Source organism: Colius striatus, chromosome 2 (assembly GCF_028858725.1).
Source record: "Colius striatus isolate bColStr4 chromosome 2, bColStr4.1.hap1, whole genome shotgun sequence".
In the NCBI taxonomy this organism is placed as follows: Eukaryota; Metazoa; Chordata; class Aves; order Coliiformes; family Coliidae; genus Colius; species Colius striatus.
This window is the reverse complement of record NC_084760.1, coordinates 65,408,686-65,552,864: the sequence shown is the minus strand read 5'-3', so window position 1 is coordinate 65,552,864 and position 144,179 is coordinate 65,408,686. Positions and strand designations below refer to the sequence as shown.

The 144,179-nt window shown below is 45.3% G+C and overlaps 1 protein-coding gene across 1 annotated transcript; it reads left to right on the top strand.

The window, feature by feature from the left end:
* Positions 1-48,074: 48,074 nt before the first annotated feature.
* On the top strand, positions 48,075-110,968 carry SYNDIG1 (synapse differentiation inducing 1). Its single transcript, XM_061990825.1, has 3 exons — positions 48,075-48,554; positions 61,902-62,039; positions 110,775-110,968. The coding sequence occupies exons 1-3, from the start codon at positions 48,075-48,077 to the stop codon at positions 110,931-110,933; spliced, it is 777 nt and encodes a 258-aa protein (XP_061846809.1). The 3' UTR covers positions 110,934-110,968.
* The last annotated feature ends 33,211 nt before the right edge of the window (positions 110,969-144,179 follow it).

The window sequence follows — 144,179 nt, the reverse complement described above, 5'->3', positions numbered from 1 at the left end:
AAACACCCCATAGAAAGTCCTGGCTGTATTGATTGGCCATTTATCATACGGAATGCATTTTAAAGACAGCAGAGGAGACAAGCGCAGCCTTAGCACTCGTGTATGGGAAGTGGATACGTGTTTGTCTGATGAGCCCCAGTACCTGCAAGCAGAGTGACTGGCAGCATAGCCGGGCAAAGCACTTCCATCCATAGCTCTGGAATGCGACATTTTGATTCCTCTCTCTCCTCTCCCTCCACCCCTGAACTCTTTCTGCAGCAGTTGCTGGGTTTTCCCATTATGGCTACATGGCATTAGTGCTTCCGAAGACTCCTAATTTGGTTTCCTCACAGGTTCCCTCCTGGTCCAGGCTCCCCAGCTCATGTTTGTTCTGCTGCTCAGACAGATACCCTGCTGCTCCTTTTGCAGAGGGGAAAAGAAAGTGTAGCAGAGGACCTGCAACCAGAGAGAACAGAAGCACAGGGCATGTTTCTAAGTAGGTACATGTCAGTTATTAACCAAAACATTGCAATTTTCAACTGAAACGTATTCAAATTTACACCTTTCTTTCATTTCTGACAAAGATGATGGAGTGGAGCATCTCCTGATGAAAGGCTGAGAGAGCTGGGGCTCTTCAGCTTGGAAGAGACTGAGGGGTGACCTCATTAATGTTTACAAATACATAAAAGGCGGGTGTCAGGAGGATGGAGCCAGGCTGTTCTCAGTGATGGCCAGTGATAGGACAAGGGGCAATGGGTACAAGCTGGAACATAAGAGGTTCCAAAGAAACATAAGGAAAAACTTCTTCCCTGTTCAGGTGAGGGAGCACTGGCACAGGCTGCCCAGATGGATTGTTGAGTCTCCTTCTCTGGAGACATTCCAAACCCACCTGGACGAGTTCCCGTGTGACCTAATTTAGGTGGCCCTGCTCTGGGAGGGGTGTTGGACTGGATGATCTTTCAAGGTCCCTTCCAACCCTTGAGATCCTGTGGTTCTGTGACCCCCAGATAATACACCACTAATACAACATTTAGGTATGAGAGTAAGAAACATGGAAAGCAACGGGGAGAACATGGAAAAGCAACACTGTTGTTTTTGTTTAATATTGATACACCACCGAGACCTGGAAATAAATTACCTCAGCCCCTGCCACAATAGGCATGGTGCAGACAAAAAGTAAATGACTGATGTCGTGAAGCAGCTCCTAGCAGCATGCGGAAGCCCTAACCTAGTGGAAGGGAAGACATGCATATTCAAAGCCATTTACCAAAGCAATGAAGAAAAGAGAAGCAATACTTTCCTTTGACTTGGAATTCCCACTTCTACTCAGCTGGGAATAGAGGCATAATTAATCAAAGTGCTTAAATAAGTTTCTCTTTGCCTTAATCAGAGCTGTGCAAATAAATCATTTTTCCAGTTCAGTAGCTGAACCAAAATAATAATAATTGTAGAAATATTTTTAAGTTGTCTGAGATGAAACTTCAGGCTTCCTCAAATATTTTCAGTGAGCATTTGATTTAACTGAAATGAGATGGTAACTCTTCACTTTAATTGCTCTTTATTTATTTTAAACACACAGAGCTAAATTTGTCCTTAAAAGGTTGTTTTGAAGAGAAAAATCAAAACATCTCTTAAAAGAAGTCTTCAAATTAACAGTTCTGGCTGTTCTATTTCTTTCCCCATTTTCTGGCTTAATCTTTTTCACCAAATCCCCACTTAATATCCTGGCATCGTCTAGTAGCCAGATGATCTTGTCCAAAACAACTGCCTTCCCACTATGGCTGACATCTCCCTGAAACTCTTTTGGGTAGTTACTCCAGAACTGGCTATGGCCATAAGCTGTGCAAAGCAATCGGCAAGAGGAATGGCATGTGGATTGACTTGGAGGGACTGCTTGACACTGTGATGTGTTGTTCCTCCAGAGATCTTTCCTTAACAGAGCAACTACCTCTACTGTTTTAATGTGAAGCAGAAATCACTTCATAAAAAATACCTTCTCAGACTTATCCGCAGCTTACAGTCACGACGTTGGGTAAAACGGTATTACCCAGGCCAAGAGGTGAGCCCTCAATTTTTATGAAGCCAGCTCATGGCTATGAGCCTTGTGGAAGGTACAGCCATGGATGTACTGGAAAAAGTGCTATGGGCTCATAGTACTGTGAGATGTAACTATGGTTCTAGGGCTGCCAAGCCCCTCTTGACCCTGAAAGTGTCCATTTTCATGGCTTAACATGATTTACTTTTATCTGTACTTTTCACTTGTCCTCTTTTTCCCCCTGAGGGTGTCTGTGGAGTGAAAGGCTGAGGCATTTGGAGGTTTGGCAGGGTACTTGCCTCATCCAGCCCCCGTACTGAGTTGACTGACTTTGACAGAGCCAGGCACCCACTGCAGTGGCTGCTCAGCACCCACAGCCCATTAGGCTTCTGCAAAAGCTGCAGAGGCGTGTTGTACCTGAGGTATTTGATTGCATTTGCAAACCCTGGCTTGTGTTTTGCTGCCATATCTCGTGAAAGCTATGTCCTCACAAGGAGCAGGAGGTGTCCTGGGATGCCCGCCTGGGCTGGAGGGCTGCTGGCTAGGGCTAGAGACTGGGAAACATCCCTGTTGCTGTTCCTTTGATGGAAAAGTCTCCAACAGTCCCCTAGCACTCACTCCCCTATGTAGGCAGCCCTATTTTTAGCAATTGTGAGGCCCAGATTCACACTATTTAAACTCTAGATGCCTGACGAAGAGAAAGATCCTCCCAGAGAGGCTGGGGGCTGGCCTGGCCCCGAGCCTCCCTCTGCCATTCCCAGTCTCAGCGGTGGGCAGAGCCGAGGGCTGTGCTGCCTTTCCTTTGCCTGTGCACAGTGACTAAGCCCCTGATGGGGTGGGCCAAGCAGCAGACATTACATTTTGTGGTTGGAAGCACCCAAATTTGAAAATGAGCCGCTGTGTACGTGCCATTGGCAATGCAAGAGTCACCCACAGCCACCTGGGGGAGTGGAGGAACTGCCCCTTACCAAAAGCTCACAGCCCAGGCTACGTGCAGCCGGTCTGTACACCAGTACAATTGCCAATTCATCACGCCTACTTTGTTTGGTGGCACCAAGTCAGCTCAAGCAAAGCACCTTTTATTAAAGCAATCGATGTATTCAGCATGGAATCAGGTGTCCTCAGGTCTGGGAGAGATGTGTGAGCTGTGGTGCCAAACACAAACTGAGAACAACCGCTCAGGGTTTAATTTGGTTAATTAACTCAGTGACACTTTGTGTGAGACAAGGTAGTTGGTATCCAGTAAGTGAGGGAGGGACATTTTTCCTGTGAGGAGAGGTAAAAAAGTCATTCAGTCCTTCGGGAAAGAGGGAGAGGGAAAATGAGAGCAGCAGGTAATTTACTGCTGGTGGAACAAGAAGCTGTTAGCTGAGAGGAGGGGACAAGAATTATAAAGTGCCATAAAAACAATATCTCTATAGAGCCTGTAATGTTTAGAGTCCAGAGTTATGAATTTCAGTTCCCTTGCTTGTCTCTTGCTGCTCCTATTTCAGACATGAAGAAGGATCTGGGAGCTCTAAAGCTTGTCCCTTTTATCCACGTCTGTGAATTACTCCCATTAAAAAATATTACCTCTCTCAGCAAATCTTGCCTCCAGCATCTCCTCAGAGCCTGGCTACTTCCAGTACAGCAGCACAGAGCTCAGGGCCCAATCCTGCCCTGGCTCACATAGTGACCTGGTGCATACTGAGCATAAAATGCTTCCAGTGCAGAAGGAGATGGACTGCCCTGCCTTCTCCTTCCCTGGGCCCTGCTGCAGATGTCTGGCCTTAAAGTGGGGCTATGGAGAGGCACAGCCTGCTGCTATCTCCTTGCAGGACTAAACACAGTCTCTCCTGCAAAATCCAGCAGTTGCCTTTTGCTCCAAAGGCCAGGGAGTTTATATTTGTTGGTCTGCAAGACCGATGCAGTTAAACCAGCAGAAACTGGTGGGCATATAAAACCAAGCCTTTGGGCATCCACCTTTCATCCCAGGGAATATTCAAACCAAACTTCTTATGGGAGAATCGTTTTTTCCTCTCATCTAGAACATCCCTGCAGCCAAGTCCTGGCCCTCTGGTTCATCTTGGAGGGGAGGAAAGCTGCAGCATGCATGGGAACCACCCCCTGAGCACATACCACAGAAGAGGACTTCTCTTTGGATGAGGAAGGCTTTTCCCACCTACTTCCCACCATCTGGCCTCGTGTAAGAGCCAAAAGCATTGCTTGCCTGCCGGTGGCACAGCCTGAGAGATCTGCCACAGCAGGGAAAACAGCATTCACATCCCTTCCCCAGCCTGCCTTTGGCCTGGCTCCAGCTTGCTCAGTGACTCACTTTCTGCAAGCTACTGGCAAAAATGGTACAAAGTCAAAGCAGAAAATATCCCATATGAAGCAATTATAACACGGAGAGGGAGGTGTGGGTTGATGTGGGTTTTTTTTTTCCTCTCTTTTCCAGAGAAGAGGAGAGAGAAAGGCTGCAAGTAATGAAGTCTGATGCTGGTGGCAGGTGAAACCCTCATCCCTTGTTAAACTGCTGGTAAGTACAGAGCTCTGCCTCTTTCTACAGGTCTGCAAGTTAGCCCCAAGGCTATGCTGAACTTGCAGTGCCTTATCTGGGTATTTCTGGCTTACTGCATGAAATCTCTTTCTCCCAAGTCCTTTCCTCAATCAGAAAGGTACCTTCTAGGATGCTTTGGGGCTTGGAGTCAGTCCCTTGGTGCTGACTTTCATCACTCTAGAGGGAGTTCTACTGAAGAATGTTGGCTGACAAACAAGCCACAGAGGCTTTCATGATGTTATTACCCTCAGGAGCTGAAAAAACAGAAGTCAGCTCACCAAAATTCAATTAGTTGAAAAACAGAAATTTGAAAGACTGAACAAATGTTGGTATCTTCTCGTTTTCCTCAAGGATTTCATTGTCAAACTGCTGCCTACAGCCAAAGAACCTGGAGCTAGAATTCTGAAAAGAAATAAAATCCATGGCTCTCACTCCACTGCATGACTCCCTGAGCTCAGTCTAACAAGAAGGGATATCCCTGCAGTCATGGGAGCCTGTCACGGGTAAGTTCAGAGATATAACAAAGAGCAAGTTGGTTTTGCACCAGTAAGGCAAGGGGATCCCCCAGGTCAGAGATGATACATAAGGATGGAGCAGAGCCTTTGTAGCTCTTGATCATCTGTCTGAGGGGCTTGATGCAAAGAGCAGCAACATCTAGTTGTGAGCAGGTCTCCAATCCCGCCTAAACGTGGCCTGGAGGTCAACGTCTCTCTCCTACCTAGGAGGAAGGAGATGCTTATGGTTGATTTAACAGGCTGTGAAAGTTGATCTGTGATTCAAGCTGTCAGCTTGGGTGGTGTTCTGGTGCATGAAGTTATCAGCATATAAACATGGCCCAGGGTTTCTGTGCTGCTGTTGGTCACAACTGGGCTTTCAAGCATGCTGGCCTGTGGGGTTTTCCACATATTTAGAAAGAAGCTGGCACACCACATGGAGATGTCACTGAACCTTTTTAAAAAGTACATGTTCTCCTGGAAGCTGCAGTTTCCCCAAAGACCTTGTCTCAGGGATCCACTGAAGGGTGTAGGCAGGGATTCTGATTGAAGATAAGGTGTGTCCAATGCATTTGGAGCACCTCCAGATTAGGTTTTTAGGACTGGAAACAAAGTTCTGTATTCTTAAGAGGTCTCATTAAATATCTTGGGATGCTACTCTTGCATAGCAAATACACCACACAGGGCATCCTTACGGGGCAGGGTGTTCTTGCCTGTTAGCTAAGCTGAGATACACCAAGTCCCAGCCTACAGCAGGACTGTTTCCAGTTCAGGCATCTTCATCAGGCAGGCCTGAGCCTGTCTCCTGGGTGCTGGTCCCTGGTGGTGAGAGGCTTTTTTGTATGAAGGAAAGTGGAGATCAGTTCCAGGGCAGCAGCAGTGAGGGTCCCAAAGGCCCTGCAAGATGGGACCTTGTGCAGCCCAAGTCCAGCCTGGAGACCATGGGCACCTGCAGAGGGTGAAGGCTGCCAGACTAGATTTGGGTGAAGGAAGATTTACTGAGGTAAGGGTGCTAGAGTAGGTTAGCTGAGCAATGGGATCTCAGAGAAATATCAGGCTGCAGGAGACTCCAAGAAATTGTCTACTCTTTCCTCCTGTTCTAAAGGAAAGTCCAATCTATCTGGATCATCCCATGAGAACTTTGTTCTTTCAGCTCCATTTAATTGCCCTGGGACTTCCTCTTTTGATAAATTCTCATTCCTCCTATGCCTGGCTTAAATACTCCCTGATACAGCAGTACCACATTCTTCCCAGTCTACCCTCAGGAGATATGGAGAAAAATCATTGCCTCCTACACCTTAAAGAAGCTTAGGTCTCTAGGAACCTCAGCTCACCTTCCCAGTCATTGTTTTTGGAGATCTTCCTTCCAACTTTAGATATGACAAAAACACCACCACACACCTTTAAGAAAATGAAGACGTAAGTGAATGAAATACTTAGTTCTCCCAAATGTCCTCTGATATCTATGGGGACAGTCTGGACCAGATTCTCGTTCACTTGAGAAGCTGTTTATGCTGCTGAAGTAAAATAATTGCTATCTAGGCTTTGTTGCAAATTCAAATTAAGTTCCTAACGTTGCTGCCGGGAAGAGGATTAAATTTATCGCAGGCAGTAGGTATACAATGTTTTGTATTCCCCAAGCAAATCCTTCCACAGCACAATGAAAGACTAGACATTGTGTCTGTGATCCAAATGGAAGGGCTTTTTTTCCTTCATGTGAGGAAAAACTAGAGGGGGGGAAAAAAAACCCATGGACTTCTTTCCAACCTCCCTTTATTGACAGATGATTTACAATTTATTTTCCTGGGGAAAAGATGCCAAAACAAAACAAACAGAAACTATTAAAAATAATTACCAAGGCTTCCCATGGGTCTGGAGACTTACTTATTCATTACGCTGACAAATAATAATGCTGAAGGAAGTCTACATGGATCATGAAGTCAGTAAAATGTTCAACACATCTTGGTCCTGTGTTCAGGCAGGGAGGACACAAGTCAAAGGTGCTATATACATGATTTTGAAGGACATCTATTTGGCCAGTGACCAGCTAACAGGTCTAGCGGTGTAGTTAGAGGGTTGAGGGAGGTTCTCTCCCTCTACTCTACCCTTGTGAGACCCCATCTACAATATTGTGTCCAGCTCTGGGCCCTCAGTTCAAGAAAGACAGGGAGCTGCTGGAGAGAGTTCAGCACAGGGCCACCAAGATGATGGAGTGGAGCATCTCCCTTATGATGAAAGGCTGAGGGAGCTGGGGCTCTTCAGCTTGGAGAAGAGGAGACTGCGGGGTGACCTCGTTAATGTTTACAAATACATAAAGGGCAGGTGTCAGGAGGATGGAGCCAGGCTGTTCTCAGTGATGGCCAGTGATAGGACAAGGGGCAACAAGGACAAGATAGAACATAAGAGGCTCCAAAGAAACATAAGAAAAAGCTTCTTCCCTGTTCAGGTGAGGGAGCCCAGATGGGCTGTGGAGTCTCCTTCTCTGGAGACATTCCAAACCCAGCTGGATGAGTTCCTGTGTGACCTACTTTAGGTGGCCCTGCTCTGGGAGGGGTGTTGGACTAGATGATCTTTTGAGGCCCTTTCCAACCCTTAAGAGTCTGTGATAGTGACAAGGTCCAGCATGCTCTTCACCTAAGCCCCTCTGTACTAGTGCAGAGATCACAGCACAGCTTGGTTCCCTCCTTCCTTTCTTCTCTTGCATCTAAGCAAGTCAAAATAACTTGTTAACAGTCCAATTGCATTCCACTGCTTATCATTTATTCATTCTGATTTCTGAACCAGACATAACAAATACGCCCACCATTACCTCTGAATACCCCCATCCCAGGATATGGAACACACTCTAATCAATAAATATGTAGAGCCTGTTGCTTCCACTGCCAGAGGCTGGTAAAAAACCCATTCACTCAGAATCATTATGGTTGGAAAAGACTTATAAGATCGTTGAGTCCAACCACTGCCCTCACTGCCAAGCCCACCACAAACCCATGTCCCTCAACACCTCAGCTAAACGGCTTTGCAATATCTGCAGGGATGAAGACTCCACCACCTCCCTGGGCAGCCCATTTCAGTGCTCAACAGCCCTCTTAGTGAAAAAGTTCTTCCTCATCTCCAATCTAAACCTCCCCCAGTGCAGCTTGAGGCCACTTCATTGTGTCCATTACTGGAAGGAAGAAACCACCTGTAGTGCAAGCCTAGAGTGAAAGTAATGTGCTCTTCAGTACACAGGGCTGTTGCTGCAATGCAAAGTGCCATGTGCTTAATGAACCTATTTATCCATGAACTCAGACAGCTCACAAGCTTTGCAGCAGCACTATCCCTACTATTCTGCCATCACGCCTGGGAAACAGCAGTTACAGATGAAATAACACAGACAATCCCAGAAATCCATCTGTCAGCGTTTATAACATGCACAGTGAAGATCACCTGCAACATACTACCCCTAGCTATGCTAATAGAAAGCAACTAGAAAACAAACCAAAACCCAGATGAACAACAAACAAAACCCATGAGCAGAAAAAGGAAAACCCACCAGAACAATTTCTGCTTTTCAAAACTGCAGTCGCAGAGGTGCTCTCCACTCTGTTAATGGATTTCTGCTCTGGAAGAGCTCAGCAGTTCAGCAGGTTTCAACCCTGAGTTGAGGGAAAAATCAGAATCAAGCCCTTTTCTAACAGCCTGCAGGACTGACCTTGGCTGGGACAACTGCTTTCCTGCTCAGTTTGTCTAATTCAGTACTGGGCATTAACACAGCTAAAGGCATTGAGCACTGTTGTTTGTCACAGCAGAGTTAAGAGTCTGAGAAATACACCATCTGACTCATGTAGACTGCACTCAGCTTCAGTTTGAGCTTTGGTGGTTATTAGAGTCAGTTGAGTGCTAAAAACTAATTTATATCATCACTATGAGATGCACCTGGGCTTGGACAACCACTTCATCTTCTGTTGTTCTTGCAGAAGCTAAATTTGGGATAAGGTAGAAACATTAATAGCCAATCCAAAAGGCTTTTAGGCTTAAAGCTCAGGTCACTGGAGACATCTGTAGATCTGTGGGTTTGGTTTGCTAGTACCATAGTTGCAGTTGCCTGTAACAGCCGAAAACCAGAACGAGCTCTGAAAGATGGAGCTTTTGGAAATGTCAAAGCAGGTTTCTTTTCCAGAAAGAATTCAGTATCTTTACAAACCTCTGGCAGAAAACAAAGGGAGAAAAATGAGAACCTTGCTTCAAATCATGAACAAACATGTGAACTACAGATTCTCTGATTATTTTTATCTATCCATCCATCCATCCCTCCCCTGAGGAGTTTTGTACTGCGGTCCAAGTCCTCAGATGTGACAGCTGAATTAATATTCTCCCTTAAAGCCAAGTGGGTTGCAGGAGTTTTAAGGCAGGGAAGCAAAGTTTTCAGCCTTTGAATACACAGCTACTGTGCTCTACCATGTGTAGAACAAAGCTCAGCCACAGAGATTCACACCAGGATGAATTCACATGCAGACAAATTCTGCTTCCCATAGCTCCTTTGGCAGGGAGCACACGAGGTGGGAGGCTCCCATATAATTCAGCCCACGTATCGTTATGAACGGGATTGTTAAAACTTTGGTGATGTTGTCTGTCTGATGAAGACAGTCAGATCATTCATGCAAGTGCTAACAGCTTTCATTACCAATGCTGTCGTTTTGCAATATTGAGAAGGAAGAGAAGGAACCTCACATCCCCAGACCTCCTTTATCTCAGGTCTTGCCCAAAGCTGTTTGGCACTTCCAAGTCAAGGAGGCACTTGCTGGAATAAATTTAGGAGAGGTTGTTTCAGATGTTGCACTAAAGATCGACTTACCATCTTTATGTTCCTGGGAGCCTCTAGGGCTATACCTTCACTGTAAATAAGCAGGGGTTGTGCCCAAAGGGTAAGTGGCACTGCACAGTCCCTGTCCATACTGATAAATTCTCTTTTCCTCCCTCACGCTGCTGCTTGGGAGTATGTCAAAGCCTTGACAGGGGAAGTGCTAATGCTGATGGCTGGTGTACTTGAGCCTCAGTTCTAGCCTTATTCATTTAGACTTAACTGGTATCTCCACCTCATCATCCTCCACCTACCTCCTGTCAGATAGTTGTAGAGAGCGATTATGTCTCCCCTCAGCCTCCTCTTCTCCAGGCTGAACACTCCCATCTCCCTCAGCTGCTCCTTGTCAGACTTGTGCTCCAGATCTTTCACCAGCTTTGTTGCCCGTCTCTGGACACACTCCAGCACTTCAGGGTCTGCCTTGTAGTGAGGGGCCCAGAACTGAACACAGCACTTGAGGTGCAGCCTCCCCAGCACAGAGTACAGGAGGACAGTCACTGCCCTAGTCCTTCTGGCCACGCTGTTTCTGATACAAGCCAGGATGTCACTCGCCTTCTTGGCCACCTGGCTTCACTGCTGGCTCATGTTCAGTTGGCTGTCAACCAGCACCCCCAGGTCCTTTTCTGCCAGGTAGTTTTCCAGCCACTCTGCCCAAAGCCTGTAGTGTTGCCTGGGGTTGTTGTGGCACAAGTGCAGGACCCAGGACTTGGCCTAGTTAAACCTCACACCATTGTCCTTGGCCCATTGATCCAGTCTGTTAACCCTTTAAAGCTGGTTGGTCTTGTGTTTCTTGGAGGAGCACCTGGAGGTCAAATTTCCTCAGTCCACTCCTTCCCTGCCTCCATGCATCTTCTCCATCAGCCACACCATTATATGGGAACCCGTGGAGGTGGGCATATAGGGGTTTAGGGGCACAGAGCTCAGCACCCTTTTTCATCCCCAGGCTTACTTCAGTAGAAAGCCAAAACAGTTTAAGAACTTTGGTCCCAATTGATAGTATTAAAACACTGGGAAAACTATCTTAGAAAGCCTGTGCCTTTCTTTGTGCAGGGGATCCCAGAGCTCTACTTTGTCACAGTCAGAAGTTCATTTCCCAGGCAGGTCCTGTTCTGACCACAGCACAGATAGCTTCAGCTGGGATTTTTTAGGTCGTTCTATGCCAGGTCTCAAGTGAGAGTGTGTTTGCATCTACATTTGTGCCTCTTCTTACCAGACATATGTACTGTGATAGAGGATATGAAACTGGGCTCCTGTTGACCTGTATTTAGTCTGACTATAGGCAGGTCAGTTCCCCTGCCCTGCCTCAATTTAGAGTACTGAGGACAGATGCTGTAGTGCTGTAGTGCTCAGTAGTGCTGTAGTGTTCCATGCACCAAGAAGCCTTTGGGGACTGAATGTCTAGTGGCTTCTTACAGAATACCAAAACCTGGACGCAGTAATGAAATGAAAATGGAAATGTTAATTAGGATTCCCTAACACGGAAAAAGACAGACTCAAAGGACTTGAACATAAAAAGAAAATAACAAAAGCTCTGTCAGAATGTACTACACTATTTTTAGCTTGCCTTTATTTTCTAGGGATGATAACATTGCATTAATATAGTGTCTTCCATAGATTAATCAATTAAGCCTTCCCCTACTCGCCAGGAGTGTTACCACCATTCTATAGATGTGAGAAGCGGTGTCTTGGCCACAGGATACCTCCCCAACCATGGGCAGAGCCCAGCTTTTGGAAGTTCCACATCCTAAGTCTTCCATTATTCTTAATTATTCCAGGTTTCCATTATTATAAATTCTCCATCCTAAGGTAACCATTTCCCCACCTTGGTGTCCTTCTTTTTCTTCCACCCCTAGTCAAAGAAAAGCTATAATACGAACCAATAAGGCCAAACAGGACTACTTCAGTAACATCCCAGAAAAGTTACCAGGAGGCAGAACAGGCTCAAAACCTTCCTGAATGTCCACTATAATAGAATCACAGAATCATTTAGGCTGGAAAAGACCCTTAAGATCATAAAGCCCAACTGTAAACCTAACACTGCCCAAGTCCACCACTAAACCATATCCATTAATGCCATGTTTATATATATGTCTTTTAAATACTTTCAAGGACTCAACCACTTCCCTGAGAAGCCTGTTCCAATGCTTGACAACCCTTTTGGTGAAGAAATTTTTCCTAGTCTTGAAGCTAAACTCACCAGTCTTACAAGCTTGCCTTGTTGTATGCTGTCCATACAGCCCTCCAGCCCTCCTGTTAGGATGGGTTGGTGCCCTGCCTCCCTCCTGGGCTGGCTGTAGCTCAATGCCTTTTCTCCTCCTGCTCCTGCAATGTAACGACTTCCTTGCCCTGCTCTGTAGCTGGGTGATGTGATGCAGAGGGAGGGTGAGGCCAGGATGTGGAGAGGCATGGAGGTACCATATGCCTGCTGACAGAAGGACCTGGAGATCCTGGTCTGATGTCCATCTCTCTCAGAGAGCTCTCACCTGCACTTCTAACCCGCAAGATGAGAAATCATAGTCCATCCATGTTTCATGTTTTATAGCTTACACTGTAGGCTTGTTGATGCTGCTTCCACATCTGCCCTGAGTGCAAGTCCAATTTATATTACTACCCAAGGTTCAAAAGCATCCTGGTCTATGCCACAGTGGCCCACCCATGCTTCCATAGGATGGCTCAATATGGCCAATTTACCATATGAATTAAGCAGAAAGAAAACAATGTAATCAATCAGTATTAATGAGCACAGCCTGATTGTTTACAAGCTGTTTCTATGTCTCAGCCACTGCCTTTGATCTCCTATGCAGATGAGTGCTGGCACTATGTCAAAACTATGTTCTGCTCACTGGGGCTCAGTGCTATGTCCCTCTGCTGACAGTGGAGAACCCAAATGAGTGTGGGACTCCAACTGGCTGATTTATTGCACAGCTTCAGCCAGTGGTGGCTGGCTGGGAGTAAATGCATTTCCAGAGGGAAGATCTCATCTCAAGACCAAAATGTTAACAAAACAAAAGCCAATCCAATGGGGCTATTTTTGGTGTGTGTGTGCAGGAGATGGACAAGGGAGACAGATGAGGGTACAGGTATGAAATGAAGGTTAGGCTTTCCAAAAAGCTGGGAACCCATATGTTTTTAATGCAGCACTTAGTACATGGCCGGCTTCCCCAAAGCACGTCGGAAACCTCTGTTGATTGAAGTCACCTGCTGTAACTGCTATGTGGTCGCTAAAACTAGCTGGAAAGTGAGGTGATGAGGAAGAGCTAATGCAAAAGAGACAACTCTGTCCAAAAATAACCCCTGGAGGGTTGAACACATCACATTTGATAGTAGCTTTCCAATAGGTAAAAATGAATATTTTAAAGAGAGAGCAGGATACTCATGGGAATTATTTCAGAATTATTTTGAACAATGCTAGAGCTTTTTCTTTGTGTCAGGGATCATCTGTGTTTGTACAATGCCTAAAGCTGCTTCTCTCTTCTGGCCCCAGACATTATGGTAATAATGAGAACAACAACAGCAGCAGCCGTGCTGTGTATGCTAATGACTGTGTACTCAAGCGAGAGCAGGATACATATTTCTGGGAAAGATGAAGAGGAAAAAAAATAGCAAGGTTAAGATATGACAGGAACATTTAATGATAACTATATAAACAGCAGAGAACTGACAAGCCAAAACCTTGGCGAAGAAGCATAATTCTGCTGGAAGGATACATTAGAAAAGCATCAAATGAGGTACATAGTGAAGAACTGTTGGAAAAAGAGATTGTGGTAAGGAGAATTTGTATTTTGTTTCCTTTATTTTTTAACTTCATTTCTTAAGAAGATGGAAACCCACAAATAACTTCTCAAAGGAAGAATGGAGAAGGTTTTATTAGCACCACAAGAAACAGTCTGTGAACATGAGATTCTTTAGGGCAAAAATGATTGGCAGGATGTGTGATACATGAGCAGGCCATATAGACAAGACTTACATACTCAGCATGCTCTGTAAGAAATAAGGACCAGAAATAAAAGAGAAGCTGTAGGCTCACAATCAATTAAATGAAAACAGAAGTCAAACTGGGAGATGGGATGTTTCATTTGTCATTGTTCATGAAATAGATATGAGGCATCCCCATAAAAAAAAAAAGGTTTCAATAAAAGGTAGGGTGTTTCCTGAACCTGGGCTTTTCTTTGCCTTCTGGAGTACCTGTTCCATTGCGTGCGTGAGAATGCACCTATTGAAGAAATGATGGGCATTAAGAAATGATGGGCAAATCTGGGCAATTTCAGCAAGTCCAAAGTTGTCCATAAAGGTGAGACTGCAGTGTCCTGGGATTTTGTGCTGGGGAATCAAAATATTGTGAAAATTTGAATTTGGCTTTATTGTAAGACCAGAGGTCTTTTGAAATACAAAATTGATGGACAGGGAGAACATCTGACGTTGAAGAAGGTAGCAGCACTTTCATATCATTGTCTTGGTGTAAGTTAACTGTGTCTTAGCCATTGTATTTCCCCTGAAGCTGTGGATGCTGAAAGAAAGGAGTTAGAAGTCATCAGAAGACATCAGAGCAGGGGACACAAAGCAATTTCTTAATTTTGATCCTTCTTTCTGATGCTCAAAGGTCTCTTAAAGATAAATAGACAAAGATCTCTTCTTGGCTCAAATTCTCAAAACCAAGTGTCATTTGGTGTACAGTGTTACAGATAAAAATGCTGGATACCTCTCTGTTTTGGAAGGCTTCTTCCTTTATAATATATCAAAGATCAAGCCAAGAACTTGTAGATATAAAACATATGGGATGACAGTTGAGGTTGAAGAGGTCAAGTCTTAGCATCGGAAGGATGAGGTGACTTATATTCTCTGCAGATTGGTGCAGAAGAGGAATGTAGTGGTCCCTCACCAGTGAATAGCAGAGGAGCAGGACAGCTGAAAGTGGGGAAGCAGATAGAAGCAAGGGAGCAAAGCAGAGATGAGCAGTCAACATCTTCTGCCACAGCAGATTGAGTTAGTTTATCATCTTGGGTGGAAAAATAAAGCCAAACACCCAAACAATAACTTGTATACATCTCTCCCCAGCTAGAGCAGAGTGTGCAAATTTGAGCTCATTGCCCTGGTCCCAGATCCTAGTACAGAGCCCACCACTCATACTTGGGACTGAAACAAACTGAAGCACACTAATCCATGTTATGGAGAAAGCAATGCGGATGGAATCATATACCTCCCCTGTATTTTGAGGTAACCATGCTATTCAAAGTAACTCCAAATCTGCATTGTGGCTGTTAATAGCTAGTGTATGATTAGTGCCACTGCACATACATTGTAAAGATTACTTTCCCATGTTATCATTTCTTTCCAGTTGACATCAAATTTCCTTTGCCATTTTGCAAACCACTTACTCAAGAGACCCTTCTGCCACTCTTCACTTAATCAGTCAGTGTCTTCAGTAATTCTCTATAGTCTTGGCATTTCCCCTGGTTGTGTTCTTCCTCATGCCGCTTATGAATATGATGGGTAGCACAGGTCAAAGGGAAGGGGAGACATCTTCAGTAATCTCCCCATGAAAACTTACTCCTTACCTTGAACTGGTTGTGAACCTGTAATATGCCTGACCCATTTCTTCCTTGATGGGTTTTATAAGGGATCTTTGTAGAGGGACCTTGTCTACTACATCTTTTCAGAAACAAAGACCAGGTGAAACTCCCTGTAACCCAGAGTCCTCACAATTAACATTAATAAATTTGATGACATGATGTTTTGTCAACTTTTCTCTGAGATATCCCATTTGTTCTTGTGTTTACTGCTTTCGCTCTGCACTAGAGCAAACATATTTTGCCCCTTCCATTTCCTTGGGATGAGGCTGCTTCATACAGCCAGAGCACACCAGAGTGATGAGTTCAGCACTTTCAGTATTTTCAGAAGGTTTCTGTGAATTCCAGGTGGTTTTGTAGATATCATAAATAAATAACAAAAAGATAAGAATACAATTACGTTTTTAATGTATTCAGAAATATCCCAGACTGGATATTTGGCCTGGTTTGTTTGTTGGAATTAAAAAAATCATTCTGGGTTTTCTTATTGTCTCAGGTGATTTCAGTGACCAGCTCAGCAGGGCTGATTGGGTCAGTTCATTCATGAAAGCAGCTTCTCGGCTGGGTCTCCCAGTTGCATCCCTCCAGAGTGGGTCATGTCACTCAGCCAAGATAACCCTTGCCTGTCTCCCTGGGGCTCAGGTCAGGCAGGGGAATGAGTCAGATGCCACAACCACTACAGGAGTGAGTTGCCTCCATCAAGGGCCTCAGGGTTTTATTTCAGTTGGGAATATCTGTGTTTTCCTTCCGTTAATGTTGAGCACTCACCTCACTGGCATGTGCCAGTGGTCTGCTGATGCAGGGGGTGGACTGAGTGCCTGCCAGGAGTGTTGCACATAGGCTACTTTTCCTTGCATATCTTTTTTTTTTTTTTCACATCAGCTCTCCTGGTTGCTCCCCAGTCAGGCAGTTCTTGCTCCAGACATCTACCTGGAGCAACTGCTGCTGGAGGTGATGCCAGCCAGGTGCTGTGGGTAAGTTTAACGCCACTGTCTTTGTGGAAACCATGTAAAAGGCATCTTTTGCAGACCTTTTTTTGTTTCACGTGCTTTCTTTTGTTTGAACAGGTTTTCAAAATACTGTTAATCCTTAATACTAAAATAATCAATAGGGTCTGTTTAAAAACCTGTGAAGGGAACAGTTCATAGGCATAAGCTAATGGTTTTCTTTCCTCCTCCTCTAAATCTCTTCAGAATTTGGGAGGACCAGGACTCAGAGTACAGCTGGAAGAGCCTTCCTAGGCTGATATTGAGGGAGACAAGCCAAACCTACCTCCATGCCTGGAGGATAATTCACAAGCAGGTTTTGGATTGCACAAAAGTTGCTCTCCCCATGCCTACAGGGCCTGAAAGGACAACCTGGGTTATATCTCACAGAGATGGACATGGCTCACACAGAACTCTAACACAATCGCTGGGGAGCAGAAGGCATCACCAGATCTTCTAGTTAAAAAAACAACCTAGTTGTTTTAACTATCAACTCATTTTCAGCTGGGGTTGCTGTTGCTTCCAAGTAACCCTTTTTGTTTTTGTTGCATGGGGGTAATCACCTCCTAAAGGAGTGATGAAGACTCTGCTGTCCCTTGACCCTCAGCTGTGAGCTGGAGACCAAGAGAGCTGAAAGAATGAGCGTCACAAAGAGCAAATGTTGCAAGGAATTGATCTGGAAATAACTTCACTGAAAATACTGATCGCTGAATATAGCATATGATGTGAAAGGGGAAAAAAAAAAGTAACACAAATATGGGGGAGGAGAAGTTTTCATCTTGTCAAAAAAAGATTTTTCTGCCTAGTAAAATGTTTCAACAGAGAAGTTTTGCCCAGCCCTGCTTCCCATACTGAGACAACTCAGAAAATACTGTCTGACATGCATAAGACTCTCTCCCAATGCTCCTTATTTAAAGTGTTGCTTCTAAACCAGTCTCATAACTGCAGTCCCATGAAGCTAACCCAAATCTAATGATGCACTGAAGAAAGAAACTCTTCAGTGCTTAAAGAACACAGAGCTGGGATGAAAGAAGGGAGAAATAACAGTTGCAACCTTGATCTCGCTCCTTTTTAGGCCCTGAAGAGACCCATGGCAGTAAAGGTATGATTTTTAAACAATTGTCTTTTTTGTTCTTGTGACTGCTTCCACTACTCCATCAGGCTTCCCGATTACAACCCAAGTGGTAATGGGATTGTACAGGAGGGAATTTCTCTTGCTCTTCTGCAGACAGTAAAGCAGAACAGACTCTTCATCCGCCTCAAATCCTAAAAGAGCAAGGATGAGAAGGGGCCAAGAAGCACACTTTGGTTAGCCATGCTATTCACAAGGGGGTTGGGGAGTTCATGTCAGTCAAGATCATGTCCATTCACCAAGTCTTTCCCCTGTGCTCACAAGTCGTGTCTCAGTATATGCAAGAAGCAGAAGCTTTCCTTTTTGTTTTTAGGCAGATTTACTATTCCAGCCTAACCCATCTTCTCCCGTTTGGAGATCTGGTGTCATACAGAGCTGAGATTGATGGTCAAGCAGCTGAGATTGATGGTCAAGTAATTTCAGTCAATTACTGAAATGACACAAAGAGAGTAGTCTAAGAAGATTCCTTATGTTCCATAGCATCTCCTAAACAACCAAACCTCTCTCACCAAGAGAAAATGACTTGGCCCTTCTCCCTGTAGATAGTGTTATCAGACTGCAAGTTCCCAGTTAGGCTGACCTTAGAGATAACAGTCAATTACAAATGCAAAGTGTGCCAGGGAACTTCAAACCAGCCCTGATATGTGGCACAAACTTAAATCACATCAATGGCAAAAGGTAGATGGGCAGGTCAGCAGCAAAATCTCCTCTGCCTTCAGTAGGTCCAGGTTTCTACCTACCACAACTGTGACTTCCTGAAAGAACTGGGCAGATAGGGACTAATGAAGCTGGGGTTGGCTCTTCCTTGCATTTGTGCAAAGGGCTGAGGTCTGCCATCACCTCTGCCTGTCCAGGGCACTTCTCCTGGCAGGATGCTGAGAAGAGCAAATGTCTGTTCCCCAAAGCCTGACTGATAGGCTCTGCCATGCCTCACTGCTGAGATGCTGGTCCATGCTGCTGGATGTAATGGTTGGTCCTTTATGTTTTGAATAGTCTGTGAAGTACAATAAAAAGCACATTATTTCCTGGAAGAAATGAGCTCTTCCCGTCTCACACAACAGAGCTGCTGTTTGTGACTCAGTCATGTTTCCTATGCTATCCTTTCTCCTTTCTGAGCCTCCTCAGAGGTTACTTTGGAAAATCTGGCAAGACAACCAATCTTATCATAGTTACATAATTCTATTTCTCTCCTTCCCCTTTTAATTAGAAAAAAAACCCCTGTGTGTAACCATTGTGGATAACTAAGCAAAATTTCCTGTCAGCTGTGTGGCATTGACAAGAGATGTTTGTGTTTATTCTTCTCCACATGGATTTTTTTTTTCCCATCTGAACAGTATTTTGAGCACACACAGGTTTGAAACATTCCTCAGCTCATGTGAAGGTGATCTCTTCCATCCCAAGATGAGTCCTGTGATGCTTTTTTCCCACCCAGTAATGGTCCCAGTGGACTAGAGCATCCACCACTTAGAAAGCAAGAGAGCACCAGCTCCCTGAAGTGGGGAAATACCCGAGATGAAGACATTAAGAAGCTGCTAACATGAACACATGTAACATGGATGTCCCTTCCCTGGACTTGCTCCAGCCAGTCTTGGAGGGGAAGGATAACAGTCGAATGCGTTGAGACTTGGTCCCTGCACAGAGGGATGACTGGCTGCTGTGACAGTGTGTGCCACACAACCCTTCACGGGCTGTGGGGATGGAGAGGCAGAGCTGGAGGTGTGTGGGGCAAACACTGCTGCAGCTCCACTATGAAATCCAAGCTCTTAAGCTGTTACCAGCACACAGTGGGTCTACAAGCCATAGTGCTGCATGAGAAAAAAACACCTCTAATCTTATGTAAGAAGTCCTGAGAGGCGTGTTGCCAAGTAAGCACAGTTTAAAATCAATCAAGCAATAGCGTAAAACATTTATCACTTGTCTGCATGTTTCCACTTGCTCCTGCAGTCCTGGGACAGCTATGGGACCTGTGGGAAAAGTGAGGAAGAGCAAGCCATCACTTTGACACAGCCTCCCATCCTCAGCCAGGACTGTCTCAATGCCAGGGACCAACTGGGCTCTCAACCTCAGCATTCAGCATGACTTTGTCCAGCAGTGAGGACAAGCTCAGACCCAGGCTGCGCTGCTGTGACTGTGGTTACAATGCTGTGACATCTGCTTCTGTGTCACTGTACACTTGCTGGGCCTGAATGTAGCGTTCCCTCAGAGCTACAGCTCTCAGTGTCTCAGTGGAAATCATCTCTCTGCCTTGAGCAGGCTCATACCAGCATCCCAGTCTGCTCAGGGCCAAACTAAATTCTGGAGTAGTAACTTCCCTCCTGCTGTCCATTGGCAGGGTGCAGCAGCATCTCAGCTGGAGATGGGGCTCCTACAAAGCCCACCCACACACATTGGGTGTTAGTACTGAGGTGGTTATTACACTTCCTTCTCCAGGGAAATATAAAGGACTGAAGAAATCTACCCTAAAAGGGGGTAAATTCAGACTAGATATAAGGAACACTTTTTTGTACAATGAGGGTGATGATATACCAGCACAGATCATCCAGAAGGGTGGTAGATGCCTCATCCCTGGAAATATTCAAGGTTAGACTGGACAGGGGTCTCAGCAACCTGATCTAGTTGAAGATCTCCTTGCTCATTGCAGGAGGGTTGGAGATGACCTTTAAAGGTACCTTCCAAACCAAACCATTCTATGATTCTTTGAAATTCTGACTTCAGCCAAGATTGAAAATACATAAAGACTGAAATACACAGTTGTAAATTATTTTACCTTCCTTGGTGAAGTTTACATTAACCCCTTAACCCTTTAACCTGTGTAATTCACACTTACCCTCCACACAGGCGTCCCCATTATTGCAAATTCCAGTAACAGCAATGGTAAGCTGCAGGCTGAGGAGGGAGCTCAGGTTTGCCATTCCTTCCTTTCAGCTCCACAGCTGAGGTCTGAGGGAATCACAGAGGGTTCATGGAAAAAGCAAAGTGCATGGCAAACAGCTAGGGTAGGTGGGATCGGATGTTGTCTCTTTCTTACGTACTTATTCACTGTTGCACTCAGGGCATGTTTTTTCTCATAGAAGCAAGTACAGCTTCCATAGAAGCAAGTACAGTTTCCATAGAAGCAAGTACAGCTTTTATAACCTGAGACCATAGCTTATGCTGGACAGCTCTGCTCTGAGCTGCCACCCAGGAGGTGAAACTTCTGGTCCATGTTTTCCCATTTGTAAAAGCATTGGACAACAGCTTGAAGGAGGAGCGTCAACTGCACAGAGCATCTGCTCTCCTTCTGCACTTCTCACATAGGTTTCTCACCACATGTTCCTTGCTCAGAAAGGTAGAATTGCTGTGGCAGAGATAACTGCTGAATTACAGCTTGATGGAGAAGGATCACCAGTGCAGGCTGGGGATTGACCTGCTAGAGAGCAGCTCTGCAGAGAGAGACCTGGGAGTCCTGGTTGATAACAAACTAACCATGAGGCAGCAATGTGCCCTCGTGGCCAAGGCCAGTGGCATCCTGGGATGCATTTAAGAGCAGTATGGCCAGCATGACAAGGGAGGTTCTGCTCCCCCTCTATTCTGCTCTGGTGAGGCCTCATCTGGAATATTGTGTCCGATTTTGGGCTCCCCAGGGAGCCCAAAGAGGGACAGGAAACTGCTGGAGAGAGTCCAGCACAGGGCCACCAAGATGATCAGGGGACTGGAACATCTTCCTTATTAGGAAAGGCTGCAGGAACTGGGTCTGGGGAAGAGGAGACTGAGGGGGGACCTTATTAATATTTACAAATATCTAAATGGTGGATGTTAGGAGGTTGGGGCATCAGTTTTTTTTTGTTGTATCTGGTGACAGATCAAAGGGTAATGGGGAGAAGCTGAAATACAAAAAGTTCCACTTGAACACAAGGAAAAGCTTCTTTGGTGTTGAGGTGAGGGAGCCCTGGCACTGGCTGCCCAGGGAGTATATGGACTCTCCTTCTCTAGAGGTTTCCAAACCCACCTGGACACGTTCCTGTGTGACCTGATCTAGGCGGATCTGCTTTAGCAGGGGGTTGGACTGGATGATCTCTAAGAGTCCCTTCCAATCCCTGCCTTTCTATGATTCTATAATTTGTTGGCAATGTCTCTGTAACAGTCCACAGGCCAGATGATTATCTCCACTCTAGTTTTGAAGTGGCATTTGGACTGAGTACATCTTGCACATGAATCTCCTTCTTTGCAGAGGTGACAGAGATGTATCCACTGGTGGGAAAGGTTATGTTACGGAAGCTTCAGTTCTGTTTAATAACTGAGTGTGACTCTGTTTCAGCAGAGCTACAAGCCTACGCTGTTGAATCAGCCACAGTCACACTCTGTGATCTACTTTGGAGAGGCAAGAGATCTGGCAAGACCCCAGCAAAGTAGAAGGAGGGTGCTATGAGATCACTGACAAAGGCAAAGGTCTGCTCTCAGACTGCAGCAGCTGTCCTCCAATCCCAGCCATGCCTGCTCCTGGGAAAGCAATGCCCAGTTTCTCCTGGACAAAATTCAGCTACTGCTGACTCGTAACCACTACCAAGAACAATACAGCTTCACTGGTGGTTGATCAGCCATCCGTGCTGTATGTCCTACAGCTACTGGCAGAGAGACACCAGCGACTCAGCTGCCCTTTACATGCTGCCTTCACAGACTCCACAGGCAGAGTGGCAGAGCACAAGGCAGCGGCAGCAGCTTAAATAACCTGCTGCACGTGATGCGTGACCTTCACACACATACAAGAAGAAGACAGGAAGGAGATATCCCTCTGGGTTCATCATCACAAGAGGAATGCAGGTAGAGTGCATCTTTGACTTGGGGATACTCTTTATGGCCATAGCCTGGGTTTTAGAACCAATAGCAAGTAGTGTAAGAATTGTCAGTGTCAGTAGGATCTCATAAAAGATGGAAATGATGTAGATTTGTCTGGCAAATTGGCACAGCATCTGAAATCCATACACAAATTCTGTGTGATGACAGCTGTGTCTCACTTTGTCTCAGATCAAGGTTCAAATACCCGTGTACAAGAAAAAAAATCCTGCAGAATTTGCTGAGGTTTCATTTGGGAAAGTTCTTATGTCAGCCTCAAGCAATGTTTCCTGGGCGAATGTGTTCCAGACAGGTTCTGAGCAATTGCCAGTGAAAGGTGTCTAGAGCAGTTGGTGCATGTAGCTGGGCATCACACATGAAGAACTACCAGATGTAATCCTCCCAGTGTGATTCTGTGGATCCAAGACACTGAAATGCCAGGGGAGCAACTCGATTTGGCTGGAGACACACCACTGATGTTGTTAACAGTATTTACTGGTTATAAAGTGGTACAAGTGTTCTTAACCCAGATTGCAAACCAGACAGCAAGACTTCAAGAGCTTGAAGAGTTGATGAGAGAGCATCTCACGTTTCTGGATCACACAAATTTACCTAAATCCAGCTCAGCTTTTAAACCTGTGAAGCTCACCAGCAGCACCAGCCCAAAGACATATTCTCATCAGTGGCAGAGGCCCTGTGGTTACCTCTCTCTGTCTTGGTTATATCAAACAGCCAATTCATCTTCCCCGATGATTACATTTGGAAAAAACCTATACTCAAGGGTTATTGTGGAGCAAACTGTAGACTCCCAAGTCCGAGGGAATGAAAGAAATCCATGATCCTGCTCTACCACTGACTTCAATGGGAGAAAGACCTTACCAGCAAGAAGTGCTAGCAAGTGATTTTTGGAGACTACTCCAGTTGGTACTTGAGACACTGGAAAAATCTGTGTTTGAAGAAGCCAAAGCATGATATTCTCTATCTGCAAAGCAGTAGTGGGAGGAAAAAGGCCTTCTTACACACACCAAAGGCACACACTCCATCAAAGTGTGAATGTCTCAGCGTTTTTTAAATTTGCCTTTTCAGTGAACATTTTCCTTGAAGCTTAAGATGTTCAAAGGGATGAAAGATAAGTAGTTCCTAAGGATTTCTGAAAAACGCTTGAGTACCTTCTCATCTCCCCTTTTAAACTGGGCCCAAAGATGAGCCAGTTTGGTTTTCAGTGCATCCAAGAGGATTATCCCACTGAAATTCCTCAGATGCCTCCGGAAAGACATGAAGTCATGAAAATAATGATAGAGAAGGGGTTCAGACTGAGAAGAAAAATGGACAAAACATAAACCCTTACTAAAACACCTGCAATCATAGTCTCTGCAGTCTGCATCCAAGTCTTTTGGTATATGGAACAGTAAGAATATAGTTATATATGGAACAGCAAGAATATAGTTATACACCTGTTTTCTTCGTAAATGTAAATGTAAAGTGTTCTTATGTTTTACACTTTTCAGAAAGTAGTGTTAGGATAAGGTTGTGGGGAAAAAGATCCTTAGGGTATTGCCTGATGAAAATCAGTCTAATCTCATCAGCTGTGCCATTTCACCCCAGCTGAAGCTGTTTTACATGAAGTGCAAAGGTCTTTTCCTTGACTTATCTGTAGGTGTGTTATAGTTGGAAATTACAATATCTTGAAATGACAGCACCAGCACGCCCCAGGAGGCTTCAACTGACCGTCTTTGAGGTTGGAGCCATGGTTGCACATACCACTTTGGATTCAGTAGCTCTATTTTGTCAACTGTCTTGAGCAGACTGTGCTGATTTCTGCATTTTGTATGCTCAGCATAGTCTGCTGTAAATTTTCCTCTTGCTGATCGGTAGAAAATTTCCCTATGGGACCCTGCTCTGCATTTTCCTGGAGTAAAGGCGATTTTTGAATTAAAAAAAAAAAATAGTGTTTGTATACTATTATGATTCATTATGAAGCAATGACTGCTATAAATCCCAAAGCTTAAATTCTTTCTGCCTCCCTTCTGGTAAGTGTTACACAGAAATGTCAGAAAGGGGAGTGTTACTGTCCCAATCATTCCAGTAATTTATAGAACAGGTAGATTACAAGAGGTGGATGAAGCTGGCAGACTAACTGCTTGCAGGCAAGAGGCATTTAATGGAGACAAATTATTTCATAAGAAAGAATCTGCACTAATCAAGCAAAGAAAAATTTACAAGACATCCATAAAAAACTAGTAGAACATATTGGTATTTTGTCAGCAGAAAGTGAAAGCAAAAGATTGTTGGAGATCTAGCACCAAAAAGCTAGACATCTGGAGTTCAAAAGCAGTATACTGCCCATCCAAAGTATCTTTAATTAGTTAGCTGCAGGAATGTGGGAAGAAGCTGCAATTTTGAAGTGGATGCATGTAAAGCAAATCCAGGGCAATTTTTTCCTAGTACATTAAGGAGCAATAATATTAAGGAGACTTCTGTTGCTTTCTTTAGGCCAAAATGCCTGGCAATAAAGTTCAAAGCTAAGTGTTTTGTGCACCAGCGCCACTCAGATGAACAGGAAGCCTTGTACAAAGATGCAAGGCAGATTCTTTTTTTTTTTGTTTTTAGTAAGGAAAAAAACCTGCCTGGAACACGTATTTAAATGGATCTTTTTTTTTGTTTGCACGAGTATCTCATTTTATATGATATTCAGAACAGAAGAACCCTGAAATATGAGAGAGTTCTTAATCAGAAGTACTGATATTTCTTCCCAAAATTGGCCCCAAAACCTAGCACACTGCAATTTTTCATTGTGGTGGGTTTGCATGGAGCCATTTTCTCTTGGCAACAGAGGCAGGCACAGTGGAGGCCTCTGTAAGCAGTTCTGGAAGCTTCCCCTGGCTCTGAGTCAGACCCACTTGTGGCCCCAGATGGATCAATCTAACGCCTCACTATTTAAGGAGAGAAAGGGGCAGTGGGCAGAGTAGTGGGACAAGGTGTAGGTGGTTATGAGGCTTCTCCAGTCAATGAAGAAGAGGAACAAAAAGCAACACTGGATGCAAGGCCTGCTGTAGCCCAGATGAGATGGCAGCTGTAGCCTTATACCTATGGAGGGTACTGGTGGGACTGACACCTGCTCACAGCTCCAGGAGGGCACCCATATGAGAGGCCATGAGGAGCTGTGGCCTCAGTATAGGCCCACGGGTGAAGGCTTTGTGTGGGGCTGTCTGATATGTGAGGGACCTACACTGGAGTGGGGGAATGGTAGAGAACCCTGAGGGGAACTGAGTGGTGGGAGCCATTGGTGAGGGACTGACTGCAGCCACCATTTCCCGTCCCCTGTGCTGCTGAGGGGGAGCTGGAGATACTGAGATGGGGAGTGGGAGCCTGGGAAGAGGGGAGGGCTGAGGGAAGGGAGGCTTAAAGGTATAGGTATGCTCTTCATTATCATTATCCCATTCTGTATTGTTTTCTGCTTATTCTGCTTTTGGTTGGTGGCAGATTAAGTTAATGATGTTTTCTTCCCCAAGTTGAACAGCCCTGTCTGTACTGCCTGAGGCCTGTTACTGGTGACTGAGCCCTCCCTGTCCTTGGGGATTTCCAAAGACCCTTGTTATTTTTCTCTTCCCATCCTGCTGGGAGAGGGAGGAGTGAGTGAGTGGCTGCCTGTAGGTTTTTTTTTGTTCCCAGCTGGGCCAAAACCACAACATTCATTAAAGAAGACATGAGAAGTTGGAACACTGAAACATTGTGGAGAGAGGTTCAGTTTTCGCTTTAAAAGCAAAAGTTCCCAAGGAAAACAAACACCTGCTGAAAAGGAAAAAACCCAAATAAACCAAACCCAGAAACAACCCAAAACAACAAAACCCCCAAATCCTCAAGCAATTTCTGCTGAAAAGCAATTTTAATGGAAGATTTTACCATTTTTAATTAAGGGCCAGATGGTGCTTATAAAACTCAGCCTTGAGTGAAGAAGGATATTTAATCCTCAGAAAATTCTACCTTAGCAATGTAAAAATGACCAAAAGGCTACCTAGAAGAGGTGGCTTTGAACACGCACATACATCTTTTTGTGCCCATACAATAAGATGATGTCTGTCTACTACCTCTGGCAATTTGAGATGCCACAAGCATAAGAACAGCAATTCTGAAACAGAACAAAGGTCTGTTATTCTCCAAATGTGTCCAAAAGCAAGTGCTAAGGGATAGCTACAAGAACATGGTGAACATGGTGATGTTTCTTCTAAACTATATCCTAGCACTTTGCTGCTCCAGGCTTTTCCAAACCAGAGATAATCTTTATTCAATATCCTTCACTGAACCTCTTCCGTAAGTCTAGTTCCTCTCCTTCTGCACCTGTATAAGAGAAAAATGGGACTGCTGCCCCATCTGCAGTGTATTTCAGCAAGATTGTCCACAGATATGCAACTTGTTACACAGAGAACCTCTTCCCTTTGGAAACTTGGCACATCTTATCTTCATTTGATATCAGCTATGGTAGTCAGCCTAATTTTATGCCAAATCCCCACCTTCTGCTGCTCCCCGATTGCCTGGGGGGAGGTGCTTAACAAGCATACTTCCCCTTTCCTTCTATATGCCCACATGCAGGCATATTTTATTCCCCTTGTGTAATAAGGACAGGCACAGTCTGCATACTAGAAATGTGGTCCTTTGCCCAGCAAGCTCCTTTCTTCAGCCACATCAGATTTTTTTCAAACAGGTCTTAGATTTCCCAGATGAGATTCTGATTTCTCCCCAATCTCTTGTGCTCTGCAAGGTGCCAACCACTGAACAATGACATGTCTGGTATCAAGACACCCACAATTTGAAAAGGCCACGTTACCACTGGGGTTGTCCACGTGACCACTTCTCCCATCCATGGGCCAGACCTTACACTTGAGATCTTAGCATGGAAGGTGCTGTGGATGCAGGTGGAGTCACCTTGCTGCCATGGAGGTTGTAAGCATGTAGGGGACAGGCTGGAAGGTGGGCAAAAGGGAGCTTTAGCCAGAAGGGTTGACAGGAGAGAACATGTGGTTAACATCAGCTCTTTTCCTGCACATGTAATATAGCATTTCTGTCAAAACAGATCTGTGAATATTTCTGATGAGTTTGGTTATAAAAGGAATAGGATATAGCAGTGACTAAGTGAGCCCATTTGGAAGAAGTCACTAGCATGTTATTAAATATTTAACCTTCCAAATTTAATTTGTTAAATCTGCTGAGGGAGTTTACAGACTGCTTGCAGTGTGCTTTGAGAGCAGTTCCAGGTCAGCAGGGACTTACTCTGGGGCAGAAGGAATAACACACAGTGATGATGGTTTTGACTTCATTTTCAGCTCTCCCGTTTTAGAAACAATGGCTCAGCTCCCCAACTGGCTGTAAATCCAAGTCTCTGCAGTGGAGCCGTTCTGATTTACACCAGCTGAAGGCCAAGCCTCTAGTTAGAAGAAATGGACTGCCAGTTTAATTACTTCATCCCAGGTATGGCATTAATAATATGGGAATAAATTTAACGCTGCCGAGAAACAGCAATAGAGAAGATTTTGTCACATGCATGACAATTAATGTGTGGTGCATGATATTTCTGCTCCCGAGTTCCCTTTTAAATGATGCTTCTTGTGATTTGAATTTCAAAGAGTACTTCTCCTAGTATTTCTCATTATTGATGGTGACTGTTCGCAGGAGCAGCTCAGTGCTGCTTTGTTGGCTCATCACTTTTGATTCCATGCCCAGATGCTAAGGACAGAAGCATGCAATTAATTTGGAAGCACAGCCCTCCATTGATTTCAGTTGGGAGATTTTCCTTGAACACCAAAGGCCTGATCTACCTTTAATATTATCTTTATGTGGAAAATGTCTTCTTTTACCACTATAGATCTCTGCTGTGAGAAGAGATCTCAAAACTCTGCTTGCCTATGAGAATGTACAAAGAGAGCAGCAGAGAACCATAAGATACAGGAGAACCCCTCACTGTCATGGTGAAAAGGAGATCTGATTCTGGGGATGCTGATGAGCAAGGTAAAAAGGACAAGCAGTCTGGGATCCAGACCTCTTCCTATGGAAAGGGAAGAGGAGATAAAATTCTGCCTTTTTTTCTCTAGAATGATAGAGGTCTTTCAGAGTCCAGACTTCCTGAAGAGCTTTCCTGTACACATTCCTACCCACTCTAGATGTCTTGAGCCTGAAAGTTCTGTCTAGGTTAAGAGAAGTGGAGTATGCCCACCTCAAAAATATCTCCATAGTCAGAGCAGGGTGCCATGTGAGCCATGGTGTGAGTATGCACTCTGAACACAGCATGTGAATGAGTCCTTCCTAGGCTTTCTGCATTGCACTGGGTAAGCAGAGAATCACCAGAGCATCTCTAGGGTAGCTGTTAGGACATTTTCTTTGGGGAGAAAAAAATCTTGTCCTATTTCTTTAACAGCTACTCTGGGGAGAAAACCTCTTCATCATATATAAAAGGCAGGTAAGCACACAGAAATTAATAAGAAAAAAATGATGTTCCTCTCTGCATTTTAGGGTGGCATTTGTTAATTCAATGAGCACTCCTGGCAACTAGGTATTTATCAGCCAGCCAGATTAATTCCTCTAGTTAATCTAGTGAAATGTTTGTGGGACCATTCATTAAAGAGTATTCAAGCCATCCCTCCTCAACTATACTACTTTCTAACCATAATGTCCTATCATTTTGGCCTCTCCCGTCACATCTGTCCATCCACAAATTTTCATACCAGTGCCATTCTCCTCCCCACCTGTGAAACCTGATCATTTCTCAGGTGATCTTTCATCAGCTTCTCACTTGATTATTTCTCATGTTCAGCATCTTTCTCGTCATGCCAAGTAGTTTCCCATGGTCAGTCCAAGTGGCCAAACCTGAGGCCAGGTCCTGTCGTCTGTCCACATGCTTCAATAGGTCTCATGCTCTGCAAGCTCTTGACAGGCATCCTGAGGAGCAATGGGACTGTGTTCTTGGCACACGAGCTGCAGCAGGAGACTGGAGGTGGGAATAGGAACTTCTCTCTATTTTCACGGCCTGTTGGTGTAGAAAGAAAAAAAGCCTTTTTATTTATTTCTTGTCAACCCCAAAGCCTTTTCCTAATGTTACAGGCAGCTAATGAATAGTTTAAGTCTGCAAGATGATGGAGAATTTGGAAACTATCACATTCTTCATGCTGTTGAGGCTTCTAAGCTATGAGGTTTCACTCACTCTATGTAGGCTTCAGGCAGCAAGAAAAGGGCCTGCCACTCTCTTTGAATCACAGTTGCCAAGATGGAAATCAGGCCCACAGGGATCAGCTCCCTAACAATTGGGGTATCCTCCTGTCCCCAGGTACTGCTCTAGGGCAGTACAGCTCTCCCAGATCATTGAATTATAGTATGGTGAGGGTTGGAAGGGACCTTTAGAGATCATCCAGTCCAGCTGCCTGCTAAAGCAGGTTCCCTTCCATCAGGTCACATAGGAATGTGTCCAGGCAGGTTTGGAAACCTCCAGAGAAGGAGCTTCCACACCCTCCATGGGCAGCCTGTGCCAAGGCTTCCTCATCTCAACACCAAAGTAGTTTTCCCTTATGTTTAAATGGAACTTTTTGTGTCCCAGCTTCTTTCCGTTACTTCTTGTCCTGTTGCTAGATACAACAAAGTGATGCCTCAACCTTCTGACACCCACTATTTAGCTATTTGTAAATATTAATGAGATCCCCCCTCAGTCTCCTCTTCTCTAGACTGAACAGCCCCAGGTTCTGCAGCCTTTCCTCATAAGGAACATGCTCCAGTCCCCTGATCATCTTGGTGGCTCTGTGCTGGACTCTTTCCAGAAGTTCCCTGTCCCTCTTGAGCTGGGGAGCTCAGAACTAGACACATACAGATGAGGATGTCTCATGCTGAGTCCATTGATGCTGCCTAGATGACACAGGACTTCATAGGCCTCATAGACTCTGTACCAATATCTGCCCACTTAAGCATCAACATGCCAAATATAAATCTAAGTTTGTTTGAGATCTCCAGTTGGATTAGGTACCTCCCTCCACTCCCCACTTTTCCTGTCCTGGCTACTTAAAGAATCAGATCTTTGGGGAAAGTATTGTTTCTTATCATGATTAGATACATGTCCCTACATACTGGGAGCCTGAGCTCTCAGTAAGACAAGTCATAGATCAATTTTCATGGCACTCAGCTCCAAAGAAGTTATTGGCTTAAACAAAGCAGTTACATTGCAATTTCATGGTGGATGAAAAGGCCTCTAATGTGAAATGCTGACCAACTCAGGACATCTCTAATCACGTCCAAGGGGAACCTTTATCATCTCAGGGATCTAATCTGACTTGGTTCAAGGTCTGCAACACCTAAATATTGTCACCAGTGACTGGTTGCTTCCCTTATTAAAAAAAAATCATGAGGTGGTCTTGGCATATTTCCTGTCTGACAGATGGCCACATCTCAATCAGCACTATCCTGTGCCTTTCCTGGCTACCTTGGAAGGCCAGCAATGCAAGGCAGCACAGAAACGATCCAGTTCCCTCTCTCTTGGAGCCATCCATGCTGGTCAAGGAGATGCATTATGAATAGGGAAGCACTGGTGCCAGCCGTTGCTGTAAGGCTTCCTGGAAGAGTCCCAAAAAGTTCAAACATGAGAACTGCATGCAGTGAGACGAAGCACAGATGGCAAAATAAAAGCAATGTGAGGTGTTTTTCTGAGCTTCTGAGTCTCTCAGCTCCTGGACACATAAGAAACTGGGCCACTTAGCTGCATTCATGTAACTTGTCTAGAGCAAAAGAGATACAGACAACCCCTTCCAGAGACTGGGCCGAGGACTTGCGTATGTAAAACGATGATCCTGTCTCACTTTTGCTAGAGGCCTTCCAAACTAATTTAGTATGAGATGTAAAGCCCTACCCCCATTTACATCATCCTGCCAGCAGATGATATCTAGCAGCCACAGATCCTTGGTGCACATTAGGCAGAGTGGCAGTGATTGCATTTAGATTGTTCCTCTGTCGCAAGTAAGCATGCATATCCAGTTTATAAGACTAAAGAAGAGTTCAAAGCAATGAAACATTTGATTTTGAGCTAAGCTACAGGGTTCACTCAGCCAAAAAATTATATATTTTACTTTTCCATTTGACATAAATACAGAATAATAAAACAACAAATTGCTCAGCTTGGGTTAACTCAAGCTTTCACTTTTATTCTGGTTTCAGAACTACCAGCAAACAAATCAGCACAAACTTCAGCACCCACACAGCTCAGCCATCTCAGCTACCCTTTTTTTTTCTTTCTCAAAAAGTTAAAAGCACTCCTGGCTATGCCTTTAGGGTCTGAGCCAACTCAGTAGAAAGATTCTTCTTGCCTTTGGCAGAAAAAGATTACAGATTTTGGGCTACTTCCCGATTGCTCTGTGCCATCACTCTGAATTATAATCAAGCAAAACGTGGTTCATACCATACCAGTCTCAATGATGCCAGCATTTTTGGCAAACAGAACCCTTATGTACTGACCTGCAAGCCAAAAGCCCTGCACATTTTGGAGCACTGGATCCTAGAGCCCCATTGCATCCTCTAAATGATGAACACCTCTTGCAGTCTTCTAGGTTCTTTTGGTTGCAATTGGGTTTTGTTCTGTTTGGATTGGCTTGTTTGTTTTTTCTGGCTCACTATCACTATCGATACCAGCTCTCAGCCCTTCTTTCCTGACACTTTCTCCTTTCTCTCCCCTTCATCACCCTCTGCTAAGTCTGTACCGCAGCAAGAACACTCCACAACCACACCCTCAAGTTGTTAAAGCTGAGCACATCGACTGGGCTACCTCACAAGCATTGCCATGTTAACTGAGTTCTGCTCCTGTTGAGCCTGAGATGACCTCAGGGGACAGCCTACCACCCAGCTGTTGCTTTAGAGGCATCAAGTGACATTTTGCTTCTTCTACAGTGAAGGATGCTAGATCATGGTCAAATACGGAGCCACTCACAGAGCCAGCAGAAGCCTTTAGCAGACATCTTGCAGGGAGAGATCTAAGCCAGGTTTTTCTGCTGGAAGAAGGAAGTTTCTCTTTAGTCATCTAGATGGTCTGGGCTCCAATTTTGTACTGGAAACAGCGAGGAGCAGCACTTTGTTTGTCCTTTCCTTCCTTCTCTGGTGATAGGTGGTGCTGCTGCTCTTCCTAGAGTCCAGGGATGTACTTGCAGGTCACTGTATTTCCACTGTCTTAATCGGGTGTCTTGGGCCTGCAAAAGCACACACCACACTGGAGACTCTGAGACTTTATTTGGACAGTTGAGGAACACAGCCTAACATTTCTCCCATTCAGTTCCCACGAGCATTTTAACGCATCAACAGATGAGCCAGCTAACAATGCTCCTCAAATCCTTGTAGCTACCATAAAGCTGCAGCATTTGACATGTGGTGTCCAGGTGGGGACTATCCTGTTCTGACACTGTGGTGCTTCCCAGGTGGTTTTGGCAGGAGGCTTTCAGAAAAGCTCTGTGTCCAAAGGTTTTCACAGTGTGATTGTTAATGGTGCTGGCAGAGCATCCAGAGGAGCAAAGACCACAAGTCCACCAGGATATGTGACTCTCCAACCAGGTGCTGTTACTTAGGGTGCTTCCACTGAAACTAGTAATAGGATGCTTGGCCAATATAAGTGCTTGTAAAAGCCCTGATCAGAGCAAGCAGCAGTGAAATAATTTCCCTGGACTGTAATGATATATGCCTGTAAAGCCTTATGCATTCCTTCAATGTCTGCAAAACCCTATGATGCAGGAAAACCTGCTTGTATGTCTCTGGTACTTTCTACTTCCAGGTGGCATATCCTCTTTACCATCCTGCCTTGATGGCTCCCAAACCCCTAACTCCTCCCAGACAGCAGGAGACCACAGGACCCACAGAGGGTGCCAGACCAACCAGGACTGTTCTGCATCCCTCCTACTCTCCTGCTCTAGGCAGCCTTGCCTTCCACTCTTCCTCTTTGCAAAGATTACTCTTGTTCTTAGTATTCATCAGGTCTTTGAATGGGAGCTTCCCATGAGCTCAGGCAGAGCCCTGCTCAGAGGCCCTGGGGAGCAATTACTCAGATCCCTGTTCTCAAAGGAAGAAGCAATCCCTGAATGCTGTGTAGTTTGTCCTATCAGGTTGCTGACACCTCACCTTGATAACAGCATGGAAAACACATTTCAAAGTGTTAGAAGGAAACAAACAAGCTCACAGGATGTGGCTGCCTGGAAGCCAGAAAATTTGCCTTGATGACCCAGAAATTCCTTCCCTGCTCCATTCTGTAGAAATGCCTCTTTTATCTTCCAAGAAAATAAATCTAACAAATCCTTTTGGAGACCTTGTCACATTTCCTCCTATTTCACAAATACCATGGTCACTTAGAAACTGTATTTTGCCAGGAATTCACCACCCATCCAAACCAGGTAATGTCTCCAAACAGAAGCAGTAATGCCTGACTATAGGAATTTGCTCTGTAGCAGCCAGAAGCCATTTGGTTGCAAGCCAAGCCCCCTACACTTTTGTTCCTGTACGAGCAGAACAGAAATTCTTTTTCCTAACAGTCTTACTCTGTAAAGGCATAATAAATATGGTTTCAAGACCTCTATTCTCAAGAACAGAAAGGTGAAAAGCCCTTTAGAGAATCGGGGCAACTGTAATTTGGGAGGGTTTTTTTTTTTGCTGATAGTATTTATTCTCTCCCAGTGCTTGTTACATTAAGGAAGAAACTGTTTTCTGCGAGACACAAAACCTCCCTGAAGTCCAGAGCGAGTCAGGAATGAACAAGGGATTGGATATTTAGGTGGAGAGAAAGATCTTTTGTGAGTACCACTAGGAGATACTGACAAAATTAGAGTTTGGAAGAGAACTAAAATGTTGTGGAAGAGGGGAAAATAGGTCTGGAGGGATTTTTCAGCAGAAAGGCAGGCTCAAGTTAGTTAGTGTGTGTTTTAAATGTTGAACATTCTCCTTAGGCAAAGATTTGGCAGAGTTATTTTGGGAGTATGAATAACTCCAGCAATAAGCAAGCAGGGAGAGAAAACAGCCTTAACCCAAGGAGAGAGGTGGAGGCAACAAAAATACACCGGGGCTATAAGGCCTCGTGTGTCTCTCCCTGCAGTGGCAAAGGAAAGTGTTGATCTAAACTGGGCATGTGATCTTCCAGCACTTGGAGCCATAGATGTTGAAGCATCTAGAAAGCAGTGGTGACACAGAAGCTTTTAGGCAAATGACTTGGCTAGCAGGATTGCTGGGAATGGGAAGGGGGATAAATGAACCCTGCTTAGCCATGTTATGTAGTTCTTGGGAAGGCAGGCGACACCCCCTCAACGCTGCAGCACGCAGCCCGGCACGCTCGTCACTACGCTAAAAAAAGAGCTCCCACAAATGAAATAAAAGTTCTTGAGACCTGGCGTGCCATGCTCCGTGGTAGCAGGTGCCCGTGCGGCGGGGGGAGCGGTACGGGGGTGCCTCTGCGGCACGGCAGCGGGTGGGGGGCAGCCGGCGGAGGCGGGGCGGGGGCGGCGGGAGGAGCCGCTGTCCCCCGGAGGGGCCTGAGCTCCGGTGGCTGGGGTGCCACGGAGACCTCCCTCCCCTCCCCCCGTCTGGGAGGAAGACTCAGGGAGGAGGAGGAGATGGGGGGCAGAGTGGGGAGGATTTTGTGTGAGGGGGATGTGAGGCTGCTCCCGCTGCGGGAGGAAAGTTGGCCGCGCTGCCACGCAGGGCTGGTTCTCCTGCCTCCCTCCCTCTCTCCCTCCTCCTCCTCCATCCTCCTCCCCGCGAGTTGAGCGCACAGTGCAGCCAGGCGGTGCAGGCGCGCAGCCCTGCCCGGCCCCCGGCCCCGCTGCTCCGCCGCCGGGATGCTGCCGGGCGCCGCGACCGGGCGCTGAGCCGCCGCCGGCCCGCGAGCACCGCCGGCCCTCCGCAGCCCCCGGCGGGAGCAGCGCGGGTCACCTTGCAGGGAGGTAAGTGATCCTCCGTCCCATCCCCTCCGCCGGGGAGCGATGCACCAAATTCGTGTGCTCCCCCCTCTCCCGGCATCCTTGGCACGGAGCCGGGGCTGGGGGCACCGCGGCTCCCGCAGCCGCCGCGGCGGGGACTCTCCGCGGGGAGCCCCGGCCAGCGCAGGGACTTGGAGCCGCCCCCGGGCCGGGATCCTGCCCCGCCGGGCAGCGGGGGCCGCCCGCAGCGGTGCTTCCCCGGTGCCCCGCCGGGAGCTGAAATTAGCATGCCCGGGCTCGCGCGGCGCGCCTGGCGGGGGTCAGGGCAGGGTTCAGGCTTTTTCAGTGCCGTGACGAGGTTGGAATCGAGAGTACTGGAAGGGAACTGTGCATGGGGTCCTCCTTCTGCCTTCCCTTCCCCAGGAGGAATCCCCTCCAACTCGCCGTGGCAGAGCATCTTTCCCTCCCAGCACTCGGCCATCCTGCCAGTCCAGGGCAGCCTCTGCCCTGGGAAGGGGGAGAGGGACCGTGCCAGGGAGCAGGGAGGCTGGATTCCTTGCAGCCACAGCTGCTCTCACCTCTCTGCCGGTGAGAGGCACCGGATTAAATTTCTGTTCCTTCCCATCCTTTAGTTTACGGGCAGGGATAGCTAAGTTGGAGAGAGGGATGATTAAGGTGAGGAGACAGGAGCGGTCCCCACTGTTCAGTAGCAGAGAGGTGTGACCTTGGCTAAGTCCCCCATGCAGTCCTCATTCTTCTGGGTCAGGTATCCCTAAAGCATCTCGCAAGGGATCAAGGAGAACCCTTCGGTGGGAAGAGGCTGGCAAATGTATTGAGACCTTTCTGGAATTGGTACTGCAGGAGCGCAAGCCTTCCTGGAACAGGACTGGCAGAGCTCACTGGTCCAGGGCGTGCTGCAGGAGAGGTGCAAAGGGTCTCTGCGGGACTGGCGGCGGCGGTGGGTTTCATAACCCCGTGAGAACATGGAGCTACCTAGTGGCGGGAATTGCTCTGGAGAGCAATCTGTTGAACCGTGCCTTCGAAATAACTGGAGAGGAGGCTGCAGCCTCAGTGTGTGATGAGAGAGAGAAAGAAGGCAAGATGTAAACTTTCCAGGGAGATTAAATATTCAAATAGCAAATAATTAGACATTAATCCCGCGTAAACAGGGCATTAACAACAATTAAAAGATGCTTTGATATTCTTAAACCCAAGCAGATGAGTTAACTGGTACTTTCCTGGGGATTATTGTGTACTTTGAGATGCAGTCAGAGCAGTGAATGCGCTTTTTTTCCCCCCTACATTCATGTATTTAAATGATTTGCTCTTAATTATAGTTAATGAGCTGTCATCTTCAAAGTAGCTGCATTTAGATGCTCTCCGTATTAGCTTCAAATTACCTCGCTCCAAAGAATAAGCCACTTCTGATATTACTGACCAAGGTGACATTTGATTGGCAGAGTGGTAACTGCGGGTCATGTCAGGGTGTACGTAGGATAAATGCATTTGTAGGAATGAAATGAAGTTTCCTTTTTATTAAGTGGGCTAGCAGACATCTCTCACCACTGGTGCCATACGCTCTGGAATAAATCTCACACGCACAGGAAGGCTCTTGGTTATACAAATGCAGATGTAATGCAGTACCAGTGTGTATAGACACCATCACAACACATGGAACTTGATGAATGCTGCTTTTGGATGGAAAATGCTTTTGGTTCTGAGGGCAGTCTTAGAGAAAAGGTGAAACACAGCTGGATAAGGTCTTCTGTCTTTTTTTCTCCTGTAAATTCCTATCTGCAGACAGCTATAAATGCTTCTGTCCAGGGGAGCTTTTAATGCTGTCTGTGTGCTGTTTCGATTGCAGATTACATATTGATACTTCCAAACTGTGTTTTCTTCACTTTGGGGACTTGACTTTTTACAGGTTGTTGTTTGTGTGATGCCATTGGGGGACAAAAAAGGGAAAAGAGCTGCAGAGGTTTAAAGAGGAAGAAAATACTGTGTTCCCTGACTTCCCTTTGACAAATGTGAACAGTGGCTGTCTGTGTGTGTGTGTGTGCATCTGCTCAGGTTTGAATACACATCCTTTGGCTATCAAATGAAATGTTTCTGACTTCTCTTTCTCTAATATAAGTTGGAAACTACTTGGAGCAATGAGATCACAGCAAAATGCTCCTCTTCAGATGTAAATGGCCGTGACCCTGAGGATTCAGGTGGAACTGGCCCAACTTGTAGCATCTGAGAGTCAAAAGATTTTGTGTTTTGAATTTGGTATGATGATATCAGATGAGTGACAAACTCTAGTTGTTTTAATTGCAGCAGCAAAGGCTGCATTTTAAAATAATGGTGCAGTACATGAGGTGGGAGTCCATGTATACCTTTAACACTCCCAGTTTTAGACATGGCATCCCTGTAGATGTGCATCTGTGTATTTGTATCTATGTAAAACCTGAATGTGTGAAGTTCCTTCATTAACCATCTATCCAACACATCTGTGCTGTGTTTCTGTCTTAAGGTCTGAGACTTTAGTTCTCTGAGGCCTGAGAAGAATGAACAGAGTGCTCACATCAAGTTGGTGTAATTCAAGCAGAGATTTAATGGAGTTTATGAGATTTGATCAAGTGTTTGATCCCCTTAAAAATCGCCAGGGAGAATGAAGATCTCTGCTGTGGTGCTTGCCAATGGATGATTTGCTTAGAAGACAATTGTGGCATAATCGGAGTTCAGCTCCTTGAGGGAGGACCTGCCTGTCCTAGGTCCTACAAGACATGCAGCCTGGTGTCAGGTCCTGCAGGACATCTCTGCTCAGTGTGCTCCTTCAGGATGTCTCCCATAGCAGCTGCCTGCTATATGCAGTGGCTGATCTTGCTCTCTCCCAGTGTGTGGTGTCCCCATGCCATCCACCCACCCTCCAGCTCCTATTCTTGTGCTTTGTGCGACAAAATCATCTGCCTTCTCCTGCACGTGGCTTGCAAGATCATGGAGGCAATGAGTTGATAAGCTGCCAGTCAAATGCCTACGACTCCCATACAGAAATCTCCTAGGTCCCATGTCCTTTCTCTTCCCTCTGGGAAGAGGTTATAGGATTTTTCTGCAGGCTCTGGCAATGCCTTGAGTCTAATTGGCCCCATTATTCATTTCACCTCTGTTTTCTGCAGGAACGAATGAGTATAGGGTTCAGAAAGATCTGTAAATGTCAATCTACATTCACTGATGCTACTTTTCAGTGTTCCCTGCTTGCCCTACCTTCCTTCTAGCTACCAGTCTTGCTATGTCTAAATCACTTATTCTGTAAAGCCTTTGTCCCACAGCACATTCCTGGCTGTGCAGCTCTTCTGGAGCCTGATGAAGCAAGGCTGATTATATTGCCCCAGCAGTGGCTGCTTAATCTAATCGTCCTCACCCCGATGAACTGGCACTAGCCATTTTACAGTATGACAGAAGTGTTTTTCTAACAAGGTGACTTAGAGCCCTTTGCTTGGGGCAGAAGGAATGGAAACCTTCATTTTCCACCAAGTCTGCATCACCTTTCTGTATTTATCATTCCTGCTTGAGCAGTATCTCGAGTCCCAGCCTAGAGCAGCACAGTGATGGGGTGTTACATGCAGAACAAGTGCGAGGCAGGTGTCTTGTCCTGCTTTGCTTCCTGCGTGCAATGTTGGAATGCCTGTGGAGCCAGAGGGGCAGGGTGTCTGCAAGAACTGGGCTCTATGGGAGCCTGGCAGCCCAGTAGGAGTGAGACTTGAGTGAGTAGTAACTCCAGTCCTGGAACCACATCAGGGTGTTTCCGTCTGTGGGCATGTCTGGTTGCCAACCCAGTCAAACAAGGAATTTAGGTCAAAGGGAGGCACTGGAGTCAGCCTGCAGGCAGGCTAAGAGGGCCAGCTGATGCTGTGATGTTGATATTCCCAAGTGAGCCTCTCAGGATTCATTTAGACGCTCTGCCGTGTGCATCAGGGACTTTTCCTTGCTGCAGGTTTCGACAGGACAGAGCATCAGGTAACTTCTTCTAAGCTGGAGAATTTTGATACTGTTGCAACACAAGACATCACTAAAATTAGTTTTGTGTGGGTTTTGTTAGTTACTTAGTCCTTCACAGACCTTTAAATCTAGATTGACTCTCAAAAACTACCCAGACTCTGGCACAGGGACCAAGGAGACTGAGGCATGGCATCTTTTCACCTGAGAATGCAGCTTGTCTGTCAAGTAAACATGCAGCAAGACAAGCAGCTCATCTGTGTCTTAAATTTTCACCCCAAAAAACATGGGTCACGGTTAAGTCCAAGTCCCAAAACTTAACATGATGTGAATCTGAGTGAAATTTTCCCCAGCACCTAGAACAGCTCTTAAGCAGAGGCTCGGAGCACTCTCCACTCCATATAGCAGAGTCGTGGGACTCACTTTGGAAGGAGCTTTTCTCCGTGAGGGCACTCTGAACAATTAAGGATGCAATTATACACCCCAGAGAACAGCTATATCCACTTGCTTGGAAAAGTGGAAGGCAGCACGATTTTCTGCTCTTCAAGTCGGCAAACAAATCCTTCAGCCTGACCATGCTGCTGAGGGTAGTGACCTGAGCTATTTCATTACGTGTCTCTCTATTTATTATGTCATGAAAGTCACTTTGTGCTGGATGTAATCAGGGTTTTACAGAATGGCTTTTGGGGATGGATAGATGGATGGATGGAGAAGAAATGACAGCTTAGTTTTCTGTTGGGACAGATACATTTTTTAAAGCAAGAATCATTCCTTATGACTCAGTCTCCCCAGTTTAAAATGGGAATGAGGGGCTCAGAGGGGTATGATAAGAATACATTTGGGCTCGTCAAATGGTCTTGTTTTGCAATATTGGGGAGCCTCTGGACAGCAGTGTTGCAAAAGACCTGCTCATCCAGGCTGGTGCAAAGGCATCATTGGCTGTGTGTGCTACTGGACAGCCAGCCTCAGAGCAGAGGATATTTACAGCCAGGAGAGAAGGAGAAGGCATGAGAGAAGCACGTGGCAGATGTGCACAAAAGGCTTTGCTCACGAGGAGATGCTGAGTTAGGATGGGATCCAGTTGTTTTATAGGTTTGCATTGAGCTCACCAGCAACTTGATCAAGGCTGCTTCATAGCATTCATATGTCCAGCTGCTGTTAGGTAGCTGATAACAGCTTTCTGACACCGAGCTTTCCCTGCTTGTATTGGTGAAATGAATTTTGTGCTTAAAAAGAGCCCAGAGCCTGATTTTTGACTGCTTTCACTTTGCAAAGTAACTGCTGCAAGTTGTGCAGGTGGCAAGGTGTTTTTGTACTGGTGCCTTCCACAACAGGCAGAATTATTTACATTACAACCAGGTGCTGTTATTCAGGTCAAGTTAGTGCAGTTTTGTCAGCAAATGAAAAAAAGTGCGAGTTTGGACTGAATTCTGTGAGGAGCTGAAGCTGTCAAAATTAGCCAGGAAAGGGGACTGCTAGAAAAGCTTGAATGGGTCATTTTTTGTTATTATTGGAGGCAACTTGAGGCAAATTGAATCAAAAGTTTCAGTTTGGTCAATTAAGAATAAATACATGAAATGTTGCATTTCATTTTGGCTTGGGCAAGATGCTTCCATCTGCTCAAAAGGAAAGGAAATCTTTTATTGCAGGGATAACATTTTATGTTTTAGGTCAGCACAAGGTAATTCCTCCTTCCCCCACCCCCTTCTTTGGTTCAGCTACTGAATCCAGCAATCAATTATTCAGGCAGTTCTAACATGCATATGATAATTGTTTCCACATTTAAATATACCTCTGGACGGGCAATCAAGAGACCTGGATTTTATTTCCAGCTCTGCTGCTGTGTCTGACATGACCTTGGGCATCTCACTGAGTCCCTCCTTTTCGGGGCAGGACAGGCCCATGTCTCACAGTGGATTTGCTGCATGTTGGTATTACTAAAATAGCATGGAGGTCTTTTTACTTTCACTGTTAGCAATTAAACATTTAGCTATCACTAATGCATGCATTCCTAATTCTCCCAGTGTGAGTTAGTTGCATTGCCTTATAAAACTCCCTGTAGTTTACTTAATAGGTCAAAAGGAATTTCAGCTGCTGAAATAGCAGTGTTCCCTTAAAAGAAAACCTATTTTAATGAGCCCAGCTAAATCAAAGAAGAAAAATACAAGTGGGAAACGTTTTTTTCCTTCCTTTCTTTAAGTATTTCACTTTCTAATCAGCTCTCCAGATCCATACATTGCCTGTGACTGATCTCAAGCAAAAGGTCTATATGTGTTGTTGCAATTTCCAGGTGTTTAAAATACCTTAAACCATGTTGAAGCCTATTGCATTATGCATTAAAAACTCCCTCATAACTGAAAGCTTGCACCAGGAAACCTGCAGCCTCCAAACCTCTCACAATGTGGTTTTATCAGGCTGCAGCTCTCACCATTCGGCTCGCAAGCTCTTCAGAAAAGCTTTCTCCTCTCTGCTTTTTGTGTGCAGGCAATGAGGGAACCGACATCAAACCCAGAAACCCCTTGTTGAATCAGTTAGTTGTGAGGCTGCATCAGGTTCTGCTGATGTCACAGCCCTGCAAAGAGTGGTTACTGTCCCTTCTTGCCATCCTGGTTTTAGGTTTACAGTCTCTGATGGGTTTGCAGAAGGATGTGGGAGCAGTGAAGGTCTTGTTGGGAGCAGGGGAGACAGGTGGGCATCTGTTAGAAGCAGAGAGATTTGGATTATAGGGTGACTCATGTTGAAGGAGCCTCAGGAGGTCTCTAGTCAGATCTCATGCTCAAAGCAGGATCAGCTATGGGGTCACGTCAGTTTTCTCAGAGCTTCATTCAGCTGAGTCTTGAAAACCTCCAAGGATGGAGTCTGCACAGCGTCCTTGAGCAACCTTTCCCAATGCTTGACTCTTCATAGAGAAAAGATTTCCCTTTATATCCAAGACCCCATGCAGAGGCACATGAGCTCTTTGAGCAGTTTCTCCTGGCTGATGCTCTGCAAGATGTACAGGGAGTGGCAGCGGGTATGGCCATAACCCTTTATAGTGGATGGGGACTCTGCCTTCAGCCTCACCACAGCTTCCCTTTGTCTCCAAGTTTTCCTACCAATAAACCAGGCCTTTGGGTTGATTGTGTCTGACTTGCTTGGTTGAATGTCTTTCAGATCTGTTATGAGGAAAGGGCTTGGGCTTTCCAACTGCAGCCTGGTATTTCAGAGATTACTGAATGGCGTTCACACAGGACTTCTGGTACTTAGCAGGGGTCTCCAGAAGGCTGAAACACCCTGAGGCTATGCTGGAGCTGTGCAAATTGGAGAGCCTCATGGAGGCAGGAGGACGACAGTGTCCTGTTGGGTCACAGAAGAGTGAAGGAGTTTTGGAACAGTGGGCAGTTGCAGAGCTAGCTTCTGCCCCTTGTTTGCCAGAGCCCAGGGCACAGCATTGAGCTATTGTCTCCTTGCCCTCTCTGCAGCTTGCCTTTCTCTGTCTCCCACCCTTTGCTTAATTAGTTTGTCAGCCACTGTCATCATAGCAGTAATCTGCAGAACACTCAGCAGAGCGTAGCTCTCATTGCAGCTACTGTAGCTGGGCTCTGCTATAACACAAGTGATAGCTTTATAAACCACAGCATTGCAGGCTAAATATCTTGGCACTGGTTGCAGCTGCTTATTAAAATAAGAAAGAGAGGGGAAAGAAAGAAATACAAGAAATGGGAAAGAATGAAGGATATAATAATTAATGTCTTTTAATACCAGAGATAGGGATAAAAATGTTTAACCCCAAGGTAAAAATTAGATTGAAGTTTAATCTACTATTTGTCGATAGCTTGAACTTGGTTTTCCTTTCTGGTTCCAGCCTCAAGTCTGAAAATGCAGAATTATTTCTTGTCAGCCTGAGTACCAGTGAGTGATTTGTAGGGAGAAATACAAACCATGTGAAGACAAATCAAACCTGAATCAAACCAGTGAAATTAACTCTGCATCCTGGAGCAGACTGAACAGCTCTCTTATTTAAAGGGCCCTGATGAGTTTCATTTCCCTGTCAGCCTCATTCTGAAACCTCACTGTGGTCCTAAGTGAGAGGGCTCTTTTGCTTTGAGTGCTGTCTCCTTTGAGTGCTGTCTTCTTGCAGAGAAGGCATTCTGTTGTTGTCTCAGAGGTTATCTACTGTCCCACTGCCATCCGAGATCCTCTGGGTGCCAGTTTGCCCTGGAAACTGGGGCAATCTTCATTTTAGGACCTGCTTATGAGTCACAGACGTGTGAGCCCAGCCCTGGTCAGGTCAGTGAAAGCCCTTCATGAAGGAATGGTGACTAAATCCATCTCGAAGGAGTTCCTGCAGGCAGAATACAGGCTCTGAGCCATTGCATAAGCACTTGCTGCTTTTTATCCCTAAGCATCACTCATGGTCACAAGCCACTATCTGCTGCTTCCCCCTGAGCCTGTGGGACTCATTTTACCTGCTTCACTCATCTGGAGGTTAGTATGAAGCTTAAGGGCTCTCCCCTGTATTTTACAGGAGTACTGTTGCTCCAAAAGAGACTGGACCCACTGGGTCTGTGCAGCTTGCATAACTGCATTTAATTTCTCCCAAGAGACATCCTTGGGTGCCTGGAGCAGGTGAGAGGAAGTCTAGCCTTTGGGTCTGATTCTCCCATCAACGCCAAGATACCAGGTTACAGAGGCCTTGGAAATCTGATTTAACTCCCTTCAGACAGTGTTTGTGAAGAGAAAAGCCCAGGGGAGGTTCTGTTTTATCCATGAGGATGTGAAATTTTATTTGTGGCTGACAATGCTCTTAATGCTGCCTTTTTATTGATGAAGAACCTCTGGGTACCTCAACTGTTTCTCAGTTTCCCTAGACAGCAATTGACCTTGTTTCAGCTATACATCAAATTACACTGGCAATCAAGGTGCTATTGATTTAAACCTAATGGCCAGCCACTCAGGAATTCACCCAGAAAGAAAAATCAATGCTGCCTTACCATTATTATTATTGTTATTATTTTCTGTTAAGATATTACAATGAAAAGGCCTGAGAGTCTCGCCAGCTCCTTACCATTAAGCACTACAGTTGCAGGGCTGAGAACATTGGGTCAGGCTCTGGTGAGGTAGCCAGCCAGCTACAGATGGAAGTGACTCTAGGGTTAAACAGTTTTCCTTGATTGCATGCTGCCATCTGTGTCTCTCTGCTGACCTTCCCTGGGGCACGTGAGCTGCGCAACTATGTTGGACTCCACGTCTTGAGCAATGTGTTAGCCCTATTACTAGAGGAGCTTTGTGTGGGAAGGATACTCCCAATCTTGTCCTTGCTTCATTTTGGATGTTTGCTTCCCCACTCCAACATCAACTGTGTCCGTGCCGCTAAACTCACTGACCTGCCAAAACAAGGTGGTTTTTTCCCTTTGGACTTCTTGGGAGTGTGCATGGCACATATTTACTGCAGTGTATGTATTGTCTGGGAGAGGACAGAGGCTGAAGTCAGGCTGCAGGGTGTGCCAACACTTTGCCAGCGTGAGTAATTAGGGAAGGTACTTGAGCCTTGTTTGTATTTGTTCCTGGGGGTGGTAAAGATATCAGCCATAGAATACCAAAGGCATCATGAGCAGTCCTGGTTTAGGTCTTTTGCAGAATCTTACCTATCAACACTCCAAATGCTTTGGAAGCAAATCACCTTCTGAAATGATGTTAAGTCTTGTGCCTCCTTTTAGTCAGCCAAAGGGATGTGGCTCCAGCATCCCATAAGCTGATGAACATTGAGGAGCAAGGGATGGTGTGGGGCAGGATGTTAAGTCATGTTCTGCAGTGCCCCTGGGTCTCAGGTCACTTAGGCATACTAAAGCATTTTCCCCTGTGGCTTCTGCGTACTTTTTTCCTCTTGTTTGAGGAACATGAGAAGAACTGAAGGATGGTTTTCATTTCCCATGATTTTGGAGTGTCCCCATGCAAGTCAACTTTAAAGAGGTGGGAGTGACCCATTCTCAAAATCCATCCCTTTCAAGATGACCACCTAAAACTGTGTGAGCAACGTATACCAATCTGCATCCCAGCTACCTATGGTGTCACTGTGGCTACCTGTGGTGTCACTGTAGAACCTCATTTGTACCCATTCAACGTGCATTTTCCGTGCAGACAGAACAGCTGTCAGAGGAATGCCTGGAGTGAGCCCTGCATTTCCAGAGCCAAGCGTTATCTGGGTGATGATAGGCAAGTGCAGAGACAACGTGAAGGGAATCTGACAGTTCAGCTTGAAGTCGTGTGATAAAGCTGCCTGAAAATGGCATTTTCCTGAATGCTGCTCAAGCCAACCAGTACTCATTTGCTGGAATGATGTGACTGCATAGAGGTGTGAGGCCTTACTCAAGCATCACTGCAGCCATTGATGCAGTAACCAGCTATTTGACCTCTTCAGCCATTTTTCTGTGAGGGCATCTGTTTGATTTGTACATCTTTCCCCAATTTCTACTACATCTGTGACATATTTCTGCTGACCATTTCAGTCCGGCTGGACAAATGGCAGGGCTAAGAATGCTTGTGAGATGATTTACAAGTTTGGGTGATATCTCCATGGCTGTGCTGATCAACTTTCAGTTTGTTTCCTTGGGAGAGATGGGAGGAAGAAGGGGAAAGTTTGTGTTTCAGCTGTTGGAGATTCTGCTGAGCCTCCCTAAGCAAGTGATCCCACCTAACCTGGGTAAAGCAGCTGAGGTTGTGACTGGGTCCAAGCCTCCTAAACAGCAAAATTGGGACAGTTTAGCAGCCCACAGGAGGTCTTGCAGTTTGCCAGTGTTCAGTGGATGCAAGACTGATGTTCTGCACCATCAGTCCTAAGGTACATGACAACAGGTTGGCCTCCCCACCCCTTCTTGCCTGCTGAACTTTGCTTGGTTCCTCAAAAAGCAGCTCCACCTCACAACCAAGACATCTGTTCTGATACATTTTACTCTGCAGAGAAAGGGAAGAGGGCATGATCCTGTAATGGTTGCATATGGAAATGAGTTTTCCTTGGAAAGGCAGGGCACCTGCTCTCAGGTTTATCTGCTGCAAAGGGATTGAGGGCTTTGGGACGGACCCTTTGGTGAAACTGAGTCCGAGCTTCTAAGATAATCTGCAGACTGGTTTACTTTTGCCAGCAGGTTCTCTAGACCTGGGGCTGAGCACCATGTAGTATAAATTCCACTGGAACTCATTGTGGTGTATTTTCACGTGTAGCTTTCCTGACAGTTCATTTAGGACAAGCACTGAACTATTTGACCACAGAATAAAATCCATTTTCTACCTGTTGAATCCAGTGCTGTGAATGCAAACACTGCAATGTACTTAGTGAAGCTCTCTTGTGTGTTGGGCAACTTTCTTGCTTCCTTTGTAAGGTAAGAACAAAAGACTAGCTCTTAGTAATGGTTTAAATATCTCTTGCAAGCCAAAAGGGAGACTGCAGATGTTTGAAGTCTGGAGTTATTCAGAGGAAACAAAAATGGGCTTTTGCTAGCCATTGCTCTGTTAGAGGATCTGCGAAATTAAAGGCAATAGGGAGCATCAAGTAAAAATAACGTCTATGATTGCGTGTTTGTATGTGTAATTCTTGTTTTCTCCTGGTTAGCACACTGAGGATGAGTAATCCTACCTGAAGAATTTGTCCTTAGAGGATCAAATATGAAGCTCTTTGAAGTCAGGAGCATTTTGGTGATTTCTATGGTCAATTGCAGAAACAAAACCCTGAGCTTGTTGCTGCTGTGGTAGATGCATCTGTATTGCAAAAAAGCATTCTCCTTTGGCTGCACCTGAGCAAACTGGTGTCCTGGTGAGGAAGTGTTTGGGCTACAAAAAAAAGCCTTCTGAATTGTCCCTTTGATTTTTCCTGTGCAACTCACACAAAATAGAGCGAGGCTGATGGTCTGGTGAGGCAGAGGATGGCTGTTATCCCTGTGCAAAAGTATCTCAACCAGCTCTTGAGGCTGAAGCATGTCTTCATGTCTTCCAAATGAATCTGGATGGGGATGGTCACGCTGACAAGCCCCAACCCAGCTCTTCTGTCACCTTGGGGTAGCCTTGGAGGCATTGGATGAAGTAGAGAAGCCAGAGCAACACATGGGATTTGGGACTCTGTCCAGAGGAGTTTTAATTCCTCTGGGTCACATCTGATCTTGCCTTCAGGTGGTGGTTTTTTTCAGTTAATCTGAAGAGCACTGCCTGCTTCTTTTCCATCTGGGTTTTTGAAGTGTAGTAAAGCAGTTGCCAAGGGTGAAGGGTGGCTGCAGAGAGTGGCAGTTGAACACACCAGCTGTCTGCCCTTTGTGATTGCAGGTTCCTGAGAACTGAAAGTAATTCTTATATCTTTTGGCTTTGGGTTTTTTTTTTCTCCATCTCTCTTATCAGAGCATTTAGAGGAAAGAGGCATTTTCCTCAGAATGACAGTGGTGTAACTGTGAGAGGATGGAGGAGGCATAATAGCCCTTCTCTGACTGGGCAGCCCATTAGCAAGACATTTCAGAAAGTCCTCTGTCACCACATGTTGCCATCTGCTCCTATTCACTCTATGGATTTGGAGTGGCGGTTTTTGCCTCTCCAAGTGGAGGATATAATTTGAGAGCTAGGGCAAGGTGTGCACATAGGGGATGTATTTTCTTGTGAGGTGATAACCGAACACAAGCTGATTTGGTTGCCTTGACAAGTTATTCATTGCCTTTGTCATCACCTTGGCTTTTCTTTCTTTTCATCATCAGGAAAATGGGAGCCACTGCCCCAGTGTGACCTGTCTCTAAGGTCCAACAAAGCAAAGAGCAGCCGTCCCACTCCTTCAGACACCTCCCAGTATGGATGGCGTGGTTGAGCAGAACAGTGTGCTGATGCACAGTAAGATCACTGAAGCTGGCAAAAAGAATGGTTTAATTAACACAAGGAACTTAGTGGCAGAGAGCCGAGATGGGCTGGTCTCTGTGTACCCAACCCCACAGTACCAGAGTCACCGGGCAGGCAGCCTTTCTTCTCCCAGCTGCCTGGAGAATGGCAGGAGTGACCCCGTGCAGCAGCTCCTGGACCCCAACATGTTACAGCAGACAGTGGAGTCTCACTACCGGCCCAACATCATCCTCTACTCAGAGAATGTGCTGCGCTCATGGGGTGAGAGCATCGGCTCAGAGTGCTGTGAAACTACCTTCATCGAGGACCGCTCACCCACCAAAGACAGCCTGGAGTACCCCGACAGCAAATTTATCGATCTCTCAGCAGATGACATCAAGATTCACACCCTCTCCTATGATGTGGAGGAAGAGGAGGATTTCCAGGAGCTAGAGGTCAGATATCATTTGGGATATGTGGGGAAGTTTGGAGAGGGGAGCAGGGGGAGAGAGGAAGGCCTATTTGGGGTTAAGTGTACAGCCTCCAAAAGCTGGCCTGCAAGGGATCAGCTGCTTTGGAAGCTGGTCTGCATGGGATCAACTGCATCACTCCTCCAGACAAGACACTGAGTAATGATTCATTTTTATTTGTTGGGTAACTCCCAGATCTGTGGATACTGATGCACTGGGCCTAATCAAGATCAGCATTTCCCTCCTGACTCTGATTGAGCTGATCAGAAACTGAAGACCCATATGCTTAAATGTTGTGTAAGGTTGAGACCAAGGAGCATCTATCCGAGTATAGAGAAGTGGAGGCTGAGGGGAGATAAGTTCACTCTCTACAACTACCTGAAAGGGGAGCTGTAGTGAGGTGGGAGTGGATCTCTTCTCTATAGTAATGAATGATAAGACGAGAGGAAATGGGCTCAGGTTGCACCAAGGTTTAGATTACACATTGGGAAGAACTTTTTCACCAAGAGGGTTATTAAGCATTGGAACAGGCTGTCCAAGGAGGTGATGGAGTCTCCATCCCTGGAGATACTCAAAAGACACATAGATGATGTGCTGAGGGACATGGTATAGTTTAGTGATGGGCTCAGCAGTGTGAGGTGAGTGGTTGGACTTGATCTTAAAGGTCTTTTCTAACCGTAGTGATTCTGTGATATGGAGCTTGTCTTACTCAGCAGGCCATCATCATCTCTTACTTTCTCCTGACTTGAGCTGAGCATAAAAGTAGATTGTTTTATATACTGGCTCAAACACAAAACATTTCTGCCTCAGAATGAACTCAAACTTTGGGTTTCAAGCTGTAGTGAATCTCATGTCTCTGAAATAAAACATTTTTTTTTCTTGATGGAGTGAAACCCTTCATTAGATCCCAAATGCAATGTTTTCGTTTAGGTTCCTGTGCTTCATTGACTGCTTACAGTAAAGTACGATACATTTTGTTCTCCAAATGGGGCACACCATGGAAATCAACTTCATTCTTTCTCAAATGATGCATTTTTCACTTAAAAAAGAAAATCTCTCTGCTTTTGACTGAAACCAGTTCCCCAAGTACAGTGCAGGTTTGTGTTTGCCACTGTGTGTGAGAACGGAGGGCGTGCATAATGTTATTGATCCCAAAACTTTCTCCAGCACTGGTCACAGACTCTTAACCTAGCAAAGACCTTTTGGCTGTCTGGAACAAAGCCATAGTTTCAGCCCGAATGTCCAAGTTCTGGGAGATCAAGAGATTATTTGCTTGCGTTTCTCTCTCTGTCTCGCAGGAGGTTTCTCCACTAAGACCTAACAACTCCTAAAATCTTCTATTTTCACCTCCTGTAATACCAGTGTTGCACCTTGTGATCAGCACAGGGGCAACCCATCAAGCACCTGACTTCTCTTTTGTTCTCTTTTTGCTCCGTATTGATAAGGTGGGAAGAGAGAAGTGTTTTTCCCAGCATGTGCCAGCAACACAGGGAAAGAAAAAGTTTATCTCTGAGGCATGTGAGGGTGTTAGCTCAAATCACACCCTTCAGCAGCATTTCAAAATTGGCTGTGGGAAGTCTGGTTTTCTTAATCTAAACAAAACCCCTAGTTGCCCCCTTTTTGCCCTAGTTTCTCTCATGCAGTGGTGACGCAAGTGACTGCAGCAGGCATGGAGTTGCCTAATGGTGGTGTTGACACATCTGGTCTGATATTTAGGCATCAAAAAAAAAGCCCTTCTTTTGGTCAGCTGTTGGAGAGTAAGCTAGAAAAGGCCAAGAAAATAAGCAGGACAGTGGAAAAAATGTTTTATACAAAAAATATTTTCCATTTTCTTGGGATTTTTAAGGTGCCTTTGCAATGCAGGGCCTTTGATCTGTGTGTCTCTTCAAAGCAGGAGCTTGATCAGCTTTTCACAGAGAGCGTTTGTTTCTAGAAAGTCACATGTAAAAAAAGATCTGAGGAAAGTGATTTCATCTTTCCCCTCTTCATCATCATTTCTACCTCCTCCCCACCAACAGCACAGGGGGATGGGGAATGGGGGTTATGGTCACTTCATTACAGATGGTCTTTGCCACTGGTTCCTCTCAGGAAAGGACTCCTCACGCTTCCCACTGCTACAGTGTGGGGTCTCTCCCAAAGGAGACAGACCTCCAAGAAAGTGTCAAACGTGGGCTCTATCCATGGGCTGCAGTTCTTTATGAACTGTTTCCAGTATGGGTCTCATCCACAGGGGAAACAGTCCTTCAGGAACAAACCGCTCCAACATGGGTACTCCATCGGGTCACAAGTCCTGCCAGCAAACCCAGTCCTGGTGTGGGCTTCCCTCATGGTCACAGCCTCCTTCAGGGCACATTCACTTGCTCCAGCATGGGGTTCTCCCTGAGCTGCAGGTGGATCTCTGCTAAAGCGTGTCCTCCATGGGCAGGGCCTCACCATGGGCTGCACTATGGGCTGTAAGGGAGTATCTGCTCCAGTGCCTGGAGCCACCTCCTCATGCTTCTTCATTTACCTTGGTGTCCGCAGAGATACTGTTCTCTCATTCTCACTCCCTTCTTCTGCTGCAGCTTGTTAGCACCTGGGCTGTAACTTCTTCTCAAATATGTTAATCACAGGGGCATTACCATCATTGGTAATTGGCTCAGCCTTGGTCAGCAGGGAGTCTGTCTTGGCAGTATCAGATACAGGGCAAACTTCTAGCAGCTTCTCACAGAAGCCATCCCTGTAGCACCCCTCGCTACCAAGACTTGACCACACAAGCCCTCTACAGGTTCATAGCAGGACTGGGAGGAGAAGCTCAAAGGAAAGCTATAAGAGAGGGTGTTGGAACAGATGTCTAAGGTTTTCCTTCTCAACTGTGGAAGCCCTAAGGGATTTTATTCTGCTATCAAGGATGCCCAGGACGTTGGCTGAGTGTCTGCCACATTGACTTTCATGCCACAGCTCATTGAGGGATGGGAGCTGCATGGGGTAAGAGCAGATTAGAGCTAAGTCATCGTAAGGGGTTTTGTTGTAACATATCTGCTTTGGCACTTCTTTTTTTTTCTGGGAGAAAACTCTAAAAAGAGCCCCTCTTTGCAAACATTAATAAAGAGAGGAGCTTTTTATAGAAGAACTGTTGTCTCTTGCAAGCTGAGGGCTACCACCTGTTCACCACATGTCAAGGCAAAGCAAGTGGATTCCCAACTTGGGCATCACAGTAACACAGAATCTCAAGGGCTGGGAGGGATGTCAAAACATCATCTAGTCCAATCCCCCTTCCAGAGCAGGATGGGAGACATAACAGCCCCGGGGGCTGTAGGTTGTTTCTCTTTCCCGATATGTCTCTGGCACTGTCTGTCTTGTTGCAGAGGACTGGGTATTTATTTGCTTAGAAACATAGAAGCATCTCCCCCAGCCCTTCGTAGTGACCCCTGCCATGCTGCACTTGCAGGAGTCTGTGGACACATCTAGCAAATAGTTTTGCTGCTGGTCAGTGTGTTTCTGCTACCATTTTGGTTTTTGAAGAGAGCTGGGCTCCTGTTAACCAGAAATAATGTTGTTCCTGTGCAGAAAACTTTGCCACAGAGAAAGTTTCTGAAAAAAACCCCAGCTATTTTGACTGACAGTGGTTTGGTTTTGGTTTGAAGGGTTGACCCAATCAGGCTGCAGGGTTGCTGCTCTGTTACCTGCCATCTCCTTCAGGATGGGTCTGTCCAGCTTAGCAACACCTCTGACAACTTGCCTAGAAATAAATGCTTTCTTTCTTCCCCAAGCCCCGGGACTCTTAAGAGCCTGGGAAATGTAGCAGAGGAGCAGGAGACTTCCTTAGCAGGGGTCCTGCACATCACTGCAACCATGTGTGTATGTTTAACTTCCTTTTTTTTTTTGTACTGGCAGTGTTTCTCAGGTTTTGATGTAATGTTATTCAAACTGCCTACGAAAATCATCATTGTCTGGAGGGAAAACATTTGTGAAACAGCTCTCATTAGTATATACAGACCCACTTTGCTCCAGTGGTTCCCAGACATGAAAGCAGAAGGCTCTGCATTCTGTCAAAGCTTTAAACTTCTCTCTTTGGTGCCCATCCCTGAAATCAAATGATTCCCTCTTTAAGTATGTCTGGAATGCTTATAAATATCTTATGAGTTCTTTATGCCACAACTAATGGACAGACAACTTGTCAAACGTGGCAGCAGTGAAATATTACACGAGTTGCTATCTGAAACACCCTCCTGTTACAGTTCATGTGTAAATGCAATGCCATCTTTTATCCAGAAACATCATTTGTCATATTACACTCCTGCTAGTTTTCCTCCTAACCCCTAGATAGATGGCTTATTTAGAGAAACCCAAGCTCCTCGTGGCAGCAAATTGAATTATTTATATGTGTCGCATAAAAGAATACATCTGAGCTCTCTCTTAAAGCGCTTTTTCTTTTTCACCAGCAACATCTGAAACAGTGTCTGAAAGTGAAGTAACTAGAATGTTCTGGGGAGTGAAAGAAGAAAGGAAATGTATTGCTTTCAAGCTAAACTTTCCTTCTGTTTTTTCCCCTAAAAATTGCTGGATGCTGCTGGAAACTCATTCCTTGGAAGTGAGCGTGAAAGTGTGGAGACAGAAGGTGGATCCTAAGCCACGTCCTGTTCTATCTAACCTCTCCTCTTTATGTTTTCAAGCCCCTTTTGGCTGTCCTAGAGGATTTTATGCACATTAGGCCCCACAACATCCATGCTTTCTCTCAATGCTCCCAGCTTGCACAGGCTTTGATGATCCTGCATTGTGCTGATAAGACCTGAGCTGCTGTGTCCTCAGCCTCCCCTGAGAGCAGAAATCTAGAAAGTATGGTTAGACACCCCCTTGGAGTGGTGTTCACAGTGCTCTTATGAGGTGGGAGAACAGTCTTTTCCCATTCTGCACGTGGGGAACTGAAGAAAACAATGCAATAAGTGTCTTGCCCAAGCTCACTTAGGAATGTGCTGTGGATCTGGGAATGGTTTCTTTTGTCCTGTGACATATGCTCAAAAGAACACAGGTCATGGGGAAATAGGGAAGGATTTGAGCTCTTAGGCTTGTCCAAGTTTGTAGATTGTTGGGTATTCAGGTGTCATGCCAGTGGAGAACTCTAAAAGGACTGTGAAAACGGACTGGCAAAATGGTGGCAGATGCATTTCAGTGTAAATAAATGGAGATTAGTACATTTATGCAAAAATCATCTAATGTGTGTGAACTCCAGGCTGAGCTTGTAACTGTGAACTACAACTCAGGAAATTATTGTCAGTGTTGTGAAATTCCACAGAACTATGTGCAGGGCAAGCTAATAAGTCATGAACTGTTGGGTGTCTTAAAGAGCAGTGGAGGTGGGCAATTGTGGTCCCCGCTTCTTCAGGACATTTGGCAGAGAGAAAAGAGCAAATAAAATGGTCAAGTAAAAGAGGCAGCCTCATTACAAAGAGAGGTGAAAGCAATTGGGATTGTCCATTTTGTAAAGAAGGTGGCCAAGGGATATATAAGTTGGTTGCACAAGATCATAGAGATGAAGGATGAGGTGAATGCAGACCTGCTGTTTGCCAAACCTGCAATATGAGAAGCAGGAGACACTTGAGGGAGCTAATAAGACATTGGCTTAAGACACACAACAGCATGGGGTAGCGAACACTTGGTGACTCGCTGCTTCGAGAGGTTATGACAGATCAGGAAGCTCAGGAGGGATTAGACAGATTCATAGTTGAGGAATTCATAGAGAGATATTAAAAGGAATTGGCAAAGTTTTTCTTTCTCATGCCTCTTACACAATGGTTGTAGGTGCTGAGGGAGCACAAAGGATGGACTGCAAAGTGCCCAGGCTTGTGCCATATCCTGCTGGTGCTGTCAGAGACAGAGCGTGGGGCTCAACGGCCCATTGGTCTGACCCCGTAGGACATACTTTATGTCCCTGGATTCCTTCACAAGCACTTTATTAACAGGTTATCAGAGAGATTACACTTTATTTGCATTTGATTTATTTTTCTTCCTTAAAGGAGAAGCCACTGGAGTCTGGAGATGCTGAGCCCTGCCAAGGGTTATTAACCTTTATTAGGCAGCCCTAGGTGAAGGGAAGTATGGCTGGGAAGTCACCTTCAGTAGTCTCCAAGTGCCCTTCTATGAATCTTCTTAATAGCAGCCATAGCCCAGAGTAATTCCCTGTCTCATTATCACTTCCCTGAGTTTTCAGACTGATGCTATGCAGTGAAGTCCCTGGGCCCCAGTCTAAGTGGCAAGAGCTCTGGATGAGCTTCATGCTGTCATTTGCAGGTGGGAAGGGGGCCCACGTCTTTGAGGACTGTATCACAAAGCAAGCTATGTCAGCTCTGAAACAAAAAGAGGCCACCCCACTCACCCCAGCTTAAGTGGTGTTACTGCTACTGCTCAGTGAAGAGAGGCATCTTCCTAATCTTCCTCAACAGGTAGTGTTGAGACCATCTGCTCTGCAGGTGCCACCTGCTCTGCTCTTCCTGGCAGGAACCTCTGCATCTGCAGACAGAGAAGGCCTGTGGAGGTCTTCCTCTCCCCTAGTGGGAGCCCTAAAGTCGTGCCCCATGCCACAAAGAGTAACACCGATGAAGTGCATTGTGTTTACCACAGCTTCACCCCTCTCAACAGCTGACAGCATAAACTGCTGAGAGCAACTTCTCTGTGGTGGCTGCTGGCCCACCTGCAAAGGCATGAGTGCACCCTGTAACACGTCTGCCTCCCCCATGAATTCAAAGGACTGTCAGGAACCTCTGTCACTCACACTAAGATTATGGATATTTACTTTATGGCTGTGATTACTGCTCTCCCAGAGAAAAAGTGTGATTTAGGAGGCTGTGGCAGCTGGCCTGTTTTAGTATGGATCTGTTTATTGCTGTCTGCAATAATCCCCTTCCAGTGGCAATGTGTTGAATGCAAGTTACTGACAAGCTATAGGCAGGCTGGCTGTGGGAGTCTAGAAAACATCACAAGGGAGATTATCAAAATCCAGAGGGACCGGAGGAAGAATAAATTTGGACAGCTGCATCCAGGGGTTTGGGGTTTTTTTGCCCCGATACGTTTTGGTTTTGGAAGGTTCTATATGAAAATCTTTCCAAGGAAGGAGAGACCTCTGTATGCCCATTCTGCAAAGCTGACTGCTCTACTAACAAGGCAGTTTAGGCTGGGAGTTGGAGAAACAAGAGAAGCAGGACCATGTCAGGGTTAGTGGATTATGGATCATTTAAATGGCTTTAAAATCGGAGAGCAGCAACTGCAAAACTCAAAATGGTAAAAATAATCAAACAGGCAAAATAAAGTAAAGAAATAATGCCTCACCAGGACAAACAACTCGTGATGGCAACAGGTTTCAGAGATATCACCTTTTAAGTGAGCATTGTCCAGATGCTGCTCAGTGATGAATAAGTGTGTAGAGGCAGAACAGCGGTAATAAACTACAGCCCTTGTTGGGAGAGCATTTCGGTGAACTCAAGACTACTTGCAGAAGGGCAAAGGGATGCAGAGTGCTGGTTAGAATAGGGCATCATGTTTTAACTTCATTATTGAAACAGGCATTACGTGGAGGGAAACAGAGCACATATTATCTTACAACTGTGTCATGTGTTGGTCTTTGTCAAAACCAGACCGCTTGACCATCTGGATTTGAAGCAGATCCCACAGGGCCATACCAGAGATTAGTTTTGTAGGCAGTGTGTGTGTGTTATTGAACTGATTGCATTGAAGGAAAAAAGAAGTAATACCAAAAGGACTATTTCCTGAATATTCATCAAAGGTTGCTGGCAACTGTGGCTGACAGCAGACCTTGTCTGACTTCTCCAGTGTGTCTTGTGTTTTAATACTGGAAGAACTTCTATGACCATCAAGTCCAGCCTCTCTCTGCAGAGCCTGTGCTCACTCGTAATGCCTCAGTTGAAGTAAAGCACATAGCTTTTAGGGCTCTAGCTAGCCTCAGTTTAAGAAAGGGCTTTGTGTGACAGAAAATCCATTACAACTACAGAAAAGTGTCCATCATCATCTCTGTTTAAAAATCTGTACCTTGTGTCTGGTCTTCATCTATTCTGCTCTGAGTCACCGGGGTTTCTTCTGCTTTTCTGCTAAATGAAAGAGCTGCCTATGATCAGAAATTATCTACTCAGGCAGGCACTTGCAGACTGTGATGAAATTACATCTTAAATTTTATCTTACAAGTGAAGTTGGCTTCTGTACTTTCTTCCTGTGTAGATGATTTTGTGCAGCATGACAAATTTACCTGCATTCTGATTCCTGATTTCTCCAACATGCTTTAGAAATGGCAGTACCAGACCTGGACCCATTATGTACCTGTCTGTACTATTCTACCTTTCTTTGCCTCTCTGTGGGTCATGTTCAATCCACCTCTGGTACATCACAGAGGAGGTTTATTTTCAGCTTGTTCTTAACTGAACACTTTGATCTAGTGGTCCTTCTCAGGCTCACTGCCTTGTGATACATGGTCCAAAGTGCACTCCCCACATTCTGCTCTGTGTACAGACAGCCCTGCTCTGTGTTGGGTTATTCCTGCTTCCAAGACATGATCCCTTCAGGTATGGGGTGTCTACATGATTCAGTATCCCATCTTAAATATCCTCTTCTCTCTTCCTTCTGAACTCATTTGCTGAGGAAGCATTACTGTCAACTGAAGCAGTTAGTTGAATTTCACAGACTAAAATTCAACAATGTTTCAGCTTCATTCTGTCAGTCTCTGGAGTGGCCGTGCTTGTGGTTATGTTCAAGGATGACTTTTGCACAGGTCATTTGGGAAATGTCAGGAGCTGGCTGCTTGAATACAGAAGTCAGGATTTCCTGTTGAATTGTCTAGCTCCCAAGTTCCAATTGCTGCAAAATCCCACACACTCCAGGACTGTGAAGCAGACACCTCTCTTCTTCTTTCTTATTTCTCCCTTTCATCCTTTGTCATGGCCACAGCTTTTGCAGAATTCCAAGTTATGTCCTGCCCACATGGGAAGGGAAGGAAAGGAAACAAAGAAAAAGGGCTGCTTGGTTTCTTTGTCATTCACTGTAATGCACATTCATCTGGGCAGAGCATTGTGCTTTCTGCAGAAATTCATGCTCTGGGCCTCATCTCCTGGTAACTCCAGTCTTACCTGCACTCCTGAGCACACCTATTTTTCATAACAGCCACAAAAAGGCTTGTGAATAATCTGAGACCGAGATTGCTGTATCCTGTGCTCAGGCTTGTACTCCAAGTGTGTTGACAAGAGACACGCAGCAGTAGTCATTGAGGATGAGGAGGGTTGTTGTCATTGGAATTAACTGCTTTTGCTACAAAGGATCTGTTGGAAGCAGGAAATCCCCACTGTGTGCTGAGTAATTTCAGAGATCTGTAATTTCTGCTACAGCTGCCAGTCTGCACAGGTATCTGTTCACACAGCAGCTGCTCTCATGGGCTGCAGAGAGTACAGCTCATTTGGCAAGGGGAAAGACTGTGGTCCTTGCTGAGATTACATCTTTCACATTAAAGCATAAAGATGTGTCTCCAAGCCAGAGCCTGCCTTCAGTAAATATTCTCTGTGCATTGTGGTTAGAAGTGGCTGTGCAACTACAGTGGAAGCTGCTGGAGCCAGATGTCATGTCTGAGAAGTGGTGAATCCCTCCATGTCCCAAAGAGACTGTCAGCTGCTGCTGCTGCTGTTCCTTGACACCCAGTGATCCTCCTGTCTCTTGTCACTTAATGTGATTGCAGCTGCATCAGGTTGTATTTTGCCTTGCTTCTTCCTAAGATTTTTCTAGCATCTTGAGGATAATGGTATCATCTGACTGACAGGATAGAAGTGCTCTGTTCAAAGAGCATAACTCCATTGTGTATTTAATGGCTCAGTAAAAAGCATGGAGTAACTGGGATTCATTGGGAGATTAACCATGAGGGATCTTTGCTCTAGTGATGAGCAGAATATCTCAGCCAAGAAAAGGATGCTCTTTGCCAGGTGCTTTTTTAATGGCTGCACATATTCTCTTTGGATTGCTTATTGTTTAGTTGGAAGATGCACGTGGTGGTACACCTAAAGAAAGAAAAACCTAATGGTCTAATAGTTCAGATTGCGTAAACTCATCTACCTTAACATTAAATGAGGAAAAGTTTGTCTGTGCAGTCTTGCTCACCACCCAAACCTTGACTATTAATTAGTTATGCTATTCCCTACTTTCTGGAAGAGTTAAAAGCTTTTGGTCACATTAGTGAAATGGTGATGTAATTGTGAAAAGATCCGTGAAAAACTGTAACAACACTGTATGAAAGGAGCAGTGCTGTGGCCCAGAATATTCCTGCTTATGTAGGATTAGGCTGCTAACCCAGAGCAACCTTAGTTAGTAAAATTCATTCTAACTTCTCAGCACTCCTAATGTCCAGATTCTGCAGCGTCAGGGTGCCGTTTATTCACAACCAGGAACAAGTGAAGACAGCCAGCTAAGTAGCTAAATTGTCAAAAGCTTCCCAATGTCAGAAAGGTTTTTGTATATGGAAAGATTGTAGAATCATAGACTCCTTTCAGTTGCAAAAGATCTTTAAGATCAAGTCCAACCATTAGGGCTCTCAGTAAGGTCAGGATTGGGTATCATGTTGTTGAGAGCATTAGGGGGGAAGTTTTGCTTGGGAGTAGTAGTGTTTAGCTGGAAAGAGTAAGAGGTACTTTTTGCTGCTGGATTTTGTTCTGTGATATATGACTTTTTTTCCCCCCACTTCCATAGCTGGACTACATAGTCAAGACTTTTTTATTAGGATTATTCTGTCACTCCTGGTGATTGACAGTCAGGTCATCTGATCCAGTGTATACTACAGGGACTTTGCCCATCAAAATGGCAATCACAGTGTAACTCTTCAATTGGTATAAGCCTCTAGTGACTTAATCTTCCTCAGTAAGGGTTTTCATAGAATCATAGAATCATTTAGGTTGGAAAACACCTTTAAAATCATAAAATCCAACAGTTAACGCAGTAGTGCCATATCCACCACTAAACTACGTCCCTCAGCACCACATCTACACATCTTTTAACTATCTCCAAGGGTGAGGACTGCACCACCTCCCTGAGCAGTCTGATCCAATGCTTGATAACCTTTTCATGTTAGCATAACTAAGAAAACTCCCATAATTATCCTCTTGCAATCTCATAGCCACCTCTTTGGTTGGCATGGAAGCTCTCTGAGGACATTGTGATGCCACCACACTGGAAATGGTTAGTTCCTTTGGAAAGCAGCATAACTGATAATTTTCTGGTTCAGCACTTGGTCTTTGCCCCATTTCATTTTCATCTGCAAGAAAAGACAATTTGAGATATCAGAGAGGCAGACTCCACAGATAAAATGCCAGCCCATTACTCTCAGCCAAAAGGTGGGAAATCAAAAGCATTTTTATTTCTGTATCTTACCTGTAGTGAAGTTCAGGGAAAGACACTGTTTCAAAAGACTGCTTCAGCAATGTTTGGAATTCCTCCTTCCCCCTTTCTTCTCGCACTCTCGAAAGGAACAATTAATGGTATTAAAAACCACTTACGTGGCCTGTTGCGAAAATTAAAGCAGAAAGGAAAGTCACCAACCTCAGGCACTGTGTACACCAGCATCAGCAGGTGTCCTTTCAGGAGTGGGGTTTTATTGAGTCTGTGCCAGATGGAGCTTTGTCACATCTGCTGAGGCATCGAGACTCCTGACACAGGCTGGAGTGCTCTGTGTGCTGGTGTTCGCATGCACCACATAATCTCAGTGCATGGGACCAGTCTGGTCTCCCTACCTGTCCCTCACAGGCAGGTGCTTGGTAACAGTATCTGTCAAAGCAGACTCCATATTAGCCAGCAACAGGTTATGTCATCTGGTGGGTTCCCTGAATGGGTCAGCTTTCCCTTTGCCCACTGTGAAGTCTTTCAAATGTCATGAGGCTGCCAACATTTCAAAAGTCCTTCTCAGTCATGGCTCACTAATGGCATGTTTAGAAACTTACCTTCTTGTGCATGCATTAATGTACATTTATGTACATTTAACGTATTCATGTACAGTTAACAGCCTGTTCAGGAGTTTCTCACTTGGAGCTCACTGGTAGAGCAATGTCATTTCAGCAGTTGTTTTGACCCAATTCCAAAAACTCCTTTCAGTGAGATGTTGACCAGTGTATCTCCTTAAATCGGTGACAAACATGCAACTACAAAAGGGGTTTTTGAGAAGAGTTTTGGCCACCTCATCCAAGGCTTGAAGTGCTCCCAGAGTGAATTAAAAAGCTTTGCAAGACCCTTCTTGCACCAAAGCTGTAACTCCAAAGCCTGAAATAACCACATTCTTAGTGCCTGTTGTTGCATGTGAGCTCCCTGGAGGCAAGGAGGAACTACTCCTGCTCTGCTGGAGAATTGTACTTGCTCAGCAGTGGGACACTCAGGCTCCCTGTGGACCAGTCCCAGTAATCACCTTGAAAGAAACTTTCCTAGGTCAGGGCTGATGGCACTTAACCATGGGGCATCTAAGAAACATGTGTGGGCAGGTGCTTCTCTGCCTACATGCCATAAATCTGGCAACATCCTATTGTTGCTGGAGCAACTCATGCTTTTTTCTTCTTTCAGCTTTTGCTTCCTTGGTTCCTTATGCTTAGATTTGCACGAGGTTTGTCACCTGGCTGACATTCTGCTGAACCACCTGAGCAGTGACATTCCAGAAGACTGGCATTTGAGTTGGGAGATGCAGAGCACTCAATGCTTATGTCTCTTTCCACATTAGATATGTGACATCATGTTTCTCAAGTGCCAGCCCACCCAGGTTCATCCTGGCTCGTCTGGCTAGAGAGTCACTTTCTTTCATTCATGAAAGATGAACATGCAAAATAGGCCCCTTTCAGCTCCTTGTGTTGATTTCCAAAATCTCTTGACATTTCTCATGTTTGCTTTCAAGTTGGTGCAGTAATGATGCAGGCTGTGACATAGTCGATGAGGGGAGATTCCTGATATGTGTTCTTAAGGACACCTGTGAGCCAGTGATGACTTTGTGGTGCTGACTGAGGTAGCTTCCCTAAGCATTGGTGCTGACAGGGTCCCAACTTGCAACTTAGAGATAACCCTGCCTCTGAGCTATGTTCTCACTTCTTCTCTGTTTGATTTGGTTGCAGACATAGAGATTCAGGTTGCTCAGCCTCTCCTTGGAGTCCTGCTAAAACAGAGGGTTAGTGCCCTGCCGAGCCTTTCAGCAGAGCAGTGAGGGAGATGTGCCATGGCCACAGTCCCAATCCTGAAGTCCTTCCGAAGGATGCCACCAGCTGCTGGCACTTGACCCATGGCAGAGGAGAAATCATATCATTAACCAGCACCTCTACATTTCTCTCTCCCTTGCTATTCCAGAGCGATTACTCAAGTGACACCGAAAGTGAAGACAATTTCCTTATGATGCCACCAAGAGATCATCTTGGCCTCACTGTGTTCTCCATGCTCTGCTGCTTCTGGCCATTGGGAATTGCTGCCTTTTACCTGTCTCATGAGGTAACGTTAAAAACTCTTCTTCTCATTCAGTCTTTTGCATCCACAGAGTAGTCATCACCCCATACCAGCAACGAAAGTTCACTGACATCTAAACGTGGGCAAGACATTCTCCAGGCTAGTGAGAGGTGGTTAAACAGGGTAATGTATTCCAAAGCTTGATATGTCTCTGTGATAGTTGTCTTGTGAGATATTTTGCTGAGGGAGATGTCTAGAAAATATTTTGGGGTTTAGTTGACAGTGGTCAGGTTCCATGTCAGGTTACACAATGTTCAGCTAGGGCTTTTCTGTGGACACGACTTTTGAGTGGAAAACACACTTGTTATCTCAAACACTTGGATTTCCAGTTCTGATCTGTTGGCTCCTAAGCTGACCATCTGGAAAAGCAAACCAGGAAATATCCTTCCAGGAACAGAAAAATGCTTTCTGTTCTGCAGAAGCAAGTTTGCTTTCCAGCCACCCTCTTTCCCCACCCTGTTCCCCCACCCCAAAAAATTGTTCAGTCTGTTCTTCTTTTCCAATTTCAATATGGAAATATTTTTTACCACAAAGGTGAATGTGGTTTGGTTTGTTTCATGAGATGAGCTTTCCAGCCTGTGCCTAACAATCACCTCATGTCCTATCATTTGTTTCGACAAGCATGTCTTCATAAGTGCCTGCAAAGTAATTATTGAGTTTCCCAGCATGGCAGATAATGTAATGTGACAGAAAAGGAGTCACACTGCAGGTCTCATCAGTGACTGCAAGGAAACGATTGCTTATATTTCTATCTACTGGTGCTAGCAATGCCTGTTGCAGACTACAGTCTATACTCCACAGCACCAAAATCATTCACCTTCTCCCCTGTCTTTCCAATCTGCCTACACTCAGCGTTTACCAGCACCAGGCATTTGTCAACGCCAGAGCAGGCACTTCAGATCTGAAGAATCCTAGTCTTCAATACCCAAGAAATACATAGAGCATTGCTGGTTTTTTTTGCTTTAAATGAAGCATCTGCCATTGAACCTGGAAGCCTCTGAGCAGCAGAGAATAAGAGTTTTCCTTGCTTGAGTGCTATTGATGTCTCAAATTTGGGTCAAGCGATTTTCCTGATGATGGTGACAGTAAAAAGTAAAGCATGGAGTGGGATCTGCCTGTGCTTTAGTATCCTTTAGTATCCTATTTAGTTTAGTCCTTCAGGCAGAGCTATTTGCCAGCAATTTCAATGGCCACCTCTCTTCACACATGTGGATTAGCAGGATTTGTCACCAATGCTGCAGCCAAGGAAGGGTGGAGAGTTTGTCACCATTAGCAGTGTGTTTGCTCTGTGCTGGGGAAAATAGTGCCTTCATTAATTTCCTGCAGTAGCATTCCTTCAGGAGACTAAGGCATTGCTAGCTAGTTTTATCTAAGCATTGAAAGCGCAGCACAGTCCGATAAAGGCAAAGCAAACAACATAATTAAGTACTTAAAAGCAGTATGGCTGAGAAGCTAAATGTGCTGAGAGCCAGTGTACAAAGGACAGGGCATCCACATTAGCTACGAACTGATCCCAGGGGCCAACAGGAGTCCATAAGACCACTACCTTGATAGGAGCATAAGGAAGGTGGAAAAGACCACAGAAAGGCAGGGAAGGATGATGATACACTGCTTAAGGATTTAGGTACTAGAAAATGGAAACCTGAGTGTTGTTTGGTTTAGTATGATGATGGAGAGCAGCTGAAGGTAGCTACCTAAAACTAGGAGCTTTTGGTGAAAAAAAAAAGGCAGGTGCTTTGCTTTTATTAGATTGAGAGACAGTGAATTGATCTTTTTTACTTGACTACTTGGATGCACCAAGGCAAGCTGTGCCTAAATCCAGCCAGGAGGAAGGACTGTGTTTCTGAGGAATTTTGACTTCTGCTTTTTGATTTTGCTCTGGAAGTAGAAATCTTTTCATCTCTCCCCACTAAAAATGAGTAATATAACACTACAACCACCTCTTCCTGCTCCTTTCCTCCTCTTAGCTCTGTGTCTGCAGCAACTGAGTCAGATGAGAGCTCATTTCCCAAATAAATCTCTTTCAGAAAGATGTTCAAGTCCTTACTTGTCCCATCCAGCACAGGCACATTGGTCTATCTGCTCCCCAAGTTCCCAGACAGGTACCTTTGCTGCCTGCCTTCCCTTCCAGCAGGTCCATCACAGCCCTGAGAAACAACAAGCCTCCACTGAAACTGGCTCTTCTGCAAAACCTGACGTCCATCTGCAAAACCCCACATCCAACAAATTGGCCTTTTCCAGTGGAAAAGTGAAACTAAACTAAGGTCAAAACCAACTGTGGCTGAGAACTGGCTAAAATAGATGGTCTAAACTGCTGAAATCCTGCACCTATAGCTAAGCTAATACTGACTCACGCTGTCGACTCATACTTTGGAGTATAAACCATTCAGATTTATATTTTATGTGAAGTAGTAAAACATTATGTCCTATTAGCATGTGATTTCTATTTATATGTGTCTTATAACTTCAACTCCCAAATAACATTTGACATCTCTCGTGAATGCAAAAGTCAAACATTCCCTGCCCTTTACCAAAAGTCAGAACTCTAGCTAGAGATCAGCACTTGGCACTTGCATTCAAACTGTTTTTTTGCAATTGCTTAAGCTCTTGAAAATTTCATGTTTTCGAAAGTCTGGGTAATTGAGCTCTTGAAAATTTCATGTTTTCGAAAGTCTGGGTAATTCTACAGAAAGAGCCTAGTCTAGGGAAAAAAGGTAACACATAGTAACTTGAAAGTCGGTGGATGGGTTCTTTGTGGTAAACTTTTTTTAAAACACCCAGTCTCCTTTAGGTGTGCAGTGCATTTACAGATCATAGAATCATAGAATGGTAGGGGTTGGAAGGGACCTTTAGAGATCATCTAGTCCAACCCCTGTGCAGAGCAGGTTCACCTAGATCAGGTCATATAGGAACATGTCCAGGCGGGTCTTGAAGATCTCCAAGGAAGGAGCCTCCACAACCCCTCTGGGCAGCCTGTGCCAGGGCTCCCTCACCTGAACAGGGAAATAGTTTTTTCTTATGTTTAAGTGGAACTTTTTGTGTTCCAGCTTCATCCCATTACCCCTTGTCCTGTTCCTAGGTACCATAGAGAAAAGGGATGTCCCAGCCTCCTGACACACACCCTTTAGATATTTATAAATGTTAATGAGATCTCCCCTCAGTCTCCTCTTCTCCAGACTAAACAGCCCCAGTTCCCACAGCCTTTCCTCATATGAAAGATGTTCCAGTCCCCTGATGAAGGCCTGATTTGCAGAAGACATGTTTGTAGTACAGCTCAATCCAAAGCGGCGGGTGCTTTTGGGTTTTTCCTACAGCACCCAGCAGTACATTTATGCTGCATATGTCTGTGTCATGGTGCAAAAGAATTACATGAGGTTGGAGGCTTTAAGGGTCCAGAGGTGCTCTTCACAAACAGAATGATTTTAGTTTTCCCAGTGCTTCGTAAAAGCAATGTGCCTCCTGTAAGCAATGTGCTTCCTGCAGGGGCTATTTCTGCTCTGTGCGGGACACTGTGTTTCCACCAACACTCTTGCCAATGTGCTGCTCACTTGGGGTTTCTTGGAGGCCATCTGTATCCAATAAGGCAGCTGTGCAAGGTCTGCCTGTCTGCTAGAAATGAAGAGATGCATCAGGTTTAGTTGAGCCAGCAGGGAGGAACAGTAGATTCAGAAATGTCTAGTTCTGGGCTTCCCAGCTCAAGAGGGACAGGGAACTTCTGGAGACGGTCCAGCGCAGGGCCACCAAGATGATCAGGGGACTGGAGCATCTTCCGTATGAGGAAAGGCTGCGGGACCTGAGGCTGTTTAGTTGGGAGGAGACTGAGGGGGGAATCCCATTAATGTTTACAAATATATAAATGGTGGATGTCAGGAGGTTGGGGTGTGGATATGAATATGACTCAGACCAGCCAGATACTTCCTCAGTTTGAATAAAGATGGAAGGGACAAGTTAATGCAGCTGGCAAGCTGCTTCCAATTATCAGAAATAGGTGCTGCAGGTTAATCAATGGAGCCCTGGGTGATCACATGGGCGGAAGCAGCATATAAGGAAGTAGCTAGGAAACAAAGAGTGGCTTTGAGTCAACCTTGCTGGTTGCACTATGTTGCTTGTATGTGTCTTTGTACGTACATTTCTTAGCTTTTCTACGTCTTTGAATGAGCATCAGTCACATTCATCACAACACTGGGGAATCACTTTATTCTGTTGTATCTAGTAACAGAACAAGGGGTAAGGGAAAGAAGCTGGAACACAAGAAGTTCCATTCTCTGCTGTTGGTCACATAAAGCTTTGCACTGTCTGTGATGATTACGTGAAAAGCAAATCTCGGAGTTCTTTGTATATGCATGTGAGTGTTGGCACATGGCCCTTCAGATCAATTTTTGCAGTCTTTGAGCTGTGAAAGGTTATGTATAAAACCTCAGGATAATTAAACTCTCTTGTGTTAGGAATGAGTCAAAATAGGTCAAAATTAGTTCCTTCTCACATGGAGCTGCTAAGGACTTTTATGGCAGAAGTTGTAGAGCTCTGTGCCAGTGTCTTGCTGAGATGGATGAGGGCTGATGGTATGGTTGATGCCTTTGCATGACAGCCCTGGTCCTGGGAGGTTCACTGCTCACCAGACTGTGTCCCAGTTGCAAGGTAGATGACAGACATCATGACTTATGTGTTGCTCTGAGCCTGTTTCAATCTTAACATCTGCTGATTACAGATTCTGTTTAGTTAATATTTCTTATTTCTTGACATGCCAGCTCTCCATCTGGTCAGAATCACTCCCTCTCCACTCACTTCTGTGTGGAAGATCTGTCTTTGTCAACTGTCTTACTGAGGAGGGGACTAAGCCAGGGACGGTCAGGTCCACCAATCATTGCCAAGGTGCCTGTGGCTCTCAGACCTCATGTCACAGGGCTTAGCTTCCTGCTGGGATGAGCTATATGCTCTGTGTGCTAAGCAACCCCCTTCTGAAAGAACTGAGTTCTTCCAGCCACATGCATAACACAGGAATAGCTGTGGAAGACTGGCATGTTATTTTTCAGGCTTGAAGTTTGGCAAGAAGTAGAAACCACTGAAAACAAGGTTTCATATGAGGAAATTTGGGGTGAACATTGCTTGCAAACTGCTCATAGAGCTCCACTTGCAAGCTGTCTCTCTGTATGAGTGCATATGTGTGCACGCCTGTTAAAACAGTACTTGCAAGGATAAGCACTTCGGGATCATTGGATGACACCATAACTTTAGCTGCCACAAGACAGCTGTCTTGTGCTTGCATTTGGCTCTTCAGACATATGTATCTGGTGCTTTGACATACATCTATGCTTGAGCCTTGGTCTGAGGAGTATCACTTTTAGCTGATGGCTTTTACCCCCCTGTCTACCTTGTCCAATCTGGGGACTGGGGCAGGGACTGCCTGCATGTGAACCAGGCATCCTGCCCTTAGTGGGCCTGTAGATGTAGCTGATAGTAACCTGGATGTGGGTCTGCCCCGGGGGAGGGAGCAGTGCTGTGCACACTGGTCTCCCTGGGCTGAGCAGCGCGAGGTGGTCCATGAGCAACAGATATGAGCCAAATGAACTGCTGACCAAGCATCTTCATTAGGGACAGAGGCGGAGTCTGTCAGAGGAAAATCTGTCATGCCAGATCCATCAGCCCAAGAGGGACAAAGCTGCTGCCACTCCATGGCCACAGGTTCAAGCAGCAGCAAGGCTGAAGGTGCACGCCCAGCAGACACACACGGAATACACACGTACACCCTGTACACCATGTTAATACACACATGGCTGGCCACACACGTCACAGAGAGACTCAGAGCACTCAACAAATGCAGACAGCACCAGCAATCTCATCTTGCTTCTCCCTCTGTCTTAGCAGGATGGAGATCCACTGGTGAGAATCTCCCTCTCTCTCCACACACGTCTCTGCAATGTGGGTCCCTTCAGTGCCTGGACTCAGGAACCCAGTAGTGAGAGTGCCTTTCCCTCAGCCTTTCTGAGGGGGAATAAAAGGCATCAAGGAAAATACGTTGTGTTGGATAGGGAAGCTGAATGGGAGAGAGGCTGTGGTGACCAGCTAATTTAGGAGCATGGCATGGAATGCAATAGCTTGGGTAGGGCCAGCTTACTCCTCCAGGTAGGTCTTGCTGGAGGAAAGGCATGTTAGTGATTTCCTCTGTTAAGAAGGATTAAATGTAAGTTTGCACGAATACTGCAAGGGGCTTTCTCTACCACTGTGGCTCACGTGGGCTTGTTCATGAGGCAGGTGATTGCAGCTCAGGGCACTAAATAGATTGGTATGGTAACCTCTGTCCTAACCAGAACAGCTTTGAGGCTGGAGCTCTTCCTTGACACCAAGTGTCTCTGTGCAGGCTCGGAGTGAAAGATAAATGCTCAGAGGGTAATGCCCCCGGCCAGCAGAGCCCATGGGGCTTGCAGAGCACGTGCGTGACGAGGGTAGGAACAAGGCTGTGTTCACAAGGGCTGGTGTGCAGAAGGTCACTGCTGGCTGCCAGTCCACATGCCTCCCCTTGCTCCCATCAGGCAGATGGCACGTTTGCTGGGCAGAGGATGGTATGCGTATGCTGAACAGCACAGGCTATGCCAGCATAAAATAACATGGCTGCTGTTCTCAACTGTGGTAGAAACTACCTGCCAGGAACATATGTCTGTGTGTGAGCGTGCTGTGTCTCTTGTTCTTGGAACAGCAGCTCTGAATTGGATGTCCCTGGCTCCTGATCAGGGGCATGTGGGTGACCATCCTTGGCTTTACAAAAAGCTTTTCATATGGATGAGTACATTCAAAGTTTTCAACTTCTGCTCCTTTCAGAGGAGAAGGAAAGCCTAGTACTGGACAGAGTGGCAGAGGATCCCTTTCATTCCCCAGGGATTTCCTCAGGCTGTGATAGCCACTTTGAACTGAGGTTTATAAACTACCAGCACCTGCTCTGCAGGTGGGACCTGGCTCCCAGCCAGTGATTTGAGTGTGGGTAGACTTTGGTCATTCTGATTTTTACCTTCAGGGTAGATGTCTCCTGGGAAGAGAGATGTTGTGCACACAAGAAAATGGACATTTAGAGTGTGTTGTGTGTGAGCAGCTGCTGATTTCAGTATGCAGTGAGTGAAGTCATTGGCCAAGGAACTTTATAAGTGTCTTGTGTAATTTCCTCTTCATTCCTCTTTGTCCTTTTGATCTTGTGGTCACATCTCAAGTCACGAACTACAGATACAAAAAGGGATTAGATTAATGAATTACTTGATTGCTTTAGCCCTTAAGCTAATTTTAAATAATTGGAAAGGTAGTTGGCAAATAGCATTCCCTGGAGACTTTAATTCATTATGCAAGTGTTTAATTACAAGGCAGTTTGGGGACAGAAGAGAGATCAACTCAAAATGTTTGAGGGGATGTGGGGTCTTTTTTATTGCTAAGAACATCCTGCACAATGGCAGACTTTGTTCATGAATAGTTCTATGCCAGAGATTTATGCCTCACACATTATGCTGAGCAAGCTAGAGCCCAGAGATGTATCAATATAGCCATGCTCCAATGGAAGAAAACGTTATTCCCTCCTGGCATCCTCTTTCTATCCTGCTGTTACTGTTTGTTGCTCAGCTATTGGCTCATTGTTTCATAGGCTTATGAGACAGCAAGGATTGTTTCAGTGCAGAATAATGTACCTTCAGTGGGTTACTTGCATGCTTGCCACTAAGCTTGGTGTGTCTGTAGTGTTTACAGAATCATTCAGAGGCCTGCCTGGTGTAGGCATCTGAAGAGCAAGGTAATAAATCTTCCACAGCAATTCACCAGGGAGTTCACACCCCCTGACATTGAGGTGAGCCTCACTAAATTTAAACAACTCTGTAGTCTTAGGTGGTATTTTTTTGTGGTGTATTTTTTATATTAAGCAGCAAGGAGTCATTTTATTAGCAGGGACATGGAGGAGCTTTTGTTAGTAATCCTCACATGTCCCAGGTAAATACTTGATTTTTCACATCTGCAATAGTAGAGTGTCCAGGACAGATCACGTTCCAGAAGAGTAACAAGGGCAAAAACAGAGCACGTGATTTTGCACCTCCTTCATAGAATCACAGAATGGTAGGTGGTGCAAGGGGCCTCTAGAGATCATCTAGTCCAACCTCCTGCTAAAGCAGATTCCCCTCCATCATGTCACAAAGGAATGTGTCCAGATGGGTTTGGAAGCCTCTAGAGAAGGAGCCTCCACACCCTCCCTGGGCAGCCTGTGCCAGGGCTCCCTCACCACAACACCAAAGCAGCTTTTCCTTATGTTTAACTGGAACTTTTTGTGTTCCAGCTTCTTTGCATTACCCCTTGTCCTGTCACTGGGCACTACAGAAAAAAGTGTCACCCTGTCCTCTTGACAAACACCTTTTAAATACTTGAGTTAATGAGATCCCCCCACAGTCTTCTCCAAGCTCAACAGCCCTGGTCCCACAGCCTTTCATCATAAGAAAGATATTCCAATCCCCTGTTCATCTTTGTAGCCCTTCACTGGACTCTCTCCAGAAGTTCTCTGTTTCTCTTGAACTGGGCACAGTACTCCAGATTCGGCCTCACCAGGAAAGAGTAGAGGGGGAGGAGAACTTCCCTGCTGGCCACACACTTCTCGATGCATCCCAGGATGCCATTGGCCTTCTTGGCCATGAGGACACACTGCTGGCCCATGTTTATTTGCTGCCCACTAGAACTCCCATTAAAGTAGATGGAGACTTGTACTTTTTTTTCCCCGTGACTCTGGACAAAATATTAAGCCCAGCAGGAACAGCTTCCCTGAGGCAGCCGCTAGAAATTAAGGCTGCCCGTGACATCCAGGCATACAAATACTCTTCTCCTCCAATAGCTCTGGCCTCAATCTGTAACAATCATGACCCTACCTCTTAAAAGTCTCTTGGTACCCTGTTTCCAGCCCTTGTTTCATTTTGCCTAAAATGGTTGAAATCTTTCTCTAAGAAGTGAAAAATTAGTTAATTATCTAAGGTTATTTATTGCATTCTTCCCAAACATTGTTTCCTAATCCTAAACAATAGCATTTGCTGCATTTCCTGGATGCTTTGCCTCCAGCTGTGTCCACAGAGGTAGGCAGGGCATTAAAATGCACCTATCAAGACACTTGATGTACTGTTGGTAATAAAACCAATACAGTGTTTTATGAGGGAGGGGGGAACCACCAGTTTTTTCTTGTGAAAATCTTTGTCCTCCACTCCCCTGTGCCAGTTTAGTATTAAAATACACTTGAGGCTTGATGAGCAACAGGTTATGAATTACATTTTCACATCTTGGCATTTTTTGTGTTATTATTTGAAAAAGTGTGAAAGAGGCAGGGTTGCTTGGATGAATGCAAGTCCATGCATGTTCACAGAGGGACTCATCTTCCTCCAAGAGGATGGGCAAGGCTAGGGACGAAAGAAGAGGGGAGTGACAGCATCAGGCAGGAGAGATGGAATTGGCAATCTCTTCTTGACCCCATTCCTCATCCTGCCTTCCTTGAGTGAATGCTTTGCCACTATGAAGTCCAGGGGAAATGATGCTACTCAAACTAGCTGTTACCCAGAATTTCCAAGCCCCCAGTCCCAAAGATGACCGGTGGATGATAGTGTTTGTCCCAGCATCATGAAATGGATTACTGTGGGGGACCTCTCCTTATGGCTACTGTCTCTAACAAGAGGGGTAGAAATATGATGATGGGAGCAGGAAAGACCAAATATTTTCTTCCCAGGTGTGTTCAGGAAGCCTTCTCTGTGGAATTTTTGTTTCTCAGTCAAAAGATGGAGGATCTCTAGAAGGAACCATATTCCCCTTCACAATGGTGGAGAATTCCCAGTCCACAGTTCAGAGTATTGTAGCTGCTCCCAGTGCTTTACTTCACTATGGCAAGGACATGCTACAAAAGCTGAAGATGGTCCTTAGGCGGACAATGGCAGACAGAGCAACTTCGAGATCCTCCCAGGTGAGATAACACAGGAAATGGGATTTATTGTCCAGAGACATGTGGGCCTTTGAACTAATTTAAATACTAAGTGTCCCAGTCTGGGATTTCTGGATTTCATTCAAGACACCATACTCAGTAATTGTGCTGAATGTGTCCTCATTCCTTGACCTTGTCATACAGATGGCATTCTAAGCAGGTTTCTACAGACTACAACTAATTAGAGAATTAATTAGCAGCTTGCACTTACACAGAAGCTATTGTAAAGCAATAACTTCAGTGACCGTATAGGACCTTGCCACAGCATTGGTCCAAAGACTATCCAAATTGTCTTTGCTGAAGCTTCAGTGCATCCACCCAGTTTCAGCTGGAATCACAGTGTGACAGGTTGGCTCAGTTGAAGCTGGACTCATGCTGAGCATCACCTAATATGTTTCCAGGTGTTTTCAGGTTGAGTGCTTTTCTCTGTAAAATGTCTTGAAGACCACCTTGTCCTGTGACATTCAGTGGCTGTTCCTAAATAGTTGTGAACACAAATTTCTTCTTCCCCAGGACTTTCAGTATCCCCACAATGAGAATTAATATTTAAATCACATGGACAGTAGCTCTTATTCTTACTGTATCTTACTTTGTTCTCAATGCTTCAGTGTTTTCCCCCTCACCCCCTGTCAACCTCATTTCAAGCCTTCAGATATTCTGATTCTTACTGTGTCTTCTATGACTCCCTCCCCCATTTCTAATAACTTCTGTATTGTATAATAACAACAAAACCATAATACCCTCTTTACATGTCTACTGATTAGAAAACTGATGATCACAGAGGTTTCCAGCACATGTGTGCAATCTGGCTGAAAAAGGAATGAGCAACATTAGTTCCCCTTCATTTCTTTATTAATAGCAAGAAATCTGAAAGTATTTCAGGGCGTTTAATTCAGCCCGGGGAACTGATAAACATCATTTGCCTGTTTTTTTGCTCATGAACTGCAAGTGGATGTTTATGTTCTCCATATATTTCTTAAAGTTACTGGGCAGAAATATTGAAAGCAAAGAAGAATGAAGTGTCATTTAAGCAAAACTCAAGGCAAGCTTGAGGAACAGCTGTTCACTAAGACACACTGGCCATTGTACAGCCTTACCTTCCCTGCTTTGCTGTCCTCACAGTCAGGCTCTGAATGCTTTGGTGTTGCTCTCTCTGTCCCTTGGGTCCAGTACTCCTTGAATTGGAAATTTTCCATTTACTCTGGCCCAGGATAAATGAACAATCCAATCTCCAAAACCCGTTAGGGATTAATTGCAAACAGAAGTTATACCGTTTTAATTAAAGCCGTATACTTCAGGCGGTCCATCCTTGAAAGGGATAGCATCAGTGTCCTTTATGCCAGAAAAGATCTTCCCAGATAAAAGAGAATGTGTAGAAAGGAGTAATCTCTCCTGCAGGAAGCACAAATATACTGGCATGCTCTGCTACAATTAGCTTGAAAGAGAAAACAGTGTCCTGCAGGGTGCAGTTAGACCACTGCCCATCTGTAGGTTGAACTTAGTTTCCTCTTGTGTCCTGAATGCTACCGGGATGATGGGTGAGAGCCATGGAAATTACAGTGCTGGAAGAGCTGAAATGGGGCCACTGGAGCGTGGCTATGTCAGAGGGGAAAGAAGTCTGCCTTTCATGATGTGTTGCGCACAGGAAGATGTTTTTCTCAAGGGAAATGAGAACACCAGCTCTGTGGAGTTGAGCCAGCCCCGTGAGGAGCAGGCATGGCAGGGCATGCTGTGCTGAGACCAGTGCCTGTCATTTGATGCCAGGGACCTTTCTGCTTATATTTATACCCTGGAGAAGCAGACAAACAGGAATCCCACTGAAAGCCAGCAGGATTCAAGTTGCTGAGTTATTCATCAGCATTGAAAAAGCAACCTTGTATTCATTAGCCACCTCATAGGCAAAATGTGAAGAGCAAGCCTATAGAGAATGAGAGATTTTTGTTCTTTCTGGTCACCTGGCACATCAGAGAAGACCTCCTAGAAAAGAGGGAGGAAAGAGTCAGTCAGTTGTGTGGTGTTTAGTAGGCATTCAGAAACATTTCTGCACAGCTTAGGTAATTCGGGCATTCAATTGGGTCTTCTGTGGGAGTTCAACAACCAAAAGGCTGAGATAATTCCATAGTTCTAAAAAGGACAAAGGGGTGAACAGCAGGAAGGAAGCCAAGCTATACAGGCCGGGCTTGCCCATGCAGGCAGGCTTACGAGGAACTGTGACATATGTGCTGTTCCCACTGAGGGCTGTCCTTAGTTTGGGCTTCCATCTGTTTCTTCATGGTCCCATTTCTGACCTTGCTGCCTGGCTCCTTACTTCATTTACAGACTTACAGAGTTGGAAGCCTGGGTTGAAGCCTCCACTACAAGACCATTCCGCCAATTTCACGTTATCTCTGCTCTCAACCTGCAAGATCCATGTTTCTTACTAAGCTTTAAAAGAGATCATAGAATCACAGAATGGCAGGGGTTGGGAAGGGACCTCTAGAGATCATCCAGTCCAACCTCCTGCTAAAGCAGCTTCCCCTCCATCAGGTCACAAAGGACGGTGTCCAGGTGGGTTTGTAAACCTCCAGAGAAGGAGCCTCCACACCCTCCCTGGGCAGCCTGTGCCAGGGCTCCCTCACCTCAACACCAAAGAAGTTTCTCTCCATGTGGAACTTTTTGTGTTCCATCTTGTGCCTGTTACCCCCTGCCCTGTCACTGAGCATTGCAGAACAAAGTCTGGCCCTGTCCTCTCAATACTCACCTTTAGGTATTAACATTGATCAGGTTCTTTCTTAGTCTTCTCCTTTCCAGGCTGAACAACCCCAGGTCTCACAGCTTTTCCTCATCAGAGAGATGTTTCAATCCTCTCATCTTGGTAGCCCTCAAATAAAAGAAATACACATATAAATATATGAAGGAGCTCACATTGTTGCATTTCTGCCTCTTAATTTGGTGTCCTTACCCCACAGCCCTTACACGGGGATATCCATCAGTCATTTCTGAGGTTTCTAGCTTTAGACGTAAAAGATGCCACAGTTTGGCATCAAGCCTATAAATGAAAGGTGTCTTTAGGAGAAAAAGGGTCAAGCAGTGGGAATCCAAGCTTCTCTCAGCACTGCAGATCAGACGCAGCTCCTGTTGGAGCCAGGGAAGTTTGCTTTCGAAATAGGTTATGTGTGAAGATTATGTTGACTTGCTGTTTGCCATAACGTGATTGGGGGAAATAGTTACTTCCACTCATTTTGGGAAGTCAGACAGACCTGAACAATCTTACAGTGTGCAATGTCACAGTGAAACCTGGAGCAGATATTCCTGTTTCCCTGCATTTGCTGTTTTGTTACAGAACCTTGTTGTTATCACCCCAAAAACCCCCTCCCCCTCTCCAACAGCTCTCTCACTCTAATGTTTTTGCGACCACAAAGGAAACAGCATATTTGAAAATTATTTCATAAGGCCAAAATAATTTACCTCCTACCAAGTGTGATATATTTCAGCAATTGCTAATTAAGCTGAGAGATTGCTGTCATAGCTCTATGCAAGGGAAAATCACGACCTCTGTGAAATCTCTTTGGCAGCATGTGCATCATCTGCTGTCTCCAGTACAAGCACAGGGTGGTGACAGTATAGTCGGCACTAAATCACCCTTCCAGTATGTTCAGCTTCTCTTTTAATCTGCCAGCCTGTACCTCAGAAACCTGGACTCTTTGCTCTATATGCCTGCATCTGTTGGCAAAGCAAACAAGATTGTTTTTTTCCTAGTAATTGCTACATTGAGGGTCATGGGTAAAACAGAGGAATGCCACCATTTGTAAGCTCTACCAAACAAGTCAGCTCCTTATCCTCTTAGGTGTCTGGTCTGGGGATGTTTTTGATAGCAGTCAGTGTGCTTTCCTTGTTCCTGCTGGGATGTGTCTGTGTACCACTGCATGGGTTGCTGGGGACAACTGCTGTTGCACTGTGGGACAGTGTCATTAATAAGGAGGGAATTGTGAGACTGAAGGCAGCGGTGCTACTACAAGTAGTGATGACTAGATACTCTGCCTGGTATTTGTTTTGCTGAAGAGTAGTGGAAATGTTGTCCAATTTAGATATTTCTCCAGCATCCAGATTAGGGATCCCAGAGTTCTTTTTTAGGGTGACCACATAGAGCAAGTAATCATATTATTGTCAATACTGAGAATCACCTTAAGTTGATGCCACAAGCACAGGTAAATCTGAGGGTAAATTTTTGGCATGCTATACGGTACCTTTTTTCCCCCACAAATTTCTATTCATCCCTTGAAAATAGTTTCTCAGTGATCTCCCTTGCTCAGAGACATCAGGGAGCAGCAGAATCAGGGGCGTCCCAAAATGAAGGGGAACAGGGAGCCTGGAGAGACAGTAAGGCAGGCTAATGTCCCCATCATCCTAGGGAGCAGCCCCACTGCACCCAATGCAGAGCCCATTACTGCACTCAAAAGCCCTGACAACAGGTACCCACCCTTCTGCCTTTGTAGAGAGTGGAGAACTGGCATTTGCAGTATGAGGTCTCCTGGAGACATGAATCACTGGTTTGGGAAGGCATTCCTGTGTGTAGGGAGTACAGATAAGGTGAGTTGGAATGTCTGGACTTTTACAAGATGACGTTATGTCATAAAACCTGAAACTTACTTGGCCACAAATAGTTCAAAAGAGTTATTCAGCAGCAGAAGCAAATGGCCATCTACTCCTTTAAACAGGAGACCAGCTTGCAATATTGCCATTTTGACATATCCTCATGCTTGGTCACAGGGGTAGATTAAGATGATATTGTGCAGGGTTTGGTGGCTGCTTCTTGCTTTCAGCCTGTGCTTGTGAACACCTTGAAACAAATCACTCTTTTAGGTTGAGTTGAGAGAGTTTGTGGTAGAAGACCTGGAGGAGATGGGATCAGGCTATGCAGTAACTAGTATGGAGGGCATTGGTGTGAGTGCTGCAAAGCAGCAAGGAAAAAGGGAGACTTCTCTAAGGAGAGAAAGGAAAATCTGTCCAAGTGTGGGGAAAAGATTTCTGTCCATTTTGATTAGGAAGCTCTGTCGATATGGAGAAGGTTGGTTATACAGTCCTGCAGCTACATAAGCAAGTACCATGTTATATATAGTAACTGTTTTTGTTTATACTTTGCGCCACGTGCATGGCAGAACTATGGAGTCTGTTTTGAGAGACAAGCAGAGAGGAAAAATCAAAGCAGCAACCTTGACATGAACTGGGAAGTTCTTTCCTCATTGCCAGCATTTTAATCACTATAAAAGGGGCAAGTCAACTAATGCAACCTGTGTTTGCATTGGGAGGCCCCATCTTCTCTCTCCTCATGTAGGGTCTCGAGGGTCACTTAGCCATCAGAAGAGGAGAGGTGTTCTTTAAAGGGGAGGTGAATAATACTCCAATATCCTTGTACCGTTACAGCAGGCATTTACAGATGAAACTGCAGCTCATAGCTGGTTGCTGTTCAAACCCCTTCTTGTAACCAGGCAGTGCTTCAAACAGTGTCAGAGCGTGGGAGAAGCAAAGGATGGGCAACGCTCCTCCTTCCATCACCCTTGGCAGGTTGTGATCCTCCTTTTCTGCAGCTAAGACCTGGAGCAGGGCTGAGGTTAGCAGGTGTCAGGAGAGAGCGGACTGTGTTTGGAGGAAGGGCTCCTGTGCTCTGAGGCAGTGGAGAAAGAAGAGGTATGTGCTGGGAGTGATGTCCATGTCATTGCTTATGAATGACATGGAGTCCTTGAACCAGCTCAGGCCTCTTTCTGGGTGAATACCACTTCATGTGAAATTCTGTGTCACTGTGAGTCTCACTGTGCCATCAAGTCAACTGAGGAAAACCCTGACTTTTCACCTTAAAATGAAACAAGCTAGTGAGAGCCATACTCTGAAAGGCACAAACAGCAATGCCAAGAGGATCTCACCCAGGGCATTGTGGTCAGTCCGGCAGGGCTGGATGTGCAACTAAGCAGCTAGAACAAAAAGTGCTGCTAAAGGCTGCAGTTAGGTATTTTAGTTGCTATCTGGATGTAGATATGGCCAAGACATTGCTGAGTTGTTTGTGATGCCTAAAATTCTATTACTTGTTCAAAGACCAAATTGTTCTGCTTTATGTATGCAAGAGAAAGCCTCTTGCTTTTCTCTGGTGAATTGATTTAGGAGAGAGGGGAAACGTATTTTGGAGAAAGCAAGTTAAATATTTTTTGTTAATGGTAAGTGGCCGAGCATAATTCAGTTTATTGCTAATTCCAAAGAAAGGAAACAGAACCATGATGTCATGTCTTTTTAGCTCCATTCAAACATTTCATCTCCTCTTTTTCTGACTGAAATGACTCATAAAATCATAGATATTAGGCATGGCAAAGACCTTTAAGTTCATCTTGCCCATCTGTCTGCCACCACTGGGTTTTTATTTAGAATGGTAAACAAGAAAACCATGTTAGAAACAGACATAATGTTCTCTTAAAGACTGAAGAGTACTAAGATATTCTTTAGTCTTTTTGTGTGTATCACCCTGGGTCTGAGACCAGAAACCATGAAGTCAGTGCCAGTAAAGTCAATGCCAAGTGGTGTCAAGTAAGGCTAAAATTGATCTCCCTTTTCTGAGATGAGAGAGTCTTTCCACAGGGAAAGAGTTTGTTTCCACTCCTACCCACACCTCCCATTTCTTCTTGCTTACATCACTTCCCACAACTGCTTTGTCATGTGTCACTTTTGGCGACCTCCTTTTAGATTTAGTGGATTACTTTACAGAGTTACTGATTTTTCATGAACCCCCTGGTTGAACTCACTGGCAACAATAAAGCCCAAGAGCATCCCTGATGGGGAACATCTGTGACTGGAAACACCTCAGGCTGAACAGTCAAGGATACAGCTGTGGCTGTACACAAGGCTGAGGGACACGTGTCAAATCATTGCCAATCTGTGGGGCAGGGACTATCCTTCAGGGCTACTGAGTTGTGGCACACCAACTCACATCTGGGGCTCCTAAGTGCGGTACAGGCCAGTGATGTATTTATCTAGCAGGTGCCTCCAAGTTATATGCTGAAATCACACACAAGACAGTCATACTCACTGCCTCTCCTCCTTACTCATCCATTACTGATGTTCTGACCTCTCTGCTGGCACTCCTGGCTGCAAGCTTAGGTCCTCTGGTTGGTATCCTGAGAGCATTTCTGCAGGAGCTGGCAAAACAGCTTTGCATTAGCAAATGCCAGCACATCCATTTGGATAGTTACCTTTTCAACTCACTTATTTTCTGGCTACATGTTGTGTGACAACATGTGAAGACCTGATACATCTCTGATGATGTGCATCTCTTCTGCTCTCAGTATGCTCGATGAGTTCACTCCTCAGCTCCCAGGATCACTTTTTCTGGGGCCTCAGCAGCCTGTGGATGTGGGCTTCTGAGGACATAGCCTTCCCCTTTGTAGCAGGAGTGACTGGGGCAGCCACCCTCCCACTGAGCCTCCTCCACGGGGATGCCCTGACTTCTCTGATTAGCTGTCTGTGGCAGGGATCTCCATGAGAGCTCGCTGCCTCTGAGCCCCTGCAAGGAAGGATCGATCATTAACATGCAGCCTGCCTGCCTGTGTAAAATGATATCTGTATACCTAGCAGCGAAGGATAACCAACACCCAGTCAGACTCCATTAACATGGCCCTCAGGAGGCAAATGCCTCTTAAGATGAAATTATGTGCCACTGATCATTTCAGCAGCCAGGGCTCAGGATTGGTTCAAAAGACAGTTTTCTTCTAGTGAAATGTCTTCAAACAGTATTTTTCATAGCAAGTGAAATCTGCTTCCTCAGAGGCGAGCGTGAAATGAGAGTTGTCTATGGGCAGTTTCCCTGCAGGTGCTGCAAGAGACACACACATCCCCAACACTAGAAAAATGCCACCTGTGTCATGGTTTGCAGGCATTCCCGTGCTATTGCATGTTATGTACTTCTGTTTTGCCTCTTCCACAACTGCTTTCAAGCTCTAGGTAGGATAATGGGCAAGTCCCCCAAAACTCAAGACTGGTTTACAATGACCTATCACCTCAGAGGGGAAGCCAATGGTGCAGTGGCAGACTCCACCAGCTGCTACTCCATGGTGGTGTTGACACAGCAGCATCGGGCAGTTTGTGTACAGATTAGGTGCAGAGAACTCATTTCTGGTGCAAAAGCCCCAGCTAGCAATAAAGGCAAATCTCCTGTGATTGATAAACCCATTTTGTCATGCCTTCTTCTCCCTCAAGACCAAGGTAAGAATTGTCTTGGTGCTTCCTTTGTTCATCTAAAATTTCTCAAGGAAGTCTCTTTATATTAGGAATGACTCTGCCTAAAGATACCCCAGGTCCCTTCCACTAACTATGCCTCATCCTCAGAAAATCCCTTTCACTGAATCACTTCTAGTTTGTCCTGACTGCAAGGAAATTTCCAAGCAGTAACCACTAGGTAGCCATTATGCAAGCGTGCGGGGTTCCCACTCTCCAAGGCTGAGCTCAGCCTCCAGCTCCCAGGTACCTCCAGCAGAAGACAACAGAGGGACTTTTTGGGATGCCTTGTAGGGCTTTGTTTACACAGTCCTGTAGGTCAGCTTTCATGGGTTGGATTGTGCAACCCAAGCAGGAAAGAAGTCCTTTCTGTTATCTCTACTAGTGAAGACATGCCAGAGAAAGCAATAATGGATCCCCCTTGGCTTTGACAGTGCTGATGATGCTGATGTTGGATCACTGTGAGAGAATATTACATGGCTTTATATTTGTGATTTACATAGATTGCATTGTAGAGGTTTACAGTCTAATATACGCATTTGCTGCTCCGTTGGGAGCTGTAAAGAAGAAAATCATGTAATAAAGAGCCTTCTGGTCCTGACATAAAATTCAGCATAATACATATTATTATCTCTGCCTGTGCCAGCCCTTCCTTCTCCCTGTTGCCTATGTTTTCAGTGTGTGACAGTGTTACCAGTGCCAGCTAAGAGTCCTCACTGCTGTAGAGCAGAGCAGAGAAAAAGTCTGGAGTAGAGTTAAACAGGGAGAAATGCAGGAGTGTTCTCCAAGTGTGTGAAAGGCAGGTGCAAATGAGGAGGGGATAAACTCTTCTCCACATCCACTCCAGGACAGGTAAAAACCCTTCTGTCCTAGTTTGCAGCGAGGCAAGTCTGCCTTCAGCTTTCTAGAGAGATAAAGAGAGGGAAGTGCAGTATCACTTTACCTGGGCAGAGAATGAAGAACAGTTTAAATGAACAGTGAAGAATGGCTTTTCAGCTTTTATAGGTAGAGCTTAAGCTTCCCATAACTGTTTTTGCTAAAACCCTCTCTTGTGCCAGTTTGATATACACTGGAACTAGTTTATTAATACGCCTTTGCCCTCTGCTCTGTAACTAATTGCAGTGGTGGTGGGGGGGGAGTGGAAAGCCTAGTAATGTTCCATTTCACACAGCAGCAATCAATCTCAGGCTTGAATTTGTTTACTGGCTACTTGATAACTGGTGTGTTTGCAACGTTTTCTGAACCAGCTTATTTCCCAATCTTGGAGTGGGTGACTACTTGCCCTTCTGTCAAGATTGCCACTCAGCTTTGTTAGAGAGCGTAAAGCCAGCACTCTTTTAAGACACACAGGCAGGAAGGTGGGACTAAAAGATACCTTGTTTCTTGAAGTACCAGGGTAGAGTTTGCAGTAAAGACCTGTTGCCTTTTTCCTCCCACTGTTAATTTTTCCACCAACTGGAGGGGAAAAAAAAATCCATCCTAGGAGATCTTTCCAGGCTTCAAAAAATTGCCATAGGGTGAAATTCCAGGTCTGAACTGTCGATGAAGATGAAGAGATGGGGAAGAAGTGAATCTGATGATTAAAAATCAATTTGCTGTTTGGACACTCTGCCTTATGAGGTGACAGTTCTCCATTTGCCATAAAAACGTGCAGTTAAGACTCTAGGGTTTAGTTTTCAGCTTTAGTTCTATACTCTGAGTGATGGGACAGATGAAGACTCTGGGCTGATTCCTTCTGAATTGTTATCTGTGAGCTGCTGTGTGCCACTTACACAGTCAGCCTTCATTCAGTTCCCTTGCTTTCAGGTATAGTGTTCATCTTTGCATGACACTGTGTCTCACTTCTTGCTGCAGGTTTTGTGTCCTTTGATTGGTGAAGGTAATGTCACTGAGCTGACAAGAGAGCTCTGTCACATTTGTAACTTGCTTGGATTTGCTTGATCTGATGTCATATGGAAACAGGATATAATGCACTATTTTGGTAGCTATTTTGGTGTTTTTCCTAGTTGGTGAGCTTTTGCAGAGTTGCTGAGTTCAAAACTCTCTATTTTTGGAGTAACATTGACTTATTTGGTGCTTTGTTATATTAACCCCTTATGCCCTGAAAATAAAATGTAGTTTCCTCCAACAGGAGGAAAACTATTTCTCATGTGAGTTTCTTAATATTCAGTAAACCTGTAGTAAATGACTAAGAATAGTTACCAATTCATGCCAGCAGGCTGTGGTGATATATTTATGGCTAGTCCAAAAGCAGAGTGCTTTTCTTTTTAGCTCCCTGCAAAGAAGAGTTTTAATAACAAGGAGAAATGCTTTGTGAAGAATGCACTAGGCAAAGTGAAACAAAAGACGATCCAAGTTTGCATCTAGAAGTCTGTATGTTTCCATACAGAATTACTATCCTGGTTGTTGAGCATTGGCAGGACTCCTTGCAGGAGCATCCCAGAGCTTCCTGGCCATGGTGCATCATGGTGGAGAAGACGGTCACAGTGAGGTCACTGCTTCTTGGGGGAGAGGGAGACATTCAGCAGGCAAAGTGCAGCTGCCTCGGAGCAGCACCACAGCAGAGTATTAGAATGGAACTATTTTCTCAGCACTTTTTTACACATCCACAGGAAAATCTTCAACAGAGTCATGTTCTGTCAAATTCCATATACAGGCAAAGAGACCTAAAATACATTGACAGAAAATTCCCAACCAGGCCTCTGCTGTTTGCTTCTGCAAATCTGAGCTTCTGTTTTGAAAGTTTACTGGCGGAGAAAAGGCTGTGATGAATTCCCTCTCGGGTCTGTATCTCTGGCTGTTGGGCCTATTTATCTATGCCAAGTGACAGCTATTTCCTCCATTGCAACTTAGCCACTTACAAGAGCACTTTCAGTGTGTGCTCTATATTCCTCAGCAATCTTGTGGCACCTAGCCTGCAAAAAACCCCCACAATGTTATTACTGAGGTAATTTAGCATTATTTTTAATAGCAGAAACATTGAAAGCTGGCAGATTGTGTATCCTTAGACCCCGGGGAACCCTTCCAAGAGCTTTCTTGTTTGCTCACTTGTGCTCTTGTAGCGTGTAAAGTATGTATTGTGCTCTGGCCCTTTACAAGGAGGAAGTGAGTTTGCCTGGAATTAAGAAGTCAATTAGAATAATGGAAAATTTTAGCAGCAGTTGCAACTTTAATAACTATATCCTATTCAAGAAAGAAACCAATAGGTGTTATTAACCAACTCTATTATTAAAGCTATTTCCCAATATTTACAGTGACACTGGTTTTATACTGCTGATACATCTGTCATTCCTCTCCTTGGTTCGAAACAGACATTGCCTGTTCCTTCTTCCCTTAGATACATTATTCATTTCAGTGTAATGCAGTGAGTATAAAAGCTGAGACCCTTAATTAAGATACAGACCCAGAAACATTCCTAATATTACCCTTGTGTGTAGCTGGCCTGAATTCAATAATCTATGAGATGCAGTTATTGTACCACTTGAAGCCAAGCACTGGTTAAAAATATCTTCTACCCTTGAAAATCACAACACATTTTGTATAAACTGGGGAAAAAAAAAAAAAGACAGAAAATAAATGACTGAAATTCCATCCACTCACCATAATTTGAATCATGAGCTCTCTTCTTAAAATGTGATGCCTTTAAAACTGGTGTTTCTATGCAGTGATCAGTCTGTGTGTCAATGGGCTTAGCTTTCAGCCAGACACAGAATGGTGGTAATGGTCAGTTCATAAAACACATAAGTCCTGATTTTGCAACTACTCAACTTAGCTGCTGGATGGGGTTAACCACAACATATACTTAAATATCAGGTATTAGCAGCTGTATTTTGGCTGTTCAGTATGTTTCTATAAACCATTGTGCAAATGTTTTTTCCGAGTCCATCCTCATCCTCCAATATGTGGAAAATGATGTTTTGCCACCCAGCTTTAGGATGGTAACACTGAGAAGCTGGCTTCTTTCCTTATAGGAGCAGTTTTGCCTGTTTAACTCAAACCACCTTATAAGCACATAGACTTTGCACCGATGCAGGATGTGAAGATGGATGTTTTATTCAAGGTCAGGAGTGGCACATTTCAGTGCACACTGCTTGAAAATTCTGTTTCTGTAATTGCCCCACTAAACCTGATTCACATTTCACCTTCCATTAGGCAATGCTGGGTGTGTTAGTGGTCTCCTCCATTTGAATCTCTGAAGAAAACAAGCTTTGCATCAGATCCCCAGGGATTTCTTCCAAACATGAAATGGCTTCTGCCCTTGGAAGTTCAGGTGCAAACACCTTCCTGGCTTTCTTAAAGCAAAATTAAACTGATGGCTGTTGATAGGAAATGTTCCATGGAGGGAGGCACTCCTCTCTTGTGAAGAGTACCTAGTGCAAGAGGGACAGGGATGTCAGTGGCAGGGACCCTGGGCCATAAGGGTCACTACTGCCACCTACCTCTTTTGGGTTTACACATGTCTTCATACCCTTGTTTGCTTGTATTTCAATAATTTCAGCAATGCCCATGTCCAATTTTCTATAGTTATTGCATCCCCTTTTAAATACATAGTTCTTTTCTAAGTGCTAACAGGACCTCGTGCCATATAGTCTCATGAAATGCATTTCAGCTTTTATGCTTTGCTATGAGCATCGGTCCATCTTGCTTCCTAACGTTATGCACCTCATCTGTCTGTACATCACAGAAAAAGGGCTCACTGAGACTCAGTAGGTGGAGATGTTCATGCAAACACATCAGGTCCCCACTCCACAGCCCCCATATTTCCCCAGATGTCTCTGTTCTTTGGACAAGGCATTGTAAATGTCAGAATTTTTTAATTGGAAATTGCAAGCACAACAGTAGATGTTAATGGAAGTAAAGAAATAAACTGGGTGTGAGAAATACTCTGCCTAGGTGAATATCCTTAGGACATGAAGAAGTTAATAACATGTTACAGTAACCTTTACAGCAAGGCTCAGTTATGGATGAGCTTCATGCCACCCTTTCTGCCTTGAAAGGAAAGCACTTCTTTAGTAGAAAGGGGAAAATTGAGCACTGCTCTTGTCTGTAATTGAATTAGCCTGCAGTTGCTGAAGTACGAAATCCAGTGTTAGAAAGCAGCAGCTGGAACAAAGAAGGCAGAAATTAGCATTGGAGCTGAAGACTAAAGGCATTCTCATATAATCCTGGACTGTAGAAGTCACACATGGACAGCTCCAAGAGGATTATCATTTCTTACGTACACTCAGCCAGCTCCTCTCTGCCATCCCAGCCAGAATCAATAGCGATTTTTCTAGACAAAAGCTGGAAGAAATCAACAGAGCTGGACCCAAATTGGGCACAAACCTAAAAAAGAGTTTGCATCTAAAGGGCCTCTCTGAGGAATCAGATTTAAAGAGATTCTCTAATCAACCTGTTAAAAGTTTCTCAAGCCACTCTGAAGTGTCTCATCCATTTCACCCGGCTTCAGATCAGACCTCAGAGAAGCCAGAACTGAACAGGACATCTTGGGGAGAAAGCCTGAGCTCAGGACACCACTTGTAGCCAGTCATGCCTCACAAGCCCTCTTGCTGGCATGTATCAAAGAGCAAAAATTTCTTAAGGGCTGCGAGACTGGTGATGTAAATTCATACCCTTCTCTCCAAGTTGTGTGTAGGGCCATAATACCGTAGAGGTGTCAGGTGCTGCTGCATGAAAGTCAGGGAGACAGCACAATGATGGATGTAAATCGACTTTGTTCTGCTCAAATAAGCATAGCTCCCTTGCTTTGCCTTCCCAATAGCATTTCTGGAAAAGTGAAACCTTTAGGAGAGGTAAAAACAAAGCAAAGAACTGTCTGAGAAGATATACCCTTGCACTAGCACTCCGGTGTTTCAGAAACCCAGTGTTTTCTTCTGGAAATAATCTAAGACTCTCCAAAAGCACTGGGAGTCTGAGAGAAGAGAGTAATGTAGCCTCAAGTTGCTGTACACATCCCTTTCATTACTTTCCTTACTGTGGGCAAGGGCCAGAACCTTAGTTCTCTCTCTCACGTGAAATTAAAGAGAAGGTGTGATTTTTAAAGAGCACTGAAGTAACCCAGCCTAATTGCTCTGACAGCAGGGATGGCAACTGAAACACACTCGAGAGTGCCGTTGTGAACAGCTTAGCAGTGTGCCTTTGCTGCCTGGCTGATCCACAAAACCATGCACATATTCTCTCCTTCCCTGTGAAGATCCTGCACACACAGTATCTCATCCAGTTCTTAGTCCAGCAGAAGACATATCTGTATGAACCTTGATAACTCATGCCCATCACTACATCCCTGGCCTTATCTGGGGCTGAGTTTCATATCTACATTCCCAGGAGCCTGGAGGGCACTTTCTCCAGTCCGTTGTGCTCCACTGAAGTGAAGTTCCAGGTTACTGATGTTACCTTACACTGAACTGCAGAAGGGAAAATTCAGTCTGCAGTCCTGGCCAAGAGGAGAGGTAGTACAGTGGAGAAGTAGGGGCCACATCCACCTCACTCTGGAGTCCAGCACAGACCGAGACATCACCACTGGTAAGAAATCTGTCCTGCTGCCTCAGGCTGACAAATTCACAAACAGTTGTGGCTGTTCCCCACCACCTTCCAGAGATGTCAGGAGGTCTTCTGACTTCTAAACCAACTGTTTCCTGGCACTCCACTCTTTCCTCATCATCCCAGAAGTCTCTCTCCAGACACTTAAGTCCCTCTTTCTGCCCAGTACCAGCCTTTGGGACGTACTCACTCACATCCGCTGAAAGGGTTCCTTCAAGTGAATACTTTCCTCAACTGCTCTTCACGTTCCAGCATGCAGACACCAACAGAACATGTCTTAAATCTATCTCAGCTGGAGGTTTGACATGTCACAGAGTCATTTGCTGAGGTAGTCAGGGACAAAGTCAGGCAGCACCCACTCCTATCAGGAGCGGTAGAGCTGTACCCTCCGAGTGATTTCCCGTCGCTGAAAGTTTTGCACATGGTGCTGCTGTTTGCACGAGGAACCACAAGGTAACTCCACTCTACAGAAATAGCTCTAGTTACACTGGAATTAAATATTTTCTCCATCAGCAGGCAGCTTTTCTGTAGCAGGAGACAGAAATGTAAGCAAACCTGCAATGTGTCTTGCCTGATACTCAAGAGTGTTTTTGCAGCCAGCATCCTTGCTGCTGTGAGAATCTCATCTCTAAATTGAGAGAGAACAAAGACTCAGAGAGCACTCTGTAATAACATTTGTATCCTGTTCCAAAAAGGGCTAGAGCTTGGCCTTGTGCTGTTTTCTAGTGGAAGGAGAAAAGTGTGGACAATTAACTTGGTGTACTAGGATGCTCTTGATAACATCTATATTTTTCTTACTGCCACCAGCACTTGTCCATGACAAGGATCCCTGTTGTGCTAGAGACTCTGCAAATCAAAGCTAACACCTTGGCAATTATAAGAAAAGTGAATAAGCCTGTCCCTAAGGACTTACAGCTTAGAAGAAAATAAGAGACAGAGAGGAAACAGGAGGAGACAGTGAGAGAGTGTTGGTCACCAAGGCAGATGGTTGCCTTAGACCTCTGGCTGCATAGCTGTCATTTAGCACTGAGCAAATAATGAAAACACTTGTTCATGAATATTTTAGTGGAATATTTTCACAAAGGATATATTTCAATAATGAAGAATGTATTAGCCCAGTGGGGCAGAGATATGAAAGAGAGAGCAAGAAGAGGGAGGAGGAGAGAAGAGTGAATGGGCTCTGAAATAATTGATTATCAAATCCCTCCCCACGTGAACAACTTCCTGCTGAAATCTTCTGATGGACAGATGCAACAAAAACTTCAGACAAGGACAGACATTGTGCCTCACTAGTGCAACCCTCCGTTTGTAGTTCCACCATTGCACGGTGGAAGATGGTTTAAGCATCCAGATGGTTTATACCTTCCCATCCAGACCAGACTCTCACCCTGCTCACCTGCTACCACCTCTGTATGTGGCCCATCTTCTCCCATGTCCTTTGGTGTAAAACTGCATCTACATGAATCAGACGGACCTAGTGCCTCTCATCTCCCCTCAACAAGCAGTAGGAATTGCTCGGAGCAAGTTCTGAGGACTTGGTCTTCAGGGGCAGACCAGATTTCCTTCATTACTCTGCTCTTGCTCAGGAACCCCCTCAGGAGGCAGGTTTTAACAACAGTTTGGCATTGCCTATCTGTTCTCTCTGTCCCCAGCCAGCTGAGCTCTTGGGAAAACCCTGGCACGGGCAAATTCAAGATCTGTGGCCAGTAACCTGTTGGATCCTGGGGAACACAGGTTCCCAGCCTGCACCAGGCTGAGGTAAAGCCCGTTACCTCAGCCCATCATGCAGGCTGAGTTGTCCCTCAGCAGTTGTCCCTCTGATACATTTGTCCCTGGCCACTCATTCTTGCAAGCTGGGGCAGGCAGAGGACACTGACTCCCATGCTGTCAGGCAGTAGCTCTGCTGATGGATGACACCTCATGCTGTAGTAATGTGGCATGCTGATTCCTACCATTAAAAGAGGCATCCTGTATTTAACAAGCATGAAGAGTTTTCAACTGGATTTTGCAGGAAAAACAAAGGCAGGCTAAGGGGGAATCTCATTAATACAAGTACTTAAAAGGTGGACATCAAGAGGATGAGATGGCTTTTTTTTTTTTTCCTGTCGTCTCCAGGAACAGGACAAGAGGTAATGGACATAAGCTGGAACACAAAAAGTTCCACTTAACTACAAGGAGAAACTTCTTTGATGTTGGGATGAGGGAGCCCTGGCACAGGCTGCCCAGGGAAAGTGTGGAGTCTCCTTCTCTGGAGGTTTCCAAACCCATCTGGACACATTCCTGTGTGACCTCATCTAGGTGGTCCTGCTTTAGCAGGGAGTTTGGACTGGATAATATCTAAAGGTCCTCCCAACCCCTGCCATTCTGTGATTCTTTGATTTATGAGTTTATGATCAATGGGGCAGGGTCTAGTATCTAGTGGAGTCTAGATACTGGCCTGTATCTAGTGGAGTCTCTCAGAGGTCAGTGCTGGGACCAGTACTGTTCAATATATTCATTAATGATGTTGCTGAGGGAACACAGGGCACTGTCAGCAAGTTTGCTGATGATGCTAAACTGGGGGGAGTGGTGCTGCCATTCAATGAGACCTGGACAGTCTGGAGGGTTAGGCAGGGAAATTGTAATGAAATTCAACAAGGGCAAGTGTAGAGTCTTGTGTCGGGGAAAAAATAACTTGTTGTACCAGTACAGGTTGGGGAATGAACTGTTAGAGAGCAGTGTAGGGGAACGGGACCTGGGGGTCCTGCTGGGCAGCAGGATGAGCATTGAATCAGCAATGTGCCCTTCTGGCCAAGAAGGCCAATGGCATCCTGGGGTGGATTAGAAGGGCTGTGGGCAGTAGGTCCAGAGAGGTACTCCTCCTCCCGTCTGCTCTGCCCTCGGGAGACCACATCTGGAATATTGTGGCCAGTTCTGGGCCCCTCAGTTCAAGAAGGACAGGGAGCTACTGGAGAGAGTTCAGCACAGGGCCACCAAGATGATGAAGAGAATGGAACATCTCCCTTCTGATGAAAGGCTGAGGGAACTGGGGCTCTTCAGCTTGGAGGAGACTGAGGGGTGACCTCATTCATGTTTACAAATCCATAAAGAGTGGGTGTCAGGAGGATGGAGCCAGGCTGTTCTCAGCGATGGCCAATGATAGGACAAGGGGCAATGGGTACAGGCTGGAACATGAGGTTCCAAAGAAACATAAGGAGAAACTTCTTCCCTGTTCAGGCGAGGGAGCGCTGGCACAGGCTGCCCAGATGGGTTGTGGAGTCTCCTTCTCTGGGGACATTCCAAACCCCACCTGGATGAGTCCCTGTGTGACCTACTGTAGGTGGCCCTGCTCTGGCAGGGGTGTTGGACTGGATGATCTTTCGAGGTCCCTTCCAACCCTTAAGATTCTGTGATTCTGTGATTATAGCATTCCTCTGCCTGCCTGTATATGATGGACTAGTCATGGACACAAGATGACCAAACTAAAGGGACTTTAGATGTGAAAAGGACTTTTTTCTCTATTGGTTGTCATCCTGCCTGATGCCCAGGGCAGCACCCTCTGCTTACAGTACTTTAAAGGGAAGGGACTGGAGAGCAAGAAGCAAAATCCTTTCAAATTAAAGGGACCCTGATCTGCCTCCTGAGGTTTGCACTTCATAGAACAAGTTCTCTGCTCAACCAAGCTTTTATCCCTCTCAAGAAAGAGAGTGTGGCCTACGGGTGGGTTCTCCCACAGTGAATGTGTTTGTGCCTTCCTCACCTCTCCACAGTGGCCCCACTCAGCACGGGACATGCTGTAGACAGGGACAGGCAGACAAATACATCCCCCTCGTGCTGACAAAGACCTGGCTTGTGCAATGGCCACTGCTCAGGCTGGACCTGCCTGCTGCTAGACAAGCCATCTGACTGCAGAGGGGAGCTCCTGAGTTTCGTCTTTTCATTAGGTTTGGCAGAAGCGGCAATGCCAATTAAATTGCTTGTGTGTATGCAACAGAATGAAGGAAAGGGCAAGGGAAAAGAAGCAGACTTCATGTTCTTGTTTGCACACCCTGGAATAATTTGATGTTGAAAAAGAACTTGGGCACGTTGTTGAGGACCTCTCAGAGCCACTAAGAAGGATCTTTATTAGCAATCTCTGCTCTCCCTGATCGACAATGAGGACTTCTGTTTGTATGCTAATGCATTTCCACTGAGGAAGAGCCCTACCCCTCTGGAACAGTTTGTTAAAGGAGAAGAGACCTTTGGGATGGCCTCTTCCTTCCACTAGTTACCATCAAAGCAGCAAATATTCTGACTGAGGGCCCCATGAATCAAAAATAGAATGGTCTTGGCTCGCCGATGTAAGAATTGCTGCAGCTCTGGCCAATCCTGCTCCTTTCTTTTAATATGGCAATAGGAGGTTCAGGGAGCAACCTGCAGCCAGAATACAGTATTATAAGGTGATTACTGCAGGCATTAGGAAGATGCTGGAGGAAGAGAGTACTAAAGCTAGAAAATACTTGTAGATACATGTGTCAAGCCAGTTGGCTTTCTTCCTGCAGGCAGGAATAAGAGCTAACTCTGGTTCAATGAAGGCACATCAGCAAGATATTCTTGTCATCAGGGAGGTGAAACCAGCAGCTCTGAGCTGTGAGACCTGCAGAGCCCCCCGTGCTTACTCTTTTGCTTAAGGCACTGCAAGTCTTGCTGGTCTTTCTGTAATGCCAGCAGACAAACTGGGTTGGGAGAGGCTGCTAGTGCTCAGGTAAGTGACTCACTCCTCAGCAGCGGCTTTTCTGAGAGCTCCCCTGATCTATCACCAGCTTTCTGTTCTGTTTACTGTGCAGCAGAAGCATGAGCAAAGCCTTTCCAGCTCACTCTGGATGCTGCTGGGGTCTTTCCAGCTGCCCACCCCTGGGAAGGTAGTGCTGCTGCCTGATTATCTTCTGTACACCCACACTCCAGCTCTGCAAAGAGCTTTTCTCCTGCTGAAATGCTCAGTGAGAATTCAACATACTGCACCTTCTACCCTTCAGACAGCCTGCACACATTTAAAAGGGTTGGAGATAATGTCTACAAAACAGAAAAGCAGGACTGCTGTTTGGATAGAATAAAGAGAGAGTGAACCAGGAGGGTGGGAGGCAACAAGAGCCAAAATGAGTAACATGAGATCAAAGGGGAAGAAGTCTACAGGGGAAGAGCAAGGGTCGAGATAAAGCCCTTTGATGGACTGCTCACACAGGTGAAGGCCAGCACTTTTGAAATGTAGGATTATCTGCCATAAAGTTGCAGGAGGGAGGGCTTTTGTGCAGAAGAGATGAGGGGCTGGTATCTGCTGGCATGACAACCCTGCGATGTGTTGCTGTTGGAGAACATGGAGTTCTTGTCTTGCAGACGCTGACTCATAGGAAAGACAGAGCAGTCATTTCAGGCTGTTGACAACTTAATACAAGGTTAGACCTTCTATTTCCATGCCAACAGCAATGGTGACAAATACAAACGATTTGTTCCATGTCAGCTGATGAACTTCCCCCATAGTGAAAATTGAGATCTTGTTGAGTCCTCTACTGAGTGTGGAGTTGAATCAAGAGGTGAGCATGTCCTCCAGTTTTATGATCCTGTGCAGAGGGGCTACTGGCATTAGTAGATGCTGGTGGATGTCTGGGTAGAATGCTTGTCTTGGTGTACTATTTTATTTCCTCTTCATTCATTCTTTCTAACCTCCTTGCCAGAGCAGGACTACCTAGAGTAGGTCACACAGGAACTCATCCAGGTGGGTTTGGAATGTCTCCAGAGAAGAAAACTGTTTTGGGAGCTAGGCATGGAGGATTGAGAATATCTTCTTTGTACTGCAGTGATCACATCACCTAATGCAGTTTCCAGGTTTCTCGCACAGTACAAGTGGCCTAGCCAGGAATAATTTTCTTAATATCTCCCATCTAGCCTAGGTATTTTCCAAGGTACCAAAGGCAGCCTCAAGTCTGCATCCAGCTGCAGGCACAATAGGTCCCCAGAGGTTCAGACCATCTCTTCTGAGGAGGGTCACTATGCCACAGGAGTTTGTTTGCTTGAGGCCACCCCAACCCCAACAGGAGGAGCAGCTGCCTCAGAAAAGGTCACCTTTATGGAAGAAGGAACATGTGTTTGTCACTGAAAAGCAATTAGAAGTTGAACGCATAATGGCCAGTTATGGAATCACAGAATCTTAAGGGTTGGAAGGGACCTCGAAAGATCATCCAGTCCAACACCCCTGCCAGAGCAGGGCCACCTACAGTAAGTCACACAGGGACTCATCCAGGTGGGATTTGGAATGTCCCCAGAGAAGGAGACTCCACAACCCATCTGGGCAGCCTGTTCCAGTGCTCCCTCGCCTGAACAGGGAAGAAGTTTTTCCTTATGTTTCTTTGGAACCTCATGTTCCAGCTTGTACCCATTGCCCCTTGTCCTATCATTGGCCACCAGTGAGAACAGCCTGGCTCCATCCTCCTGACACCCACCCTTTATGGATTTGTAAACATGAATGAGGTCACCCCTCAGTCTCCTCCAAGCTGAAGAACCCCAGTTCCCTCAGCCTTTCATCAGAAGGGAGATGTTCCACTCTCTTCATCATCTTTGTAGCCCTGTGCTGAACTCTCTCCAGCAGCTCCCTGTCCTTCTTGAACTGAGGGGTCCAGAACTGGCCACAATATTCCGGATGTGGTCTCCCGAGGGCAGAGCAGACGGGAGGAGGAGTACCTCTCTGGACCTACTGCCCACAGCCCTTCTAATCCACCCCAGGATGCCATTGGCCTTCTTGGTCAGAAGGGCACATTGCTGATTCAATGCTCATCCTGCTGCCCAGCAGGACCCCCAGGTCCCTTTCCCCTACACTGCTCTCTAACAGTTCATTCCCCAACTTGTACTGGTACAACAAGTTATTCTTTCCCAGATGCAAGACTCTACACTTTCAATATGTGTGTGTGTGTGTGTGTGTGTGTGTAGATATAGATATACATATAGATGGGGAAAAAAGGCTCAAAAGCAATGTGAAATGTTTCAAAACTAATTATATAAAATGCTAAAATGAATTTTCATGACTTAAAATTTCTGACAGCACATATTGGTATTCAACATACATTTTGATCCTTCTGCCCTTGGTCAGAAGGAAGTGTCACTTTTCATGCTCAGTCCCTTGACTGTATCTCTGTTTAATCTTTAATGCAGTTTGAAATGTTTTAAATTTATTAAAAGATTTCCTCCTTCTCCTTATCTTCTCCTCCAGAGCTTTTAAAACTTTCCTTCTGAGTTTCTACCTCCAGTAGTATTTTTCACGGGACTTCAGTCAATATATTTTTTGCCATGTAAGCACACGACCTATTGTAAACACTGTGACAACACGTAAAAAAAGGAGAAGATAGAGAAAATTAATTCAATGTGTTTTATAGGAAACATGTCTATCAGAAAGGCAGAAGATCCACAGCCTTACTCTCGTACTTGTTACCAGCTCAGAAGTTTCTTCTAAAAATGGGAACAGAAATCTGAGTAGAAAGCTTAAGGAAGCCAGTAGTTCACTGGTCTGTTTGTGTGCTTCAGGTGAGAGTAAAGAGATTTTTTTGATCAAAATGTGGTGACTGACTTTAGCTCTTTCACCAGATAGGTGCAATTTTTATGTCAGCACATTCAACAGTCCTTTGTTAAGTAGATATAGGAATAGTATGTTAGCATAATAGATTAACTGAGCATATCGCCCTGCCTTATAAACCAAGAATGCTGAACCTTCCTAAAAATAGATTAAAGTTCTGGGTCGGACCAATAACCCAATAAACTGCCTCCACTGGTGACACAGGCAGATGAGAAGAGAGGATTTTGAGAACAAACATCTACCTCTGTAATACTTTCATGATGTTCCCAAATAATGTCCATGATACGTGTATTGGCAAAACATCAGTGATGAATTCAGAAATGTAGCTTCTGCTAGAATTTTCCCTTTGAAACAGTCCCTTGAAAGAAAGCACTCTGATGCTGAGTTCAAAAAAGGAAAACAGAAAAAAATGCAGTTTCACATCTCCAGTGTCAGAAGTAGCAGTATATGGGTATGACAAAGTCCTTCATGCCTCTCTTCAACAGTTTTTAGGGAATCGAGCATTAAAAAAAGAAAGAAAAATAAGCCTATGCAGATAAATGAAAACTTCTACTTGAACAAGACATTTTGTTTTATGAAAGGAGCATATGCTAGTCGTCGTAAGCAGAAGAGGAAGGTAAAACTTGATTTTTCTATAAAATCAAAGCAAGATACCTAAGTGTCTACCAGAAAGAGTTAACTTCACCCAGGGCCATTCTATGTCATTGCCCACAGTGGATCCCATACCTTTAAAACACCTGAAACAAGACTTTCATGACACCCTGCTGGGTTTGCTACTGTCATCTGGGCATGGAGCCAAAGTCAGGAGACAGGAATGTGCTGGGTGTGAGAGTAGGGAGCTGCTGGTGGTGGGGAATGGTGGTTCTTAGAAGGAGAAGGGGCTGAAGCTTGAATCCTTTTTTTTCCCAGTCATGAGTGTTGGGCTCTGTGAGGGTGTGCCCTGGGGAAAACAGACTATCAGAGGTTTGTGGGGATCTCATTTATGGCTGACTGCTATTTAGCTGTCTTACAGCTCTGTCCTATACAAGGACCAGATGGAGAGCAGCTCTGCAAAGAGGGACCTGGGGGTTCTGGTTGATGACAAACTAACCATAAGCCAGCAATGCGTCCTCGTGGCAAAGAAGGCCAATGGCATCCTGGGATGCATTTAAGAGCAGTATGGCCAGCACATCAAGGGAGCTTCACCTTCCCCTCTACTCTGCCCTGGTGAGGCCTCATCTGGAGTCCTGTGTCCAGCTCTGGGATCCCCAGCTCAAGAATGACAGGGAATTGCTGGAGAGAGTCCAGCACAGGGCCACCAAGATGATCAGGGGACTGGAGCATCTTCCTTATGAGGAAAGGCTGCAGGAACTGGGGCTGTTTAGTCTGGAGAAGACTAAGGGGGAACTTCATCAACATTTATAAGTACCTAAAGGGTGGTTGTCAGGAGGACAGGGTGACGCTTTTTTCTGCAGTGTTCAGTGACAGGACAAGGGGTAATGGGATGAAGCTGGAACACAAAAAGTTCCACTTAAACACAAGGGAAATCTTTGCTGCTGAGGTGAGGGAGCCCTGGCACAGGCTCCCTGGAAAGGTGTTGGAGGCTCCTTCTCTGGAGGTTTCCAAACCTGCCTGGACACATTCCTGTGTGACCTGGTCTAGGTGGTCCTGCTTTAGGAGGTAGTTTGGACTAGATAATCTCCGAAGGTCTCTTCCAAGCCCTGCCATTCTGTGATTCTATTCTGTGATTCTACCATACACACTTAACCCATACACTAGAGGAATCTGCACTGTGTGTGTGTGTGTGTGTTAATTTTTTGTGGTCTTTGTAACTACCTGTCTGCATGTCCATCTGTCCATCAGCCCTTGCTGATAACTTTTCAGTCCGTTGACCAGGTTTACTCATCAAGTAAGCAGAGTAGTAGGGCTCCTGTAGATGATGGCATACATTTGTTGTCCACAGGGGAGAAGGCAAGGGATGCTCAGCCCATCCTACTCCTCATGCTGGGCAGCTCTCCCACCATCCAAGCTGCGTGGACACACAAGCTATCTGTCATTTCTGCAAGGTGTGATTGGGGGTGGGAGGGGTTGCTGTCCCTTCAGTGTTTCCAATGCATCCCTCTAACAGCAAACCCCAAATTAATTCTGAGTCAGTGCTCTGGAGGCTCTTAACCATGCCTCTTTTCAAACCCAAAGCCTTTCTGCACAAGGAAGAGTTGCCTCATTCGTACTCTGGAAGTTAACTTACTGCAGAGCTGGCTGATAAAAAATACTCTGGGATTTTAAAATGGTTTGCCTCTTAAAGCGATATAGTTAATCCAGCAAATACTATGTGTAGACACTCTCTGAAGCCTTTGTGATTTAGTTAGATTTCTTTCTGATTGATGTTAAAAGAAGCTTAGTGACATCAGGATACCTTTCAGAAGCCTGAGTTTGCTTCAGCTCTGCCTTTTCTTGCAGGATCATGCCACTTCTTCCTCTTTGTCCCTGTTTCCCTGATTTTACATGAAGGCAGTTTGCCCGATTCAAAGATCTGAATAAAAAATGTGCATTATGGTTTAATAGAAATCAAACCAAGGGACCTGAGTGAAGGATGGAGTGGTTGGAGAGACATTGGTTAATGCCAGTCCTCTGTGCAACAGAATGCTCTGTCTCTGCTCATCAGCAGCACTCCTCAGCACAAGCAAAGCTAGACTTCTAAGTCTCCTCAATATCAAAGCCTTACAGTCTGCCTATTCAGATATAAGTCCTCAGCCAACACAGGTCACAGCAGCCCTACTGAGCTGACCTGGGCTGGCATTTGGTCCTAGGGATAAAAAAACATTTTCCAATGAGAAATATGTAAGAGACACAGATACTCCTTCCAGAGCAGTATTTCTTGCAAGCTCAGAAATACATTAATTTGAGTCGTGCTCTTTAGCCCCATTGGATCAATATGTTTTCCAATGTCTCCAAAGGTCTGAGAACCTGGTCAACTGGCACTGGCAGGAAAGTTTCTTTCAGTTTGGCCTCATTTCTGACCACACAGAAATTAAAAGCAACCCCGTGATGTTTTCTTTAGACTGAACTCTAAGCAAGGTATATCTCCACTGAAGTTATTCTTGCAACAGTGGTGCAGGATCATCAAGCTCTTAACACTTGCTGTTGTCTCCAGTTGCAAAACAAATCCACTAAACTTTCTGTCATGCTGAGAGATGATGTGTTAAAACATGCACAACCTGTGACTCTTGTTTGCCCCCAGGACTTTTTCTGTTGGATTAAATTTGCTGGGAACCCAAGAAAAAATTTCTCCCAGCATGTGCTTGTCAGGCATTTTCCTCCTGTCTCACTCAACAAAATGCATCCAGTGCCTCAGACGAGCAGGGTTCTTGTTCCATGTGAATCACCCCTCTGCTCATGAGGTCCCATGTGTCTGTTGGCTAAAGCCAGTTGCATCACTTGTGTTGCCTCTCCAAGAGACGGGGAGAAAAGAGCATTAAGATTTAAAGAGGAACAGAAGAAATGCAAGAGAAAAAAAAAACAATTTTGGGGTTTTGTTCCTGGTTCTGTTGGGTTTGTGGACTTTGAGAATGTAGAAGGAATAGAAAGGAGAGAAAGGGTCTCGTGAAGGAGACAACTGTTGTTGGTGACTCTATGGACTTTGTGGAGGTACCCTATCAAAAAGCTGAGTTAATTCAAGGTAAACATATTCCTTGAAGGAAGAAGATTAAGTTACTCCACGTTCACTGTCAGATACTGCAGAGTCTCCAGTGCCTGATAACTTCTTACTGTTCTAGTTAACATATCAAATGACAGACTTTCTCAGAAACAGCATGGCTTGAGTCTCCTGATTAGAAAGAGGCCACCACAGCATTGGTGGGGATCAGAGGAATTGCAGTTTGCAGACTGGCCTGGCAGATCGTATCCCAAGGAACAATCCTCTAAAGATACTTCCTTTTAACTGATGTAGTGCTCACCCCACATGCCAGGCATAAAAAAACTGTCCTGAGGAAACCAAGGTCTGCCAACAACAGATCAAAAAGAGCTACTCTGAATGTCCTCAACATATGGAATTGGGAGTAGATAAAGAACAGTGTAACACAGGTTACATCTAGGGAAGTTGTGGGTGATTGTAATACGAAGCTGCGAAAGCTACTGATAAGCTAATGATACCAACCAACAGGAGTGAATCTCACCTCAAGAGTTAATCTTATCTCAAAAATCATTAAAGGCCTACTAGATAGGATATTGTATAGTTCACTTAAACCCCTGAGATTTAGTTTCAGCTCAAAGAGGAGCACATGCAGGTGAGAAAATTGAAAGTTCAGAACTGGAGAACCTCATTCTCTGATCAAATCTGCTGCTGTCAGCAGGAGAAACCACCCCAGAGACACTTTCAAACCTGCCCTGTCTGTCTGTAACTCTTCTTCCCTGTTCTTGTCCTCGCCCAAATGTGGCTCAGGGTGCTCAAAGCAAAAACCCCCACCACCTTCCTTTCCCAGGACCCCTTTCTTGTCTGTTCCCAGAGTGGGAGGTGGGTGTCAAGGCCTGAGATCCTCTCTGGCAGCACTGGGCAGCATCTTCTACCCTTTCCTCTGCTGTGTGATTAAGGTTGGAGGGAAGAGAGACCAGGGCCACTGCAGGGAATATAAATACCCACTGATATGGTCTTTCTCCTATGACAAATGAGGAAGAAGACCAGAGGCAGACAGAAGGAACCAGAGCAACAGAAAGAGAGGCCACAGCAAACAGCACAGTGCTGGTGCCTCGCCATGTTCCTCTTGCTTGGTACTGTGGACATTTAGAGTTGCAATAATACTGCACAATGACCTGTTCAGCTACCCTGAACGACAACAGATTGGGACAAATGATGAGCCCCCAACTTGGAGCTGGGGATTAATGTTGTGCTCCATATGAGGCATGTACCCACATATCTTGGTGTGGTAGTCATGTGGCTGTCCTCAGGGACAGAAAAGTTCCCAACAGTGAGATCTGAGATCCACAGCTGTCAGGCAGGGACCACACACTGCATCAAGCTACAAATGGAGTTGGAGTGTCACAGAGCAGTAGGATTGGATGTGGACAGTGATAATCCACTCTCTACACCTTACATAACAACATAGTGTGAGGAGGATACAAATGCAGCTTTTTCCAAAACCTGTTTGCAGCAGGTCCTCAACAAAGCTGTCACAGGGCTTTAAAAGCCTTGTTTTTGCCTGTGAAACAGAGATGGGGATTTCTCTAGGCATATTTGAGTATAAACAAATTAACAGTTGAGTAACACTTTGTGCAGCTTGGTACAACTGTCAGATCTTTACAAAATCACAGAATGGCCAAGATTGGAGGTAACCTGTGGAGGTCATCTTAGACTACCCGGACTGCTCAAGCAGGTTGCTCAGGACCATGTCCAGTGGAGTTTTGAATATCTCCCAAAAGTGAAAACTCCACAGCCTCCTAGTGACTTCTGTTGCTGACTGTACACCAGATGCAATATCAAGAGACCCTTAACATTTCTGAAATGCAGACTCCTCTGTGGCACTGTCCAATCAGTCCCAATACAGATCCTGCAGCAGGGTGAGGGCATCATGGGCAAAAAATACTTTGTAATGTCCCGCAAGCTGATGGCAACTTCTTGCCACTTACAAAAATGGAACCTAAAAGATAGGAATCACTTCCAGATTCCCCTTCATGAGTAATGCTCACATAGTAAACTCAATGTCTTCACACAAAGAAGAAACAAACAACCATCTAAACAGGAAAAATAAAGGAGCCCCTTGGGACTGAATCAGTCACTAATAATTGGTTGATTAACCGAAGTGGTATGTGAGTGGCTGCATCCAGGCAGATCGTGTGTACATCCATGTGTGTGGACACAAAGCACTGTCAGCTGTGTGTTAAGTCTGCACAGGCACATGTCTGTGTAAGTGCAAACTAAGCTTCACCACATATCACCTCTCCCAAATTTTCTTCTCTTTCATCACAGAATGGCAACATCTGCTTAAAGGGCTGGAACCAAAATGGAGAGGGGAAAGAGCATCCTCTTTACCATAAACATCCTAATTCCTGTATATGCCAGGAAAACAGAATTGCCCTCGTGTTACAGGCTGAGGTCTCATTCTCTCAAGTGCAATCAAACGAACTGCTGTTGCTGCAGAGATTGTCTAAAAACATCTCTCTGCATTCTGCTCATTCAGGCCTTTTGCGCCTGCTGTTCTCATTATTATGCTCTTGTTTTTCCAAGTGTCAAAATCTCGCTCGGACATTTATAGTTTTATCTGCACTTGAATACACAATCAAACGCTCCAGGCAGTGCCAGCCAGGGGCTGAATCACGTCCTGGCCTACGTCATAATCTCAAATTCCATCAGAAAACATTGATGCTGAAGTGATCCGACTGCTGAAACCCAGATGTTATGAAAGCCGATGATGCAGAAGAGGCAGACTCGTGCTGATCTCCATTACACTCTCTTCTTCCCCATTCACAATCACTTCTACTGAGCTTTCCGTGGGTTTTCAGGAATAAATGTTCTTCCCAGTACCTCCCCTTCCACTAGCAAAGCATCATTTTATTTGGTGGCAGTAGATATCCCGTTACTTTGGCCACTTGTTTTCACTTGCCACATCGTAATTCAGGAGCTTGGTAGGATTTTGGGAAGGGTGGAAGTTCGTATGCTGTCGCAGGGCAAAGAAGGTGATGCTCACTAAGAAGGAAATGCCACTTGGAGGGCTGGATGAAGAAAGGTTAGGTTAAACTACACAAGGACTTGAAGTGCAATATGAGAAACTACTGCAGGATGGTCACCAGCCTGTCCTTTCTCACTGCCTTCACTCAGGTGGTTGTTCCCACTTCCACCATGATGAGCCTGTGGTTTGTTTTACTGTTTTGCTGAGCTGTCATGGTAAGGAAGGGGATGAGGCAAGTCAGAGGGGCTGCTGATGGGAAGCAACAGGTGTCTGCTGCGATGCAGTCACATTGCATAGTGCCATGCTCTGGCCACTGAAGGCACAAGCCTGTTTACTAGAACGAGGATTTGTTGTTCAAAGAAATCATTCGGGGGGAAGTTTTCAGACTGGCTTTTGTTTTGTCACTCTGAGGTGCAGCAGAGCACTTAGGACATCTGGCCAGAGCCTCCAGCCAAGGAGAAGCAGCAACTGCATATGGCAGTCTATCCCCTTTCCATGTGTTAATGAAACTCCGGTGACATCTTTGTATTGTTCTTTTGTCACACCTACCCAACTACTCATAGTATCTCAGCATTGCCCCAGAGTACGTTCCTTATCAGCCATCCCAACTGGATCTCAGTGCTGCCAGATAGTGAGAGAGTAGGGTATGGTCAAGATCTCATACTTTTTTTCCTCTAAATGCTCAGGTTGATACCTCACAGAAAGAAAGGCATCAATCCCAAGCAAGTTATCTAATCTCTACCTATCGATGCTGAAACATGGATGGGAATTTCCTGAAGATAATCCAGCAATTGATTTAGAACACTGCAGTCTGAAGGCTAGATTAGACTAGGTTGGAATATCTTCCCCTGAGAGGGAAGCATCAGTAAAGATTAAGTCCAGCATTCGGTCTAGAAGGTTTGTGTATCTGTTTAGAAGTGTTGTTTCAGGAGATACCTGCTCCTCGCTGTTTCCACAGTAAGCTCCAGACAGGGAGTGTCTCCTGGAGACTCACGACCATTTCCCGGCCCAGCTTCCCAGCAGAAAGGATAGAAAACCTCCAGAAGAGCTCTTTGGTACTTGAAAGGCAAGTTGCCACAGGCTGAAGTTTCTATTATACTATGAGCATTATGGAATTTGCAAAAGCCTGACAGAGCAAAGAACCATTTGCCATTTATTCAGTTCACCATTTCTGCCTGTGGAGCTGTTTGATGGGACTCCCCGATCCCTTTGATGCTCTCCTCAGGACTGAAAACTCTTCTGCCACATGCCAGTCCCTACACTGGCTGTCTGCCAGCTCCATGCTTTCCCCCTTGACTGGCACCTCCCTGCTGTCATTCAAGGTCCAGAGGCAAATCCTTTGCCCGTCTATATCTTTAGCAAAGATTCTGGAGTCTTTTTTCCACCATCAGGGAAAATAAGTGGTGGAGGCCTGAAGGTGGAAGAAACGGCCCAGAAATTTGAGATCAGCAGAAGTGGAAGTTGTTCAAGTTAAAAGAAGTAGCTAGAGCTCTTGCCTAGAGAAAGATGGAAGATGCAGATGCAGAAGCATTTTCTGTGTGACTCCTTCTTCTGTGGCTTTTTTTTTTACATGCACTTGGAGAAGTAAGACTTGAAGTTAGGCCAGTGGCTACATGGAGGTTGTGCATCCCTGCTTCCTGCTGACCTTTTCTTCCCACGAAATGAAAATAAATCCTCCCATCACCTGACTGAAGTGGTTGGGATACCCTCTTCTCCTCCTGCATGGAGCCATTCTTGCTCCAGCCTCAGGGAGATGTGACAGGATTAATAATTGTGATCAATGTGTTTCTTGTTTCCAGACATAGCGTACCAGGAGGTAATTTGTGAGTATGATATATGAATGACTGTGGGATGCAGCAGAAGTTTTTGGTCTTGCAGCTGTGGAGGTACAGCATTCCTCTCCTCTCAGTCTATAAAACATGCAGCCCAGACACATGATGAATATGTTTTGCAGAAGCTCAAGTGGAAACTCCAGGGAAGTTCCTTGAAAGTGTTTCTAAGCAAAGAGATGTTCGGTTTGTTAGTTAAATTAAAATATACCTTCCAGATCTCCTAACCCCTTCTTCCCCTGCTACTCCTCACTTTCGTAGCATAACTTCCAAACCTTCTAAAGAGCAAATTGATTGGGTGGAGGAGGGGGGGCGTGGTATTTGCTCAAGCTTCTGTTTTCAGCTTTGGAGTACCCAGCCTTCATCACAAGCTGTGCCAGTAGCTGACAAGCTGGTAGACATATCTGAGAATGCAGAGGACACAGACCAAGGGAAAAGCAAGAGGCAGGGGTAGTCCAGGGACACAAACCCTTTGCAAGAGAAGTATCTCATCTTCTGGCTGTACACTTGCCTGGTGCTGTGCGATGAATTATCCCCGACTCATAATTCATCCCATGTTTTGCACTTGTCCCCTGCTCTGTTTATCAAACCTGTTGGTCCTGTTGCTGCCCAACGACTGTATTAAATTGGTTCATCAATCATCTGGCTGCCAGCCACAGTCTTGCCAGGGAAGGGAAGAAGTGAATGAATAAAAGTACCGTAAAACTCCACAGATAATACAGTTTTGATTGGGAAAAGTGCTTACTTCTGCAGCCACTTTTAAGCCCATTGGAATTAGTTGTTTGTATTCCATACTACCTAAATTAAGGCACTTAGCTTGAAGAGGCTATGGTAAATCAAACCCTTTGTAAGTAGGACACTTGGATCTTCATTCTTGCACCAGTCCTGCCTGCATTACCCTCCAGAGCCAAGCATGATAGGCTGGCTGACACCTGCTGAGTATTTAGCCCAGTAATGTTCACAGCTGATGCTTTACTTTTCAGGGCAAAGAAATGGCAAAGAACTAGCACAAGCTAGTTCAACTAGCACTGCCTTAGAATTATAGAATCACAGAGTGGTAGGGGTTGGAAGGGACCTTTAGAGATCATCTAGTCCAATCCCCCTGCAGAAGCAGGGTCACCTAGATCGGGTCGCATAGGAACATGTCCAGGCGGGTCTTGAAGACCTCCAAGGAAGGAGACTCCACAACCCCTCTGGGCAGCCTGTGCCAGGGCTCCCTCACTTTCACGGCGAAGTAGTTCTTTCTTATGTTTAAGTGGAACCTTCTGTGTTCCAGCTTCATCCCATTACCCCTTGTCCTGTTGCTAGCTACTATAGAAAAAAGGGATGTCCCAACCTCCTGACACCCACCCTTTAGATATTTATAAATGTTAATAAGATCACCCCTCAATCTCCTCTTCTCCAGACTAAACAGCCCCAGTTCCCGCAGCCTTTCCTCATATGAAAGATGCTCCAGTCCCCTGATCATCTTGGTGGCCCTGTGCTGGGCTCTTTCCAGAAGTTCTCTGTCCCTCTTGAGCTGAGAAGCCCAGAACTGGACACAGGACTCCAGATGAGGCCTCACCAGGGCAGAGTAGAGGGGGAGCAGAACCTCCCTTGACCTGCTGGCCACACTCTTCTTGATGCATCCCAGGATGTCATTGGCCTTCTTGGCCACGAGGGCACATTGCTGGCTCATGGTTAGTTTATTATCAATCAGGACTCCCAGGTCTCTCTCTGCAGAGCTGCTCTCCAGCAGTTATGCTCTTCAGTCTTGGTGAGTCCTGAGCTGAGTCTGCAAAGAGGAACTTAACAGAAATCCATCCAGGGTGGATATGAATGGCTGGGCAAACAGTGCCTTGGGACCCTTTGGCACATCAGCCCCAGGGGCTTGGCAAGGGCACTGGTGGTACCCCTTACCCTGTTCCCACCTCTAATAGAGGAGAGACAGCGGGATGGATACAGGGATTTGTCATCTCAGGAAAAGATTCTGCATAGACTGGGGAGCCTGTGGCAGCCAGATCCACACAGAGCATGTGCATCACAGACACTGTGGGCATCTGGGATGGGGCTGTTGAGTGAAAGTGGAGACAGCACCGGCCTAACACATCCTGCTTAGCACTAGTTTGCAGACTAGCACACCATAAATGTGACCTCATTTTGAATCAAAATTGGATGGAGTATTTTCCTTACTCAATATTTTTATCTGAAACAATTTCCTTTCCTTAAGTATCTAAAATGGATGGGGGTTTTTTATTTTTCCAAGGAATTTTAACCACAGTGGCATTGTGAAAACATTGATCACTTGACCCAAAAACATGTGTAGATCGAAGACTTTCTTTTCATGCCTGAGGTGCAGTGCTGTGTTTGGAAGCTGTTACCGAGAAGGTTCCACAACATACGCTGTTCTCTGTACTTGCACTTCTTTTGGCTCTGGAAACTTGAATTGCAGCATCTGTTTGTCTGTCTGTGGTGGTTGATTGTGACCAGTCCTTCTAAGTAGATCAGTTTTATCTTTCAGATAACAGTAGCCTTGGTACAGACAGTTGGTACAGCCTGACTGCCATCTGCATTTACATGTCTTGGTTTCTTTTGGAGGTATGATGGTCATTGGTTTCACCTTTTTTGCCGAATCAAGGAAAAAGCTGGTGAGACTGGATCTCGCTGGGCTCTCTGATCTACACAAGGTGTTTCTTGTCCTCATTTCCCACATGGAGTTTGCCAGAGCATAGGCAACCCTGGTGTGGAAGCACCCAAAGGAAGTGTCACTTCTCTGTGTCAGAGCATCAAATGGACTGGATCAGAAGCTGTTGATGGGTACTACAACAAAAGGACATCCTCAAAGTGCAGAGGGATATCAAAGATTTGATCCCTGTTTAACAAAAATAAACTTCTTATTAGTTGCCAGATGCTATTAAAATTGTTTTTAATGGATTTTGTGTCATAACTATTTTCCAGATCTGTTTAGCTTAAACCTGCTGGAATTTGCATATAGTGACATGGAATGGCGTAATGGAATAGTTCTGCTAATTACCCAAATAGGAACAAAGACTTTTCTTAGTGATAAGCAAATGCTTTCAGAATAGTCTTATGCTGGTGGAGAATGGTTTATGTGTTGATCAGGGGCCTGGAGCACCTTCCTTATGAGGAAAGGCTGTGGGATCTGGGGCTGTTTAGTCTGGAGAAGAGGAGACGGAGGGGGGATCTCATTAATATTTACAAATACCTAAATGGTGGATGTCAGGAGGTTAGAGCATCCCTTTTTTTATCTAGCAATAGGACAAGGGGTAATGGAAAGAGGCAGGAACAAAGAAAGTTCCAATTAAACACAAGGAGAAACACCTTTGGTGTTGAGGTGAGGGAGCCCTGGCACAGGCTGCCCAGGGAGGGTGTAGAGTCTCCTTCTCTGGAGGTTTCCAAACTCACCTGGACACATTCCTGTGTGACCTAATCTAGGTGGACCTGCTTTAGCAGGGAGTTTGGACTGGATGATCTCTAAAGGTCCTTTCCAACCTCTACCATTCTGTGATTCTGTGACAATTTCTCTGTCTCAACTTTTCTGAATGGAAATGCTGGAGAGAGTTCAGCACAGGGCCACAAAGATGATGAAGGGAGTGGAGCATCTCCCTTCTGATAAAAGACTGAGGGAGCTGGGGCTCTTCAGCTTGGAGGAGACTGAGGGAGTGACCTCATTCATGTTTACAAATACATAAAGGATGGGCGTCAGGAGGATGGAGCCAGGCTGTTCTCAGTGATGTCCAATGATAGGACGAGGGGCAATGGGTACAAGCTGGAACATAAGAGGTTCCAAAGAAATACAAGGAAGAATTTCTTCCCAGTTCAGGTGAGGGAGCACTGGAACAGGCTGCCCAGATGAGCTGTAGAGTCTCCTTCTCTGGGGACATTCCAAATCCCACCTGGATGAGTCCCTGTGTGACCTACTGTAGGTGGCCCTGCTCTGGCAGATGGGTTGGACCAGATTATCTTTCGAGGTCCCTTCCAACCCTTAAGATTCTGTGACTCTGTGAATAGAAGAGGAATACAGAATTGTCCTTCCCACGTGCCGATACTGATGAACTCTCTATTCACAATTTCACATGGGAGGATTTTGCCAAGTCACAAAATATGCATTAGGTTAAAATAAAAAATAAAACAAACTCCAAACCCACACTGGATTAGGTAATTTGTTGGAAACTAAAACTTTTGTGAAAGTTCAGGCCTGTTCCCTGAGCAAAATCAAGCTATATTGTAATGACAGGAGCTGCAAAATTCAGCAGCCTTATAGCAGCATGGGACTATAGCAGCATCTGGTTTTGGCTGGGCTGAACATTTTAATGAGGAGCTGGATTTTCACCATAGGTCATCAAGAAAAAAAAAGCCATTCTCTGTGAGCAGGTTTGTCGCTTGGTTGGAGATCCTATCAGAAGAGAAAAGGCTATTAGTACTTGACAAATCAGCCTTCTGAGTTCCTTTGGGTCGCTCAACACGTCATTTTGGGTAGATCCGACCTCTTTTATTGAATCCAATCAAGACATACTGTCAGGTTTTCAGATTATTTGACATTTTGGTTAATGGTTTCTTTTTCCCTTTGAGTTTCCATCTATTTTTAAGTGAAAATATACTGGTTTTCAACTGTGTGAAGTTTCATTTAAAAGAGGTCAACCCAAAAGACTGCAGAATTTTCCACAGCACAACATTTCAGAAATGTCAGATGGAAATGTTCCAGCACTTTCAAACTTTCTCTCCATTTTGGGTGTTGAAACTGTTTACCTGAGTTTGGCTAAAAGCTCATAGAGCTTCACTGCTGTGCATTTACCTTCGCCTGACCAATTTGACCTAACTTCAGTGAATAGGAGCCTCTCTATTCAAGCCTTTGATTGATGCTGTGGTGGATAGGAGGTGCTTGAAGAAAATCTTTGAGGGGAGCAGAGCAACTGGCTCTTAAGACTTTCTCTGTTTTCCTGGCCAGGACTCTAAAATGACCCTAACAAATTGTTCCCAAAACCCCTGGCATCTTTCCAGACAGGGCTCTTCTTTTGAATGTTTGAATGTCCCAGACAAGAAGATAATGAAATTCCTGGTCACCCTGATGAGAGGCCTGGCCAGACATCTTTTGCAAAACAAATAGGTTGCCTTCCCCATCTATGCTGATGGATGTGATACATGGTGTAAACCTGGAGGTTGTTTATATGTTGTTGGTTTGAAATTATGCCCATAGCCTAGTCTCTTTCTGTCTTTTAATAGGTATTGTTTGACATTGTTTCTGCCTGAAACATTTATAAGGCATTATGCTTAAAAAATTAGGTTGATGAATGAGAAAAGATGGTTCTCTTGATAAAGTCATTGACAGAAAGGCCAGAAGCAGGGTTTTTTAGCATAGAAGCTTGTCATTTGGCTGCTGTAAATTGCTCTGAGTAGCAAGATAGTAAAATAAAAAAGACAAAAATAGAGCAGTAGATGACACTGAAGCAGAAAATGTCCCAGCAAAATCAAGCATTTGAGGAGAAATGCAATTAAGGCCTTACAAATTCCTCACTCCTTGTAAGGAGGGAACAAAGACTGTCAGAGAACTTATGGAGCTCATATGCTTCTGCAAGATTTTTCATGTAGGTGACAAATCTGTTCGTGCTTTCTGGGTGACCCTGCTGATATCGCACCATGTTCTATAAAAACAGCATCCTCTGTTCATCACACTGCGAGACTGAGACCCACTTGAAACAGCATCAAATAGTCTTCTCAACGGGTAGATCAGTCCTTTGCCTGTCCTGAGCAGGGATTTTGCTTTTGTCTTGGGTCCTGGGCTCGAAGGTACCTGGAAGGGTGTGTTAGTACATGATACTTGAATGCTACTCAAACTCCACGTGGAGCTTTCTGCAGTGGCTCTGCCATTGATGTCAGTGCACCTGTGGGATCATCACAGGACACAATCCTCAGCCAGCTGCCATTCTGCTTTCTATGCTCATTGTTGACATCTGTACTAAGAACCTATAACTTTGCGAGGTTTATTTTGCTCCAGCCAAAATGCCTGACAAAGGGATTTGGGAACTCCAGCCCAAAGGAATTGAAGACACCTGCTTGGGTGCTCACAGCTACATAGAAGATGCAATACAATTACCAGAGGTTTGGATTAGTCTTCTGAGCTACTGGGAACCATTAGCAAGAGATAAAAAAGACACTTTAACACCATCAAAAACAGAAACTCCTCTTCCAGCTGACACATCCAGCTGAATGCACCACCCCCAAGAGAAAAGAACGTGGATCCAACACCAATGGCCCTACATCAGATTAGGATTTAAACATGTGTGTCATCCCTCTGATAATCAAGCAAACTTCCCTGCTCGTATGTGCAAGTATTCAACTGAATCAAAGCTAAAAGAGTGTCTGCTAGCTCTGGTTTCCTGGGTGTTTGTCCTGCTCTAAAGCTCAGGCCTCAGGTGGATGCAAAGTGGTGTTATCACAGATGGAGTGACATACTTCACTCATAAGAGAGGAGTAACTATATGTTTATTTATTTATTTAACAGAGTTGATAGTAAATGTGACAGTGATTTACAAGATGTGATGGCATGTTTCACACAGTATTTACTACATAGAGGAGAGGATCAGACAAATCCTTGGGGTCTAAAAGTGCATCTGGATCAGTGGTTTACACCTAATGGATTATATGTGCACATTCCATCTTTTCTGTCACTTAGCTAAGACTTCAAAGTTTCAGCATGCTTGTTCCCCATTCACTTACCCAGTAGCTGATGCAATAAGGATTCTCTCAAGCTCAAGGAGTAACCTTGAGAAGTGTCCCTGCTCAAGGAGAAAGCCCAACACGCAGCCCAGGGCTGTATGGGAGAGCTCGATGGACAGCCTTGAGCTGCCCACTATTTATGAAGTGACAGAATTGACTCGTCTTTGCATGCTAGCCATATTTTGGACAGTGCATGCTCAACTCAGCCCTTAACTGCTGAGCAAGATTTATAGTCATTATAGCTTGTGTTATCTGTCCATCCAACTTAAACCAGATGCAGCCATCACAGCCACCACTGTTGGCTTTTGCCTGAAGCTGAGAAGGGGGGGCTGAGAGGAGCACACCCCCAGAGGTGTCTGGCCTCTGCAAGGTGGTGAATCTGGGCCAGTTGTTCTACCTAGTCATGAAATCATGGAGTCATTTTGATTGGAAAAGGCCTTTAAGATCATAAAGTCCAACTCCTCTCCTCATACTGCCAAGCCCACCACTAACCCATGTCCCTCAGCACCTCAGCTACACAGCTTTTCAGTATCTCCAGGGATGGGGACTTCATCACCGCCCTGGGCAGCCTGGCACAGTGTCTGACAGCCCTCACGGAAAAAGTTCTTCCTCATCTCCAATCTAAACCTCCCTTGGTGCAACTTGAGGCCGTGTATGAGCAGACTAACATGAGGTCAGTATGCTCAAAAGCACTGCACTTGAAACAGAAATTCATCCCTACTTGTCCTTGTCCACTTAAGAAGAGAGGAACCATTTCATCTGACTTAGAAGCATGTTTTTGTGCAAGTGGCACTTTTTAGAGGGCTTTTCACTTTGTTACCGCAACCAGCCAGGCTGGAATCCAGGCACCTCACAGAAGCAGGGTTGTTGCTCTGTCTGAAGGAAACATAGTCAACCTTGGCTCATAGCCCAACTGTCCACATTCTCAGGGAAGGCTGAGCCATGTCAGGAGTCATTGTGATGTTTAGTATTAAATATTAGGATACGGTTAAGCTTAAAGACACTTAAAAGTACTACTTGAGATGCCATTGGTTCCATCATCATCCTAATTGTGCAAATGACCTCATTCAACTAAAAAAATATCTGATTTCCAAAGTTTACTGTCATATCCCAAGATCACATTTCAGCCAAGATGTGAACATCACATCTTCATTTCCAGGTGAAACAAATAAACACATTGCATTGTTGTTGTTGTTGTATATCTTGCAGACAAACAAAGCAGTAGCCAAGGGAGACTTCCACCACGCAAGCTCCAGCTCCCGGCGAGCCCTCTTCTTGGCTGTCCTGTCCATCACAATCGGAACTGGCATCTACGTTGGGGTGGCTGTGGCTCTTATTGCCTATCTGTCCAAAAACAATCATTTATGAGCCTCAAGAAAGGGGGAGAACCAGCCACCCAGTGCCTGTGCTGCAGAACTCCCCAGTAGATCAGACTGCATGGGTTTTTTCCAAAAAAAAAAAAGATCAAGAGAGAAACATCTTCTAGGGGCAGGTACAGGATAAGGTGGGCTTGTGCATTGTTGTAGGGTGGGAAGCTGGCTGGGCTGGGAGTAGTTCCACCATTTGTGATGCACAAGTCTTGCTTCTCTTCACAAACCACTGTTCAAGAAAGAAGGAAAGAAAAGAGAGAGAAAAAGGAAAGAAAAAGAAAGAAAGAAAAGAAAAAGAAAGGAATGAAGGAAACCTAAAAAAAGAAGTAAGTTGGGGGAGATGTGGAGAGGAGTATGTTGCCTTTACCTGGCTTGCAATCTGGTGTTTACAGGCATCTGGCAAACTGAGGTATTCTCTCAAAACTTTCTCAGTGACCTGGACTTTGCGGCCAGCATGAGCTTGTGCTTAGTTTGCTTGTTAAGCACGGCACTGAGATGTGGGAAAGCATGGACAGTGGCTGGTTCTCTGGGAGAGCAGTAGAGCAACAGGAGGAAGAATATGTTTTCTTCTTTTTTGAACGCAGGACTCTTTTAACTAAGGGTGAAGCAGAGACCTCAGCGTGGAATGGCGTTGCCTGCTCTTCTTCTTTGGGTAGCTTTCCATGGAAGGAGAAAAGGAAATAAAGAATATTTTTCCTTTCCTTTCCTTGTTTTTTTGGATTAAGATGTGACCCATAGGCTCATCCAATGCAGACCAGCTGAGGCTGCTGCATGACTTGGCTCCACAGACTGAGTGTGAGGTGGGAGCAGCACAGGATCCGTGTCAAAATGAATTCCTCCATCCGGCCCCGTGGTGATAGCGGCACTTCGCTCGTCTGGGTCGCTCTGCCCCACCGTGGAGACCTCCGTAGCAGTCAGTGCAAGAAACCCTGGGGAGGAGGGGGAAACAAATGCAAACTGAAACATTAATCCATTTTAAATTAAGAAACCAAAATCATGGGAAAGCATGGGAATTAACCAGGGGAAGGAATGCTTCATACATTTCTGGGGTCCTGTGAAGAAGACCTCTCAGATGACAAGCTCACAGCTCATCCGTGGACCAGGGACACAGCATAGCCGTGGAGAGACAAGCGTGTCCCTGGGTAAGATGCACAGTGGTACGTCCTGAGGGAACTGAGTGTTGTCCTGACTTCACTGACTGAAACAATACATTTCTTTTCTTCTTTACTCCTCCCTTAGTCGACCTTTCTGAGTTTTGTGTCTTACAGATGTACTGTTTCATCCCACCAAGGGTGTATTTGCATAGATATATATGTATCTACATATATATGTACATACAGAGAGAGAGAAAACCTGATGAAAACAATAAGCATTTTATTACTCACTGCCTTGTGTTTTACAAACTTGATTTATTTGCCCAAGAATGTCATCAAAGATCTTTTTTTTTCCCAACTCTGTGTGGTGTGTCGGCTTTGCTCTGGGACAGGTTTGGGTTTTTTTTTCTTCTGTTGACATTAATTTGCTTTTCGTTTGACTCTTTTTTTTATTGTAGAGGGGAGGAGGACAAACACATCCAAAACTATTTTTCTGCTAGTTACACAGTTTATTAAAGCACATGGTATACAGCTGCTGGTGCTCTGTGTGTGACACTTTCTTTGGCAGGATGTGAATTGTTAAGACTGAGTGAAACCTGACTCAGTTATCCCGAGTTCACCCACCTGGAGAAGGACCTGTATGGATCATCCCACATTGTACCCAAAAGCTTATTGCACCCACTGGCAGTTCTTCTTCTGCATTAATTTGTTGGACTTCAGACTAAGCCTGGAGACTAGCAATGTACTCCTGGTTGTTCTCATCCATTCTCAGCCACTGCTAAAGTTGAAGGCCCAGCAAATGTGGTTTTTTGGCCAAGTTGCCTTATTAAGGTAAAGTCAATTTTGTGATTCTTCCCCTTCAACCTTCATTTTTTTCCAGCAACTGCCACAGAAGCCCCTTCCCTTGGAGCAAGGCAGTAGTGAGTAGGCAATTAGAGTCCCCACTCTGTATTTGCCCCAGTGGGCAGTGTCTCTTTTTGGGTAGGTGAGAGACAAGGGCACAATCTGCTGCTTCCTTATTCTTCCAAGAGAATGTACAGGGTTTCCAGCTGCAGTGCTTACAGCAGGGCTCTTCAAAGCAGTGTGTCGTACCTTTAAAAACCAACCTGGGATGTGTGTCGCAGTCCTTGCCTCACTCTCCCCTGGATATCAGGTAGCTGTGGCTGATTTGGTTCACATTTTCCTGGTTTCAAACTGTTCTTCCCATTTAGGAAAAAATAGGAAGTGGATTGCCATGTATAATGTGCTCTTCCCTTACATCAGCATGGTTAGTGGGGAGTTAGCTCTTTGTCTCAAAGCCTGCACTTTGGATGACATGGTGTTGAAGAAGAAACATTTTTTCTAAATAGAGAAGAATTAATATTTCCTAGCCCTATTATAAGTTTAACTTGGCATTCAAAAAGTTAGAAAGCAAATAGAGAGGCTCTAAGGTCATTACATGTGCCCCAAAACAATAAAAGAATAATAGTAATGATAATAATGCCATTTTTAAACCATTCTTGTGGTTGAGGGGGTCTGCCTTATGATTTTTGATGACAGTTTTGCAGCTGAATATCTATCTGAGTGGCAAAAGCTGGCTCTGGAGACAGGAGAAACTTTTTCAGGTGGGCAGCCTTGAAAGGCCATAGAGGCCCTTGCACATAGCCTCAAAAACTAGCATCCCAAACTGGGGAGCACAGGGTTGGGTGTCTGCAGGAAACCCCAAGGGACAGTAAACAGGAGCAGCACTGTGGGAGAGACATCCCTAACAAGAGCATCAGCTGGCTGAAAGTGGAGGATGTTCAAACCCCACCTGCATGAGTTCCTGTGTGACCGACCCTAGGTGGCCCTGCTGTGGCAGGGGGGTTGGACTGGATGATCTTTCGAGGTCCCTTCCAGCCCTTGAGATGCTTTGAATCTGTGATGTGCCTCTGTGCTACATGTGCTGGAGCAGCCCACCATGCAAAATGGGGCTGGGACTTGGCCTGGCAGTCCGGGAAGGCTAAGCAGGGAACACAAAGGGGGCTCATGTACTAGGGAGGAAGACCTGGGCCACACTGCCATCCAAACTGGGGATAAAGCACCCATTGATAGCTGTCATGCTTTAGTATGGGTCTCGTTTCCTTTATGTCTGCAGCGTGGGCATTTACCCAGAGCTGTGGGTCAGCCAGGAGCTAAACGAGGACCTGTCTCATCCTAAGGTGGCCTGCTGCAGCTTCCCTGGCTGGCAGAACAGATACAATCCCTTAAAAAAAAAATCTATGGCATGTAGACTAGAAAGTGCCACTGACACAAGTGCTACAGTCAGCTTCTGCTGAGCAAGGACCTCTGAAGCTCTGTGGGACAGGTTTGCTTCTCACTGTCAAGAAGATTCTGACGAAGGAAGAAGTTTGAAGGATGTGCTGCAGAGGTAGCATGTGACTTGGGGTTTCCTCAGCTCTGGCTTTGGGGTTGCTACATGCTGTGATGTGGCTGAAGTAGAAGAACTGCCTTTGGGCAGGGACAGCTGGTAGAAGAGCAAGAAGGATCACATGGGGTGCACTGGTGCTGTCTCACAGCTTACAGGAGGATGCATTTGCCTCAGAGGGTTCTTTTCCTGCAAGAGTATCTGCTGCTCAGTCTGCAGACTCCTGTGAGGAGCTGAGACAGCATTTCAGCTGCTCCTTTTCTAAGTATTAGCTCTCAAAATGCTGTCAGCATCACCGGGCAGGAGGAGAGACGAGGATCCTACAGCTGCTGTGAATGATGAAGTAAAAGAAGTCAGTAATCTACAGAAAGACTCCAAGAAAATGACTTTGCCTTCCTTTTTTAAAACAGCAGCTTTTTTGAAAATGAATTAACATCCTCGTCCTTCAGTTCAGCTTGAAAGTGCCCCTTAAACTCACCTGTTATTCAGCAGTCATTGTTTCTTTAATGCTCTCTCCAGGCTTAAAGGAAACTTTGGATTGAATAAACATCATTTTTTGGGTAGCAGAGTGCTCTGTCCTCCTGTGTTTGGGCACAGGGAGATCCTGTTTAGACTACAAAAGAGCTCTGCCATCCCAAATAGAGATGAGGGAAGTGTCTCCCAAAGATTAGCTGCCTCATTCCTTCCCTCCTTTTCTGAAGTGAGACCTTCATCCCATATCGGCTCAATCAGGAGGTGTCAAAGAAGTGGCACTGAGATCTTTACCAGATGACAAGCTGTGGTAGCAGCTAAGATTTACTACAAGGAATAATATCAAGCTGTAAAGCCCAGGGTCAGTAGGCTCCAGCTTAATGTTATAACGTAGGATCTCATTGTGGATTAACCTCAAAGGATGCATGGGGAGTGCTGGAGCCTCACTGAAAAGGAAGAAAGAAACCTTCTTTGTGAAATTCTCAGAGCTCAAGGGAACAGAAAGACTCAGCAAATAACATGCTGGGTCAGAGACTAATTACACATTACATCTGCCATCTGACGGGATTTCATCACCCCCTGATACCTCCATTGATTCTCGGATTCCTTTAGGAATCTTCCTAGCTCTGAGCACTTTTTATTGCTCTGTCAGTCTGAAATGAGTTTTTCCCATCTTCCACATGACACACATCAGCTCCCTGCTGAGGCAAGAGGAGAGCAATAGTGAGGCTGCTTGGGAGCATCCCTGTAGGGCTGAAATAGCTCTGGAGCAGACACCAACCAGCCTGCCAGCCCCTGGCAGTGGCAATGACAACCACCTTCTCTGGGCTGGCTGCCAGGCACCTTTCACAGCTCAGGAAATGTGACCTGGTGAGCTGCAAAGGGAATTCACAGGCACCCAACAACCAGCAGCTCCTCTGCAATCTCCCTTTAATTTCTTCCTACGTCTGTGCATACAGTGACAGTCATCTGGAGGGTGTTTCTAACCTGAGGGTCTTTTTAATTGAGTAACCATTTTCAACAGAACTTGGCAGAGGATGTGGACATCTTTAATACACTTAAGTGCCTATAACCTTCACAGTGAGGAGCAGTGCAACAGAAGAGATGTACCCAACCACTGCCCCCAGAGAAAGAAAACAAAGACAGGGCACACTATGTATTAGACATCAGGGAACACATACTTGGGCTGCTAAAAGCCTCAGCCAATTGTGGAGCTTCTGCCAGAGTGCACAACAGGGTGTGATCCACACAGGCTGCAGGAGAACAGGTCTCAGGAGTCTCAGAGTTGGTGCTACCTGCCTGCTAGCAACACAAGGCCACGGGGCGAGCATTTGCTCACTCCAGAAGAGCTATGTCTAAGAGACTTTCTTACATGCCTGGTTTCTTCAGGGCAAGATGTGGTCCAAATAGTTAGTCCTGGGCTCAGACAAATTCAAATCGGAGGCAAGAGGCACAGATGAAGGTGGACAGTAAGTGTCAGCATTCTCAACCAATCCATCCCTTTTCAGCATCCTGCACCAACTCTGCTCTCTGTATCAGCCCAGCATAGAGCTCTCTGCTGGCTGCATGGCTTTGCTCACAGCTGCTGTGTGGTTCCTCAAGACAGTCTGGTCACCACAGCCCACGCTCCCACTTCTATTTTGAAACTGGGTCTTGCTTCGGACATGATGGTGCAGCCGCCGAGGTCACAACTGTGCTGAGGGAATGAAAGCAGAAGCTGCTGACACTTGCAATTTATGGTGATCTGGTGAGGACATGTATTTATTGATCAAGAGGCAGCTCTGGTGACCTTGCTGCATGCATTGGCCAGAAGCTAGAGGCTACTGCGTGCCATCACATTTCCTTCTTTGGACAAGTCCCAGTGTACTTAGGACAAGCTGCTCTCGCCACTTCAGGGAAGAGCTGTCTGTGAAGGACACAGAGGGGTGGGAAAGGACTGTTGGAGACAGAATTTATGAAGCAGGAGGTAGGAGAGAAGCTGTAATTTACTACATCCAATCTGTGATTGCATGCAGCCACAGTGCTATGTGCCTGGGGAGAAAGCCACCTTCTCTTGGCTGATAACTGCTGTGGTCAAAACCTTCCCTCTACAGACTTTACTAGACAAGTAACAGACTATGCTTGTGCAAAAGTAAAGCACCAGGTGGGTTACAGGTGGGTTACCTTCCCAACTCAAGGTCAGCTATTTGCACACTTCTGAGGTTCAGTTTGTCCTTCCAGAAAACTCAGTGTCCCCCCTCTTTCCGATTGAAGCCAGTGCTATATATGTACACATACATGTGCACACATACACATACAGCTGCATACAGACAGGTACATATATACACATACGTAGCTCACACATAGGTACACATCAGGTACTGAATAGAAAGACACAGGGAAATCAATTGACTTGTTCTCCCATCAAGGAGACTGCTGTGGTTTATTTCAAGAGAAAAATAACCCCAACAATACTGATCAACATCACCTACAAAATGTACAACGGACAGTGAGAGCTGGGCTTTGCTCCTTCCCTGCTCCAGGCTTTTGAGTCAGCTCTTTGCTAGATTTTTTTCCTCTCTGCTTCATTTGCCCAATGCACCTTTTGGGAAGAAAGCTGATGGCCATGCATGAAAGTGGTACTGACATGTCCTTAGCAGCATGCTGACCACTATTTTGCACTAGAAGGGACTTGGCCCCGAGGAAGGCAAGTCTTGGCCCAGTTTGCCCATGGATTTACTTCTATGTGTTTAGGTAAGCCTTAACAGAGTCTGAACTGCCCTGCAGGGACTCCAACTCATCTAAGCTGTCTACCAGCTCTTTGGAGTCATCCTGTCATCTGAAATCTCTAGGAATTAGAGATGCTGGTCTGCATATAAGACCATAGAATAACTCAGCTTCTCGAGGACTTCTGAAGTTCTCCACTCTGGCATCCTGCTCAATGCCCTGTGCTTCAGCCCACACCCAGCTTGGTGGCCTCCACTGGACTCACTCCAGTTTGTTCCTCTGCCTTTTTGTGCTGGGTGGCCGTAGACTGGTGGGATCTCACCAGTCCCAAGTAGAGGGGACTCTAATCACTCCCCTCACACTGCTGGCTGCACGCTCTGCTGATACAGCCAGTTGGCTTTCTGTATTGCAGGGGAACCTGCTTACTGCTGGGTGATTCACACCTCACGAGACTGGGTCATTATATTCCACATTTCCTTTCACTGACCACTATGTTTTTATCAGTCTGTTTCTCCAGCCTGTTCAGGCCCCTTGGAAAGGCAGCTCTGCCCTCCAGTGTATTGCCTGCTCCCCTAGCCTCTTCTTTTCCACAAACCTGCTGCATAGTCCACAGAAATTACATTTTCCCTGTGCAAATCAAAGCAAAAAAAAAATAAGACACACGTGGACCAATGGCCATTTTTGCATATGCTCTTCCAGAAGAAGTAGCAGTGCTTCCCTTTGAATTTCCCCCAAACAGAAGGGCAATTTAAGCACCCAGGGGACTGACTCACATTCAGAACTGGGGCCACATCTCTTCATTCTCTTCTTGAATTGGTTTATCTGTTATATTTTAAGAACATCTACTACAGTTCCTTGCATATTTATTATTTTCTACTCATTTGAGATGTACTGACGTGGCAGGACTGATCTCAATAAATAAACAAATGTTCAAATGAGCCAATATACAGGTGAGAGTAATACATATTTTCTTTCCAAAACAGCATGTATTATTACTAAATTGCTTTGGTTTTGAGCAACCCAACAGCCATGACACAATAACAGCCTCATCGAGGAAGTGGGCTGCCTTGGAGACCAGAAAGAACATAGGTACCAACTGCTACACTGACATAAAGGAAGTAGCATGCTTGCAAAAATACTGCTGAACAGCCAGCAGGCAACCAGGGCTCCAAGAGGCTCTCTCAGAGGCCTCTGAAGTATGGATGTGGTCACACAGCACTGTGCTCAACAACTTCCTTGGGCCACAACAAAAGGTTTGGGGGTGTCCTGACTAGCAGAGGCGGTCTAGTTAAACAAGAAAATCTCACAAGAGGTTAAAATAAAAATGGTCTGTATAAAAATCACCTCCATTCCCAATGTCTAGGTAAGGCAGGACCTTCCTCTTGGCCCCCATCCGATGGATTTTCTGTGTTGTAGCAAGGTCTGTACAGTCCCTTGGAGTTCATAGAAAGTTCTCCTCCTGTCTCCCAGCAGTGAAGGTCTGTCTCTGCACATCACTTTGTTTTTTACCATGTCCTTGTTTGGGTTGGCTGTAGGTGCCAGGCCGTTTCCCAGCCATGCAAGGCTCTGCTGTTCTCAGGGAAAGTGCAAATTCCTCAGTCCATGGCACAGTACAAAGGGCTTCTCCCTCCTGCTCCGGAGACCTTTTGAGGAACAATGAATGTCATCAGATACAGATGCTAACTTTCCAGTCTAGGTGTTATAAGAAGCATCCTAAAGCCAGTGTCCTGTCACTTGAGTCACCTGTAGTCGAAGCCCGTGACATGTCTCTGAGACCCTACCAGCTGCTGGGTGCCCCACTCCATTCCCTGGCTGACAGATACCATAACAGTGTGGATTAGGGATGGCAGCAGAATTATCCCAGTGCTTGGAGGTCCTTCCCTGAGGAAAAAGCATGTATGAACTCCTGCATCGTTCTGTTTCCTCAGGATCTTCTGGCAGGCTTGGTTAAGGCAAATATCTACCAGCATCCCTGTGGGAAGGAAGATCCCAGGAATTTTCACAGAAATATGGAACTGGTTCGGTTTGAAAAGACCTTTAAGACATTGAATCCAACCATGGCCACCACTAAACCGTGTCCCTCAGCGCCACATGTACACAATACCTCCAGGAATGGTGACTCAACTGTTTCCCTGGGCAGCCTGTGCCAGCACTTGACAATCCATTCAGTGAAGAATTTTCTTAATTTCCAGTCCAATCCTCCAGTGGTGCAACTTGAGGCCATTTCTTCTTATCCTATCACTCATTAGTGCCTCCTGCAGGCCGAATACCCCCAGCTCCCTCAGCTGTTCCTCATCAGACTTGTGCTCCAGACGCTTCCTCAGCTTTGTTGCCTGTCTCTGGACACGCTCCAGCACCTCAGTGTCTGTCTTGTAGTGAGGGGCCCAAAATTGAACACAGTGTTTGAGGTGCGGCCTCACCAGCACCGAGTAAAGAGAGACAGTCACTGCCCTGGTGCTGCTGGCCACACTATTTCTGATACAAGCCAGGATGCCATTGGCCCTCTTGGCCACCTGGGCACACTGCTGGCTCATGTTCAGCTGCCAACAATTAACACTCCCAGGTCCTTTTCCTCTACTAGGCAGCTTTCCAGCTACACATGTTCAAGCCTGTGGCATTGCTTGGGGTTGTTGTGGCCCAAGTGCAGGACCCAGCACTTGGCCTTGAACCTCATACAATTGGCCTCAGCCCGTTGCTCTCAGCCTGTCCAGGTCCCTCTGAAAAGCCTTCCTTGCCCTCAAGCAGATCTACACACCTGTCCAGCTTTGTGCTATCTGCAAACTGACAGGGTGCACTGGATCCCCTCATCCAGATCACTGACAAGTGCATTCAACAGAGCAGGCCCAGCACTGAGCCCTGGGGAACACCACTGCTGACCAGCCACCAGCTGGATTTAACTCCGTTCCCTACCACTCTCTGGGCTTTTCTGTCACTGCTGCAGATTTCTACTCCTCTGTGATATACTGGAAAGCAGGAATGAGTTGTTCTGTTGGATTTCAGTCAAAAGGCTTGGAATCCCAAGTATTGGTTCCCTGTGCCACTGAGGATTGGTGGCAGGGACAATGGGCTCCAATAGCCCCAAGAAATTCCCATGCCACAGGTATGCAAGGAACAAATACTGTCAGCCAATGGCAACCCACCAAACTGAGCCATGAAATAAGTAACCCAAAACATCTCATGAAGGCTGAACTCTTGCTTGCGTACAAGAGGAAAAGGACATTTCAGATGATATCTAATAGTGGCACTTTTGTGGAAACAGTCAAGTAGAAGCTGCACAAAAAGTCATATCTGAAAGTAATGAGGTGACCCGAGCTTTGAGAACCGTGATTGGCATTGAATCAAGTAGCAGACTGGGGTACTGCAAATCCTTGTTATGCCAGCTTCCCTCATCACATCAAAGCTGTGGAGACCTTCCCTAACCAAGAAAGGAGACAGGCATGAAAGTGCAGGCAGTCCTTGGTTCAGCAAATTGCTGGTATACATACACAATGTTTGTGCAAGGCTCCTGTCCATTCTGGAGGGTTAGCAAACACCTCAGTAAACCACTGTGTGTCAAGTTATATGGGCTCACAGAGCATTGCTCCCACCCTAAACGCTACACACAAACACAAGTGTTCCTCCCATTTCTTCATAAAGGGACTGAAACAACTACCCATTACGACCTGTCCTCACCTTGCTCTGTTATTTCATTTGATTAATTAGCTCATTTGACTAGTTCTGGAGCCTTGCCTATGAACTCTTACCAGTAACTTTCAAGCAGCCAGTGACTTGTTGAATCATCACATTAAAAAAAGCTCAGACGAACTCTTTTTTTTCTTGCTGCCCACTAAGAAAGAGACCTGTTGGCCTACTGTTGGCACACAGCCACCATTAGAGCTGCTCACATTTTTTCTAATCATTTTATGTTTGCTTAGAACATTTTCCATCAGAAAATGCCATTTAATCAAAAGGAAATCTTGGCTGCGGGGAGATGTTTGGTTTCAAGGACATTTTATAATTGAGAAAATAAAAAGCAAAACACTTTCACAATGGCAGAATGTTTCACGTTGACTTATTCTGAGGCTATTTTCTTTTAAAATTATTTGTCTCTAAAATATTTGATGCTGATCAAACCTCAGTCCAGCTGGCAAGAGCACATCTTGCGTTTTCTTTTCATTGAAACTTTGACAGATCCAAACGGGAATTGTGGAAAAATATTTTGTTTACTTTCCTTTTTTTTTTTTTTGAGAAAACTGCCAGAATGAAATATTTTGCTCTGTTTTGAGCCAGAAACAGATGTTCAGGTTGCATTATTATCTTCCACATAGGAATTCTTATTCCCACATTTTTATACTTTGCTCGTTTGTAGAGAAATTCTCCCTGGCCATGTGAAGAATAGCTGCCCTAAGCCCTCTGCATTGAGTAATCTCCTTGGAAGCACACATTCCTCTTTTCCTGCAGTGAAAATCATGATCCTGGGGCTGAAGAGTTAGACACTGTAGCAGACAGGAGGAGGACAGGCAAAGCATGTTGAACCAACACAAACAGAGATGCACTGAGAAGAAAGCAGATCATCTATGCCCGATCCTGGGTGTGCTGTGTGCCCTCGTTCATCAGAGATGTGGAACTGAGTTTCTGCTACTGCCAGCTGCAAAGTCAAGATCTTGCTGCTTTTACTCTCTTTGTGCCATTGTGGCATTTTGGATGGTCTCCCAACACTTGCAAGTGTGCATTAAAACTGTGGAAAGGAAGCGACAACAGCACAGGTGTCAGAGGGACCAAACCACATTGCCTGGGCTCAGCCTGCACCTGCTGGGAGGATAGGCAGGGACTTGGGAGGGAAAGTGGAATGAGGTGAGCTTCTCAGTCAGTGGAAGATGCAAAGGGGGAATCAGACTACTATCAACCCAAAATACATCTTGAGGTAGCATCAGGTGGCCTTATTCAGTGACAGTGTGAGAGAAGCACTGAGAGGGCTCTCCATGCCAGGATGCGTCCTCTGCTGTATCCAGGAGTGTTTACTTTTGCCTGGGAAAGACTCCCCAGTGTGTGCAAGGTCAGAGAGCCTCTTTGCTTGCTAGCATGTACCTTCCACAAATGTCCTTACCTGAAGGACTCCCCAGTTTGAAGGGGAGGAGCTGGCCCTGCCAGCTGGGGCCTGAGAGCAGTCTGTGTGGGGAAAAGGCTCTAAGCTGGGTCCTCTGGTTATCTCCTTTTCATCTACTCTTCTCATACCTTGGTCTTTCCTCACAGAGACTACTGCCATACATCTGGAGCAAAAACAGAAGCTCAGAGGAACAAGAACTCAGTGCTGGTCAATGGGGCTTGTGCTAGAGAGAGCTGGGGCCTCATGGCACCAAGGACACAGGATAGTAGCTCCATGCTGGTGCTCTTAGAAGAGAAGCTGCAAGCACCAAGACACACACTCCCCCTGTGCAGCCCACAGTGCCCAAGCCCCAGTCCTGACATCAGTCTTCTCCTGAAGGTTAGACACCATGCCTTCAGCTGACCTAACTTTGCAAGGCCAACAGGCGGCAGCCTGTTTTCCTGCCTTTGGGATCTCAACAGACCCTGAACTCTGAACACTTGCAACTATTTACTAAGCTCTCATGTTGCTCAAAAGCTAAGTTCAGCATCCTTAGAGCTGAGGTGAAGATCACATCTGTATCTCTGGAGCCTGTACTGCAGGAGAGCATCGAACTTCTGTTAGACTCATTTAGGGAAAGGGATTCCTGACAAGCAGCTTCAGCTTAGGTTAGAGCTAGTCTCTCCTGACTCCTGTACTAGGTAATGGAGAGAAATCAGTGCCTCCTGAGGAAATTCAGAGCAAGAGATCAATTTGCCAATGAATTATGTGTTCAGGGGCTGTGATTCTCTGCTGGCTATTCTCTGTGTGCTCAAGTTGGGCTCTGTGCATCTGCAGCACCATCGAGCTACTCTCATTTCCTATGGCCTATGCTGTAGTGTTTTCTGTGTCTCATGCCCAGGTGCACTTTTAGACAGCTCTTCCCACCACATATGCCTGTGCCTTCTTATTCCAGCCATTTCCGCAGCTCACTGATGCCTCTACAGCACTGCAGTTACCTGGAGACTAGTTGGAGCAATGGTTAGGAACCCATTCCCAAATTCCCATGCCCAGGTGCCACTGGCACACCGAGGAAGGCACTGAAGTGCTATCATCACTTGTCATCATCACAGGATTGTCAGCTGGGAGGCGGTTCAGCAAGGTTCCTTTGGCTCAAGGCACTCTGTGCAGGCTCCTGTGTTGGCCCTTCATTTACTTCAGCACCAAAGCATAATAAGAAGCACAAGCATTCGGGAGGGACTCGGGGCAGAGTGTGACAGGTCCAAGTGGAGTATCTTCCACAAACTGGGTGATGACTATTGCCTGGAGGATCTTTTAAGATTGCATTATTGTTTTCTTTGGCAGGGGAGTTCTCTTTAAAATCAATTTCCTGTTATTTTCACTTCTTCCCTTATCCATCACCACAAATTAGCTTTTCTTCTTCCTTCCTTGGCTTTCCTCACCACACACACTGCTGGCCAGCTTATTCATCTGGAATCTGCCATTTGCTAACTGATCTGATTAGAGTTAATTACTAATTATTTGTATTACCACAACCCTGATGTTATAGGCACCACGGGAATATAATTTCATTACGGCATAATATCAATCAGATGCATAAATTAAAACCTTCACATTTTAATATGAGACCATTTTCTGTTTTCAGTTGTAGGAGCTGCCAAGCTCGGAGGAGAAAGAAAAGCTGTTGCTCCAGGCTGTTGTGCAGTGAGAGATGGGCAGCTCTCCCAGATAGGGTGGAGGGATGGGGCTCGCAGTTGCCAGGTGTGGTTACTCTGAAGAGGAATTCTTCCTGGAAGGATTTGTAACAAGACAAGCTGTGATTGTATGCCATTTAAGTTTTACAGGGTCTGTCAGCAAATAGTTCAACTACCTGGTCTATGAAGAACTACCACTTTGTGATCACTCTGGCCTAGACAACAGCTGAGTCTTTTGCTAGAAGCAGGAATGCAAGCCGATCCCTTTATGGCCTCTCCTCACCAATCTTCATGTCCCTGGCAGGCCTTCCACCAGACACTTTTTTTCCAGCTGAAGAGTTCATAGAATCATAGAATGGTTTGGGCTGAAAAGGACCTAAAAGATCATAGAATCATAGACTCAGACCCCATCCATCCCAGCCTTGGACACTCCCAGGGACGGATCTTGTTATAGATGGTTTAGAAATTTAGGGGAAAAAATCCATTTAGAGTTGTTATTACTATTATTGTTATTATTATAGATACAGTTTCTCCCCATTTTTATTGCTGCAGGTGGCTAAAAGGTGTTCAAACTGTCTGTTCCTGGTTCTGTCACAGCTCTTCATGATGCTGTTCTGTGTAGCAGCAGATCGGGCCGTACTCTCATACGGGTCATTTGATGGTACGTAGCCTAGATTATTAGATAGTCAATAGCAGATTACCTACATCAATTGTGGTAACACCAGTGACATGAGGTTGCATCCAGCCCTTGAGCCAAAGGATAAAAATCAAAGGTTTTACTGAACCTAGTGGGCTATCGATTAGCAGATTGAATTCACCGTGTTCCGAATAGGAAAGGTACAATGAGAAAGGCATTTTGTATCTTGACTGCTACAATGCATGTTTTAGGAGGTATGAAGGTAAATAATCCATGCCCCTCCCTTCATTCCCTTCCCAAAGAAAAAGATTCAACTTCTAGCACAGTGGGGCTTTAAATAGCCAAGTAAATGTCCCTGTATCATTCCCATTCAATGAGCCACTTTGCTGACATTCTGCCTCTGCTTGGTAGAGGCTAAGACTCTTCCAGGAAAAACTAAAGAAAGAAGAAAAAAAAAGCCTGGTGTGCAGCCAGTTACCTGTGCTATGGAAGATCCTCTTTGATCCAGAACTTTCCACTCCCAACCAAAACCATGGAGAAGTTTTCCTCCACCTCAACCGCTCGCTGGTGCTTCTTCCCCAGAGAAAGTCTTTGCTCTGTCACTCTGTGGGCTTAGATGCTCACAGACAATGCCAGCCCCAAAGCCTCAGCTGTCACCTGAGGCCATCATCCTTCTTTAGCCATGAGCAAGATCTCAAACACCTTTTCAAGCTGCAGGAGAAGGGCTGTTGATAGAAATGGATGCAAATGGCACAGTCTATTCCAAAACAGCCACAGCTGTTAAAAGCTTTCTGTGTCCTGTGTTGGTGGTTTTCAGGACCAGACCCTGGGTCCTCCAGCCACCACTGCCAGGGCTGAGGAGTCTTGTGCAGACTCCCAGACATACCTCTCTAGCCCCAGTCAAAGTCTCTTGCTTCAGTGTGTGCTTGCAAGGCACATTTCCTTCCCTCTGGCAAGGACTGAATTCCAGTTAAATGCCCTTGGGCAAGAAAGAGATAAGCAAACCTTTTATCTATGGGTCACATTGCTTTACAGTCCCTGTGTTTGATTCATCTCCCGCATGGGAGCTGAGGACAAGAGCTGACCTACTTTGGAAACTGACCCCTCTCTCTCCACACAACTCCATTTCTCTGCTTTTTCCTTTGGCTTCTCCAGCCTGATGATCTCCACCCTCACCTTCTGTCTGTCCTATGCTTTATCTCCATCACAGCTGTTACTACACAGCATGAAAAACACCCACCCAACTTCATACCACCGGTAAAGAAGAAAGACAGAGGAAAAGTTCTGTTTTGAAAGAAATCCCTTTTTGACCTCCTATAGCTACCAGTGGATGGAAAATATGGGGTGGGGCAGGGGGGAAATCAGGTCAGGCACAGTACTTGGTTTCAATTCTGAGCTTGTAATTTTCTGGCTCTTCTGGAATATCTTGTAGTGAAAGAATATTTTAAAATTCAAACTGGCTTCCATCTCTCCACACAATGATGTGTGGTTTATATTGACACCACCAAACCTGGAATGATTTTGGATGCACTGATTAATTTCCTTCTGAATTATAAAATAGGGGGGGAAAAAATATCAGAGAGCTTTTGGTGTTAGGCTGCCCAAGGAGTCACCATCCCTGGGGATATTTAAAAGATGTGCAGATGTGATGCTGAGGGACATGGTTTAGTGGTGGATGTGCCAATGTGAGGTTTAACAGTTGGACTCAATGATCCTAAGGTCCTTCCCAATCCTGTGATTCTCTGATGGAAAGCTGCCCTGTTCAGGCTCCATCACACCTTGGTTCTGCTTTGGACTCAAGACTTATTTTACAGCCTTTTTTTTCTCCTGGTTTTCTGTCCTGTGTAATCATCTGCTTAGTTTCCTTTTCCAGTTCATTAAAATCCACACGGCATTCGATCCTTTCAACATCCTGGACAGTATCCAAAGCTCCCCATAACAGCAGGGAGCCTTGATCTCTCCATTGCCTGATACATCCTACTCAAGCATTGCAACCTGAAACACACAATGTGCTATCACATTCCCATGAAACCCTTGGACGGTCACTTTGTCTCGTTAGCTGGGTGGTAACTCGGGACTGTAGATACCCTCACTCCATTGGCACTTCAGCTCACTGCAGACTCAGAGCAGACTCAGAGTGGGTGAGTGACTCACTCAGAGGAAGGGGCTCCAGTAGTGACAGATGCAGAAACTCAGAGCAATTGTTCCCAAGCTCTCTTGGCTTACAGCCTGCTGCTGTTGCTGCCACTCTAGACCCTGGAAAGGCTAAATACATATCCAATAGCTTGTCAGTCTCATCCTTATCATTAGTCTACCAAAAGCTACCACCTGACCTTCTGCCATGCAATCTAAGTGGTGCCATGGGCAGCCTTTGAAACACGTAACCCTGCCTTTGAAATAATATATAACATGTTAACACCACCTTTCTGAAACACATACCACCACCTTTGACTGCCTCAAACTACCACACTCTGAAACACATCACACCAGCCAGCCCACAATTCCTGCATACACCTTCCAACCAAAATCAAGCAGGGACCGCAGTCTTCCCCCAGAGTTCCTCCCGTGTGGTTCACTACAGAGAATTTTGGTGCCCCTTCAGATGCCCCTTTTGCTGACAAAAATCCAACCAAGCACTGTTCTTTATAAGCACCAAATCTCTCATGGTAATTTTCTTCTCCAGAAGGCCACCAGACTTGAGATTTAAGCCTTCTTTCCCAATGCGGCTCAGATCCAGCACCGCAGCAAAAGCTGGTGGCTCCGAGAGACTCCCTGGCAGTGTGGCTTGCCTGGGAGCAGGGATCAGTCTGGAATCAAAGACAGAAGGGTGTGGGTGGGAGCCTCTTTTTGCAGGTATTCTGCAACAGCTCCTCGGGCAAGGCTGCTCTTCTGAGGTTGGCACTGAGACTCACAGGAGGGGAAAGCTGGCTGGAGAGCTGTGATCCACAGGGGAATGGCACAGCTCAGGGCTCCCTTTCCAACCACGCCTTTTGGACCCAAATCCAAGAGTCAAGAGCAACAGTGAAAGCAGGTTCCCAGCTTCTCTTGAGAACGGGGAAGCCTTTGCAACACCCTGATCCAATCTGCACCCTGTCTGCTGACAAATGTGGAAACTCCAGAAGGCTTCCCACTAACAGAATGCTTAGAGAGTTATCAAGTCTACAAAACCACATGAATACCAATTTACCTTTATTGTACATTGCCCTGTTCATTTCTATCGATGGCAGCAGCCACGGAATGGTACCAGGTAATGAATATATTGAAGGGAGCAGCAGATATATCTGGAATGTGTAACTAGATTCTGCTTTGACTGTTCAGTTTTTCCTGCAGGAGCGTGGGAGTGCGGTGTGCATTCACTACGTACAATAGAACTAATACCAAGAGCTGTCTGTTTGCAACATTTGTTACCTCTGGAGAATTGCACAATTGAGTGAAGGGAAATGTACTTCTTGTTTGCAGAGTGTCAGCCGAGTCCTTTTGAATTTCAAAAGCTCAAACAGAGGCAGGACCTGACATAGTAGCATCTCCTGCCTCTTTCTACACCTCATTCTTTTCTTCAGAATTCATTTCTTTTTCCTGTCTTCCTTTGTGGCTGCTGAATTTCTACACTGTCGCTGATATGGGCTGTATCAGCAAGAAAGATTTGAATGCACTAGCATGGAGCTCGGATAGCAGACCACTCAAACCATGATACCCACAGTGCCTGACATGAAGTTATGTCAACCAGGATACTTTGGAGTTTCTTGGTGTTTGTCTTTAAATATCTTCTCTCTTTTTCTTTTTCATTTGTCCTTTGGACAAAAATAACAATGTTCCTCTGTTATGAAAACAGAGTATTTCGTGAGCAGCCTCCACTCAGCTGAAAAGCCGTTTGCCGCTGAGCAGTATTTAGATGGTCATTTGTCCTGCTCAGCCAGAGAGCTCATGGGTTTTTTCCTGATCTTCATGGGTTACACATGAGCCACTCAAGCACAGCTGTACAGCAAGGGATCCATTTGCTGTCATTTGTCATTGATCCCAGGAAGGAGGGTGAACTTGCTGTGCCTTCCCTCCTGTGAGACAGAAGTGGCAAGAAGCACATTTGGGGAGGAAGCCTCCCAAGCTGAGGAGGGGGTGAAGAGGAGGCTTTGTGGACTACGCTCACAGCACAATAAAGAGAAAAATGGAGAGGGGATAAGTAGGATCAAGGGCATAGTCTGCACTCTGTCCTTGGGACAAGTATCTCAGTGCCTTTAAGGACTCCAGGGAGTCTCAGGGGGGCTTGTATCAGCTTCACTCTCCCATGACCAACCTGAAGTACTGGAGACTCTTGCAGTTGTCTCGGTTTGGATGAAGCACTAGCACACAACAGGCAGTACTAAGCCAAAGGTCATGCCTACTGCTAAAACCCCTGCATAGCAACCACCACACTCTGGTTCCTGCTTTCTTCCCTGACTTTTGTCTCTTGCCTTCATGCTGCCAACCCCACACCCACAGGATGGGTGCCCTCCTGCACACCCACCTGTAAGCAACAAATGCCAACCTAATGGGAGTAAGAAACGTCACTTTGCCCATGAGTTTGGGTCTGGTCACTTAGGAACCCAAGGTATCCCTGTTTAAGAAAAACAAACAAACAAGGAAGCTTAAAGACAACTAGGTAATAGCAAGGATCTAGGAATTTTGAGTAAACCACCTGGGATCAGACATGAGGAGAGCTGTCTTGCTCTCTAGGCATCAGCTCTGTGGCAAGAACTGCAGGGAGCTTCTGAGCATCCTAAATGTTGCAAATCCAAAACTAAACCAGCCCACTCTTGCAGATGACTCTGAAATGCTTGTTTTTATTTCCATGCACTCATGCTAAGTGTTTGTAGTGTTTAAGATAATGGCTATTCATCCCAACACTGTTTTGTAAAAATCCAGGCATAGGAGGCAGTCTTATCTCCTAAGACACATAGCTTTTTGTTTGAACGTGATAAGGCCACAGAGAAATGACTTTATTCTCTTGAAATAGTCTCCCTTTCTGTGTATAGATGTACATATATCTGTAAGTATTTTTAGTTAATGAAACAGAAACTACAAAGTTAGTTTAAAAATCCAGCTACCAGCATCGCATGGTTTTCTGCAGAGACAGATCAGCGTGTCTCTGACTGATGGAGCAGTTTAAACTGGCTGAAAACCTAACCCCAAAAAAGTGGCATTTCGTTTGCTAACTTACATTCAAGCTGCAAATGGGACTCTCTTGTTATTTAAAGTGCTAAAAACTCTGTGGCTGCAAAAGTTCCTGAGACAAGGAGGTTTGGGTTTTATTTTGATTCCTTCATGCTTTGCTTCTTAAAGGGGAAAAAAAGACAGAGGGAAATGAAGTTGTAGAGGATAAGACTTGGAGATGAACAAACAGCAAATGCCAAACAAAATAAGCAGAGTATGGCAAAGGAACTGTCAGAGCTGCCTCCTAAGGATCCGTTAAATAAATAAAGAGAAGTTTTTGCGTCCTTACTTATTTCTTCTTTGTCGTCTACGTTCCGTTGTGTCCAAAAAGTTACACTTCTCAAAAGCCTGCCAAAATAATGTTATTTCCTAACTTCCACCAAGCTTTCTCTGACCTTGGAGCTGCCAAGTAATCCTCTTCTTAGTATCAGATAAATCTTTTGAGTTTAGATACCTGAAAACAGACAGTTCACTGTGACTGTGTTGCAAAACCTCAAACTGCATTAACATCTTGCAAAACCCTCTGGAAAAACCCTCCCCTAGTAGAGGGGAGTATGAACAGAAGCACCTACCAAGACCTAAATGGTTGATGCTCTCTGTCTGTTTAGTAGAAGCAGAAGAAGGAAATCAGTGATGGATCCAAGGATTTAATACCCCAGCATTGTAGACAGGGCCTGGAGGCACCAGTCACAGTTACACTTTTGAGAAATATGAAGTTTGAAACAAAAGCCTCCTTCCCAACAGGAGGATGATTCAAACAACACCTCACCTCTGTCTCAGCTCCTGCTGTGAAGAGCAACCAGCTCTCTGATTGTGGTAGGAACTTACGGGTGCAGCTCCTTTCCTGGCAGTATCTTTAGCACTTCCTAAGCACATTAGAGTCATAAAAAGTCCTTCAAGAGCCTACCTGGATGAGGTGCACAGCTGAGCTGCAAACTTTCTTGCAGGCATCTCCAGAAGTGTGTAGCAGCCTCCTTTGACACTTGAGACACCCTGAGGCTCTATTCCTCAGTCTCAGGAGACTGGAAAATAGAGATTCCAAAGTCACTCAGACTCTGCTGTAAAAAGTTTTCCTCCTCTGCTTTACTGCTCATCTGAAACACATAAACAATCATGCTGAGAAAACTTACAGCCAAACCAATTCCACTATAAAAAGCAGTAAAATACATTGTGAGCACACCCACCTTTCTTTTGACTCTGATGAAGGGTCATAAAGGTCAGATTGTGTGAAGTCAGTCGAGGAGTAGCTCCAGTACCCAGCTTCTCAGTATTGCTGCCAAGAAAACGAGCAGAACTGCAGTTGGTTTGGTTAAACCGTGCCTTTCTGATGCCAAGAGATGCTGCAAATTAGCTCAGCTTCATTCAGAGGAAAAGGCATATCAATCTTCCATCTCCAATGAGACCTGTGTGAGCAGTTCCAGCTACGTGAAAAGGATGTTTGGCTGATAAATATTGTGGGAAGACAAGGGCCAAATAGAGCTGGCTCAGGCACCAAGTAAGGTGGTGTGAATACCTTTGAGAGCAGGGGTCAGCTGGAGTCTTGCCAGGCTCTCATCCTGGCTGTAGCAGCTGCTGTACCTGAACACAGCAAGGAGCAGATCCTGTGTCAGAAGCACTAAAGCAGACAAAACACATTAGCTACTGTGCATAGGCAGCAGTGTAAAGAGCTATGGCAGATGGAGTGGAGGGGGGAAAGAGAGACATTCACATGCAAGGACAGTCTCCAGCTTTGCTCACACATGGTGGTAGATACAGTACAAATACTATAGACATCTTGATACCTATATAGATGTGGATATCAACACAGAACACAGCTTGGCTGCTGCAGGACTTCCCCCCACTGCCTGAGGGCTAAGCAGAGAAGCTGTGTCCCCTGTGGTGCTGACAGCCAGCTCTGATATACTTGGCCACCAAGGCTGGCTGAGGACAGGCATGAAACATTTAACAACAGAGATTACTAGTGATTTGGAGAGAGATGTGGGGAAAAAAAAAGGTCAAGGAATCTGAATTCACCTGCAGCTCTGTTTCCTTCTGTCTTGAGGAAGGTGGCTAAAATTGCAGCTACTGTGCCCAAAAGATGAACAAAGAGGACTTACCACATTGAAATCAAGTGGTGTTGGCGGTGTTACCCACAAACATCAGTCTGTTCCCTCCCCATCCAGCCCCACTCTCCACAGGGCAGGTTTCTGCTGGGTGAGAGATCACAAGACCTCCACAAGGCCAGGGAAGAAACGTGGGTGTAGAGAAATACATGACAGAGTTAACTGTCAGGAGCCACTGCTGACCTGTGGTTTTCAGCAACAGCCACAAAGAAGAATGAAAATGGGGTTTAAAGTCCTGGTCTGAGGTGGCAGCCTCAAACCATGGCACTGCAGCTCCCAAAGATGAAAAGGACCACAGCTGGTCAAACACTCCCTGCCTCAGGGCCAGCTGCCCCAATTTCAGCTGTTCTTGGTGGCACATTTTCCCGTCACATGTCCTTCTAGCTCTGTTGTTCACAGCTGCTGCCCAAGTTATGACATACAGGTCATTAAAACTGAGCTCAGCATCATAAATGCAACTGTCTGACAGTAATTTAGGCCATATTCATCAGTGCTGGAGAGCAGTCAGTCAGAGTCAGGTTACATCTCACCCCGTGGACATAGTGTCCTCTGCAGCCAAATGCCTTTTCTCTCTCCCTGCCTCTCCCTACACATGGTGAAAAGCTTCTCAGCTCCCTGTCACATCTCCTATTTGCTGAATAGGTCCAAGTTGGGAAGATTCTGTGCTGACCTCAATCAAACCACATCCAGATGCCTCTGAATCATGGAGAATAAGCCACCTATCAGTCCTCACCTGTGAGAAGAAGCAGCTGTGGAGCAAAAACTCATCCGTCCAAATGGCACGGCTGAGGCCAGCTGTACGAGAGAGATCCTCCCCATTTTATGTGTTTGCACCTCTGTATGCTGGCTGGACATCTAGAAGGAGATAAAATGGACCTCAGCATTCAGGTCTGACCCAGCCCACCAGCATCTGATTCCAGCATGAACACCAAACCCTGTCTCCAGCACAGCATTGCTGCAAGATATTGCCCTCTAACGTCTCCTCTACTGTGAGCCTTTCTCCTTCTCTAAAGTGTGTATCTGGAAAGTCTGGCAGTCTACTAATAGGGTTATAACATACAAGAACATTCCATTAAATAAGATGGTGAAAAACCGACTTCCTTTTGGCAAAAAACATATACCAGAGAGTATAAAGTTCTCTGATGGGAGACAGCTGTCCCTGGTCAGCCTCCTGAGTGTATTTCCTCCACTTTTCCCCTGCCCTGCATCCAGTACATTTGTCACAAGGGACTGCAAGCAGTGGCAATAAGCAGGATGGGGAGCCATTCCACTGAAGCAGTTGTATCTAGCATCAGTATCTGAGCTGTTGCATTTAAGCATATCCCCCTTCCAAATCTTTTTTAAACTGCTACTGCAGCGAGGAAGGCAACTTCTCTGCTCAGTCCTGGGAAGTGTTATCCCAATGCTGCCTTTTTATGTAGCTTGGGGAGCAATCCAATAAGGGGAACATCTCAAGTAGGGTATGTAGACTCACCAAGACCCCCTGTACTGCTTATCAAAGCTGCCTTGCATCAGACAGGTGGGCAGTCTGCACTGAGCAGGGTGTTACTTTCAAACAAAAGCTTTATTCTTCCCTGTGCTGTCTTATCCTCCTGCAGGCAGGAGGGAAGCAGATCACCTGTGAGGCATTACAAAAGGTAGTCTTTATTGACAGTTCTCAGAAGAAGGGCTCCTTAAGGCTGGCTTGCAATGGTCACTGCCAGTGTGTTGGGCTTGGCTTTATTCTGAGCATGTAACAAAGGGAAAGGTGGCAAGGAGCTGTATTTAATGCCCCAAAGTGAACACCTTCATCTGGGTTTTTTTCAGGTTCACCCACTCCAGGAGACTAAGGACAGCTATAAACTGAAGAGTAGTCACTTGAGTCATCTATACCGCAATGGCCACCCACCACCCCCATCCCACCCCTGAGCCCCTGGGTGCTCAGTGCTATAAAAACACAGCAACTGGTGTCAGTTTGGTCCCTTTCCATTGTATGGTGAGCATGAAACAGGTCAGGTCACGATTCCCCTGCCTAGCTAAGGCATCTGATGTATCTGTTTGTCTCAAGTGACAAAATCTTGTCTCTAGTTCACAGAGGAAGAGTGGCAGGTAAGGGACACTGGATGATACCCTGCCCTAGTTCCTCCCAGGGCTATGGCAAGGCAGCCACCATTCCCTTGGGCCAGGGAACAACCACTTCTGGGAGTCATAAGGAGGGCTTAATGCCTAGGGTACAGGACTCATTAAAGGATGTAGAGAAAGAGCATTAACTGCTATGCCACCTGGCTCCTAGTGCCTTGGTGCGATGTGTCTCTTGAGTCCTTAACATCAAGATAGACCCTTCTTGCACCTGGAGGATGCTGTCCTTCAAGACCTGTGACCCTTGCTTAAGCTCCTTTGCCCTTCAAACTGTCTCATACAGGATCCCTTGCTCTTGTGCTCTGAAACACAGCTGGGAGCCTCATTTCTGAGAAATTACTTCTGCCTTCTCAGAGCAGCACAGCCCACCCCCATCAGCCTCAGAGGGTAGTAACACCTTGCCAATGTTATCAAAACACAAGCAGAGGCACAGGGATATGTAACATCAACCCAGGATGGTACTGTAGAAATTTCCATCCAGGATCCCTTCTCTGAAGAATTAAAGAAGGGAATACAACAAGGTAAATCAATCTGGTTTTATGGATAATAGGGCTTGTCAAACAAACTTGATTGTGCTCTGTGATGAGATTATAAATTTGGTTGATAAAGGGAACTGTCCAGATGTAATAGGCTTAGATCTTCGAAGGGCTTTGACTTAGTATGAAATGACATTTGGTTTTAAAAAATCTGTACTATATAGCATCAATAAAGCATGAACTAAACAGATTAGGAACTGCCTACCTGACAGACATCAAGCAGCGACCAGTCAGGCGAAACGAGCATTAAACAGGAAGGGCTCACGTGGCATGAGGAGCAGGACTATGCCCAGCACGGTTTGCTGCTTTCAGCTGTGTGCTGGGAGCTGATGCAGATCAAACTGGCAAGTGATGTAAATGCCAGCAGCTCAGCAGAGAGTCATGAGGATGAAGCTGCCATAGAAAGACACCTGTGTCACTGAGGGACTGGGGACTGCTCACACAGAGTCAGCTTGAATATGCAAAATTGTGTCTAGCATGGAGGAACACACACAACTGGGACTTTGCCCTGGAAAAAAAAAAAAGGTTACAATGACCATAGAACTGAATGTGACCTCCCAGAATGAGGATTTCAAAACCCAGCTGGACAAGTTCCTGTGTGACCTACTGTAGGTGGCCCTGCTCTGGCAGGGGGTTGGACTGGATGATCTTTCGAGGTCCCTTCCAGCACTTAAGATTCTGCAATTCTGTGATTTGGCAAAGAGACACAATCCTTGTCTACCAATAGACCACATCTGACAAGGAGACCAGTTCTAGGACACTATGCAGCCTTCTGGCATCCAGAGATCAAGAAAGCCAAAGACAGCAAGGGCAGATGCTGCCTAAACTATCGAGGGCCTGAAGGGCAGGGAGGGGAGCACATTAGCAGAGAGGCTTAGACAGCTTGAACTGCTGGGAGCTTTGTGGCAGGCCCTAACCCTCACCCTATGCATCTTCATGTTTTTTCTAAGCATTACCCTTGAGCTTCAAGGACAAAGAGTAATGGGATGAAGCTGGAACACAAAAAGTTCCATTTAAACATAAGAAAAGACTGTTTCACTGTTCAGGTGAGGGAGCCCTGGCACAGGCTGCCGAGGGAGGGTGTGGAGGCTCCTTCCTTGGAGGTCTTCAAGACCTGCTTGGACACGTCCCTGTGTGACCTGATCTAGGTTGACCTGCTTCTGCAGGGGGGGTGGGCTAGATGATCTCTAAAGGTCCTTTCCACCACTACTGTTCTATGATTCTGTGATTCAAGGATTCCTCTTGCTTCCTGATGGGCAGACAAGATAGTGAGCAAAGGCCGTGTCCATCCACAGCCTTTGCTCCTCTCGGCTGTCCCAGACCTGTGGCCGTGTGGAGTCTGCAGAGCAGACCCAGCCTCTCAGGCACCACTCCTTGCTGTCCGTAGGGGAAGATGTGCAGCCATCACTCAGAGTGTCTCAGTGATATTCAAGCCTCAGCAGTGCATTGTGCCACGTGGGCATGACCGAGAATAATGGTGTGTGCTCCCTCTCTCTAATTTGCAGCGTTGTAACCATTCTAATTTGCAATTTTCCCCAAATGACACACTTGCTCGTCAATTGTGTGCTACCAATTACAAGACAGGCAGTATATATTTTGAAGAAGTAGCATCAGCCTCTATTGGGATCATTAAAAGGTAGTGTTGTAATCTCACCCATGCATTTTAGGTGCTTAACAAACCAAAAAGGGCAGACTTTCCTTAAGAAAAGCAGCAAGAAGCTGCCAAATGTGGCTATTAACTGAGTGAAGCTTGCCAAGGTGAGTTTAGCAGTGCTATCTTGAGACTGCTAGACTGAGTTTTGTTGTTTCTTTGCTTTCGTTGCTTTTTTTAAAGGAAAATTAAACACAAACAAAAATTAAGATAAAAAAAGAAATCTGGTAAGGAAAGAGAATGAAAATAGCAACCTATAGCCCTCCACTAAGATAGCTAAAGTTCCTTGCTAAAAAAGCAGGCACGAAGGATGCACAACAGCATCACAAGCTTAGACCTGCCAAATCGTTAAGTGGCCCTTATGCCACTCCATCCTGCTGTCCAGCTTTTCAGCTTTACTTCTCCAATACACTCTTCATACCTGTGTGCCCTTCAGGAAGTGTTTTCCCTGCCTCGAGGCCATGAGGAGGATGGAAAAAGGACCTTCTTCCTGCAGGTAGCAGAACAAGCTGCAGGCCAGGCACGATGGTGTGTGCTTGGGTCATGTTCCAACACAGAGCCTTCCTGTTTTGTTAGTTTGGGATGTTGTTGCCCCTTTCTGCTAGATGAAAACTCAGCTGTGAGGATATATCCATCTTCCCACACACGGAGCAGCCTTCTCCTCTTTCCCAGCTGCTGCAGACATCAAGCTTTTAGGATCCTCACAGGTGAGGTGCATTTTCCACTCCATAGGACAGATCTCATGGATGCAATACACGGGCCCTGGACCCTTTCCCTGCCAGGAAAGATGACATAAGGGAAATCATGACCTCTGTGCAGACATCAAGCTGCAGACATCAAGCTTTTAGGGTCCTCACATGTGAGGTGCATTTTCCACTCCATAGGACAGACCTCATGGATGCAATACACCGCCCCTGGACCCTTTCCCTGCCAGGAAAGATGACATAAGGGAAATCATGACCTCTGTGCTCCTCTTTACTGAGGCAGGACACTTTATGGATTGGAAAGCTGGTTACCAGTGCATGTAAAAGCTCAGGATGACTTTTTCAGAGCAGCACCCAGCTGGAGCTTATCCCAACAAAGTCCAGTGTCATTCCTGCTGGGCCATCAAAAACCTGCAGGTCAGTGTGCTGGTAACACTACAGCTCTTCTCCTTTTGGGTTCAACAGTTGCAACACACACAGAGCAAACAAAGCCGAATGAGCTCTCCAGCAGCACAAGCAATTGCTGCTGCAAACTGACTCCAACAACCAAAACTACTCGGAGCAGCCCAAAGGAGGCTGAAATAAAACTAGTGCAAGTGAAAGGAAAAATGGGCACTATACAGCCAAATGTATTCTTCGAATGTTTGAGAATAGAAACAACAGAAAAGGTGAAAGAGCAGAGGAACTTTACTGCCAAGAAGACCATGCCCAAGTTATGGCAGCACAACCCGGACCAAAGCTCTTCGGGATGCTTTCTCATTTGGCCCATCCTCATCATCTATCTGTTTGGTACCAAGCTGTCTCCCATCCATATCTTTGTTTAATTTCCTCCTCCAGCACCCATGCCCACACAGCATTACTTATGCAGGCTGTGTTTTCCAGCAGAGACCAACAATTACTGTCTCAGGGAAGGCTCTATTGCAGTGAGATGTGTGGAAACACACTCACTCCACAGTAAGTACCAGGCATCACATCTTTGTTATAATCAAGCCTTCATTGTTGGTGAACAATGAACTCATCATGTTGGGGCACATGTAGAAAATGTCTCTCTGTTATGTAGGACATCAAGTAAGAGGCTTTCTTAAGAACGATTAGAAAGCTAACAGTCGCCTTACCCCTGTGTCCACGTGTCTCACAGGTTGGGGTGCAACTGGGTCTTCTTTAATCCAACCAAGGTGAGTGAAATTTGCCCCAGCACCCAAGGGCTGGAAGATTGAGGAGGGAATTTCACCAGGACTTGGAAGGTCACAGGGCTGTTCATCATGAGGTGTCTGGGTAGGAGATATCAGAAATTAAATCCTAAATCACACAGTGTGGAAAAGTTGTGTGTAGAGATGGTCAGGGTGTTTCTCCTGTGAATGGGTCAGCAAGGTTGAAGTGGCAGCTCTGTAGTGTGATATGGCAAGCTGTGCCTGCCTGCTTGTAACCAGTATAAATATACATACTTTTCAGGAAAGCAAACAGCTGTCCCTTGCACTTCTAAAACATTCAGGCACAGATCTTCCCTCAGAAACCTAAAATAAACTACGTGGTTCACATCACTGAAACTAGATGTTGTCCCCTACTTCCAAAATTCCGATCAAACATTCATCACAATGTTTACAGGGAAAACTTTGAATGTAACTATCATTGTAACCCATGTCTCTTCTAATTTTACTCATTTCTTGCTCAGTTTTAAATGTCAGTTTTAAGTTCTTCAGGGCCATATTGGAAGTAACGGGGGGAAAACCAGAGGAAAACTCTTTTTCTTCACTTAACTCAGCCATCTATATGTATGAAATCTATCATTCATGAAAGTTCTAAACTACTGTATGGTTTAATATACTTCATAGGCAGCAACAGTAGACTGTCCTGCAGGCTGGGATGGTGTTTTTTAACATCTAAAAGGAAAAGAACCTGAGAAGGGGATAAATACCTTTGAATTCCAATAGTCTTTTCATGTACACTCATCTTCCAAGTAGATCTCATTTATGAAACATGAATGAATGGACACATCCAAAAAACTGCACACTCCAGTTATCAAGATTGAGCGTGATTACTTGTGAAAAGACCCTACAAATCTTCCTCAGATGTTTGTTGGTCCATCAGCCTGAGAGTCAGCCTGAATATCCAATAAAAGTGATTTATAGGATGGTCATAGAAGCTAAAGCAAGCAGAGTGCTAATTAAGTGTCTTCAGCCGTCTGAACATCAGGTACAACTCAAAGTGACTGCACTGCAGGCTTTTTTTTTTCCCCCTGCAATGGCCTACCAACACCTCCTGAAAGCTCCAGATTCAGCCAATCTGAAAAATATATTTCTGCCTTTTGTGTTGTTCTTAGCCAGCTGTGGTGGCAAGGGCTGTGCAAAACTGCAGTGAGTATAAAACTGACTGATGCTTCACCTACAAGCACAAAACGGCTCCTGAGCCTTCACACATAGATTTCCCCTGCCAGAAACGAACAGGGTCTCTATGGGTCTGAATTGTTATTAATAATGTGGAGAAGTCTTGTTGTAGAGCATAAGGGCTCATTTGATGGTGATAAAGTCAGCGATGAAAGGAAGCACAAAGGCTTCTTAGCACAGTGTGAATGCTGAGCTTTAAATCACTAGAACAAATTAAATTCTAAGAGAAAAAAAAGCTATAAGGCACTTGGCCAGGGTGTCTGAGCTGGAAGGTTATTTACACAGTTTCTTTCTTTCAACAAGTAAGTTTTCGGAGTGAAGCTAAGGCAAATATTCCCTGGAGAAACTAATTTGCAGTAGATCTTGAACAGTAAAGAAAAAAGAAGGAAGGCAGAGAAGATCAGACCTGCCAGAGAGAGATAGCTTCATCCACATTTAAATTATTGAACCACTTTCTTCTGAACAAGCTCTCAGGGAAAATGTACAAAAGTTCAAACCATGAAATCCAGCTGTGAAGGATGCCTGCCTCTCATGCTGCACTCTACCCACAAGCAACATGCTGCATTACTGTATAGGAGCTGAAGATTCCATCCTGAGTTGATCAAAACTGGTATAGCCCTGTTAAAGTTCAGGGTAAGACCAGAGAAGCTTGAATTTGCTCAACAAAGCAGAACTGAATGAAAATGCTTTCTTAAAAAGGCATAAATTACCTTCCACAAACAGCACTTCCATCTTATGACCAAATCTGTATTTTGCTGGGGTTTGTGGCTTTTTTGAAGTCCCATGTTTTCAGGTCCACTAAGTTCAAGACAATAATTTTCTGATCCTTGAGTACCTAACTGCCATGGAGAATGAGCAACTTGAAAGTCTGATCTGAAGGGGTCAAAAAAAGAAGAAATATTAGAAATGTAAACCTCCAGATATGAGAACTGTTTAAGCTGACTTTACTACTTGAAGCTCAAGAGCTGTCCATCCTGACAAGCAGACAGACAAACGTTCTAGGACACCTGCATGGATAATCAAGGGTCTCCTGGCAAACCCTAAATGTAAAAAGAAAGTAAACAGAAGATAGCAGCTGGGACTGGTAGCCTGGTAGGAATATAGAGACACTGTCCAAGCATGCAGAGATGTGTTTAGGAAAGCCAAATACCACCTGGAATTGAACCTAGCAAGGGGTGTCAAAGGTACATAGCAAAAAGAAGATCAGGGGAAATGTGGATCTGTTGCTAAATGGGATGGGGATCTGGTGACACAGGACATGGAAAAGGGTGAGGGACTGACTCTTCACCCTTTACTAGTAAGATCAGCTTCAGAAATGCCAGACCCTGGAGACCAGGGGGAAAGCCTGAAGCAAGGAAGATGTACCTTTGGTGGAAGAGGATGAGGTCAGAGAATACTCCATCAAACTGGATGTACATAAGACCATGGGCCTTGATGAGATGCATCCATGGGTGCTAAGGGAGCTGGCTGGTGTCATTTTGTGCCCAATCTCAATAACCTTTGAACAATCATGGTGATTAAAAGAGGTTCCTGAGGACTGGAAGAAAACAAGAGTCAGTCTTATCTTCAAGGAAGGCAAAAAGAAGGATCTGGGGAACTACAGACAGGTCAGACATACCTCAGGGGTGCTTCAGGCACCAGACTGGTTAATCCCCTGTAGCCCGTGGAGAGGGCTTTGGTAGAGCAGTTATTCCCTCCACTCCATGAGGAGGACAATGCTGGAGCAGATATTCACACTGCAGCCCGCGAAAGACCACAACTGGAGCAGGTGGATATCCCCTGAAGGATCTGCGGCCTGTGGAGACTCCACGCTGGAGAAGGTTGTCCTGACAGGAACTGTGGCCCACAGAGGAGTTCACACTGGAGCAGACTTTTCCTGAGGGATCCCATGCAGGAGCAGTGGAAAAGTCTGAGGAAGAATGAGTGGCAGAGAGGACATGTCATGACAAATCCTCCGTTCTGAAGAGACAGGACACAGCAGCTAGGTGAGTAAGAAGGAGCAATACATTAATTTTTGCAGATTTGAGACTAATTTTGCCTGCAACAGTAACTGGTAAACAATTTCCCTGGCTTTGTCTTGACTCACAAGCTTTCTTATTCCTGGTTTGGGGTTTAGTTTTCCTGTTTTCTCCCTCATCCTGCTGGGGCTGGTAAGGAGTGAGTGGTTGAGTGGGAGTTAGACTGGCAGACAAGGCTAACCCACCATTGCTTAGATGATCCAAAAGAGCAAAACTACCATTCCATTCTTCACTTTAGAAAGAAAAAGCAATATGATACGAACACAGTCTTAAATAGGACCACTTGCAGGCAGCCTTTGAGGAACAAAAAAGCAGGGGCAAACAAACACTCTCTTCTCAGGAAAAGAAGAAAGACCAAGGGCTGGAGCCGGACCTAGTACGTGTGCATACGGCAGAGTGGCTCTGGATTGGAATGATCCATGTTGAAGAGGAGGGAGAACAATGTAGATCTCAATAGTCTCATCTGTTTCAGTGATTGAGACAGCATTGGTTCAGGTCACCCAGCATTGAGCACCTTGTATCAGTTGGGGTGGGACAAGGCTCCACTACGTGAGTTTGGGTTTTAAATGAACCTTTACCGTTTTGCTAAGGCACTTTAAAAAAAAAAAAAAAGATAAGCTGAAACTACTTGAAATGTCAAGCCAGTTGCTTCACTGAATCCAGCAAATACAACTGCCAGTTTCAGAATGAAACAAAACCATACAAACATGTTAAATATAACGACACAGTCTGAGATGACTCACATTCATTGAATTTTAGAACAATTTAGGTTGGAAGGGACCTCCAGAGGTCAGCTAGCCCATCCATCTGCTCAAAATATGTCTAGTCAGATCAAAGGATGCTTGTCAACTCCTCATGCATATGCATTAGAGTCTATGTTCTCTGAAGCCCTTTCCACCCTTGAATTTCTAACTTCATTACCAAGGGGAAGACAGATACTACCCCTATTATCTACAAGAGGAAACTGAGGAAATTTGCAAGAAATGTGGTTTGTCTGATCAAGATGTAAACTAAACCCCATGTTTCTATTTGTCATCTTAATGTCAGGCTGTTCTGGATCAGCCTTCCAAGATAAGATGGAGCTCACCATGGAGTGGACACAATGACACTGGAGATGCTCACCACTCCTAACACCTTCTGCGTGCCCATTTTTGGGACACAATGTGCCACCCAATACAAAGCCAAATACTCTTAGTGACCAGAGAAAGGAGAAGAAAACCCAGTCGTGAGGCTTTTATTTGACCAGAGTACCTCTCCTAGGTGCTGTTAACCACTATGTGGGATCCTAGAGCATAATGGAATGAGACTGCTGTGATCACATGCAGCAATTCAATTTCCATCTGCTCCAGAAGAAACCAAGGTCATTAACTAGTGTTGTCAAGGTTGTTAATGAGCTATTTACTTTGGTTGGTAATATGCCAGTCCATCTCAAAGACAGAAGGCATAATGAATGGATCAAGACAGGGAAAACAATGACCCAGATATTTCACTTTTCTAATAGTCAGTGTCTTGCAAACCACGACAGAAACAGAAGATAAAGGAGAGCAAAGAGCTCTTTATTTCACAGAATTAGTTTCTAGCAAAAACTTTGGTCACCCTCAGATGAAATTTTGACTACAGAAAAGAATAAATAAATTATTTTAAAAAAAAAAGAAAACCCTGCTGCTAAAATTTCAGGCAAAATGCTTCCTGTCCAGTCATAGTGAATACCAGATAGGAACAAAGCAGTGCTTTTAGACTGTAACATATCCTGTGTCTATGTTTCCAGACAGAGGTTAAAGAAAGCACGGTTCAAAAAATGAGCAAAAAAGCTCATCAGAGTTCTGGAAGAGATGCCTTATAAAGAAAGATGTATTCCAAAGCTCTTGCCTGTATTAAATTATTTCAATGTGGGTTATAAAAGTTGCTAAGGATGAAATCTTCCATCTCCAGAAAATAAAAAAACCCAAAAGGCAAACAGGGCATTTAACTGAAAGCTGAGCCTATCTAACAGTGAGGTAAATCAATCACTCAGTAGCTTTCCTTAGGGCATGATAGAATCACCATCAGCTGAGGTCTACAGCCAGCTGGCTAAAGGATGCCTCCTTAACTAAACCAGGAGCTATGGGCTAGATATAGAAGTTGCTGGGTAAAGTTTCAAGGCTTGAAGCACTATAGAAAGGCAGGATACATATTCATAATGACCCCATCCAGCCTTAAGATGTATGAATAATGCAGTTACTTCTGCTTTCATTCTGGCAGCAGCCATTGTCTTGGATCCAAGTCTCCAGCACTCCAGAGTACACTGGATCTAAGCTAAGCGAAGATACCAGCTGAGGATACAGATTACAAGATGGAAATGTACAGAAATGAAACAAATCATCAGCTTCCCAAGCTCAGCAGTATTCATCTGACTCTCCTGCTCTGAGTCTGCTGAGAACACATGCACTTTTATGGCTGTAATTACGTGGCCATGTTCATCGCTTCACTGCCTAGCCCAAGGTTTATAGAG

Bases quoted from the DNA above. Each gene is read 5' to 3' on its own strand.
- SYNDIG1 (XM_061990825.1), top strand. From the start codon at position 48,075: ATGGATGGCGTGGTTGAGCAGAACAGTGTGCTGATGCACAGTAAGATC. The intron at 48,555-61,901 runs GTCAGATATCAT...TTGCTATTCCAG, and splicing joins AGGATTTCCAGGAGCTAGAG to AGCGATTACTCAAGTGACAC. The intron at 62,040-110,774 runs GTAACGTTAAAA...TATATCTTGCAG, and splicing joins CCTTTTACCTGTCTCATGAG to ACAAACAAAGCAGTAGCCAA.